The 142,610-nt window shown below is 33.3% G+C and overlaps 13 protein-coding genes, 2 non-coding genes and 2 pseudogenes across 17 annotated transcripts; 9 read left to right on the forward strand and 8 right to left on the reverse strand.

Annotated features, from left to right (window-relative positions):
• The first annotated feature begins 7,814 nt into the window (after positions 1 to 7,814).
• On the forward strand, positions 7,815 to 11,625 carry LOC145563084 (uncharacterized). Its single transcript, XM_081623497.1, has 8 exons — positions 7,815 to 8,225; positions 8,410 to 8,514; positions 8,660 to 8,725; positions 8,818 to 8,883; positions 10,570 to 10,899; positions 10,988 to 11,057; positions 11,155 to 11,287; positions 11,393 to 11,625. The coding sequence occupies exons 1-8, from the start codon at positions 7,815 to 7,817 to the stop codon at positions 11,430 to 11,432; spliced, it is 1,221 nt and encodes a 406-aa protein (XP_081479623.1). The 3' UTR covers positions 11,433 to 11,625.
• A 7,023-nt stretch (positions 11,626 to 18,648) lies between these two features.
• On the forward strand, positions 18,649 to 29,487 carry LOC145561923 (nicotinate phosphoribosyltransferase 2-like). Of its 2 annotated transcripts, XM_081622055.1 has the most exons (15): positions 18,649 to 19,023; positions 19,394 to 19,541; positions 21,930 to 22,049; positions 22,150 to 22,284; positions 22,381 to 22,442; positions 22,791 to 22,866; positions 23,785 to 23,886; positions 24,881 to 24,997; positions 25,998 to 26,056; positions 26,571 to 26,745; positions 27,651 to 27,785; positions 27,869 to 27,967; positions 28,527 to 28,635; positions 28,880 to 28,992; positions 29,079 to 29,487. In XM_081622055.1, the coding sequence occupies exons 1-15, from the start codon at positions 18,872 to 18,874 to the stop codon at positions 29,154 to 29,156; spliced, it is 1,680 nt and encodes a 559-aa protein (XP_081478181.1). In that variant the 5' UTR covers positions 18,649 to 18,871; the 3' UTR covers positions 29,157 to 29,487. The 2 variants fall into 2 exon arrangements, with proteins under 2 accessions (XP_081478181.1, XP_081478182.1); XM_081622056.1 differs by lacking the exon at positions 23,785 to 23,886.
• A 119-nt stretch (positions 29,488 to 29,606) lies between these two features.
• LOC145561922 (DNA polymerase alpha catalytic subunit-like) lies at positions 29,607 to 43,334 on the reverse strand. Its single transcript, XM_081622054.1, has 32 exons — positions 43,179 to 43,334; positions 41,570 to 42,724; positions 41,237 to 41,407; positions 41,060 to 41,143; positions 40,862 to 40,936; positions 39,997 to 40,061; positions 39,174 to 39,264; positions 38,906 to 39,094; positions 38,171 to 38,334; positions 37,955 to 38,069; positions 36,787 to 36,966; positions 36,593 to 36,706; positions 36,005 to 36,124; positions 35,607 to 35,912; positions 35,429 to 35,521; positions 34,279 to 34,397; positions 34,056 to 34,128; positions 33,913 to 33,969; positions 33,710 to 33,802; positions 33,031 to 33,153; positions 32,848 to 32,945; positions 32,651 to 32,696; positions 32,214 to 32,327; positions 32,020 to 32,103; positions 31,801 to 31,914; positions 31,626 to 31,715; positions 31,456 to 31,532; positions 30,858 to 31,077; positions 30,619 to 30,672; positions 30,423 to 30,542; positions 30,264 to 30,338; positions 29,607 to 30,191 (listed from the first exon to the last, which is right to left on the reverse strand). Exons 2-32 carry the CDS (start codon positions 42,701 to 42,703, stop codon positions 30,045 to 30,047), a joined length of 4,605 nt encoding a protein of 1,534 aa, XP_081478180.1. The 5' UTR covers positions 42,704 to 42,724; positions 43,179 to 43,334; the 3' UTR covers positions 29,607 to 30,044.
• A 3,541-nt stretch (positions 43,335 to 46,875) lies between these two features.
• On the forward strand, positions 46,876 to 49,769 carry LOC145561924 (putative serine/threonine-protein kinase At1g01540). Its single transcript, XM_081622057.1, has 7 exons — positions 46,876 to 47,743; positions 48,022 to 48,126; positions 48,252 to 48,374; positions 48,467 to 48,637; positions 48,735 to 48,864; positions 48,949 to 49,161; positions 49,360 to 49,769. The coding sequence occupies exons 1-7, from the start codon at positions 47,124 to 47,126 to the stop codon at positions 49,438 to 49,440; spliced, it is 1,443 nt and encodes a 480-aa protein (XP_081478183.1). The 5' UTR covers positions 46,876 to 47,123; the 3' UTR covers positions 49,441 to 49,769.
• A 1,921-nt stretch (positions 49,770 to 51,690) lies between these two features.
• On the reverse strand, positions 51,691 to 57,123 carry LOC145563085 (PI-PLC X domain-containing protein At5g67130-like). The gene is made up of 8 exons (XM_081623498.1): positions 56,965 to 57,123; positions 56,694 to 56,816; positions 56,408 to 56,548; positions 53,784 to 53,882; positions 53,384 to 53,687; positions 52,427 to 52,650; positions 52,223 to 52,309; positions 51,691 to 52,100 (listed from the first exon to the last, which is right to left on the reverse strand). Exons 1-8 carry the CDS (start codon positions 57,064 to 57,066, stop codon positions 51,912 to 51,914), a joined length of 1,269 nt encoding a protein of 422 aa, XP_081479624.1. The 5' UTR covers positions 57,067 to 57,123; the 3' UTR covers positions 51,691 to 51,911.
• A 5,297-nt stretch (positions 57,124 to 62,420) lies between these two features.
• On the forward strand, positions 62,421 to 65,579 carry LOC145563086 (uncharacterized). The gene is made up of 3 exons (XM_081623500.1): positions 62,421 to 63,274; positions 63,721 to 63,906; positions 65,152 to 65,579. Exons 1-3 carry the CDS (start codon positions 62,753 to 62,755, stop codon positions 65,437 to 65,439), a joined length of 996 nt encoding a protein of 331 aa, XP_081479626.1. The 5' UTR covers positions 62,421 to 62,752; the 3' UTR covers positions 65,440 to 65,579.
• A 2,069-nt stretch (positions 65,580 to 67,648) lies between these two features.
• Positions 67,649 to 67,730, forward strand: TRNAS-UGA (transfer RNA serine (anticodon UGA)). Its single transcript has one exon. It is a non-coding gene; the product is annotated as a tRNA-Ser (tRNA).
• Positions 67,731 to 72,803: 5,073 nt separating this feature from the next.
• On the reverse strand, positions 72,804 to 74,227 carry LOC145563087 (mitogen-activated protein kinase kinase kinase 20 pseudogene; annotated as a pseudogene).
• Positions 74,228 to 85,296: 11,069 nt separating this feature from the next.
• On the forward strand, positions 85,297 to 86,268 carry LOC145563088 (glucuronoxylan 4-O-methyltransferase 3 pseudogene; annotated as a pseudogene).
• Positions 86,269 to 88,395: 2,127 nt separating this feature from the next.
• LOC145563089 (protein RALF-like 34) lies at positions 88,396 to 88,845 on the reverse strand. The gene has a single exon (XM_081623501.1). The coding sequence runs from the start codon at positions 88,796 to 88,798 to the stop codon at positions 88,400 to 88,402; it is 399 nt and encodes a 132-aa protein (XP_081479627.1). The 5' UTR covers positions 88,799 to 88,845; the 3' UTR covers positions 88,396 to 88,399.
• Positions 88,846 to 89,851: 1,006 nt separating this feature from the next.
• On the reverse strand, positions 89,852 to 89,924 carry TRNAR-UCU (transfer RNA arginine (anticodon UCU)). The gene has a single exon. It is a non-coding gene; the product is annotated as a tRNA-Arg (tRNA).
• Positions 89,925 to 91,209: 1,285 nt separating this feature from the next.
• On the forward strand, positions 91,210 to 93,766 carry LOC145561930 (triacylglycerol lipase OBL1-like). The gene is made up of 5 exons (XM_081622064.1): positions 91,210 to 91,453; positions 91,751 to 91,947; positions 92,069 to 92,102; positions 92,239 to 92,870; positions 93,359 to 93,766. Exons 1-5 carry the CDS (start codon positions 91,306 to 91,308, stop codon positions 93,668 to 93,670), a joined length of 1,323 nt encoding a protein of 440 aa, XP_081478190.1. The 5' UTR covers positions 91,210 to 91,305; the 3' UTR covers positions 93,671 to 93,766.
• Positions 93,767 to 94,028: 262 nt separating this feature from the next.
• LOC145561931 (uncharacterized) lies at positions 94,029 to 101,913 on the reverse strand. The gene is made up of 14 exons (XM_081622065.1): positions 101,729 to 101,913; positions 101,276 to 101,468; positions 101,076 to 101,165; positions 99,984 to 100,049; positions 99,767 to 99,832; positions 99,595 to 99,683; positions 99,389 to 99,434; positions 99,238 to 99,292; positions 98,487 to 98,563; positions 95,643 to 95,823; positions 95,418 to 95,542; positions 95,233 to 95,337; positions 94,655 to 94,795; positions 94,029 to 94,359 (listed from the first exon to the last, which is right to left on the reverse strand). Exons 2-14 carry the CDS (start codon positions 101,291 to 101,293, stop codon positions 94,285 to 94,287), a joined length of 1,134 nt encoding a protein of 377 aa, XP_081478191.1. The 5' UTR covers positions 101,294 to 101,468; positions 101,729 to 101,913; the 3' UTR covers positions 94,029 to 94,284.
• Positions 101,914 to 102,588: 675 nt separating this feature from the next.
• On the reverse strand, positions 102,589 to 105,593 carry LOC145561925 (uncharacterized). Its single transcript, XM_081622058.1, has 4 exons — positions 104,908 to 105,593; positions 103,821 to 104,187; positions 103,336 to 103,417; positions 102,589 to 102,976 (listed from the first exon to the last, which is right to left on the reverse strand). Exons 1-4 carry the CDS (start codon positions 105,533 to 105,535, stop codon positions 102,758 to 102,760), a joined length of 1,296 nt encoding a protein of 431 aa, XP_081478184.1. The 5' UTR covers positions 105,536 to 105,593; the 3' UTR covers positions 102,589 to 102,757.
• Positions 105,594 to 114,810: 9,217 nt separating this feature from the next.
• On the forward strand, positions 114,811 to 121,083 carry LOC145561926 (zeaxanthin epoxidase, chloroplastic-like). Of its 2 annotated transcripts, none has more exons than XM_081622059.1 (16): positions 114,811 to 115,540; positions 116,112 to 116,274; positions 116,417 to 116,491; positions 116,617 to 116,717; positions 116,905 to 117,020; positions 117,238 to 117,449; positions 117,551 to 117,642; positions 118,054 to 118,168; positions 118,254 to 118,357; positions 119,038 to 119,083; positions 119,205 to 119,269; positions 119,364 to 119,450; positions 119,942 to 119,996; positions 120,101 to 120,189; positions 120,279 to 120,366; positions 120,719 to 121,083. In XM_081622059.1, the coding sequence occupies exons 1-16, from the start codon at positions 115,029 to 115,031 to the stop codon at positions 120,803 to 120,805; spliced, it is 2,007 nt and encodes a 668-aa protein (XP_081478185.1). In that variant the 5' UTR covers positions 114,811 to 115,028; the 3' UTR covers positions 120,806 to 121,083. The 2 variants fall into 2 exon arrangements, with proteins under 2 accessions (XP_081478185.1, XP_081478186.1); XM_081622060.1 differs by having other exon boundaries at positions 114,814 to 115,540; positions 120,722 to 121,083.
• A 416-nt stretch (positions 121,084 to 121,499) lies between these two features.
• Positions 121,500 to 122,363, forward strand: LOC145562943 (uncharacterized). The gene has a single exon (XM_081623359.1). The coding sequence runs from the start codon at positions 121,500 to 121,502 to the stop codon at positions 122,361 to 122,363; it is 864 nt and encodes a 287-aa protein (XP_081479485.1).
• Positions 122,364 to 130,733: 8,370 nt separating this feature from the next.
• Positions 130,734 to 132,413, reverse strand: LOC145563090 (uncharacterized). The gene has a single exon (XM_081623502.1). It carries the CDS (start codon positions 132,234 to 132,236, stop codon positions 131,007 to 131,009), a length of 1,230 nt encoding a protein of 409 aa, XP_081479628.1. The 5' UTR covers positions 132,237 to 132,413; the 3' UTR covers positions 130,734 to 131,006.
• Between the last annotated feature and the right edge of the window lie 10,197 nt (positions 132,414 to 142,610).

The raw sequence follows: 142,610 nt of genomic DNA on the forward strand, positions 1-142,610 counted from the left end.
TTTTGTCTTGATTAGGGACAAAATCAGGAAGATACATTGTAATAAATCAAAGATACTGCGGCATGAAATAATGAGGGAAAATCATGGAGGATACCAATAATTTTATCTTAATTAAGGATAAAATCATAAAGATCATAATCATGATAGGATTAATAATTCACATTTCTTAGGTTATATACAGATGTAACTAATAACTTTTGTCTTAATTAGAAAATAAATCATAAAGATCATAATCATGATATGACTAATAATCCATATTTCTTAGGTTATATACAGAGGTAACTAATAACTTATGTCTTAATTAGAAAATAAATCATAAAGATCATAATCATGATATGACTAAGAATTCATATTTCTTAGGTTATATACAGAGGTAACTAATAACTTCTGTCTTAATTAGATAATAAATCATATAGATCATAATTATGATATGACTAAGAATTCATATTTCTAAGGTTATATACAGAGGTAACTAATAACTTCTGTCTTAATTAGAAAATAAATCATATAGATCATAATCATGATATGACTAAGAATTCATATTTCTTAGGTTATATACAGAGGTAACTAATAAATTCTGTCTTAATTAGAAAATGAATCGTAGAGGATCATAATCATGATTGAGAAATCTGCCAATGTGGCAATAAGAGAGATTTGTTGAAGATGGTTTCCTATAAATTCAGAGTTTCATTCACAAGTTCATAAGCATAAACCAAATAAAAAATATTATCAAAACACAAAATCACAGAGGCAGTAAACATCATCAACAATGAAGAAAAGGAAGCGGAAGAAGTGTATGATATGTGGTGATATGATGCTTATAATTTTAAGCATGCACTTATTATCAAGTCAGTAAATTACCTGAATGTTTGAGTATTGGGGTAAGATATGTAAACGTTAATTAATTTTAATTTTTTTTTTCACAAGCATCCTCAAGTGTTTTTTATTTTAAAATTTTAAAAATAAAATTGTAGATCAAGGTAATAATTTATTTTATGAATTTGAATTGCAGGATGAGATGGGCATGACAAAGGGTGACATATCCGGCTACATCAGTCATTTCATTGAGTCACAGTACAATTGTATGAAGGAGATGCCAATACGTTAGTTGGTATGATCTCGGCGACATCTAAGACCTGAGATCGAATCTCATCTACAATTGTATTGTGATGATATGCGTAAAATCGTGGCTGAGTAAACAAAACTCATGCCTGCCAAATCGTGGCTGACAAAGCATAACTCATGCGGTCATGCCCGCTTTGTAGAATGAATGACCTTGTTTTTTGATAAATGGCCTATGGTATCCTCTTCATGCCCTTCCAAACACACCAAAGTTTTATGAATAAGATCAGATGTCTTCTCCCGATCCTGAAAACGACTTTGTACAGGCCTCATAGTGAAGTATAATTCAAACCAAAGATTCAAAAAATTTGTGTGCATGTGTTGAGCCCATGAGAAAATCCACATGTGAGTAAAATTGTTGTCCCACATTAAAAATGAAGAGAAATATTGGGATGTGTACCCACATTGAAGAATAAAAAAGTCATATTCACTTTATAAGGTTAAGGGGCTACTCCCCTCGTTGCCATATGATTTTGAGGTTTATCTAAAAATACATGTGATTAAATGTATAATGTGTTTATTAACTTATTTTTACTATGAAAAGACAAACTAACTCTAATTGTAACACCCCGACCCCAAACAAATTAGGGAGTTTGTCACGAAATGCACATCAAGGGCCAACAACTGTCCCCTCAAACTAATAGAAGTCCTTCCGGCGCATTTTGTTGATATGAGTAGTATATCAAATCCTTTTAAAGCAATCACGAGGAGTATTACACTAATGATAAGAAATAAAAAAATATATAAATAAAAAATACTACTATTAGTAAGGCTATACTCCGTATTAGTTAATTTGTATTCCTAACTTATTCTCATGACTAGCCAAACATGAGAATTACTAAATTCTCAATATCTCATTCCTACCATCTACTCAGTAATTTCCATTCCCACTTGCCATTTGCCAAACACCTTCTTAGGGGTGTTTTTTGAGATTATTCTATATTTACATTGTCTTATTTAATATTCCCTCCGTTTTTAAATACTTGCTTCATTTCTTCATGTGCGGAGTTTTAGGAGAAATTGGAGAAAGTAATAAAATATGAAGGTAGTGGGGTAGGTGAAAGAATAAAAAAAAATTGTAAAAAGCAAAAGTAGTGGAGCGAATTAGAGGAGAGAAAATGTGAAATTAATAAAATATGATTTATGTTGGATCCACTATGTGAGAGAAATGAATTAAATATTGTAAAAGCTTTGCAAATAAGGAAAGTGGAGCAAGTATTTAAAAACGGAGAGAGTAAGTTTTCTCTTTTACAACTTCAATTGCTCTCTCTTTTTCCATTTACTTTACCTAGGGCCTATTCTAATTTACTGAATTGAGCTGGACTGAACTGAACTGATTAGAGTTGAACTGGAACTGAATAGAGCTGAAATGAATATTTTATGAGAGAAAGAAATTAGGAACTGAACTAAACTGAGATACTGAAATGAATTGAACTGAAGTGAACTGAACTGAAATTAAACTGAAGAGAACAGGCCCTTAGTAATGCTGGTCATGTTAGACCCGATTCAATTCAATTTTGGACGGAATTTGGGTAGAAATTTCGATCTGAAATTTATTTTATTTTTCCACGGAACTGGGTCATGCATTTTTAAACCTTTTTTTTTGTTCGGTCTGAAAAAATCTGGTAAGATCTAATTTGAGTTAAGCTAAAATACGGTCCCTCAACTTTCCTATTAGTAGCACATTTGGTCCCTCATCTTTGAAATGAGGCAAAAAGGTCCCTCAACCACCTTTACCTCACCATTTCTGGTGAAGGAACTTCTTAATCAACAAAGTTTAGGGATGTCAATGCCAACTAAGCCAAAGTTCAAGGACTTCCAGCGATGAGTCAGCAAAGTTTAAGGACTATACTTATTTTTTTCAAGCAAAAGTTTAGGGAGTTGTTAGATCATAGTCATTTAATTAAATTAAATACAAACAATTTTATTTATTTATTTTATTTATTTATTTTTTTTTGAAACAATATAAACAAAAGTTTAGGAATTCATAAAGTGAGTTTTTTTTAACCAAATATTTATAAAGTGAGTTGGCAAGAATAAAAATTGCTAATAAAATTTGATAGTCATGATATATTTTATAATTTTTTTTTATCATTCCTTCACTTCCTACCATTTTTTCGTAATCAAATTTTATACAATATATCCCACCTAAACTCATTAACGACACATCTTCAAATCCTAATTCCTAATTAACCCCTTATATATTTCACACACCAAAATAAATTTAAATAAAAATAAATAAAACCAAAAATATAATGTATTTTCGAAATGAGTGAGTAAGGCAAAGCTAGACTTTTGTAATATAAAACTAAATAAATTTATGAAACTAGAATAAATATAATACCACCCCACTTTTCTCATTAATTGACAATTTATTTTTTCATGAGTTTACGTTCTAAAAGGTTTTCAATTTTTTGTGTCAATTTTTTAAATTTGTTTTGTGTTCTAAATGATTTCCGATTTTTTTGGGTTGGATGTGAGACAATTTTAAGGGTTTTCCTTTTTTTTCTTCTTTTTTCCCGTGTTAATTTCTAGGAGAAAATAATAATTTCCTTAGATTATTAACTAAATGTGTTTAACTGAAGTAAATGGCAACGACCGTACATTCACGCGTAAATTATCTCACTTATATATTTTTAAAAAATAAATAATTTTTACTAAAATTAAATTGGTTTTGTTGAAATGAAATTAGTTTAATTGAATTAAATTACACTAAGGGGTTAAAACTTATAATCACTCTTGTATGGGAGCATCATGTGTCCCTTTAAGGTCCCTAAACTTTGGCTTATAATAATTACATAAGCCACCTCACCCTATAAGTCCCTAAACTTTCATTTCTAATTTAGTAAATGCCAAATCATCATCTAAAGGTTCCTAAACTTTGCATTTAAAATCATTAAATTTATTGCCACATGTGCACCAAGGTTCCTAAACTATGCATAATCAGATAATTTGTACCTGAAAAGTGAGTCATTAGTGGTTGAGGGACCATTTTGCTTCATTTGAAAGTTGAGGAACTAAAATGGTACAAATATCAAAGTTCAAGTATCGTATTTTAGCTTAACTGACCTAATTTAGTTTTGCAGGGTTTTGAATTTTGCCATTTGTACTGGATGGTAGAGGGTCTATCTACCGGTACGGAGGGAAGAATAGAAAGTCAAAGGAGATGATCAGTACATTACGACTTATAAGGCTTTTTATTTTATTTTACAGTAATTTTGATGCAAACTTATAAGGCTTTTTATAGCCGTCCGATTATTGTGATTGATTATCATTGGCTCAGGTCTCAAAGCACTATAAGCAGACAAAATCCTATCAATTCGACACGTAAATAATTTTTTTGATATTTTCGTCATAATTTTGATCGGAATAGACAAGACGGTCCTGACGTCTGATGATTGTTACGTATGTACTTCTCATGGTCCCGCATGTAGCTTATAAGTGCACTAGAGATTTTCTCCTCCAATACCAGTAAGCCACGTGTGTTAATCGGGATATAGAGAGACTAATCTCTGCTTTTTGGGTCAAGGTCAGTGAAGTTAGTCTATGATTAGACTGATAACACTGTTACGTACAATACTTCGACTTATGAAAGTGTAAATTCATTTACCATGAATATTGGATAGGGCTTCTTGGCCATACTAGGATCGATTTCGTTCAAGTTTGCACGGATGAAAGATTATTCAAGGTTAAAAAGTGAATACCATGATTAAAATTTAGTAATCTTTTGATCATTAATTTTGTATCTGACCGTATGATAATTGTCATACTTACGAATATAAAATTTGACCGATACTTTGATTTTTAGGATTTATTTTCTTACTATACTTTGTAATCTTTGTTATTCATGTATTAATACATAACTAATTCAACTGTTATTGTTTCTAATTATGTAAGAAATTCTGTACACAATGAGACTGATTTCAGAAGACTCATATAACTATGTTCTTTATTTATCATATATAATGTGGAATGTAGTTGACAGTTGAGCATGCGAATAATAGGAGAAACATTGCGAGCAAAAAAAATCAAGAAAGTATATAAATTACTACAAAGTACTCCGTAAGACTTTTAAAATTTGAAAAACTATGTGACACTCCATACAAGTATTCAACAAATCCTATGTAGGAGGGAGAATATAACTTTTTTTTTTTGGTGTTGTTTGACCATTTTATAGACCATTAAAGGTTTTAGGCAATAGTGGATTTGAAGTTTGAACTAGAAAGTCCTTGGTTAGCCTAGCACAAGACACTGGCAATAGCAGATCTAAGGATGGAGTAGGCTTTTTGACTAGCAAACTTGCGAGGAATGTAAAATTATCACGCACGCAGTGAAGCACGAGCGCACACTTTGCTTTGCGTGAATTTATTCTTCCTTGATAACAGTACATGTTAATGCTCTCCTTCTTCCTTGATAAAGAATGTAGGAAATATAGTACGAGTACTTGTAATACCTTTCCTCCGCAAGATTGATTATAATTGAAGTATGGACTACGGAGTAACTTTTTACATCCTTGGGACCATCAGTTTTTAAATACATGGATGAACATCTATTTTTGTACTTTATCTAGTTTAACTATGGAGTCCTAATTATATAACTTTGTAAGACAATACTCCGTATATAGAGTGTTCATTTAATATTTCTAGTTATCATTTATACGAATTATAATTATTATTATATGTTAAAACTATTTCCAAACTAAATAATTGAACGATTTTATTCCTCTTGTGAACTTTATACGAGTATTTATGTGTTGTACAAAAGGATTATGTTAACATATGGCTATTTTTGATGAATTTTGATTTTAAATGTGAAATGGAATAACTAATTTGAAACAAAATAATTCAAAATATTTTACTCCATAATTGAAAAAATAAAACAAAAACCTCTTAATGCAATAATGCACAAATAGTCCCCCCCCAAAGAATAAAGAAAGCATAAATATTTTTTGATCTATAGTTTTCTTCACAATTTCAGTAATATAGAACAATATAGTACGGAGTACTCTAAAGCTCCTTCAATTGGTTGTCTACTCATATGGAGCAATTGGGCAGTTAATAAAGTAGGGGTGCCAATTTTCTATTTCCTTCATGATTGTGACTTCCTAGTGTTTAAAGATACTTAGGTTTTTATGTTATAAACCTTAGGTTGTACCTATATGTGGAGAAGTACTCCGTATTAAATTAGACTAGTAAACTAACAAATCAAATTTGATCTACAATTGTCAAGGTTTGGCTGGTTATTATTTGGGTCTTACTTAATAATCTCGTCTAATATTTTCATTTTATTTTGATTCTCTATACACCAAATATGGAGACAACGGAGTACACCAAATACAAGTATATGAGGCCATCAATCATAAATAGAGTAGAAATTGTTATATACATACGGATTTATCGTACATCTGAGGGTCATTTGCTTATTTAATCAATAAATAAGTATGAGCAAATAACCCCGCATATACCGTATACTCCGATGTACTTAACAAGCTCTCTAAATAAAAACAGAGTAGTTCAATACTTCAATTCGTAAATGTTCATAATTGAAGGACTAGCTCAGCCACCTACCGAGGCTATAATTTTCAGTTCTTTTCTTGTACTCATCCGGCTCATAAATAAATAAGCTCACTCAAATACTCACTGCACCCGCTAGAATGTTGTAGAATTATTATGAAACAGTGTATGTGTGCTTCACGTGTGGAACACAATATATATCGTGTAGTTCAAAGCTAAAGATTGAGATTTCCAGCAAATTAACAAAGTATGTCCTCCTATGGATACCTAATTACTTCAGTTCTAGAAAAATTACTTCTTCTATTTTATAATAATCATAATAATTTGACTTAAATACATATTAATGCGCAATTTTAATTACTATTATTTGTAATTATATACGAAGTATACTATATTACTTAGAAGAGTCAAGAGTATGATTTTTATATACTACCTTTGTTTCATATTGTTTACCACTATTTGACATATAGAAAATGTCTAATAATTGCAAATAACATGAAATGGAAGTACTAGTACATTGATACAAGAATATGCTCCCTTTGTTTTTTTTGTTTTTTTTTTTAAATGCATCACTTTGCCGAAATATTAACTATGACCTTTAATATCTTTAATTACTTATTACAGTTATAAAAATTGTAACAAAATTATTTAGTAAATTATGGATCTTGCTAACAGGGGCGTATGGGGTATTAGATAACTAATTAGTATGGAGTATTATTTAAAATAGTACAAGTCTTGTATTAACTTAAAAATACATGATAAAATTACGTGTCAATCGGTATAATTAATGTTAATATTACTTTGATATTTCTACTTTTTATTCTCTTATTATATAACTTTTGAAGGGTGTCCGTTATCTTTTTGCCAATATACGAGTATAAATTAGAAGGAAACTAGAATCTAATTGTTCTGATTCCTAATCCGAATTAGTCCAAGGGTAAACCAGGTGAGAAAAAATAAATAAATAAATAAACAGCCCGCCCCCACTTCCACAATATATCGTCACCCATTTCTGCATTAAGCTCAAAACTTTGTATTCCCCTCTAACAAAGTTGCACCTCCTATTATACGAAAACACAAAACGTAACCAACACAATTTCTATAATTAATGCTTCCTCCATAACACCACTTCATTTCCCCCCTTCTCAAACCCCCAAACTCCTAAAATCAAATTCAAAAATGGTATTCACAAACAATTCCTCAGCTCCTCCTCAAGAACAACCCGACGATATCTCCCTTTTTCTCCGGCAAATCCTCCACCGTTCATCTTCATCATCATCACCAAATCAACCGTTGATCTCTGCTTCCTCATCTCCCACTATCATGAGGTCGCATGCAGCGGATCAACTCCCTTCTTTTAGTACTCTTTTTAATAATATTTCCGCCGGTCCATCTGCTGTTTTCTCTGGTTCAGACCGGCTTGCTGTCAACCGGATCTCTCGTGAAAACGGCGTCGTTTTACCTCCTTCTACGACTGGGTTTCCTGTTCCTGCTGGTTCGAATTTGTCTACTGAGTCACTTTCCGGTTCGGTTCAGTTAAGAAGCTTCGACAATAACGATTTTCCTGAAGATAATGACTGCGAAAGCGAGGTTTTTAACAAACAAAATCATTTTAGTAACTCCGTTTTTTATTAAGTACGACAAGGGGTATTAATTGTGAGACATACACAATTTCTTTATCACAATTAATAAGTAATGGAGGTAGTATTTTATTTTTAAAAATTTATTGATTTTTACTGTAATTTGTGTGAATTTGTTGTTGTTTGGAAAATAGGAAGGAAATGACGTGGCGGTGGAAGAGGGGGAGACGAAACAACAGCAATTGCGAAATCAGTCTAAGAGAAGTCGAGCTGCTGAAGTTCATAATTTATCCGAAAAGGTTTTTTTTTTTTTTTTTTTTTTTTTTTTTTTTTTATGAAACCTAATTTTTTTTTTTTTGAATAGGTTATGAAACCTAATTTTAAGTAATTACTGTAATATTAGTTGGGATAATTAATTTGTTAATTATGAGTAATTAATAACAGAGGAGGAGGAGCAGGATAAATGAGAAGATGAAAGCGTTGCAAAATTTAATTCCTAATTCAAACAAGGTGAATTTCCTTTACTATCCTTTTATATATTTATTTGCTTTAATTTTAAAAAAAAAAAAATCATTAAATATTGGAATGAATTTGGAGAGTAGACGGATAAGGCATCAATGCTGGATGAAGCGATTGAATATTTGAAGCAGCTTCAATTGCAAGTTCAGGTATGGAATTCAATCATTTTATTCTATCGCATTGGTATGTGTACAATTTTTTAATGGATGCGGATGAGCCACGAGAGCAATACAAATTACAAATGAAGGCGCGAGTTGGAAGAATGATTTTTTTTGCATATATATAATATAATTTGAAACCATAGTCATGTGAAATCTTTTAGACGATAAAGTTTGATAAGGTCGGTGTCACTTCACCGTTCAAACTAGGTACAAAAGGCTAGCATTACGAGTATTATTTTTCCACTAGCCCAAGACCTATGAGTATTTTAATAGACGACATTTTCGATACAATTATTTGTTTTTATAGGGTTTTGGAACAAAGTGGGGATAGATTTTGGAATTGGAGAAGGTATATTTACATTCTTTTGCTAGAGGTGTGGGACTTTTAGTAAATAAAAAATTACTCAAATTAAGGAGTGCATATGAATTATGAAGCTTATGAAATAGTAATGAGAGTTTACTATATAGATGTTCTTGTGTTTGGCTGTGATAGCTGATTAGCACATTGCAATACGCTCATCATGAATACACTCTTGTCTTTTTCATTAGTGCCCTATGTTCATGTGTTCATTTGAATATCCAACCTCGAATGTGTATTTGTCATTAGTCTGGACAACATTTTCGGTCATTTTAGTTTTGAAGAACTCTGTATTCTCAATCTATTCCACCTCAATCCAATACAAACCATTGGATTAATTAAGCGAATCACTTAGCATAAATTCTGCTTATTTACGCCTTTCTAATACCCTATCCCTATTTGAATGGCAACCTCAAGTAACCGATGTGGTCTTAGTCCCTTCATATATGGCCATTTGTTTCCTGATTAGATGAATTTATTAATAGTATTAAATTCTTAAACCATTGATGGTAAATTGCTAGTTTTGACCAAAAGTTGTATACCTTGAAAACAATGTAAATATCTGCAAATTTAAAATTCAATATTAATAACTTGGTGTGCTCTAGAATGACGCTAAAACAAACTTGGCTTGTTAGGGATACTAGTAAGCTAGGGTCATCCATGTATGCTGGTAGGATGACTATGCAATAATTGCCATTTGCCAATGCAACAGGCAGGAAGAAAACAAATTCATCAATTTCGGTGGTTATAAATCAAATAATCTTCTCCCGTAACATACCCCGGTTTCCAGGAAACTGAATTGAGACTCAGAGGTGTGGCCATGTGCTGTCATCTTGTATTCTGAGGTTGCTGATATTCAACCGATTCATTGTACATAGTTTCAAATTATGCATTGAATGCAGCTTATATCCTTGTTGAAGACTTGTTTTTTTTCTTTATTTGTTGGTTCTTGACTTGGGTGTGTGGAAAGACTTACTTTGAACTCTTCATGAAGATCATTACCTAGGCCTGATTAGGAAATAGGTTATTTTTTTATCTTCTTATAACTTAAATCATTTAAGCTTGAGATCATAGCCAAAGTGTATATATTAATGCATTTTCTATAGCACAACAATATTCGATACTACACTCCCATTAAGCTCCTTTACAGACTATTTGTTTGCTAAATAGATTATCTTAGGTAGGTTAGCAACATCATAGTTTTGTGTTCTTTCTATCAAAATTAGTAATTTGAGCAATGTTTTGGAGTGCTTTTGATTCACTTATAGAGTACTAGTGCTCACTTTCTACAAATCTTGCTGTTAATGAAATATTAGATGCTATCAATGAGGAATGGAGTGAGTTTGCACCCGATGTGTCTGCCTGGAGGACAAGGGATTTTGCACCCTTCTCAGCTTTCTCAAATGGGGATTGATTTTGACGATGCCAGTGGTTCCTATGACATGAACATGTCTACTGCACTTAATACTATACCAGAAACATCAAATACTACATTAAATCTGCCCAACCAATGTACGTCCTCAGTAAGGCCTTCCTTAGCCACTGTTCCTAGTCCCAGCATTATTAATTCAGAGGCCATGTCGTTCGGCCTTGAATCATGTATGCCTGCTAGCTTTCACCCTTATCAACCTCGCAATCCTCCTCGGGTAAATCTAAATTGCTTAAACAAAAATCAAGTAATCCATCAAACATACATTTTTATGTCATAATTGTATTTATTTGTTTTGTGTGAAGGCTGTTGGTAGGGAAAGAAGCATGCCTCATGAGAGAATAGGTGTCAATAATATTGAGACAAAATCTTTAGGTATGTTTTCTGCCTTGCTGAATCTTTGTTTGCATTGATATCATTTATTTTTTTTTCCAAGTATTATTGTTAACTAAATAGAAAATGTCGAATTTAGGTCCTGCGACTACATCTACGAGGCTGGGGCACAACTCTGTTCAAGAACGGATGCAGCAAAAACATGCGCCACAAGAGACCCATCTCGAGAATGTATCGGGACGGAATCAGCTGGTTTCCAGTAATTTTAGTGGGTATAAAACTGGATAGATCATATTTTTGTGTGGATTTTTATACAGTTGAAAACATGTTTTCAGTTTTTCACTCATTTTTTTACTGATGTTCTGCATCTTTAACAGGTTGTTTGCAGCAACTAGTGGTGCCCAAATGACAAGCTGACAACTAATAGATGAATGCGGAAAGTCAGTTTAGCATGACAAACTTAGTCCTAGGTTAACACTTTGACTTGTATGTATTTACTCTCCTTTTGTCTTCCTGTTGATAATTAGCTGTCATTGTGCCAATATTGCTGATGAACCCTCTACCATAAAATTTAACAAGAGAATCAAGTTTCTCTTTCTCCACCTTATTCTATGTATTTATGTCACATGCTGCACAATAGTGATGTGATTAAGCTCTTATTTTCTACTGTACGTTCAATCACCCCCACACCCTTTGTTTTGGATTTGGAGCATGCATGTTCTAGTATTCGATTTTTATATCCCTCAATCTTATAGTCAGGTCACATGTGGGTTATTTTCCTCTTGAAATTCTTAAATAGTTGTTGAGGCCTTCTATATTAGATTGAAATTAACTTGTGTAATCCCGTGCTGTCTAGTATACGTCTGGTATTTGCCCTTATCAACAAGATAACAGCAGCATACTTTGAGTGACATGTGAGTGCACCAAGAATTGAGCTCATTAAACTTAAACCTATGATTAAATAAATGAAGTTTGATTAGAAAATCTGTCATTGTTAATGACACGCCATTAAAATTGGAAGTCGGAAAGATAAGCATGAGCGTGCAAGTTTTTGTCAGGCTTTTTGCATGTTCTGATGCTCTTTGGGCGAAGTGGATTTGATGACAATCTGTCTAATTGTTTTGCTAATTTAGTAAATCACCCCACTTTGGGAGCCAATGTGGCAGCACCAACGCCAATAGCAAAGCTCATTTGCATAAACAAACATTTAGCCCTTTCAGTTTAAGTATAAAACAAGATACAGAGAATAAGGCTAAATGGTTAACATGTTATTTATTTGGCTCTGTCAACACGTATTAAATGGTTTGCATTTTTTTAATGCTATATTCAAATCAAAGTGATTTCAATAAATTCAACTAATTTTGATTCTTTTTATAAAATACTTCGTATATCATAATCACTAGTCAGATTCTACTTAAACTTATTCAAAGTCACAGTGTTTTGTTGAAGAAAGAAAAACTAGGAACTGTGAAACTGTCTATGGGTGCTAATTGCTAAATGACACTTCTACCCTTAGTTACCTAGCCTCCATCCTCCCTCTTTACACACTACACTATCCACTTCTCTTTCCTATCTCCTATTCTCCTCTAAGTGAGTATTACTTATTAGCCACCACCAAAAACAATGCAACCACAATACCACGTTATCCTTTGATATAGGCAGCCATCCACTGTAGTGAAGCCCATCCAAACTAATTTCTCGCTGAAAAATTATTGATAGCGTTGAACGAAATCGCTACTGCCCAACTCCATGCTCTCTCTTCATGGACAGATCATCATCTTTGTCCACTGAGTAGGGTTATCACCAAAAAAAAAAAAAAAAAAAAAAAAAAAAAAAAAAAACACCACCACGGTGACATCATCTTGAATTTATGGTGGTATCATCGGGAATAGATGATAGCATCACCCTAGAATAGACAATAAAACCATGGTGATGGTACTGCCTAGAATCTACAGACTTTCCATGGTACTACGTACCACCTATTTTGGGTGGTATGATGGGAAAACTTTCAAAAAAACAATTAACCTAAGGGAAATAGCAATGGAACAAACCTCTTGCCACATGAAAATCATCATACCAGCACCTCTTCCAACAAATTTATTATCAACAATAAATAAACTTGCTCAAAAGTCTATGTATGGACCTAGATTATCCATTTGTCAACTTGTAAAACATTTAGAAGGAAATACAAAATGTTTTGTAAACACAAGCCTCCTTTTTTTTTTTTTTAAACTCTTATCTTATCGACAATAAGAGGTTTATCAACCAACGTGTAAAAAAAGTAAAACAAACCTCTACATGAACCTCTTATTGCTATTGTCCTAAGTTTGCAGCGAGGATGACAATGTTTTTTGAGGGTTGTTGTCGTCCATATCTGACCAGGGATCAACCAAACTTTGTAGGGAGGGTAGATACGTAACTTTGCCCTTGAAATGTGGGCGTCTTATAGTAAAAATGGGCAACAATAGTAGTGCCGTAAATTCTTACATATAATGTCCTATTTTTGTTAAAGGCAACACATGTATGCCTCTTATACTCTTCGTAAACCTAATCGAAATTTTTTCTTGTAGTCCTTCTCAGGGATAAAAACAATGTCAAAAAAAGAGTATGATCCCATATTTGATCTTATCTGATCTTTGCAAAAGATTAAAATATTTAATAAATCAATAAAAACATCATAAAAAGAAATTGAACTTAAACCAACAATGTGATTAACATAAATACTAGCTAAATTTTATAAAGGAAAATAAAATTCAAGTTTTGAAGAAATTAAACTTCTAATCTTACAAGTTTTCAAATGAAGAGTAATTTCTAAATTTCTCTTTAAATAATCAACTTGCTAAAGGATAGTAAAGCTTAATGCTCGAGTAATAGAATGAAGCTAAAGCATTATTGGATTTCTTGAACTTGCCTTTGCAAAAGCTAAGGTGAGTTTAATAAACCCTATCTCTCTCTCGTCACAGTGCATTTTGTCTTTATTGTGGTTTATGATGAATAAGAATCTTACTTGAAAGATTTATGGAAAAGAAATTCATATGAATCTAGCGATATAGAACCACAAGACCAAGCAACTTTTTCTCTTCTTTGTAATCATCATACGACAATCCTTTATTTTCGAAGGTTCCTCAAAAGTCGATTCACTTTGCATAGATTGAATGAATGTCATATATGGCTTCCTGTGATGCCGTGTTAGGCCAAAAATATTATATGGAGACAAAAAAGAGGGTCTTTATATTTTATAAATCTCCAATGCAAGAAAAACAGAAGAATTATTAATGAAAAAGGGCTTGAACTGGATAGGCATTCTATCTCATTTCCGGTCAAAATCTAACGAAGGACCCACTTTTGTACACTTTTACGTAATTTAATTTCTGTAGATTTTCTGTTATTGTAATCATGAATGTCTATATGCACGAAATAGTTTACATCATTTTTTTTTAGATTTGTTTTGATCATAACCATAAATGTCTTTTTCAAATGGATAACTAGTTAACTACCCTCAATAATAAAGTTGAGAAAAGTTGAAAAGCGAAATTTTATTATATTAGGGGTCTGGGAAAATATTTTTGGCTAATACGAAGTACTAGTTTAGACGGATCTTTAGTTGCTTTACTTTCCATTACTATCTATTAATTACTTTTACTACAATAGGTAATTGTAAAATTTTAAACAAAAGTTGGATTTTTGAGGTAAGAGTGTAAAACAAAAATTAATGTACTTCTTCAATCTTAATACTTGATTTCAAGTTTTCAACCATTAAAACCTTTAAATGTTTGCAAGTACTAAATTATAAAAAAATTAATGTTTCGAAAATATCATTATAATGAATCTTACATGTCTATTTTTTTTCTTATATATTGAACAACAATGATAATTAGAGTATAATTTGTAAATGATGCTAAGGAAAAAAAAAAAAAAAAAAAAAAAAAAAAAAAAAAAAAAGCATTGTCACTAAATAAAAATAGATTAACAATTATTTTGCATTAAAATTTGACACTATGACAAATAAAATAAGACTTTGTTCTTTTCACTCGATTTTTGCTAAATTGAAATTATTGTTTCTAAAATTAAATTACTTTTATTGAACTCTAATTAATTTTTCTAAACTTTATTTTTTAACCGAACTTTGATTGTTTTTATTGATTAAAGCTTATTTTCACTAATTCACTATTATAATTGCTCTTTAAAGTTATTGAATTTGCAGATTTGAACTATTTTTTTTTTGGAAAATTATCATTGGTACACTCCAACTTCTGGCTTTTATCTTTGGTACATCTCATTAAATTTTCATTATCAGCGGTACACCCATAATTAACAACTAATTACTACAGTAAGTACATCGTTAATCAAACGTTAAGTTAGGGTCATTATACGCATTTTACTTGGAAAAAAGAGGAAAAGACATCAAAGCCCTTCCATTTAATTTCCCTCCAATAGTTCCCTCATAATTTTTTTTTTTTTTTAAAAAAATCAATTCCCACCATATTTACACTTATAAATACAAGCTCTTCTCCATACTTTCTTTTCTATTTTTTTTTTCTCTTTCGTATTTTTTTTTCTTTCTCACTTGTGTATTAAATATGCAATGGCTTCCTCTCGTGGCACAAGGTCTGTTTCAAGCAGCAGAAATGTAAGAGGTTTGTAGGTGAAAAGCATATCATGCAACTGTAATCCTCCTAGATCTGCAGACATGAGGTTCTCAAACTCAGCAGCAAATCCAGGGAGGCCCTATTACAAGTGCAGGCTCTGTGACTTCTTCTTGTGGGTTTGTGATGAACACATTGTGAAGGATGTTGGTGGCAGACCTGGTGACATGTCAGAAGCAGGATATGTGCACTATTAAGGGCAGAATTCACCGAGTTCATGAAGAAGACAGATGACTTTGCTAATTTTGTTCATATGGTTGTAAAAATTGCTATTGTTATGCACTTGGTCTTATTGGTTGTTGTTATTAAATAGATGTAGTTTAAGAGTGGGTGTGTGAGGTGTATTGAGAACTGAGTTATGAGATGTAATTTGAATTCATATAAATAAAATTTGTTGCTTTATGTTATTTCCCCTGTTACTTTAATTATTAACACTTAATTGATCAATACAAGGAATAAGGTAGTAAAATAAGGGTAAATGAAGTGAAATAGTGAAGTTGCATATAATAACTGTTATAGCAAAAGTATTGCAACCCATACATATTGTTTGAGAAGGTTACATCAAAAGTAAAACCTAAACATTAATGTTAATCTTGTACCAAGTTCAAAACAAGTACAATTTGTTCACCCAAAAAAACCTAGCCAATTTATGTTCAAAAAAACTACACTTCACCTTAAAAAACCAATCCAATTTCTGTTCAAAACATCAGTAAACTTGCAAGTATATACTGCAATTAGACAAAAAAAACATCTGCAACAGAACTTGTGAGTATCATACTCAACTCTGGGATTGTGACAGGTCTTGTGGCTGACTTGACAGCCGTGAACATAATTCAACCATAAACCAAGGCTAAATTAAGCATCATTAGACCATAATTCAACCAGTCAACAATATTCAACCATTCACAAGAATTTGCAAATTTCATCGAAAACCTAGCAATTTAAACTGAAAAATTATGAAATTACAACAAGAGATAACCAATAACCTTTTTAAATCCACAAAGCAAGCCTGAAACTCCAAAGAATTTTCTCCAAAAGCGCGACAATTAGGGTTAAAGAAAGAATAAGAATAGGGGAGCGATCAGAAATTTGGAGTAAATGAATACAGTTGGGCTTGGAGGGAGAGTTAATGAGGGGGAGGGCATTTTAGTCAACTCAAGTCTGTGCAAAATCCCTCCTATTTACCCTAACTAAACGTTTGATTAACGTTTTAGTTACTATAGTAATTAGTTGTTAATTATGGGTGTACCGCTGATAATGGAAATTTAATGAGGTGTACCAAAGATAAAAGCCAGAAGCTGGATTGTACCAATGATAATTTCCCTTTTTTTAAAATAATTGAACTTATTATTGCTGAACTTATAATTTCTAAACCAAACGACCCTTTTTTCTTCAACTTATTTTTGTCGAACTGAAATTAATTTTACTAAAATGAAATTGTTTTTATTAAATGAAATTGTTAGAATTATTTAATAAAAGGGTCGTTCAGTTTAATAAACAATTTAATAATTTCATGTTGGTATTGAAATCACAAGAGATTCCACTTGATATTTTGTTTCATTTTATAAAAGAAAGTTTATTATCACAAAATGAAACAAAGTCAAGTGATATCTCTTGTGATTTTAATACTTTAACAACTTAAATTAAGTGATCCATTATTGATTTTTTTTAGAGCATCCATCATTGATTTAAATCTTCTCAGCTTTTCTAATCTCTGTAATGGTGATATGTGGACATATCAATTAGAGCAAGATCCAAATCCTTACAACGTAAGTGTATCATCACAAAATGAACAAAATCAATGAAAATCTCATGTAATCTTGATTTAGAGAACGATTTGCTAAATTGGTGCTAAAAAATAAAGAAATTACTAAAATAGTGCTCACTTTAAAATATTTCTCAAAGTAGTGTTCACTTAGGATTGGAAAACTCTAAACCTAATTTTTATCGCTTCGTATTTAAAGTCTAAATAAAAAAATCATTAGAGTCTCAATACTATTCTCTAAGGGTTTTAATTAACCATTGTTCCAAACATTGATGTTTCATGTTACATATTTTTTTGACAATTTATATCCATAACAAATATGCTACAAACGGATTGCAATAATCAATTCACTTATTTGAAGTAGGGGAAGCATGAAATGTCTAGCTTTGGTCATATCATTGTTAGGGACATCCTTAAACTAGTTGCTTTGTGCAGTTATGCTCCTTTATTGATTACTCGCAAGTCAGCAGATGCTAGAAAATTTTTAAATATTTATATTACTACATATTCATACTCCATAGTGCATATATCCATTTTTACTATTAATAAAATACAAAAGCATTAATGATGAGGCTCAATGCTAAATAAAATTAAGATATCGTAAGCATTATTTAAGATAAAAAATTTGATGTTTGACTTTATAAAGATATATCTTATATGCATAAATGAAAGTTTGGCTTGAAGAAATCCTACATACTGTAATCTCTGATGTTCTTCTTGATTAAGATTTGAGTAAGTAATAGATAAAAACCTCTTTGTGTAAAAAAAAAATAATAATAATAATTTGATGATATATATATTTATTAGGATTTTATTAGAAAAAAAGTTAGGTTCGTAATTTCCGAACCTACATGGACACTAAATTGAGAAATATTTTTAGGTGAACACTATTCTAGTAATTTCTTTATTTTTCAACACCACATTGGCAAATCGTTCTGATTTAGACGGCCAATGATATATAATTATGATTAGAGAACCACCAAATACGTATATATACGGTAAAATCATTAATATGATGAGATCTTTCGTTCTAAAATACTCTGTATTTTCAAACTTTGTATTGTAACCATAATGTATCATTAAATCACCACAAAATCAAAACGTGTCACATATTGGAGTCAAAATTTTGACTAGACTAAAGTTACACCCTCCCTCGGTCCCTCCATTAGACCCTGCCCCCAATTTAAAGGTTATTAACGGTCTTTGCAAACGAGAATCTCACCCTTCTCCCAATTCTAACGCCACCAACCTTCTCTCTCTTCCTCTGACTCTCTATCCTTTATATCTGAAATACGTCATATTCTAGTCTACAATTTTCTTGTTTTCCAATCAATCCTGTCCAGTTTCACTTTCACTTCTCTAATTCTATAAATATCGAATTTAAGAACCCTAGAAATTCAATTAGGAATCTTAACAACATCAAGTGAAGATAATAAAAATAAAAAATGGAGGTGAAGAGTGAAAATGGTTCTAATGAGAAATCGTCGGAAATTCCACCTCCGACGAATCCAATGGTTACGCCGATTCTTACAGATCTTTATCAGTTAACTATGGCGTATGCTTATTGGAAAGCTGGAAAACACAATGAACGTGCTGTGTTAGTCTCACTTTACCTTGTTTTATTTTTATTATAATTTTTTTGAATCTTGTTTTTAATTCGTTCAATTCAATTATTCTCTCTTTAATCATCGATTTTGAAGTGTTTTTTTGTTAAATTTATCGACTGATCGAAATAATATACAAGACAATTTATTCGAGAAGGTCTGAGTTAATGATCATTTTTACTGAAAGTACATTGCTGTATAATTTAAAAATGATTAAATTGTTATGAAATTGATGAATTAATTTGTTGTTCTGCGTTTTTTATGTTTTTGATGAGAATTAATTAATTAATTCAATTTAAGTTGCATGGAATGATGATGAATTTATGTTGAACTTTTTTTTTTGTTTTCTACTATGAATTGTAGGTTCGATTTGTTTTACCGAAAGAGTCCTTTTCATGGAGAGTTTACTGTATTTGCTGGTTTAGAAGAATGCATAAGATTCATCGCGAATTTTAAGTTTACAGAAGAGCATATCGCTTTTGTCCGAGAGGCCTTGCCTGGTACATGCGAGGTAATTGTAACACTTATTGCCTTTTTTTTTTTTTTTTTTTTTTTTTTTTTTTTTTTTTTTAAATTGTCTCCTATGATATGATTTTCATTGTTAAGAGTTTGCTTGATCGAGTCGAGTTGAGTAGTAAAGTGCTCTTTTAATTTTACTACGAGTATTTACTTTTATTTGAACTCGAAACAGTTGTGTTCTTACTTTCTTATAGAGTTTGTTTATTTATAAATGAGGCGTGCTTGAGCCTGTTCATGAAATTTAATTACATTCTGAAAAATGTTTTAAAATTCATCAATTGAAGTTATTTTAATTAAATGATACGGAGTAGAAACTGGAGGGAGAAATATTTGTAAAACTTTAAAATCATAGATTGACATATTAAGTATAGAGGTCTGGTTATTTACAATCAGATGAGCTTGAGTTTGTTCTTGAATTCTAATTAGATTATGAAATAAGTTTTAAGCTTCAATTTGAAGTTATTTTATAGAAAACTAGCCTTCTGGCCCGTACAATGCACGGGTTATTCATATAAAATTGTATTGAGATCGAGATAAGTGAGGAAATATTAGTAAGTCATTATAGGGTATAATATGTAATCAGAAACATGATTAAAGAAATTAAAATTTTGGAACTTTAATTGAAAAAGAGGCTTAAATAGAAGGTGAAAGAGCTAAAATTAAAGAGAGAATAGGAAAAGGTTGAATTAAAGGGGAGAGATGAAGATGAAGAGATGAAGTGTGTATGAAAGATTAAGTATATGTTTGATGAAAGAATTAAAAAAAATGGTACAATAAAAAATTAATAGTGTAAAAGGACATGTGTCACTATGGTTAAAGAAGTGTAATAGAATGGATGGGGACATGTGTCTTTCTTAGTTTCTTGGTTATAGTTTTTAAATACTAAGTATAGAGTATAGATAGATGTGACAGACAATGGTGGGAGAAATATTTGCGGAACATTAAAATCACAGATTGGCATATTAAGTACTCCTTATGAAATTTTGGTAGATTTTAACTGCATAAAGACAACATACATTAAATGTAACATGCTATATAACGACTTAATTACCGTTGGAATTGTCTATTCTAGTTGTTCGTGAAGATATACTAGAGGAGTAAAATGGGGCTTGATTCGTTCACGTGGCTTATTTACTTAATAGATTAGCTTTTGCTGAGTGTGTTCTTGGACATAACGGTTCATTATAGTTCTCTGTATGTTAGTTAAATGCATTTTTCATATATTCCCTTGTGCATATCATAACTTTTTTTTATTTATTTATTTTTTTTCCGGTGTGGGGTCATAGACTCATAGGTACATAAGAAGAATAATGAAGTTATGCGGTTTTTGTTTCAGTTAGTTAGTTTGACATACACGATTATTATATCTTTAGTCTTGCTCTAGGTTGACCTGTATGGCTAGCAAACAATGAGTACATTTTATGTGATTTCAGTTGAGTGTATTTAGACCATCTCAAACCTCACAAATGAAATAGTCTCTTGGTTTGAAATGTATGCAAAAAAGTATTAGTTCTCGTAAGAATGTGTTTTGCTGGAGCCTAGTCAAGTTAACAATTCCTAGTGGTGTACATAGGTGGATTTTTTGTGAGATTCAAATTCAGGTTTAGGAGTTAGAGTTAAGACTGACAGCATAGACCTCACATAGTCACATTCATCTATTTTCTAGGTCGTAATTCTAGGTGAAATAGTTCAAAGTAAATTTGTTAGAAAGAACCGTATGTAGTAACACTTTTGTGAAAAAGAGCCTTTTTTTTAAAAAAAAAAGTGGGAAGTTTTATGTTGTAATTTGGAAAATTGAGGCAGGGAAGTACGAAATGGAGGGATATATGGGAGAAAGATAGGAAAAAATGTTTTTTTTGTGGGTTTACGTGTGAGTCACGTGTTAGTCAATGCCGGAGTTCCAAATTCAAATCTTGGAATCCAACTGAAAGTCCTATTTCACTATTAAGTAACGATAAAAGTTCCTTTTGCAACATTTTTTCAAAATTGGTACTTCCTCATAAAAGTGATACCATAAAAGGTGTTTTCTCTCATATTTTCCATAGTTTGATAAGGATTTTTTCTAACGATCAAGACTTGAGTGCAAAAAGAGTTATAGCTGTTAGTTATGGAAAAAACAATGGAGAAACTTTTTACATGATGTATGAACTTATTTTGTAATTGTTCAATTTGTCTTCTCATTTCATTTCTCCCCGTTTCTTCAGTCCTCATTATTTATGATCTTCCCTCTTGGTATGCCTATTTTTATACATATCTTGGTATATGTAGGCCATATGCTTACTTTATCAGCCTTTGTTTTTAAAGCATGAGTGTTTTTATTTAACATATATTTCTTGTTGTATATCTTGTAAGTTGCTCATCTTCTGTTTTGATCCTTCAGGAGGGGTTTTTGGATTATCTTCGACAGCTGGATTGTTCCGAAGTTGAAGTCTATGCTATTCCGGAGGGGTCAATCGTTTTTCCAAGGGTACCCTTGTTAAGGGTGGAAGGACCAGTTGGTGTAAGTTGTAATCATTCTTCTGTTGTCTATTTCTTGGCCTTTAACACCTTTTTTTTTTTTGTGGAGCTTCTTAATGAGCACAGTGCTTCTATTTTATCAGGTGGTCCAACTGCTAGAAACAACTCTTGTCAACCTTGTCAATTTTGCATCATTGGTGGCTACCAATGCTGCAAGGCACCGGATTGTTGCTGGAAATTCCAAATTACTACTTGAGTTTGGTCTTAGAAGGGCGCAGGTCTTACTTTTGTGTATCTTGCTATCAGTAATGCTTTATAATTTAAGTCTTTTGGTTGCCCATATTAAATCTAAAATCTGTCTTACTGTACTATAGGGCCCTGATGGAGGAATTAGTGCATCAAAATATTGCTATATGGGTGGCTTTGACGCAACAAGGTAAACTCTGTTTATGACAGATTTTTGAGTTTCTAATTGATGTATGCTTCTCAATTGCATGTCCATGTTCATGGGCATAGTAAGAGATTTCAAAAATATGGATGGCCTAGTATACAACTGTTTCTGTCTCAGGCTTTTAGCATTCCTTGGATACAACTGAAATTCGCTGGCACAGTTTATCTGGTCAAATAGATTGTATATTTAACTAACATTGCTTCCTTGCTTGGCTAATATTGTAACACAATCTTTTTTCTTTTTTTTTTTGATGAAAATTTTGTTTTTGAAAATAGTTGCATATTTGGGCTGTGTGTGTGTCAACTAAACTACTTTTCTAACTCTTTTGTACAGCAATGTTGCAGCTGGAAAATTGTTTGGAATCCCGCTCAAGGGAACACATTCACATGCCTTTGTTAGCTCATTTATGGTGAGAGATGCGCCTAATATTTTCATCTTTTCACTTCTTCATACTTTATCTTTTATAACACTATATAGTACACTATGTAATAAACACTTTATTAATTGTACCCTTTAATTAACCTCAAGTACCAATGTCGGACCCTCAACTCTTCAACGTGATACACCTGTAAATTTACCGGTACAAGTACCTTAGTCTGAGTACATAGGATAGATGCAATGTAAATGGTGATATTTAAAAGATGGGATAGGTGATATCATGCCATATTTGCACTCTTACCCTTTCAAATGAAAATTGTTCTGTTACTGAAGTTGTTTGGGAAGCTTAAGAAATGTAAATGAGGGATCATTGAAGTTGATCTCATAAAAACTTGGTATTGCAAAGGAATATGATAAAAAATCACAAAAAATAAATGTTGCCTTTAATCCAGTCATATAACACATTGCATATGGGCCTGGAATCTACTGGTTCATGTAGCTTCATCTGATTTAGATAGGCGTCTCAAAGATTAACTGTATTATTCTTGAGGTGACGTGAAGAAATTTACAGTCACCCCATTCGCATAACTTAGGTGACATGCTATAGAACTTGTTAGTAGCACTTACAAATTCCAAATACTATATTATATGAGGGTTTTTCCTAAAGGATGCTCCAAATGAGGGGTTAATTTAAAAAACAATCTTGTCTTCATGTAATCTTAGAAAGTGCTTGTGGACTCTGACATGGTCTATTTCCAGTTTCTGCTTCTTTAGATACTATGTAAACAAGGAAATCAGTTAATGTGTATAAGAGCTGCAAACTTTAAAATCTGGAAACACAATGTATCATTTACTATACCAAGGGCATCTGGTTATTTCTGTTCGACTGACACTGGCCAAATATGATGAAAAAAATGTTCTGCTTCTGACTAAATAATTTGATATGCAGAGTCCTGACGAAATTGTGGAGAAATCGCTCAAAAATGCTGATGGCTCAACTTCTTGTGAGGATTTTGTCAATCTGGTTCAGACATGGTTAAACAAAATTCAGGTCTTGCGTTAAGCCTCCCCAAAGTGTTTTATATTGTCATAGTGTTTTTTTTTTTTTTTTTTTTTTTTTTTTTTTTTTTTTTTTTGATTGTCTCTTTCTGTATGATATTTTGACATTCATAGTAACTAGTAAGAATTTTCATTTGCAAAAATTATAACCTAACACTGTATAATCAATATGGCTGTTTCAGGGATAGGATGGGTATGATAGCTCTAGCTTGGATTAGCAATCTTCTGTTTGAATTTTCTTCTTGTTGTATTGTAGACTTTGTATTGTCTGAAAAGTTTTAGGATATGTGTTCTTTTGCTTGATTACTGCTGTTTTCAATAGCAGCAAGATAATTTTATATAAACTGAACTCAAATTTCTCAATTGAGGCTCCAGAATAAGAAGATAACCTATATATTTGTCCCAACACTCCCACCCTAACCAAAAAAGGAAAAAGAGAGAGGAAGATTATATCAAATAAACTACTCGTAGTATTAACCAAAGGGAAAAAGGCCCCTTTTCACTGTTTAAATTTTGCCATGCCCTCAATTATGTTACTTGGCGAACAGTCATGAACACTTCCAACTTCCAAGCCATCCTGATATTTCAATTAAAAGAATACTTCCTGTTTGTGTTTATATTCATTCTTTTATCTTTAAAAACTGTTTGTAGTTTAGGAGTTAAGACCATAAATAAGAGGGGATGAACCATCGAAGGTTTTTTTTTTTTTTTTTTTTTTCCTCCCCGCCTTTGGAAGTGGATCATCCTGGTTGCTTTGTGAGCATGCTTGCAATGGTTTTGAATGAAGTTGCAGAACTGGGTAGGGAATATACGATGATCTTACTGATCAATTGAATAACTTTGTGTCGTATAAATGTCCATATCAAGTGATGGCTGGTTAGATGGTTCCATCCTCCATTTATGACTTCACCTTTTGTGTCTTATGTTTTCAGCTTTATCTCTATCAGACATAGTACTTGCATTAACTTCTCTGCTTGCTTTTTCAGAGGACGAAATTTTTGACTGGTGGCTTTGGTGATACCAATTTAAGCGAGTTAGCTGCTTTTACCTCCTATGCCCTGGCATTCCCTGATAATTTTTTGGCCCTAGTGGACACATACGATGTAAGTGTTACTAATTCTTACTGTGATAGGTTCCAGAGCATAAATCTTTATATGTATCCTTAAGAAAGATTAAACACTTTACTTTTTATATGACCATATGAGCTTTTCAATTCTCGCATACCTTTGTAGTGATGTAGTATTATCTTGCTTTTCTTCATAGTTTTACTCTAGTAAATGATTAATGATAGAAAAACTTTGTGGCAAAGTGGTCATTATCCTCTTCCTTATGTCACAAACCACACTATATTTTTTATCATTAGGTTTTTTTTCCCTACTTTTTAAGAATTCAATCTAGGCTCTTAGTCAATAAAGATTCGTTTTTGCTGCCCTCATGTCTCTTCTTCATTATTAGAATGAATCTGGGGAAAAAAAATGTAAACTTCTCTACGTTGTCTGTCTTTTGTGATCTGGATTTAGTTTTTTGTGAAAATTAGATTTGATGTAATGCTTTAAGTAGTCAACAATAAAACTTGCTTAGCCCATACAATTCATTATTGTGACAGTTTTTTTTTTGGGTAGTTTTCAACTCTAGGTTATTTCAGTCTTTGCAGCCAAATATGCCTGTTTTGGAGGCTCTTTTGGTTGATAGCAGTAGCTACTTTGATGGTAAATTATTCATATAGCAATTCTTTAAAGGATTAGTTTTGTTTCGATCTCGCCCGAAAGCTGATATGTTTTATCTCTATAATATCAAAATCTTTAAAATTCTACTCTGCTTAACTGCGCTTTCATTTGTGCATATCTGTTCAATGTTAAGATAGGGAGAGGAGTATTCTTTTATTCTGTTCTCAAATTCTCTTGGCCCTGAATCCTAAGTACTTGAAATGTTGTGATGTTATATACTTTCATTAGTTACAATTCATGTGTTACTTTGTTATTCAAAGTTGGAGGTTGTGTACCCTATTTCTGATATTCTCTTTTACTTACCATATCCATCACTATTGTTTATTTATCACTATATCGTGGAAATCATTAATCGGTGACACTAATTTTTTACCAGGTTCTAAGGAGCGGTATTCCAAACTTCTGTGCAGTCGCTTTGGCTCTCAGAGATTTAGGGTATGGAAGATTTATCATGATTTAGTTGATAAACTTTTCTGATCATACTTTTCCATCATTCCATCTACATGAGAGTGCATTATCTTAGTGTAAAATAAACAATTGCATTTTGCAAACGAAGATGGTCTATTATTATAGTCTAATGATGCTGATACACTACAGATATAAATTGGCCAACTTGATTCGGATTATAGTGGTTGCTAAAGATTGGACAAATGGATTGTGGCAACAGAAATTCGTCGCACTTCTCATAAGACAAATATGAATTGGAGTAGGAATAGGATCATTATAATTATAGTAAAACAAAAAATATTCTGTACTACCCTTGAGAGTTAATAAAATATATTTCCATATAAAAAAGGGATCATAATAGTATAATACTATAATACACTCAGGATTTTCAATACGTAACAACCTGTCTCTTCTGTTTGTAGAGACCTTGAGTATATGATGTGTTGATCGTTGAAAACTAAGATTGTTTTCTCAACATCATTATCCATGATATGGTTTTCAGGTACAAGGCCATGGGCATTAGATTGGACTCTGGTGACCTGGCATATTTGTCTTGTGAGGCTCGTAAGTTTTTTCAGGTGATTGAGAAAGAATTTGGAGTACCAGATTTTGGAAAGATGAGTATTACTGCTAGCAATGATCTCAATGAGGAAACCTTGGATCATTTGAACAAACAGGTGATTAAAATATTACTGTTGTACTCCATATTATTTCTTTCCTGCTGCTGCTATTTAGTGTTGCTAAAATTTCAAGTAAATTTATAGCTGCAAAGGTTTGTAAAAAGAAAAAAACTCACTGAAATGTATGATTTTCTTACCGATTTGAAGTAATGAGATCCTGTTATATTATGTCTTGTAGAATCTGATTTCTTGCAAGGTAGAAACAGGAATTACTCTTGAAGTGCATATGAATCTATACCAAAAATTGTTCCATAGGGAAGAGAAGATTTAAATATATATTAACTAACCCCTTGGTGTAGATTACTTCACAATTTTTTAATTGAACATTCAAATACAAAATTAGGACCATTATACCTGACAAAGTTGGTCTTGGAAGACAACTTGCAGCGATATATATATATATTCTGTGCTACATTCTATTTGTTCTTGCTCAAATAGCTCTTTTTTCTATTATCCTAATTTGAGAAACATATAATATGATTTATGTTATCTTGGCCTCTCAAGTCTCTGCTGTTGCAGAAGTTGATTTTAATGCATTCCACCATCTTAGGGTGCTATAAGGTAGGAACCTCACTGAGGGTACAGGGTCCTATAATCTTCAGGTGCATTTGCCATAGCCTCTTTTGAATCTTCCTAACTTCTTTCTGCTTCTTAGAATGTGTCAGGTCTGCTTGCAATTCTCTGGGTGATTGAATACCTCATTTTTTATTTTTAGAGTCCTTTGAAAACCTTCCTGACCCTGTAATTAAAAAAGGGCATACGGGTTTTTAGCCTTCTTTCTATTAAAAGTGGTTGGAGTCATCTCTTCACAAAGCTATTGCTTTGTATTATTTGTCTAGCAATCTGCAAAATTTTACTCTTTTTTCCTTCTGTTTTTAATTGGATTAATTTCGCATAGACAGGGTCATCAAGTTGATGCATTTGGAATAGGAACCTATCTTGTTACATGCTACGCTCAAGCTGCATTAGGTTGTGTCTTCAAGCTTGTTGAGATTAATAACCAGCCCCGTATGAAGTTATCTGAAGATGTTTCCAAGGTAGGTTTGTGCTTTCTACTAATTTTGGGGATGAAATGTTATTTTTGAGAGGCTTTGTAATTATTTTTGTATGTATTATCTAGGTATCCATTCCTTGTAAAAAACAATGTTACAGATTGTACGGGAAAGAAGGATACCCGTTAGTAGATTTGATGATAGGAGAAAATGAACCTGCTCCAAAGGTATGAAGTGACTGATTAGCAACCAAATCTCTCTTAATATCCCCCACCCTCCTCTCCCCTCTCCCACTCTCATTAAATCTGTTTGTTGCTTTCAGTGTTATCTCTTTTAACTTTTATTAAATGAGCTAACCTAGTAGCTTTACAACATTCCAAAAGAAAAGTTGGACAGCCCCACCCCCTCAGGAAAATGAAAAATAATAATGGATATTGGGATCGTTTTTTTTGTTTAACTATGCATGCAACTTGAAGTTCATGACCTAATAGTCAAGGAACAATTTATTAATAGTCAAGGAACAATTTATTAATGCAACTTGAAGTTTATGACCTTCAGTCTTCTGCCCTGCTAACCTTTGGTTTGTGAAAGCATTATAAAACTTGCTGATAATGCCATTTTTTATTGGAAACTTGAGATCATATTGAGTCAGCCTTTAGATGGCTTTCCCCTTGCCACTACGTAGCTTTTTATGGAGTGGAAGAACTAAAATATTATGTGAAAGCTTCTCCAATTTTAATGTATCCCCTGAGTGAGAAGTAATGAAATTTGTGTTTTGGCTGACAGGTGGGAGAGAGAATTCTCTGCCGTCATCCATTCAATGAGTCCAAAAGGGCTTATGTGGTGCCCCAGCGAGTCGAGGAGCTATTGAAATGTTACTGGAGAGGTAGCTCAGGTGAGCTTCCAGTCTGTTCCTCTTCATCATATGCAATCATTTGTGATCCATCTGAACTAAGTGTTCCTTTGCTACACATAGCATTATTATAATTCAAGAACAATGACTGTATATGCATGAAGATGATGCTCTTATTTTCTCATGGATCACATGATAGTACTTTTAACTGTATCCAGAGAGTGGGCTTCATTGTGCTAACCTTAGTTGCCTGAAAGTTTTTTACAATGATTTTTGTTTCATGCAGCTAAAACGAGAGAAGATATGTTACCTCTGAAGGACATCAGAGATCGGTGCATAAGGCAGCTGGAGAAAATGCGCCCTGACCACATGAGGAGATTGAATCCTACTCCATACAAGGTAGCCTCAACATCCTTTATTTTCTTGTATGATTCGAGAGTCCATTGACAGTTATAATATACTGATGTTTGTGCTTTTGGATGCAGGTGAGTGTAAGTGCAAAGCTGTATGACTTCATTCATTTCTTATGGCTAAATGAAGCACCTGTTGGTGAATTACAATGAAGTTGCTTCAAGGGTAGGCGAATTTATGCTTTGAGGTACTGAAGACAGAGTAGCAATCATTTAAAAATTAGGAGTATTGTGCCAAATGCAAGAAACTCATAATTCATGTGTACATTTTAAGTTATAGTTGCTTTTTTCAGAGAGTTTTGCCAACTATTTAAATGTTATCTTTCAGTTAAATTTATAGTTGTATACTTCTTCCCCCATTTTTTTAACATGTTGCTAGAAATTTTGTTTTCTTTAGTTGTTTTTTTTCAGATTTAGAGTAAAAATATTGTTGTTCTTTAGAATCAAGTGAGCAATATAAATTCAGGAAATTGTATTATTAGCACAGCAGCTCAAGGCTTGCAGAGTTGCAGCTACTTACATATGGTTGAGGACTTGAAGCTTAACTGGTATATTATTTAAGTTGTCTATATGCAGCATTCCAGATTTTTGTAGGCATCGTATTTCGTATCTAATTTTTACATATAAGTTTATGTTAAACATTGAGCATATATCTTAGAAATTTGTTACTCAATAGTCAATATTAAACTTAATCTTTGAACATGTTTTGCTTGTATCAAGCTTTAATCTCTTAGCTTAGGAAAAATTATTTAGATGTCTATACATAATGTTGTACCTGTCACGTATTTCAATTTTCATAAATATTGTTCATAATGCTACATTAGCGGATTCTACAGCTTGGTCATTCAATGGAATAATTATGAATTACCGTATACAGTTTAGGTTATTTATTCTGTGACATGAGATGCTTGAGTATCCCAATATACCTCTTTTCTAAAGTGTTGCAAGTTACTTAAATGACATGCCTATACAAATATTTACAAGATCTGAACTGACAAGATTTAGATTAATGAGTATTGAGTAGGCATACAGCCTTTAGGTTCAGAGCGTAACAAAGAGGTCATTCAGCTGCACCCATCCAAAAGCACAGCGATCTCGTAACTTCTGAGCAGCAATAGCCGCTGAGTCAACTAGGGGTCTGATTCTAATAAGCTCCTTTTCAAAGGGTGGTCTTGCAGCACCGTCAATCTGCAGGTTCCCAAGTAAATGAGTAAACTCAGTGTAAAGAGCAGAAAGAAGAACAGTAATCTGAGAACATACCTTCTGGATGCAACGAACAGTATCCAGTATATGGCAGAAATACGTGAGCTGTTTATATAAATCCACTTCTGAATACTGTTGATAAAGACGAATGCATTAGTGAGAAAGTCAGAAAGTTGTATCTGATATTTTAGTTCACAGTACAAGACTGGTTAATACCTTTCTTACTAGATGGCCATTACATCGAGGGTAGTTTGGACAAACAGTTCCCCTCTCAGAATCACCTATCACCCGCAAGTTTAAGCTACGAGTTGTATACTTGCAAGTTTCATCATCACACTACAAGAAACAATACTTCAGATAGATCACAAAACCTATTATTCCATATAGAAAAATAACCTAGAGGTGTATTTACCGTCATTAAACCCCTGTAGTATTTTGAGATGAACCCATCTGCTTGCCTCTTCACCTGAAAATGTCAGAAGATCATTTCAATAACTAATGTTTACGAAAGGTCTTTGACAAACCGCTAGAATCAGCATACACTGGGATCAAGCTAAGTATATAGCTAAGCCCGCACAATAAATTTTTGCGCACAGATAAACACTCTTTAAATCTAGCAATTGTTAAGTTAGGCTAGAAAGTTCGAGCCACCTGATTGGCAATCATTGCTGGAGATATTTGACCAACATCCCCTTCCTCTGGACACTTGGGGCAGCGCAACCTGTGCCAGATTTTGCTAGTGGATTTTTCTGGCTGTGCTTCATTGGGCTTTTCTGCGACAGATTTACATAGGGAACTAAAGATGCTTGGGCAGTCAAAAGAGCCAGAGCAGCTAGGGCAAGACAATATTAAAGGTTCACAGCCCTGGTATCTGCAGAAGACATCAATATACAATCAATTTACTGACCATACAATTAATTTACTAATCCATCAATCAATCAATCAATCAATCAATCAAAGCCTTACTAATCCATCAGATTAGTAATATATTAATCTAGAAAGAAAGTTGATTAATGGTCTCAATGAAGTCCTGAGTAATTGATGTTGAGGTAACAATGGAACTACATGCTCAAACAGTACCATAAGTGAATTTTACTGCTATTTCAAAAACAATAGTTCAACAACAGCCTACGATTTTCAATCAACTGTGAAACAATGGATAAAAAAACCTCATATTCATGGAAAGTCTTAACAAATATTCAGCATTATTAAAACTTAAAATAGAGGCCAAGTGACTAAAATTGTTTACCTGTCATCATCATCAACAGAACTCAAAAGTGAGCTTGAAGGATCATTGCCGGTGCTGAGGTCAGACTTACTTTGAAACTGAACACATAAATTGAAAGTCAGTAACATGGAGCAAATAAGGGCATTGTATTATAGCAGCACAAGCAATTAGCAGTCTACGTAGGCTATTACCTTGGCTGAATCAAGCCCCAGGCAGTCAGCCAGATGTGCAGGGTCCGTACCCTGGATGGATGCACATAAACGTGAAACCACTGGATGAATCTGCAAAGACAAACTCGATGCGTCAAATCTGATGAAGACTGAAAAGACCATGTTTTTCATTGAGGTGAAAAAATCAAAAAGAAACCTGTTGGGATAAGTAATAATTGATGTCGATCATCCATGTCAAATTTTCTGTTTTCAATTCATCAGGATGTCTAGCTCGCTGAGCAATACCACCAGATGTTCCTGAAGTAGTACCCTGTCAAAACAAAGATACAGATGCAATTAGCTGGCATCCATAGTGTACTAAAGCCCAAAGCGCTTAATGTTCTTCAATTTAGTAAAAAATGTAAATTAAACAAACCTGCTCACAGCATATAATATATGGAACTGTGTCCCCTGAGGAACAACCAGCAGTATAACCATTGTGTTTCAATCTCAGTGCCACCTATTAAAACATAAACAGTCAGGATTGCAATAATATTCCATATTTTGTACATACATATTTCATCATTAAAGGAAAGACATAGCTGAGCTAGGGATGTCAACAATAATCACCTGAACGTGTGGTTGATTTTTTGCATCAGGATAAGCTTCAGGTTGTTTGGTCAATGACTTTGTGATTATATATTTTTCAAGAGGTACTTCTCCTTTCCTCATTTCCTCTTGCACCTGTTGGGACCCAGAAGACATTAGATTTTCACTGAAATATCCAAGAGCCATTCGTACTTGACTACTTATTGTTTTCCTATTTATTGTCATATTGACAAAGGACCTAATATTACAGAACTATAGAACCTAACTTGAATCTCCATTAATTTGAGAGGAATAGAACTGTTGAGTTTTCTAAAGTAAACATTGGATTTCTGCTGCCTTTATCATTAGAGAGAGATTTATATTATGTCAGTGCAGCAGTGAATCTGGAAGATCAATTTCTAATTTTCTATTTTCGTTATTTCATCACTGGCCAACAAAAATTTAGGTCTTTCTATTACCTTCATAAGATAACTATGTATCGACTCCACAACATCCTCACAGGATCTGCAAGGAAAAGCATAATTTAGGCTGATATCTTAAAACTATATAAAGGTGCAATCACTTTGTTTTTTGCTATTAGAATTAAATAATATCAAAAATCAGAAGGGAAAAAAAATAAATAAAAGGAATCATTAAGATAGAAGCACAACTATACCCTCCAGAAAGTATCTGACTCAAACAGTAGTCTCCAACTTCCTTTGATAACAAGCTCCAATCACGACGTACCATATCAAGGCCCTTCCGTTCAATTACCTATAACAAACATTAAATTTTAGTATTTTACTTTCCATACTGGAACGGCCTCACTTCATATTTTCAAGAAGGTTACTAGAGATACCTCATATGGTTTTCCATCCCTGAATTGCAATTTGACAGCCGCATACTTTTTCTTCTTAAGGAGTAGCATCCTCTTGTACAACCCATCCAGATCAATTTCCAAACACCTATATTTCTTATTAGCCTGAAATAAAAAAACCGGAATGCATCAGGCTCAGCAACAAAACTGAAAAGAAGAGTAACAAGCAGGAAGTGGCAGTTCAAAACAGCACATATTGCTGCCTTTCAGAAGCTCACTTCAGTAGGCATATTTTCCTGTCAGTGCGTATAGATTTTACATAACAAGGGCCCGGGGAAGGAAATGGAAGAGGAAGAGAGGATAAACAAGGGGATGGGAGAGGAGAGGAGCGGAGGAGAGAATAGCAGAGGAGAAGAGAGAATGGACTGGTTTAGAAAGAGAAGAAAATTGAACAGATCCCTCCAATTATTTTTTTTTCCTCCAATCCTAAATTTATATCCAACCAAATGAAATGTATATGTCACTCACTCAAACATACTGTAAAACTGGAATTTGAAACAGCACAGAGAAAAGCACTAAAACATATCTCCCATGAAAAGAGTTAAATCAATATGGCTAATCCATTAAATGAATGCTGCAACACATATTCCAACATAAAACAAATAAATCCTGTTCATTATATCAATAAGCAAACCACTAATTCTTAGAAAATTCATGTCACCTCTTGGATGACTTTTCCAGCAATGGCTTTGGCCTTTGCTATATCATCAAGCCCACTATATATCATGATTGAATCTGTATCACCGTAGATGACCTGCCAAAGATGAAAACAACCTATCAGATATGACGTGAGACGTGACATATAGACATATAGTGATAGAATTGCTATAAGAATAAAACAATGAGCAAAATTAAAGGTCTTGCCTCCAAGTTCAGCGTGTTCTGCACAAGATCAACAGTACTTTGCAAAATCTCTCTTCCCTACATAGAAATTGTAGCATTGTCAATGGCTATTTAGAGAACATATTGTAAGGCAGCTTCTGAAATACAATTAAAGAGCATCTTACCTGCAATGTTATAAGTTCTGCAAGGGGCTTTGCATAAAATCTTGAGTTTGAAAAACCCAGGCATCCATACATACTGCACAAAGATAATGCAGAAATAACAAATACATTAATTAATGTGACCAAATAGGAAACTTTTATTTTTTAATAAAACTAAGTAGGAAACTTAAGATAAAGCTTCACGGTTTAAAAATTAGACTAAAAATAATCAACAAGAAATATCAACCTGTTTGCTGTGAGCTTAAGGGCTTGCTGCTGTATGTCGAACTGTTGGGCCTTGAGGCCAGATGCTGTCTTCAGCCAAGACTTCACCAGTCTCCTTCTTTCCACCAAGTTTTTAAGCAACTTTTATAGAAACAAATGACAAAAATATTTATGTTAAAACTGTGTGCAGAGTGGGGAAAAGCCAAGACAAGCTTTTATCTTGTAATTAAAATGTCAAAGTAAGGCACTAAAGACCAACAGAAGTTTGGGTATTGTGCATCTGTTGGTGGGGTTCAATGTCCACAAAAGAATTTTGCAACAAAATTACCGGTAGATTTCTATCCATTGTTAAACCATGCCATCATGCAAACCAATAAGGTGTAGAAATTGGAGCTCACTCGCTTCTGGATGTGCAGAGTTTAATTTAATTTGATGTCAAACTTCTAACTGATAAGTCAGCGAGCAAGGCAGGAGTAAGACTAGCAACAGCTACTCCATCTCAGTTCCCTGTTAGCCATTACGTACTTCCAAGGTATAATGCTGAAACAGCATACCTTCTTATTTAGAGTTAGTTATTCGGGGAAGGAAGGAAAAAAAAAAAAAAACATTCATTATCTATTTGCATAAGCCTTTGATGAAAACAAACTCATATATACATCCTTTGTCCATTACTATGTTAAAGTTTTTAGTGGTCCATAATTGTATCCGATTTTATTGTAATATATGGCTACTCAAATTTAAGTATAAAACAAGATCACTTGTTCATTTCTACTATTAGAATGCAATTGTGCAAGCTTTTTCCAAGGTATCTGTTAGTAATGCCTAAAAGTGGGAATTTAATAGCAACTTAATAACAATCGAGATCTCAGCAGTCCGCTCAAGATTTTATAGGTTTAAGTCAAGTGCTTTTCTTTTTGAAAAATAGTGCCATTTAATACTTATTTAGTTTATTAAAAGTTGATCATTTGCTATGTAGCCTCACAAAAATATTGGATGGATGTTGATCCCACAAGATATATGTTTGCATCAGTGATACAACGTAAATTTATTCTTTGCTGTAATAACCAACACATCACCAGGGCCCAATAACTAGTTTAACATCTATAAATATAAGAAATGAAAAGAAAAGAAATAGAAGAGAGAGCTTCAATAAATATAGAAAAACAATATACCTCGGGTAGCACTCCTGTTTTCTCACAAGATGGTATGCGTGGAACTGAGCCATCAGAGTATCTTTCAACTGTCGTAAAACATATATTGTACTCCTGAAAAAATCCAAAAAAGACCCATTTAACAATTTTTCTCATCAGAAAAGTAATATGAGATAGCACTAATGGAGAGATACAAAACCTGAATGATAGAAGGATAAAGACTATTGAAGTCCAAAAGTAACACATATTTGTCATATAAACCTCTTTTGGGATCCAAAACCAATCCACCTGCATAAGCAGGACCTTTCTTGCCCTTCCCATTATCTTCATGCAAAGGCTCATTCTCATTGTTTGATTTATCCAAATCTACATCATCACCATTTTCTATTTTACGCTTTGTCAATTTATTTTCCTTTGCATAAGATGAATATTTGTCGGGAACAATATAGTTCTTTTCATGAAATGCATGCAACAGAAGATATTCTACCCGTTGCGCTCTAGCTCCCTGAAAACAGATGAATAATACACAATCAGTATATCAAGTGTAAAAAGGACACTCAGAAATAACAGTGTTTATGAAGTCATCTAAGCACTAACTTGTAGAGTCTTTCCCCAAAGGTTGCCACTGATATTAGTCAACTGACGTGTAAGTGGAAGTATGTTCAAATGGAACATCAGTTCCATAGACAACCATGCATCTGTCTCATTACATTCAATCTGAAAACACAAACCCATGTTAGGCAAGAGCATGATTATAAACATGTCACCTTGGAGCATATATAATTCAATAGAAGGAATAAATAGTTACATAAATTATCACAAATATAATATTTCATTATTGATAATTTAATTTACATTTTTGGTGCTTGGACATGCAATTTTACTCTAATTGAATTTAACCACAAAAAAAAAGTCTATTCATAGTGAGCAGTACATTTTCTTTGACAAGATTTGCATAATTAATACTCCCGCTGTTTATTTTTTTTGGGTGTCCAATCAATGTATACTAAAGATTAAAACAATAAAATTCGTTTGCAAAATACAGAATAATGTGGAAGTGGGTGCACCCATTACTGCAAAATGGAAACTGGATAAATCCAAAAAAAAAAGAAACACACACACAGTATGCGTGCATTGTTAAGATTCAAGACAGCACGAATGAAAGCAAAGACGATCTTAACATACAAGATCCATAAGTGATTCAGTTCTTTGATACATGCTGGAAATCTCTTTTGGTGCAATCTCCTTCCGGTCTTTGTTCAGCTGAGTCTTTGCTAGCTGAGTCAAAGAGTAGCTAACCTACAAAACAAATCCTCAATTGTAAAGTCAAAACACACTAGTAATATGTCCTTGTACATGCTGACATCCAGATATTATACCTCCTTTAAAAGATCTCGGGAGCACAGATATGTGTCACACAACAGACGACCAGCAATACAAGACATTATTCCTGGACTTGCTCCTGATCCAAAAATGGTGCTTCCTTTAGTCAACTTAGGCATTGTAGCTCGTTTGAGGCGACCTATTTTAGACCACATGCTGCTTGGTAATCTGCATGCCTGCAGGAACAGACATGGCAGCCAGGGTACAACATTATTAATACAGCCTTGAAAATCAGAATGCTTCAGGAAATCAAGACTTCTACTACATATCCAAATTGGTATCTTTCAGGACACTTTATGCATGAAATTTTAAAATAGTAATGCAAAACTTTTACACTATATTTCTTATCATCAGTCACTTAAAATACGTGTACACTCTATTACTTGCCAATTTAAAATACCAATGCAGTAACTAACACCTCCTTCATTTGTGTGCAATACCTTAAACTGAAAATTAAATTAGAATGGCAAGGGTAATTGTTAGAGATACGATATATTAGAGATATTAAATATATAGCAGATTAACATCAATATATTTTCCAATATCTCTAATATCTCATATTTCTAACGGAATTCCATCATCACATTCAAATTTAGCAATAATCTTTCAGTGCACCTACATTTTCTAATGTAATATAGGTGATAAAGAAAATTTTAAACAGGCACCTATATTGTCAATCCTAAAAAAAATGGCCTTCAAGATGCTTACTAGTCTCCAAAAAAAAAAAAAAAAAAACTTATAAAAAACATGCATATTTTAATCCGCAAATTTGGGAAGAATAATTAGTCCTCGAGTCAAAGAGCTTGACATCAATCACACAAGATCCTCAAAAAAACATAACTTAAGCTAGTTATAAGGCATTTCCCTCAATGATTCGATGATTTGTTTCCTTCCAATAGTTCCAAATACACCATTTATTTGTAAAACTTGTACTCTCTTACCAAGTGGATGAAACAGAATTCTTCTCCATCTAGGTACACAACCTAATACTCAACAGACCTAGCTTCTAAGCACATGATATCATAACCAGCGCCACTATGGTGAGGAAAAAATCCTCCAAAAAACCCAGTAGCCTGAATGAAAATAATGTCATATGGGTATCTGCTACTGTACTCACTTCCTTCAAAAAAAAAAAAAAAAAAAAAAATCTGCTACTGTACTCACCTGAGCTCTATGAAGGAGAACATCTAGATCAAATCCAGAAATATTATGGCCCACAAGAAAATCACTGTCCAACTTGTACATTTCAGTCATCAGACAGCTCAATAAAGCTCTTTCGCTGTGAGTTATAACAAAATTAACAAATTAGACACATTTGGAGATTAACAACAACAGATATTATCAAACTTTAACAAGATACAAGTTTAAAAGGAGACATACCTGGTTTCCAAAACAAGTATGGTGCTTCGGGCCTTTGTATTCTTTTCTGCAACTTCTTTTTGGAATTTCATTGGCCAGATATCTCCACCAAGCTTCCTCACAACAGTAAAATGATTAAGCACACCAGGTCTCTTCCACTCCGAAGCCAGCATAGGAGTGTCAATCTGGAGATCAAAAGAGAGCTTAGTGAAGCATTCTGATGACTACAACAGAAAGACTTAACTATATGTTCTTTCAAAAGAAAAATGCCATCCAATAGACTGCATATTGCAAGTTGAAAGTAAGATTGAGTCTCAGACAAACAATTCCTACCTCTTGATTCCTCCAATTACTTCCCACTCTTGTTAGTTAAATTTTATAGGAACATGAAAAACTTAATTATTGTCTTTGTAAACTGAGTGAATTAATTCATGTGAATATAGTAGCTTCTTGAGATCCTTCCTTTTCCCCCCACGAGGTGGATTACATAAAGGGTTCTGGTTTGAGCTTCTAATATGGACCTATTGAGAATTGAGGAATATTTCAATGAAGAGACACAATTAATTTGAAAGAACAAGGAGCTCAATCAATTATGCTCGTTTGGCTAATAGCATATCTAGCTAAGGGGGTGAGTAACATCTAGAGAAATTGAAAGCAAAAAAAAAAAAATGCATAGAGGGGGCAAAAGATAAGAAAAGGAAGAGATAACAGTACTATAAAACTCCTGCCCATGAATAAAAACCATCTCAAGCATACCTTTGCTTTACTACATGAGATAATAGATGCTGAAACAATTTCATTCACATTTTGTTTCTCATTGATAATTGTTTTCAAACTGATTGCTGTTATAATCACCGGAGGAATCACTGCAGTGTTCTTGGTGGAAGCTGACTCTTTGATGTCCTCTGGACATTCAATAGCTATCTCAAATTTGCACCAGCTCACCTGCCCAAAATCACCTCTTAGATATTGAACCCATGTAAACACATGTTAACATAGAAATGTACAGAGTTGCAAATCTCACCCGTTGATGAGAAGGACGGCTACTGAATTTAGACACTGACAACCATGATGGTCCTTTTATCTTCCTCTTGACAAGAAAGAGTTCCAGAGCACTGCCAATGAGTTATCATTCCACCATTACTTGCATATAATTTTAGAAAGTAATCCACCTCATATTGAAGTTTTTTTTTGTAAAAAAAAAATAAATAAATAAAAAAGAATCAAATCATCAGATTAAGGATAATAACTTGGACAAGTCTATCAATGATAGTGACTAGATTAGCTATGATCATCAAGTACCAACTAACAGATTTAAGCCAAGGGAATTATAAGAGTTTCTCACATATTGCATGTAAAATTGTATATGGATCAATAAATCTTTAATCTAAGGGGACTCATATCAATTCTCATGTGTGAGAGATGGCAACTTTCACTGGGTAACAGGTATTGAAGAGCCGCAAAAATTTTAGAAGTGCACACAGAATTATTTTTTTTCTTCACGTAACAAAGCGCACCAGCACCATTTTAGTCAGCCTCATGTAGCAATAAACTTGGGATACAATATGTATTCATGAAATCCATTAGAAAAACTATCAACACTAGAAGTACTTCTAGATGAGCAGTGTGTAAGCACTGCAAAGCTAAACAAGCAACAACTATCCATAACAAACAAAGGAGTTAAGGAATAGGGAAAACCGGACAAGCATTGAGCTCAGCGCAATACAATTCTTCACAATCCACATAGTAAGACATCGTGCTGTAAAATTTCTCATAGAAGATGGCAATGTTTATTCAAACACAATGAAGTCTATCATAAAACAATAATGGGGTATCATGCTACTTGCCTTGAGTTAGACCCTAGCACTGTACAGAAGGTATCTCCCTTAAGATCTGGTTGGAGTGGAGGGTCCTGCAATGAAAGAACATTCATTAATAAATTCCTACAGATGGAGGACAGTCAATAAACTGATATAGTATCCAGTTATCCACAAAATTCCTACAGATGGTAGGCTTGAGTTTAAGAAATCGGTGCAAGTTGTAAATGGGTAAATTGACCGTTTAAAGGCAAGTTGGATGGTTCCACCCACCCAATTGGACTCTCGAAAGATATTAGGGTTCATGGTAAACATCTCGGCAATTTTTATTTCCAGGCCAAAAAAAAGTCAAAATTTTCCAAAATTGAAGGCTATTTATCCACGCTTTTTGAGCAATTTGGGAGGTTTCGAAACCTGGTGTCGAAAAGTCTTGAGATACTAGGGGATACATCCCGGGGCCATATAATGCCGTTTGGAACCATATATGACCATTATATGTTGTCTTAAATGTCCGAGGTAGGCTTGAGTTTATGAAATCAGTGCAAATTGTAAACAGGTAAATTGACCGTTTAAAGGCGTATTGGATGGCTTTACCCATCCAAATGGACTCCCAGGGTATATTAGGGTCCATGGTAAGCATCTCGGAAATTTGAAGGCTATAATACACAATTTCGGGTCAATTTTTGAAATTTTTTCAAAAAATGAACTAAATGCGTGGGGTGACTCCTAGGGTCATATAAGGAGGCGTGAAACCATAAGACACCGACCCTAAAAGAAATAATGTCATTCTAAAGGTAGCTATATTTAGGTCATCGAAAGTCTTAACTTTTGCTAATAAGTGTTTAGGTCTTCACAAAGATATTAGTAATAAAGTTAGAAACATAGAGCAGATTACCTTAAATGGATAGTTGATCTCAAGCACATAGTTCTCCCCATGAGGTATGTCAACACGCTCAAATGCATAACTCCTCTATAACAAGTTCCCACATAGCACATGTAAGCGATTATAAAAATATAAACCAATACAGCTATGGAAATTGTATGCTCAAAAACAAACATTACAGAAATAAAATGTCGGATAGTTGTTCCACACCTTAACAGGCGCCATGCTAAAAGTTGAAACATTGAGGTTTACTAAATGTTTTGCCATTTCAGCTTTCAAGCCAGATGCCACTTCCTAGTATAGATATGAAAAAGAAGACAATCGACATAAAATATAAGAGAGATAGATGTGAGGCTTAAATTCATAGCACAAGGAGAATTGACTAACATGAAGCTTGGTACAAAGTTCTGCAGCTGTAATCTTCTTGTCAGCGAAATCCTTCTCCAACTTCATGACTTCCTCATTATGAAAAACAGAAGCACTAGGAATAGCATACAAACACCTCTGCATATTCTTTACAACAACACAGCAGCTGTGATATGCATTACCAGCTTTAACCTAGCAAGATTGTATCATATTATATCAATCAGCTATCCAGTAGCACAAACCCATAATTATAAAAGGCAACTTGGAACATTTTACATGATTAACAGCCATCCAAAAAGAACAAATGCATATATTGTTAGATAAATAAAGAGAGAAAACCATACAGTAACTTACTTTACCAAATAGATAGACTGTGCCAGCATTAGTATTATATAACTCCTCATATGCATCCAGTATATAGAAAGGCAATGATCCATCAGTCTCCAGGACAAACTCTGATTTCTCCTCAGATTCTGGAATTGAACTTGTTTTAACAGTCTCACAACCAGCTCCATTTCCTTCTCGGGTGCCATTGATTGCTTGCCATTCAGCTGCTGCACTGAAAGTCTGGTCCTTCTCCTCCTTAATCTTAGCATTAAACGAAAAAACCTTCTGATCCTCCTTCAGAGCTGGCTCAATCTTAGCATCAATTGCATTTGACAATTTCTCTTCCTGTTCACCTCCGTTCACAAAATCACCCTCAAATGGCTTCAATTCATCTGAATTCTCCACCTCTACAACTGATTTATCATCAGTTACCCCGTCTTTTGGAGCTAAATCTGGAGACAAAGGCCTATGATCATCTTCAACCTTCCCAAGAAAGTCACTAACTACCGGCTTCTCCACCTTCATCTTACCAATCCCATTCACACCTAACCCTAACCCTAGATTCTTCGATTGAGGTCTTCTCCGGCGCTCCCTATCCCTATCATCTGGAGCAAACTCCGCAATCACATCATCAACAACGCTATCACACGACAGCATCCCTTTCCCTTTCTCCTCATTCCTCTTCTTAAATACCGAAGTAGTGAACATCGAAGAAATCCGTTGCTTCCCCATCAAAGCAGCAGCACTAGAGAGAGCATTTGCAGCAGCAGAAGGCTTCTTCTCCTTATCCTTCTCCACCTTCTCCTTCTTCTTACGCTTCGATTTCTCACCATCCTCACCATCAAATTCTTCATCAGATGAAAAAGGCATTCTAGCTTTAGTCCAATCCTCCTCCTCACCATCATCAATGTAACCATCTCCGACATCACCAACAACAAAATCACTGAACTCCTCTCGACGTTTAGCAACTATAGTCTTGTATTCATCTTCATCGACAGTGTCATAGATGGGAGCATCCATCTTTATATCATAAGAAGGACGGTTTTCGCCATTGCGCATGGCTTTCAGGCGTTCTAGGGCTTGCGCTCTGGCGCTAGCCACGCCATTTGCTCCTCGGGTTCGCCGTCTTCCCGCCATCGTTGGCTGATCATCTTCCTCCATGTCTTTACTGCTCCAAATAAGCTACATAAATTGCACTATTATAAATAATTTGCCATACATACACTTATTTTACTCATTTACATTTATCTGGAAAAAAACTACTCAGCAATCAATAAATTATCAATCAATATCATACAAACAACTTATTATGACTTACGAAACTACCGCATTCATACTTCTCATGTGAATTTCAACTCTAAAAATAAAAATCTATGTTAATCTCATCAACAACTTCATCCAAAATTAAAAAAAATAAAAAATAAAATTGGAAAACAAGTAGCCTTTGCAAAATCATAAATACTAAATTATACACAAATCAACTAATAATAGTAGATTTGTGAGTTATAATTTTGTTTATAATCGTCAATTTTGAAGTTGAGGATTGGGAGAACGAAATTAGAATTTTTAAGATTAAAGCATAATAAAATAAAAAAATTAAAAAAAATCGAAGTATGAAGAAGGATTGCAGACGTACAGTCGGTAAAGTGTGAGATGACGGCGGACTTCGGAGTTTCCGGCGAATCAACGGCGAGCTTTGAAGTTTCCGGCGAAACGGCAGGACGGTGATAGAGAAAAAGAGGAGAGAGAAAATGAACAGTGATTTGCTAGGGTGACCCGCCAAATATTCGGGTTTAGGTTTTGGGGTTTCTGTTCTGATTTTTGGGTTTATAATTTAAAAATGTGCCGAAAATAAAGAATGTTAGGCGGGAACTTTGAGAGTTTTGGCGCCAAACAATCTTTTTTAAGATAAGTAGATTAGTAGATAATTATAGTAGTATTAAGCTTGTGGTCCAATTTTCAGGTAAATATGGATCGGCCCAGCCCAACTACCTTGATTCAGAATTAATAAGAATAATGGCCCTTGGTGCAAGTTATCAGTTGGATCCAAATGAACATTTTTTTTTAGAGGATTGGTAAGGAAAAGGAGCTCTATCAAATCAGAACTTCTTACAGATTTACCCAGTTTGAGTTAGTTGGATAGACCCTTTAAAAATTATAGGAAAGATAAGAAAATCTCCATCTCAAATGAACATGCATGTATGTATGCTCGTATATAATAAACTGAGCTTATCCCATAATTTATATAGAGTAGTTCGTTAAATAGGTTCCCTAATAGAAAATGAGTGAATTATATTCAAAAAAAATTCATTAATGTGTTAAAGTGCTAAGGATTAGTAGATGAGTATCACCGTGAAAATTGGCAAACAGATTATTCTTACAAAATTTTATACAGGGATAAAAAAAAAATGGTTTTTTCGTAAGAGAGATAATTTGTCATTGGAGAAGGAAAAGGCGTTCTTTACAGATAAAAATGATGGCCTAAATTTCCAAGAATGTAGTCCTAATTCAAACAGAAATGTTAAAAATGCCATTTGTTCGTTTAAATACACTGCGGAATGTACAGCTAAAAAGAGTAAAATGTTCCACACACGAAAGCAAGCACCGACGCCAACCTTAACCAGCATAATAAAACATGCTGCTAGTAAAAAACTCACAATGATACAATATACACAATACACCTCTCTATACACCCCCCCTTCAATTATACCGTGGCCCTTCTTTTAAATATTGAAGATACTTTTTCTATTATAAACTTTTGTAACATGTTTTTATTTTAAAAACTCACCACAATTTATTTGCATTAGTTAATACTGGCAGTTTATTGTTATATGTTACTAAGCTACTTTTAAATTTCTTTTTTTTGAAAAAAAAAAAACTACTTTTAAATCTAGTAACGTGAAGAGAATATAAATTATTTAGCATCAATAATACTTTGTAATTTTGTATAATTATAATGTTAGTAAAAATAAATAGAATTTATAGATTCTATAATACCTATAGAGTTATGACACTGATTATAAATCATAACTTAGGATTACACACCTATATTTACATAAATATATATCTATAATAAATTATACATATTAAATTACATGTATATATTGCTAAAATCAAAATAGACTGAACTTACAAATCTTAAAAATGTCAACAAAATGAACCATAGGAGCAAAATGAACAACAAGATCTCCAACTATGACTCAAGCCATGTGTTACACTACTACCTAACAAAGTGATACTCGGATTCATCGTGTGATTATTTTGATGTTATATTTTTTAATTCCGCCATCTACTTGTGTTGGGAGTGGAGAATTCTATTCCATATTATATTTTTTTCTTACTTTTAACCGTTAATATATGTAGTTGAGTTGACTTAATAATTTATCCTTACACAATTGTAATACACTAAATCGTTAGCAAGTAAAAAATAAGCGGCTACGCGCCTAGGTCATAGACTCATGGTTACCAATTTACCACAAGTAGTTTAAACGTTTTCAGCCTCTACCTTTTTGTGGCAATACATTTTTATTTTATTTTGACATTTTGTTGGTTTTAGGCGGCAAAGTAAGCTTACGTAAACACAAAGGTGTAGTATGAAATTTTTTGCAATTGCACTAATGACCAACCAGGCAACCATTCAACTATTCAAGTCACTTTTCCATTCATACAGAATCTTTTCCTTTTGACTTTTCTTTTTTGAATGATATCAAATTACAATGGTTAATTCACGTACAATTACTGTCATCTCTACTCCATATTAGCGAAAAATCATCAAATTAAACAAGAAATAGGATTAATGCAATTGCTTGAATATCCCCTTGAGAAATGAATGCATGATTCACATTTCAATCTTAGTTCTTTTTTGTCCACCTTGTTTTCACTTAAGGTCTGTTTCAATTTAATGAAAACAACTAAACTGAATTGAAATGAACTGAATTGAACTGATTGGGATTAAACTGAACTGAAATGAATTGTTTAAAGAAAAGGAAATTAGGAATTGAACATAACTGACTGGAGCTGAACTGAACTGAAATTAAGCTGAACAGAACAGACTTGTTCTCTTCAGTCCAGTTCAATTCAGTTTCTAATTTCCTTCTCTCATAAAATATTCAGTTCAGCTCCAATCAATTCAGTTCAATTCCTAATTTTCTTCTCTCATAAAATATTCAGTTCAGTTCATTTTAGCTCCAATCAGTTCAATTCAGATTCTAATTTCCTTCTCTCATAAAATATTCAGTTTAGTTCATTTCAGTTCCAATCAGTTCAGCTCAATTCAGTAAATCGGAACAGGCCCTTAGCTCATGCTTTATATGTCAAGACAAATTCAAATAATATAAGTTCAAGAAAATTAAATTACGATAAAGATTATTTAAGTTCAAATTGCAACTAAAACAAGGTAAAATAAGGTTTAATAGTTCAGGTTAATTTAGATAAGAAGAAAAAAAAGTAAATAGAACACACCCTTTTAACATTTCCTAAAGGAGTTACTATAATATGAAAATTAAATAAAATTGTAACACATAGTAACATGTTATCTACAATCTTGTCAAGAAGTGAATTTTTTAGTTTGTAGGGTCGTAGGGGTGCTTGTTAATATTTTTTTTTTTAGGAAATAATAATAATTTGACCATATTATTAAATTAAATTGATATTCTCCAAATGCAGTCACTAGTTCTAAAAAATTAAAATATTTAGGGCCTGTTTATATTTACTTAATTTCAGTTCAGTTCAATTCAACTCTTAATTTCCCTCTCTCATAAAATATTCATTTCAGTTCAGTTCAACTTCAATCACTTCAGTTTAGTTCAGTTCAGCTCAATTCAGTAAATGTGAACAGACCCTTAATTTGCAAGCCAAAAGAAAATAAAGTTAATATCACGATTCACGAGAGGGGTGTACTACTAATACGATATACATTCCGGTTTTAGACATTTTCCACAACATGAAGCAAGAAGAACAAAACCCAAAGACATAATAAATATGATGGTTACAAGAAACAACCATCAACTCCCTTAAAAAATACGGAGTACAGCCCCCAAATCAAAAAATTATGGTATGTTGGTGATGTTCCTTTCTTTCATTCCAGTAAAAAAAGCAAACAATTTTAAAAAACGATTAAATTAAGAAAACGTAGTTGCGTAGCAAAAACCCAGAAATCTTTAATTGATCGTAACAGCCGGAGAAAGCTCATGGCGCATTAATAGCTCAAACAACACCCCCCACCAAAATCGACAGTTTTTATTAATATTTATTTCAATTTCTATTTTTCTTCTTTCTTTATTTCTCTTACATTTAATTTATGTTTTTATTTTACTGACTTTCACTGCTACTCCGCAAAACCTGTTACTGGTAGAACTCAAATAATCCGACGGATTGAAAAAAAGTGTCGCAATCACTTAAAAAATCAACCTAAATAAAAATTTCTTCACTGCTCTATCTTTTCACCAAAACCCCACTTCAGTTTTTTCTTTTAAGCTCACACCCACCACCTTCTCTTCTCTCTCCTGCTGCTTTTGGATTTTTTCTGGGGAATGCACACCAACTGTTCGATGAATTGCTTGAATGAACTTTGATCATAAAAATGGAGGATCAGCTCTCAAAACAAACCTCAATTTTTGGGATACGATTATGGGTTTTGGTTGGAATTTCTGTAGGAGCCGCCATTGTTATCTTTCTCTTCCTTGTATCTCTTTGGTTCTTCTCAAAGCGCAACAATAGCAAGAAAGCGAAGCAATCTCAACTTCCACCCACCTCAAATACAACAATAATACCAGTTTTATCAAAAGAAATCCAAGAGATTACTGTTGCAAAACCAGCTCATACGAATACCCATGCCCATCAACATCATCAACCCGACCCGGATAGAATTATGGGTATTGACGATAATCATGCTTTGATTGTGAAAGAAGGAAGAGAAGAAAGAATCCAAATTGAGATGTTGGGTAAGGATAAATTTGGTGGCTCATCTTCGGCGGCGTCGGTGGGGGGTGGTCGGAATTTGGGTGATCATCAGATGGCTACGGTGGTGCCGGAAGTGTCCCATTTGGGTTGGGGTCGTTGGTACACTCTAAGAGAATTGGAGGATGCTACTAATAGATTTTCTGACCAAAATGTTATAGGTGAAGGTGGTTATGGTATTGTTTATTATGGTGTTTTAGATGATAATACCCAGATTGCTGTCAAGAATTTGCTCAACAACAAGTGAGTAATTTCATGTTTTTTTGTTTTTATTACTTTCATAATTTGGTTGGTTTTTATTAAATGCATTTTTGTTTGGTTGGTGTTTAGTGCTAAGTTATTGCTTATTAGTGTGAAGATTAGATTTTGCTCATATGGACCTTATTACATTTAGTTATGTAACAAGGTTTATAGTAAATTATTGTTGTTTATGTTTTTGATTTGTTAGAAAAATAGGAAGAAAAAAATGCTTTTTTGGTTGAATTATCATTCAATTGAGTTAGTACCTGATTGATTATTAGGGGACAAGCTGAGAAAGAATTCAAGGTTGAAGTGGAAGCGATTGGACGAGTTCGGCACAAGTGTTTAGTTAAATTGTTGGGTTATTGTGCTGAAGGAGAACAAAGGTACACTTTTTCATTCCATTAGATTTGTGTTTATTATGAGTATGTAATTATGTTTCCCCTGCAGATTTGGAGGACTTTCTTATTTTGGAGCTGTTTTGATTCTGAAATGTTCTACTTTTTTGTAGGATGCTTGTTTATGAGTATGTAAATAATGGAAATTTGGAACAATGGCTTCATGGGGATGTTGGTCCTTGTAGTCCCCTTACTTGGGAGAGTAGAATGAACATTATCTTGGGAACAGCAAAAGGGTATACTGCCCACTTGTGTTTATTTTGCTTTCCGCTTTGTTTTCTTTGTTGCATTGCATTGCTCTAAGTGGTTTTTTAAATGAAATTTGCAGATTAACTTACCTTCACGAGGGACTTGAACCAAAGGTTGTTCATCGGGATATTAAGTCAAGCAACATATTACTGGACAAGCAGTGGAATGCTAAGGTTTCCGACTTTGGTCTTGCAAAACTTCTTGGCTCTGATCATAGCTATGTAACAACTCGTGTGATGGGAACATTTGGGTATGCAGCATGCCAATTTAATTTTAACCAGCCTGCTGGTTATGATACACACTTGTCAACATTTGTTAATTTTAAAGGTTTTTTTTTTTTTGGGTAGCTATGTCGCCCCCGAGTATGCAAGTACTGGCATGTTGAATGAAAGGAACGATGTGTATAGTTTTGGAATCCTCATTATGGAAATTATTTCTGGAAGAAGCCCTGTTGATTATAGTCGCCCTCCAGCAGAGGTCTGCTTAATTTTCTTTGTACTTGAAAGTTGAAACACAAACTATGTATCTGTCATATATCATACTAACAAGTTTTAATTTCAGGTGAACTTAGTCGACTGGCTTAAAACGATGGTTACAAATAGGAATCCGGAGGGAGTTTTGGATCCCAAACTACCTGAAAAACCTGCATCTAGAGCACTCAAGAAAACTTTGCTAGTAGCCTTGCGTTGTGTTGATCCAAATGCACTAAAGAGGCCGAAAATGGGGCAAGTTGTACATATGCTTGAAGCCGAGCAAGAATCTTCCTTTAGAGATGTATGTATCCTGTATTAGTTCATGATTTGGCATTGATTCTATGTCCATTCTTTGACGTGTAGTTGGAAGTAGATTTTCAATAATATCCAGTGCATGATGATTTAAAAAAAGTACATTGAGTGCTGATTTAATTTCCTTGTGAGTGTTAAATTTCGTTTTCGTTCTCATTGTAAATTTGTTTGTCATGCTACATTTCAGGACCGCATAAGGACATCAGGAAGGACGATTGTTGAGACTGATCACAAAGAAGCGACAACATTGAAGCAGGTAAACGAATAGAGAATATAACGTGAGGCAGACTTCTGAATTCTATTGCAAGTCTCCAACAAGGAAAGGCATGGAATTTTTTTTGTTTTGGTGTTGCACCGTCTAGTTCATTCATTGTGTCAATCCTTTCACAACTCGCTTTTGCAAGCCATTCCCTGTCCTCTGAAAAAGGATCTTCCCCTACCTTCCTTTTCACTTCGTTGAATAGCCTCAATTCTATATAGACAAGTTTTGTAAAGTGAATCTTAAGTAATGCTAGTGCTTTAGAGCTGTTAAAATTGATGGTTATGGCATATACTCAAGAAGATCTATTTCATATTTATTACAAGATCCTTATATCATGTCAATTTTTATTTATTTATTTATTTTTGTAATAGATTATGTAGTATTCACAATTCCATATCCCACTTTTTAAATGTATGGTATGTTAACAATAATGAATAATGAAAAGAAATTGTGTTGTCTCCTTGGCTTTTGCCTTTTCCTTTCTTTTTGAAATGGACAACATAGTAGTAGTTATAATGTTTGGTAAATGATGTTCAGACTTGAGCAATATTTTCTCAACGGTTCAACAAGCCAATTGAATCAGCCAATAGTGACTAGGAGTGTTGTAGATTGCAAAGCAGAGCCATTCTTAGATAAATTCCACAGTGTTGCAATTTGTATCAATTGAAAAACGATGTACATTATATAAGTACCACAGTTTACACTTGTTTAATTTTGTGTCATTAGAAAAATCCAATCTTTGTTATTACCATGCTTTATTGATTCTTCTTCTTTTCTTCTTTTGAGTACATCCATGGCTCCATTCCTGATTCTCCTCTTCTTTTTAGTGGCTTTTTTGTTCCCCAGTGGCCAGTTCATACTGGCATGCAAAATACTTTTAGGATCAAATGCTTGCTTTCGCTGTCAATGATGTTGCTGGTCTTCTATAAAACATTCCCAAGTGGAATTTAATTTAAGACCAATTAATTATGTCAAGAAATATGAAGCCGTAAAAGCTAATTAACTACTCATTTTGTCCCAAGTATAGTACTAAGTAGAGTTTAATCGAACTTGGTGGTGATATTTTGCCAATTTCGACCATTACGTTTGTTTTTAATATTTTTATTTTGGAGATGTTAAGAGAGCCGCAAGGACAATGACATTGGCGAAACATACCCTTTCGTTTATTGCTAATGTGTCATTTGCTATGCAACATTATATCAAATAATCAATGTCAATGAATTAGGTAGAATCTTTGAAAGAAAAAAAATGATATAGTTTCCTCATATCCCCTAGATGATTATTGTAAATATCAACCTATTCTTCCATTCTTTAAGAGGGCGTATTCGATCCGTTCAAAAAAAAAGAGGGCGTATTCGAGAGTAGTCGTGGTCTTGCTATTTTTTTTCTTTGCACGGCCTCTTATTTATGAGTGGGGGTGACAAAATGGCCCTTGAGTGGACATCCTTTGTTTCTTCTACCTAGACAATTAGCACGATCAGGAGCCAAGAACTTGTCTTTGACGCACCTGAAACTGCAGTGCACCCTGCAAGGATTTGTGTGTGATGGTTGGTAGAGAAATGTTTGGTGACTCCTCGCCCCTGAGGAGTCGCCAAACCTTCCAATCGGGGGTAAATAATTTAACTAGGAGTTAGTTTGAATTGTTAAAAAAAATGTTTTACAGCTCTCAGGGAATCGCCGGAGCATCCAATTTTAGGTATAGTACTAGCTGTAGTGGTATTTGTATAGGTAAAGACATATACAAGTGTATAGTGAGGTGATTCATGTTTATGTTAGTAATTCAAATGTGGAGTAGTTGTGATAGTTAATTGGTTTTTTCTTATATTAACACCTTGAATGATTGAGGCAATAATTTTGATAAATTGTAGTTGTTGGGAAATGCACTATTTGGAATCATTCTGAAAACGACTTATGGTTGCTTGTGATTAGTATGCTACATTGCTGCTTGAAATATCCTTGTTAATAGTGAGAGGTAAGATCTACTGCATTTACCTAAAACTAAAACAGGAGAGTATATTCTGCATTATCTGAATCACAGAGTAAGGTTAATAACTTATATGTCCACTTCTCCATTCATTTCTATTAGTTGTTATTATTTAAAAAAAATTTGAGAGATAAAATAAAGTCAAAGTAGGAATAACAAATAGAGATGGAGAAAGTAGGCCGGTAAAGATTCTATAGCTCTTACACCCAATTTAATTTGTGTGTAATGGCTTTATGCCTTAAATTAATCAAAAAAATAGGAAATGGGAACAATTGAGGTAAGAAAGGATGGCAGTCCATTTAACTATTCTGCTCATGAATCAAGATGGAATAAAACCGATCTAATACATTGTTCCATAACCATGTATAAATAACATACATATTTTTACACAAGAAAAATTGGTAAGAATACCCTCATCAACCATCATCCCAATATGCAGTTGATTTGTACTGAGGCAAACAAATGAGAATACAAACAATACCCAGGTGACATCTTACAAAACTAATAAAATTATCGATGCAAACAATGACCCATACAACCAACGTCGTAGGACGTTATGGTGTTCCTTATTAGCGTGATTAGATTGAGTAGATGAACTCCCATCTTGGGAGGATGTTGATAATGCTGCCGGTGGAGGAGGTGCAAGTTTTGGAACGTTGCACGAGCCAAAGGTTCCATTTTCCTGTTCGTGTACCCCCATTAGTAAGAATATGATGTAAATGATGGTAATGGTACCAACTTAGGAAAAACTTGGGTTAAGGATCACAATATATGGGAACAGATATATTGTATAGTATAGCAAACCTTGCAATAGGCGATATTGTCACATCCACAGGTTAGGTGACCATTGGCTTCATCAACCGCCTCTGAAGCTCCACCACCATCACTCCTCTGTACAATTAAACCGAAGAAAGCCAAAAAGTATTAATACACAGCATTGGCAAACTATGTTAGTCTTAGTCTATATGCAGGTAACACTATTTATTAAAAGAATCCAGAGCTGATAACCTGGTAATAGTCAACAGCAATGAAGTTCGGCCATCTTTTGCCGTCTTGTTGGAAGCAGGTATTGATCATTTTAATCAAGGGAGCTGAGTTCTCTGCACAAGCTTTTGTAGAATTGGGATTGGTTGGAAAATAATTTACGAGAACCAGAGAGACGGATTTTGTGTCCATTGGTGGTGACTCAACACGGTTTGGGCATGAGCCATCAATCATACCTTCATCTCCATCTGTATTTCATCAAGAAATGAATGAGTGGAAACTTTTTTCAGCATACTAAAAGAGGGAAAAAGAAAAGAAAATGGGCTACTCTTTTTGTTCAGTTTGCTCACTCAAATTAGACAAAAGATCGCAAATTTGCAAATGTTTCCTAAGTTTGTCAATGTAAACTGAAGTATAAGCATATCTACCAGTAGCCTCAAAATCACTAATGACACTTTCAGACAGCAGGTAGCAATAAATGACAATAATGGCAATTTTTTTTATTTATTTTTTATATTGTTTATCAGAGTATACTTTTGTATGAAAAATCTCATGTCAATGTCCATGTTAATACAAGTATACAACTACACTATCAAATATGAAATATGTGTTTTTCATCTTGATATCCGTTATTGTTCATTACGAGTACCTTTTTAGATGTGGTATTGAGTGTAACTGAAAATTTATTGAGAAAATTATATATGTAGTACTTGGAGATCAAATTGTATTGCCAGGACCTTGTATGATATTTTCCTTGCAAAGTTACAGACAAACTCGATAACATTACTGTCAACCTAGAGGGCTGTTAATTGTTGCATTTGAAGTCATGAGAAGATATAACTATCAAGCACTCCAGTATTTTCTTAAACATATTTGTGGAGCTTTTAAGCTTCACTCCAACATCAAGGGACAAACTATGTTATGGTAGCAGGATTTATTAATGTAATATGTAGTAAAGAGAACAGAAAACGAGCAACTCACATTGATTTTCTACCATATAATTCCACTGATAGGCTATCCCTTCAGAGGCCTCCTTAGATTTCACAGAAGTGAAAACTAACAACCGCTGATTTTTCGCCACCATATCATCCACAGTAGGCCAATCAGTGCCATTTTTAGGCATCCGAGATAGCGGAAACATGAATTTGCTGAGTCCGGCTGAATTGAATATCTTGGTAAGGCCCATTGGTGATTTCACATAATCCTCTATGATGATTGTAACGATTTCTGTCGGGTTTGCTTGCAGGAAACTCTGGACCTCTTTAAGAACATTAATTGCTGGTTGCTGTTATATAAAAATTAGATCGATAAGAATAGTTTCAGAGTCTGAAATTTTGTTGCAATTAATGAAAATAACGCAGGTCAATGAGCAATAACTTACAAATGATGTGAAATTGAAGCACTTGCCTCCAAATGAATGGCACAACCAGATGTTATTCTCAAAGTCATACATGTCCAGCATAAGCCCTCGGACACCATTCTATAGAACAATAAAACCTCGTCAGACTCGTCCAATGACACTCAATATCTATCAGAATCACTTTCATCATATCAAGCAGCCATGCGATCAGGAAGAACTAAATTTCATCTGTCGAATTTTCATTTACTTTTAATGGAGTTACAGTTACACAAGGAGCCTCTTAACACAAAGAGCTATGATTGTCTAATACGAAGTATTTAACACTGTAAGCCAAGTTGAGCTGGTGCAAGATCTGGCTAGCTCAGACAGAGCTAGGCCAAGACAATCTTTACCTCGGCTAGTTCAGGGTGTGCTACATTTAATATGTTTACGCGGCTAAGCAGGAAACTTTCCTAGTTACAAACAAGGTTAATTTTTAATTATACACTAGTTAAACAAGTAAACATTGCACCATGAAAAATTCTTATTTGCAACATACTTGTCATGGTGCAATGTTCATTTGTTTAACTAGTCCAAGTCTCCTCCAACATTAGCAAGAGGGCTCCTTAAAATAAACAAGACAGTTCATGAAAGATGATTTTGAATGATTATGTGTTGGAATAATTCCACATGAAAGAAATTGAAGGGTTAGGTAGGTAGTAGAGGATGTCAGGAGATTTGGTACAAAAACATTGTCACCTCGTTTTATGGTACATGTTTAAAGCATCAATTTGTGATTGCAAACACCAAAAAAAAAAAAAAAAATAAATAAATAAAGATTAGAAATTTCTATATAGATCAATTTGGCCACCACACCAACTACCCTAGATAATACCACTTTCTCATTTTCTCTGACTATCATAGAATAAACTGAATAAATAATGGGTATTAGGCAATTGGAAATACCGTTTGAGGATTTTAAATTCAGATTATTTTTTATTTTTTTTGTGTTTTACCCGGTTCACCATTTGGGATAATCCGAATTTGAGGATCAATTCTGGGTAGAATGATTACAGAATAGGATTGTTCGAGGAAGATATCTAAGACATGGTACTAGATATTTTCATTTTGATACGTGACAACTGTATGTAACGTATGTTTAAGGTTATATAACATCCTTTACTTAAAATTTATAAAGTAACTGAACAAAGCCGATTAAGATCGTCTTTTTCGGCAATATATAAAGACATATGAAAATTTGACTTGTCATCACATCCTAAGCAGCCGTGATGTTGAAGGAAAGCAAAATATGTAGGTTGAGTCATTCAAAACAAAGTAACATGTGGCGTTGCATTATGGAACTTATTAGCCAAAATTATTGTATGTGGTGACCACAATTTACAAATGTTTCCTATTGGTTAACTTTGAATTCTATTCATAAAAATTTAGCCCTTTTGTTTTCACGTAATAAACATGAGAATAATTGCAAATGGAATCATACAAATTTAAAGAGGTTGTCTATTTTAAAATTAATTGAAAAAGATAAAGGCAACACAAGAATATAAGTGATGAGATGGAATAAAGCAAAAGGTGAGTCAGGTATTTAGTATTCATTTCTATAAGAATTTTAAGCAATGTTATCCAAATAATAAGCAATATTCTGTATTAAAGTTGGTTTATTTTGTCAATTTTAACTTATTTGTATTTAACTAAACGGTTGGAACTAATCTAAACTTACCTTAAGTATAACTTGAACTCAAGTAACTTTTATCTAAACTTATTTCTCCTTAATAAACAGTATTTTTGTAAAAATATTAGAAAATAGGAAAATGAGACACTGTTTAAGAATAAAGAACCAACATTTTTACTAGCACCCCTGTACAGAGTAATGCTCAATAAAACTTTGCGCCAACTTTATTACACCGTGAGTCTGTTCTATAGTAAAAACTAAAAAGGTTTTTTGAACCCGTTATGTGGAGTTAGCTATTATGCAGTAGGTGAGGTAGGTTAGAAAAGGTGGTAAAATTCAAAATTTAATCTTTACATCTAACAAAAAGGCTGAAACCAACATGGTTATTGCAATCTTCTTAAACTGTACTCTTATTTTATTAGATTGGCAATTAGGTATACAGGGGGAAAGTTGTGCACAACACTTACAATTTCTAAAATTCAATTCTTTTATGTTGTTACTATTTTAGGAGAATTGAGAGACTTGTTATATGAGATATATCTACTACAAAGTCTATAAAGTAATGCTATGAATATCAAAAGATAAAACAAATTTTGTTTACTAATTATGCCAAAAACATAACCTAATACTCTGTGTGCTGTTTGCTTAAGCTTTTTTAGAAGAAAGTTATGAAGAGCTGATTGTGCAAACAAGACATCATTAAGTAATATAAAAAATTTAAACAGTCACACATAATAGGTAACAAAGTTAGTAAAAAAAAGTATTCCACATTTAGATTTTTATTCACTTAACATAATTAGTAACTTTTACTTTTTTTTTTTTTTTCTTTTTTTTTATTGTCTAGTACTCCGTAGCATATTTTGTTTTAACACACCAACATTTTAATGAGAAAGATAAATGCAAAATTTTGTTTTAAAAAAAGTGGGGTTGAAATGAATGAATGAATGAATGAATGAGAGAGAGAATGAATACATACACGAAGCTGGGAGGTGACAGAGTCTTCCTGATTGGTAGGAGCTAGTAGAATACTACCCGATGATGACTTTGTGGACCCTGACATTGCAAATGCATTATGGCTCGTTAGCCATGAGTATTTGTTGAACGCCAACCCTTTCACCTGTTTTTTCAACAGGATCAAATTCATCTTCATTTTTTCATTTTTTTTTTTCACTCATAAATTTGTAATATTATGCAGCATAATATTACCAAGTAATTTTTTAAAATTAAAATTAAGAAAAAAAAAAAAAAAAAATCAAATCAACCTTAGAAGTAGGAATGATGGGTTGAGTTCGAGAACATCTGGGACGAGTATTGCCATTAGCTGCACAAGTCTCGCATCGAAACCCGGCGTCGCAATCGCTGTCTTTTGAACATGTCTCTCCGATCTATTCATTTTTACAATCACAACCAACAACAGAAAACATCAGCTAACAGAGTATATTTATATGAGAAATTAATCAATAACTAATTTTTTTTTAACTAACATTTAACAAACATAAATCGATCACGAAAATAGTTAAATAAATAATGAACCTTGAGACTAGATGAGGAATGGAAGAGAAAAGCTGAAAGAAGCAAGAGAGTAATTTGAAGGAAGAGAACATCATGTTGATGATTTGGACCCCATGATTTCATGGTGCCCAAGAATTTAGGAGAGAGAAAATTTGATTAATTTTGTGTTTGAATGTCTGCTTTAGGGGGGGGGGGAAGGTGGTATTATATAATTGTTGAAACAAATTTAAATTAAATATTTTACCAAAACAAGTCGCCCCTTCTAGATTAGTTATATATGTGTCTTGTAATTTTTTTTAATTTAGAAGGGGATATCAATTATCAAGTAGGGGTAGTTGATAGGGTGATATTTCAGTTCTAAGCTAACTTAGATTTGGCACATATGTTACATGAAGTATATGTGAATGCGATGGTTTGATTTAGTTCCATAAAGTAAGCAAAAATAAATGTCCTCCGAGACAAAGTAAAACACCGTTTTAAGATCATATTAAGTTTGTTCGTTAATGGTTCATATTTTTGACCTTTAATATATACTTTGTGTAATGTTAGCATAAATTATGAAATGTTGATGGTATAATAATTACTTTAAAATTGATCCAACAAGATTTTATATGATAATGTATTTCTTCATTTCAAATAATAAGGTTAGTTATTTAACTTTTTATGATCTTCCTTTAATCATTAAAAGTTTAATTATGTATGGAGTAATAGCTTATAAAAATTACTGAAAATTGTTGTTTTTATAATACGTTAATTTGTATAAATAATTAAGGTTAAAGTTGACAAAATTTTGTTTGTCTTTAAAAAATCAAATGCGATAATTTTTTGGAGCAGAGGTGCATGTATATAATTTTTTATATAATCCATTATTTTCTTTTGAATTGAAACGTAGAGTTAACACACCATATTTAAAAGAAAAAAGATACTCCCTCCGTTTCATAATGTTAGTCCCATATACTATTTTGGACATTTTAAAATGATCTACCCATATAGAATCTATTTTTTTTTTTAATTTCATTTTTCTAATTCGATCTTATAAATACTAATCCCATTAGTGGATTGATGACATGGCAGTAATTAAATATTCTGATTGGTCATCAATCCCATTAGTGGATTAATGACATGGCATTTGATTGATATTCCTCGCGTTAAACAAGCATTGTAATTAATGCTTTCCAAAGAAAAAAAATCAGAACATTTAATAAGATAAAACTAATTAACCAGTTTTTGTACTAAAATGTAAGATTCCAAATATTATTCATTCTCTTATTTTTTGTGATTGATTCTATATGGAACTAACAAAGTAAAACTGAGGGAAGTATATTTTTATAAAAAAAAAAAAAAATGAGGGTTCTATGTAGTGTTAGTCTGTTAGAGAACCATTAGCCAATAATGATTGGAAAACTCGACCAATATATAATCTAATGTAGAAAAGAATTATATGGGACACCTCATTTAGAATACAAGCTACTTAATTATAAAAATAATATTTCCTCCATTTTTTAAGTTGACATCGTTTGTCTTTTACACTATTTACACAACACGCTTTGACTTGCTTTTGTAGTTTATAGATACGATAAAACATATTTACGTGGAATCTTGTTTGAATCGTTTCAATGTATATTTTATTAATGTCTATTTTTTATAATTTTAAAATGTTGATAATTAGAGATATTAATCGTTAAAAACATGCGTTGGCAACTTGGCAAGTGTGATAATAGAAATATGTCAACCAAAAAGACAAAGTGAAAGTAATAGAAAGCTACTCCATATCTTAAAAGTCTGCTAAATTAATGATAAAATTTCTCTTGTCTATTACTCCAAATGTCCAATGTGTTGTCCTAGCTACCTTTATATTGTTAAAATTGGAATAATGTGTATAACAAATCACAATTAAGATTAACCAATTTATAATACTCTGCTTTTCTCTCATATTTATATTACACAATATAAACACGCTTTAGTCTTTATACTTTGGAGCCCTATTTGTGCTAGCTTTTTCCAAATCTTTTTTGAAAGAAATAAAAAAAAAAAAAAATTATAAATGCAATAAGGTCTTGTTTGGTTCACCTTATTTTTGCTTTTTTGATTTGGTCTGGTCTATATGATCTTATCTGATCTGATCTGATTTGAATGACAGATTTGACCAAACTTTGACCTTAAATATATGACAATCTATACGGAAAAAATATATCAAGTGGGGTCTTGTTAGATTCGTAATAATGTGTATTTTATTAATGTGATTTTCATAATTTTTTTCTTTACGAAATTAAAGATATTTAACGATAAAAAACTGCACATAAAACGATGATCTAATCTAAATTTATTTTTTCTGATCTGATCTGAACTTATTTTTTCTGAAATAAGTAAAAATAAAGTGAACTAAACAAGGCCCTTACTCATTCTAATCAATGCAATATTCTATCTAAAAGCTGCAACCATCAAATTTAGGCAAAAGCTTATCCAATTTAACCAGTTATGGAATGTAACAGAAAGTAAAGACTCAAATGTGTAAGTTTGGTTTGTCTAAAAGGCTAATCTTCAGTTTTTTTAGCAACTCTTGGTTGCATCTTGCATGGTCTAAATTCTCGACCCAAAAGTAAACAAGTGCCCTACATTTTAAGAGTTCATGTGGTGATGAGTGTGATAAAAATCTAAAAAAAGTACTAAAGTAATTTATAATAATAGATAGAGAAAATTCATGTGCAAATAAAAAAATATATTACAATGTACTCCTTCTGTCCTTTTACAAGTATTAACAGAGTCTCATTTCTCTTTATTATGTGAGTAATAAATGTTAGAAATGAAACTCTAATAAAAAGATGGAAGGAATAGTATTTAAAGAACAAATAAAATATTATGAGACCTTTTAAAAATGGTCGCAAAATTAAAACTTTAAAATCCTTTCAAGACACATAGTAGGAAGTTATTATTGCTACTTTGCCAGACTAGGTTTCTACAAATATGTGCATGTGCCCATATCTCTTGGTGGCTTCAATAATGTACCTCTTTGTTAGCTAATTTCCATAATAGTTTTACATAATACTCCCTCCTCAGCCCGTCCCCCTATTTTTGACCCACAGTGAATATTCACTTTATTAATTTTTAGTTGTGTAAATTTGATGAAAGAGAATAATAGTAGGTCCAAAATATTGTTTGTGAGAGAAAAATAATGGTCCTATTGTACTATATATGATTTGGAGCAAAATAAAAGGGACATCCCAATAAAGAAAGTGGAGCAAAAATTAAGGGACAGAGGGAGTAGTATGAATCCTCTTACATACTGAGTTACTAAACAAAATTATAATTGTATATCAAATTTTATATCCTCTTAATACTAACTATATTTAGAAAAAATAAATCAATGTACTGTTCTTTGATTGAATTCACCAAAAATAATTAAAAATTCCAGACAAATCAAAAAACGTAATGCGCGTTGATGAATTCTTGTTGAACATAATCCATGGACCATGAGCCATAAAGCCCATGAACTCTCAAACTAGTTATAGGATGTTGTTGTGCCCAACTTGTTTTTTAAGGCCCACTGACTGGTACACTTTCCTGGATCTGCCTAAACGGCCAAACCCAAGTATGCAACTTCATAATATTGATCCGAATCCAAATATAGTCGGAGCTAAGCTCCGGTAAACCGGATGAACGTCCTTAAAAAAACTTCATAATATTGATTAGTGTGGCAAGTTGGCAACTAGCAAGTCATAATTAAGGGGTCATTTGGTTCACTAAGCTGAAATGAATTGATATATATAAGTGCATATTTTTTCCATTTATTTTGAGATGTTGATTTAATGTTTTTATGTAACTTATGATGTTTATTTAACGAAAATTATTAAGTGGTGTCGGTTACTTATTAGAAAACAATAGTCAATACTCCGTATGTTACTATTAGGTATGTCTAGATTAAAATAAACCTATAGGTGTGGATGTTTAAAGAGTATTCTTTGAAGAATCAACAGGGTGAGCATTTGTAAATAAATCGTACTCTTTTTAGATCGATAACGAAAGAATTTTCCGAGTACATCCGCTTAAATTTTTCAAGTGGTGTTGTCATCATAGACATAGATATGAAAAAATATTTTGAAGCAATAATACCAATATTTATACTTTATTTTGAATTATGGTACTTATATGATCAATTTTAACTTTTGTCGGTTATATATATATATAGACATAAAGAAAAGCACTACCATTCATTAAATAAAAGTCATTTAGAATGGTAGTCTTAATACATCATTTTGATGTATGTATATATATATATATATATATATATATATATATATATATATATATATATATATATATATATATATATATATATATATATATATATATATATATTTTTGAAACATGTATATATCTATATTTTTTTAAAAAATAAAAAATGTATATTTTTGAAAAAAAATAAAATAAAATATTTATGATTAAACTTATTAATTCTTAAGTTGGTAAGTTGACAAACGTGTTGAATAAGAATATAAAATATGAAGTAAAAGAAATAATTTTTATTTTGAATCTCTATTTACGCTGTACACTTGTACATAAAATGAGTTATTGATTAGCTTGCTGACAAGAATAATCACCATAATTTTGTACTATATATGGTTGATGATGGCTTCATTACAATCATCGTATTGATTATAGAATATTCTCATAAGGTTTGATTCTTTCAATCTTTCTTGACGACTTTGTTTATTAGCTAGAATTGACCTTGGGTTAGGGCGTTAGGCTAATTTGAGTTGGTCAATGTAACAGAAGCATTTTTTGCAAGAAAAATTATATAATTTGAAACCAATTCATAAATTGAGGTATGATCAAAACCTTACACGTTTTTGACCATCTAAGTTCTAGATATACTTCGTATAGCATTAGTTCTATTTATAACACACTATTAGTAATGGTTCGTTGCTTTTTTTTTTAAAAAAAAAAATTTAATTTTTTTTATTTTATATATTATTATTAAAATAAAATGGTAGATTTATCAATTTTGAAATGCAATTGATTCCCAATATGACACTATGTACAACAAACCACAAATACATTTAAGGACAAGACACAACAAGACAATAGTAGGAAAAAAAATATCATACTTAGGTCAGTTCTTTTGATTCACAAACAAAAGAACTGACCTAAGTATGATATTTCGGTCCACAAACAAGGTCTAGAGATTCTATATTAAAACAAATTAGCAATAGTAATAAGAATAACTCCTCGACCGGTCTACCTTATAAAGTAGAACTATTTCTTATCTTTCTCCAATATACACACTCATAAATGGGTTTACAATGAGTTTCAACAATGGTGTAAACTACTCCATAGTAAATAATTATAGAGCTATTCGTTCTCTCAATCATCGAGCAATTATAAATTTCAAGCAACATTGATTAAGACGTATGATTATATCATAAGGAGTACTTCATACTTAATCTAAAATAAATGTACTCCAACCATTTATCTATAACATAGTCTTTCTCTTCTGACATTAATCTGAATTAGACGTGCTACTTACCCTTACATTAATCTGTTGACAAAAACACCCTCTCTAATTAAACTCCCCAAAACCCAATTAATTGTTTAACATATTAAACCAAGTAAATAACCTAACCATTAAATAAAAATATAAAAAATGCACGTACTTAACCCAAAAACCACCCTTCTTTTTTAGCCGATTCCCTCTCTTTCGTCTCTCTCTCTTCTCCTTTACTTGCACACTTGTTTTTTTAGCCTTCTCCACATTTTGACTACCTACTCATCATTTTCTCAAACTGTTTTTTTTTTTTTTCAATCAACAAAAATGCATGCAAAAACAGACTCCGACATAACAAGCTTACCGGAGTCATCTCCCATGAGATCGCCTCCGCGTAGGGGTGGTTCTGGGCACGGGCAAGTGTACTACGTACAAAGTCCATCAAGGGATTCAACATCTCACGATGGAGAAAAGACTACAAACTCCTTTCACTCCACCCCAGTCATAAGCCCAATGGGCTCACCACCCCATTCTCATTCCAACTCATCTTTGGGCCCACATTCTCGGGAGTCCTCCTCGACCCGTTACTCCGGGTCGGCTAAGCCCAAGGGCGGAAAAGGTCGTAGTAGTCGTGGAGGCCGACATAATCACCACGATCAACGACACCCGTTCGATGCGATTGAAGAAGAGGGGCTTCTTGCCGGAGAAGATGATGATGGAGAAAGAAGTATACCTAGACGTTGTTGGTATTTTATATGGTTCGTTGTTGCGTTTTTTTTGCTAATGTCTTTCTTTTCATTGGTTTTGTGGGGTGCTAGTCGCAATCAAAAGCCCGTTATTACTATGAAGGTATTAATCATCGATCTTATTCGTTACCTAACTCTCGTTAAATTATTACATGTACTCCCTTCGTCTTAATTTAATTGTTCGCTTGAATTTCAACTCAATACTTCATAGTATTCCAAAAGTTAGCACGGATAGCCCGTGGCTTGGTGTGTAATCTGCATTTTCTGTGGATGTATAAAAAAAATTACAGTAAAAATATTGAAAGTTTAATCCTCCAATTAGGTTTCGACACATAAATTTAGGACAATAAATGAGGTAGGTCGTTTAAATATAACTCTAGATAGTGTGGGGATTCGACACATAAATCTAGTTGTGTAATGCCAATTGCCAAGTACAGTTTTAATTCAATCTGCCTATTTCGGGTTAGTTAATCAGGAACGGGTCAGTTTCGCTAAGTCTACATACTATGGAGTACGGCGTAGTTTGTAATTAAATGTGAAATGTTGCAGAGTATAAAGTTCGAGCAATTTGACATACAAGCAGGACAAGATAATACAGGAGTACCAACAGGAATAGCAACTGTAAATGTAACGGTGAAAATGAGGTACAGAAATAAAGGCACATTTTTTGGAGTACATGTAACCTCGACTCCTCTTGATCTTTCCTTTGAGGAACTCAATTTAGCAACTGGAACGGTATTATTCTTTTCTTTCTTTTTTTTTTTCTTCTCAATTTCATCAATTTCTCCGCCCTTATAATTCCAAAATTGTGCGTGTGTTTATGATTTTGTGAGTATTTTCTTTTTTTGGTACGCCAATCAAGGGTGTGTGTTTCTATGTGTACATTTTTTTTTGGACAGGTTTTATGTCGACTATGTGTATGTTTTTGGCCTTATGTGAACATATATACAAAGCTTATAAATTCACAAATCTAAAGATAAAATATTAAATATTAAAAATATTTGTTTGGTATTGTTTCTGTTTTTTCTAGTTGCCGTGTTGAGTTGGTGTTACTGAGATTGTCATTTGTGAATGCACCATAATGAGGCCAATGATGAAGGTACAATTTGATTTTAGTTTATGGAATTTGACTAATAAAAAAAGTTGCTAAATGTTTAAACGTTTATATAGATGATAAAAAGTGTTTAAAGACACTTGTATAACTATAGGCAATAAACAAGATACTCAAATTAGTCTAAACGACATTAATATGTACTCACTTCACATCATGTGCGGAATTTTGTGAGAGAGAAGGAACAAGTAGAGCAATGCAAAATGATCATAATGACTCGTCTTATACATATATAGCATAGCAATTAGCACAAATAAATGCACAATAGAAGACCAAGTGTTTATAGTATATGCTTCCTTGCACGTCAGACGTCAATTAATCTTCATTTTCAGCCACGAAAACTGATGTTAGACATTTAAATGCCCAAAACTCCAAATACTAAATGCCAATTTGTTTGTATAGCATGAATATCGCTGTGTATATATTTGCAAGTGTTTTATTCCAGGGTTTAATTAGTCTCTGTCAAATCTAGATCATCATAATAAAATATACTTGTATATTTCAGGAAGCTTCCTTTGTCAAAATTGTTTAGCTCATCTTGTGCCTTAATAAAAGGACTAGGTCTACTATGTCTACATATCAAATTATGAAATTTATTCAATATTGTCCTGCCAAATAAATAAGGATAAAAAGGGACCTTTATTAATATGTGATCGGGCCTAGTCACCTAGTAAGATGTTCATAACTTATCACAACTTACCCCTTTTAATTTTGCAACGTACATGCATCTTGATTTCTATACAATGAACATTAGTGCTTATTACGATCCAAGTGTGTCTTATACGAGTGTACTTGTACATTTAGGTGTATAATAGATGCGCGATTTTATTGATTAACCTAACCGTGAAATTTGTTTTGAATGCATGCAGATGGAATATTTCTATCAGAGGAGGACGAGTCAAAGACAGATAACAGTGCAATTGAAGGGAGACAGTGTCCCTCTATATGGGGGAGGGTACAGCATAAGCAACAATAATAAAGGAGTAGTAATATCGCCAGTTCCATTAACCCTAAACTTTAGGGTCAGATCAAGAGCATACGTCTTAGGGAAATTGGTAAAGCCAAAGTTTTACAAGGCAATTAAATGTATTGTGGTTATGAATCCAAAGAAGATGAACGTGGCCATGTCTCTCAAAAATAACTGCACTTACACATAGATTTAGATTAGATACGTCGGTCCAAACCCTTAATTTATTTGGTCTGACTTAATGTATCACATTACAATAAATAGTACAGTAGTTATAATACTTGTAGTATGATTTTTGTTTAATTAATTATCAAGCAAGTTGTTTTGTGCTGTGTTGTATGTCATTAATGCCTTAATTACAAAGTACCATGCACTAGTCCTCTACCTCTATGCTCTATCTTATGATCGAGGACCTTAAACCCTTAACTAAGGGGTTGGAGGATGGAGTAGCTAACTAGCTATCACTAATTTACTACGGAGTACTTTTTTGTCCTCGCTCAAATCTATCTATTTTCAAAGAGTTGCATATGTAGTACCTACAACATTCACGCAACATTACAGACCAAATAGTCAGATCTCTTGCAGGTTGTATTTGATAGCTCTTGACTAAAATGTAACAAAACATTAAAAATAGTCACATACTTAAACCAAACTCATTCATTCTCGAGACTTTATAAATCTATTGGTAGTTCTTTTGCGGGTTCAAAACAACTTATACATGACCCATGCATTCACATTAATTTTGAGATTTCCTCAAAAAAAATAAAGAAAATAAAAAAAAATTGAGAAAATTTCTTGAATTTGGTCTGAAATCGTAGATTATAGCCTTTAATTTTGAACAAATTGCACCTTTTTTTATCCTGAAAAGGAATGAGGTTAGGGTACCTCCTATAGACCCTACGACACCCTGAGATGCCACTTGGTGGTTAAAACCATCAACTTTACCTTTAAAATGTTAATTTTTAGTCAATTATCCCTTCATTAACTTATGTGGCTGACTAGTGATCATAATATGGTTCCAAATAACATCATATAACCCCGAGATGCGTCCCCAATCATATCGTGATTTTTCAATATAGGGTCCTAAAATCTCTAAAAATGGTTTGATTTCGTGTATTATATAGCCTTGAATTGGAATCTAAATAACATTTTTGGACTTGGTAACATTATGCAACGAGGTGCTTCATGTGGTTCCAAAAGAGCCCCAAGAAGGCCTATTTAGTGCCTTAATCCACCCTTGTGTTTCCGAAAGAGCCCCAGGAGGGCAAGCTAAGATGCTAATATGCTATGCTCAAAGGCCTCAACAGGTATATTTAAAGGGCGAGGTGTTCTCATGTCTTTTACTTGTGCACATGCCTCTATCAAACCAGTTAATAACATGTACGAAGTACTACATTTTTAAATCATGAAAAGCCATGTAGAAGCCAGACTTATGCATAATGCTTCATGTATAATAATGGACTAAAGAAGATGTTGGGCCCAATATTAGCTGGACGATTTCCAAGCAAAATAAAATACAGTGTTTCTGACCCATTTTGTCCACAAATGGGCTTGTACAGTAGTTGTGGTTATTAGAGCAGACTCAGTGTAGTACTCAAAATATGGCACAAGTGTCACAAACAACAAAGTATTGAAAATTTCCAGTAAAATAAAAGGTCCTACATATAATAAGGAGTATAAAAATTAAGGCCACCAAAAGTGAACCAAAATCTGAAGGTCTTACTATCTCAGCATTTGCCACGTACGTAATTATAAGCTGCTTCAACAGAATTGTGAAGGATATAACCATCCTTTGGCTTGTCCTGATTATGTGATCTGATTTACCATAAAAGCTTAAAAAAGCAATTTAAATTAATTTGGTTTTGATTACACATAATCGTAAGTCTGCATATAAAGAGGAAAGTCTCATATTTATGTAGTACATGGTAACGCAATTTCCATCCCCATTCGATTATTGGTTTTAAAGTTTACAAAGAACATGATCAATATAATTGAGCATATATGTAATTGAGTTTATATAATTACAAAGTGACTTCTTTTCTCAACTTCAGTTTTCATTACCATATTTACAAACCAAATCAACACTATATATAAACTAGTCACAGTAATCCAGCTAAGTGACATGCGAATATGCGATTGTTAAATACTGATCCATTATTATTCCACAAAGAAGCAGCTTGTTAACCTTTGTCTAATAGCAGATGAATCTTGACATTTAGATAGCAATTTTTGTCCATAGATGTGTAATAAGAAAGTCAGCTCTAATGAAATAGACAATGTGTTTCTCAACACACAAGCACAACAAAATAAAAAAAATAAAAAAAAATAAAAATAAAAATAAAAAGAAGACGATATGATATTGGTTTATATTGTAAATGGTCCTCAAATATACAACAAGTGTCAATATGTCCGAGTGGTTAAGGAGACAGACTTGAAATCTGTTGGGCTTCGCCCGCGCAGGTTCGAACCCTGCTGTTGACGTTTATATTTTTTGGCAACAATCATTTTCCTATATCCCAAAATAATAATTAGCACTTTGATTTACATTTATCATCATAAAATTTAGAATATTAATTAGTCTAGTTTTACAATTTAAGTGAAAAAGAAATTTGACCAAAAATTGTCTCCACATATATAATAAACAATATTGTTTCAATAGATAGATTTTTTTTTTGGACGGGATTCAATAGATAGATTTTATTTGAACTCTTCTCAATGATTTCAATCAAAAATATTGGGTTTTGAAAATCTAAATTGATGCTTAAAAGATCAAATGATGGGTAGAAGATGCATATAACTTGAGACAAAATGAGTACATGTAACAAATAATATTGATTCGAGCTAGTATAATCGTTTAGAATAATTAGAATAAATGAACAATTGTTTGGCTAGTCCGTTGGTATTACATACGGAGTACAAAGATCTACCTAAATAAATTTCACTTTTCTCCCTTAGACAGTTGATATTGAAAAACCAATTTCAATAATTCCTTACCTTGCTAAAATAAAGTACTCCATATACCATTATCCCATGTTCATTGCATTTGGGGAGTAATGCTGAAAAAATGATCAAAAATTGATGAAACAATTAACTTCCTGACGAAATATTCCCAAAAAAAATGAGATAATTTATTGATTAAGCAACCCCTTGTCTTGTTATCCAATTACAAGAATTTGAAAAAAAAAAAAAAAAAAAAAAAAAAAAAAAAAAAAAAAAAAAAAACAGGGCAAGGTGAGAAGCAAAGAAAGAATAGTAGCAAGGGTTTTCTCAAATTTAAAAACATTAATCGCATGAGAAATGGACTTTAACCCTCGAAGTTGCGGCGTTGGGACCCACTCTTCAAGTTGACTCAAACTAGTTACGGAGTAGTTTTCTTAATCAAACTGCTGCCCAACTGATTCTGTCAATTTCTGACCTCATTTCTCAGCTTTCACCAACATTCATTATTATATATTTTTTTTTCTTCTTTTAGTTTTATTTTCGTTTCTTTGAGAAAATTGGCATGCAGCTGTTTATGGACTATCGCATGCATTATCCTTTTCTTTAATTAGATTTTAAAGGGGTTGTAAGTTCCAACTTTGCAACTTGGAACACTTGCAAAATAATATTCCCTGTATTTTATAAGATTCTTAACCAATAACAGTCAAGTTTAAGGTGCCTTTGATCTCTTCCAATTTATAGTGTGTTCAACAAAATTAGAAACTGAAGGTATATTAACTAACACTGCAAAGGCTGCAATTTATAAAAGTTAACCTCTAAGTAAATACAGCAAAATGTTTGCACTTCATTACTTATTTGTTTGCCTCCATTTTTTTTTAGTCTGTCTACTCGTCTACGAGATCACACCTTTACTCTCACAACCACTGCACTTGATTCCACTACCTTCCTTCTCATCCATTCCTTCGAAGCAAAATTAAAGTAACATTATCTCTATGGAGCGAAAATAAAGTAATGAAATGAGTATAACATAAAATAGAACCATTTATGATGGAATAAGTCAACTTTCAATATTGCGTCAACTCAAGATTAGTAACTTAATAATTCCCCTTAACACTACTACGAGTAATTTTATTTTTTTTTTGTTCCTCCCATTATCCAAGTATACTATTGATGTCTACATCAATGAATAATACGATCAAAATAAAACACGCAGACAAATAGTACATGAATCAAAGTGGAACATTTATTAAAAGAACGGAAGAGATAAATAAATATTGAAAAAAAAAAAAAATCCTGTAACTCTGGATCTAATGTCTTTGCCCACACCTTAGAAGCTGGCATTTTAGGTACTAGTACGGAGTATATGCCAGGATGTATGTTCAGAGTATAGAATGATGATTGGGCGGCAATATGCTCTGTTGATTATATTATCAAAATCAAGCGTTATAATTAGAGTAGAGTTAGAGTTAGGGAGTAGGTTAGATGATTCCATTGACCAAATTCATTTTCTTTTATTGATTAGTGGTCTAAAATGAGGGTATCTCATTAATGTTTGTGGTTAATATGAAATAAATCTTCTTGGTTCATTGCTAAATTTATAATTTTCGATACAGAGTACTTGAATCAATGCATTGGTTTAGGTTATAAGTGTTGCACAGCCTTGTACTGGTCTTGGGCGGCATTACGTTGGTATGATTTGCTCCATACATTTGAAAATTATCTAATTAGTTAGTTAACGAGAGCATAATTTAATAGCATATTGTGCGGAAGTATTGTCATTTTGCTATTCTAAAACCGGAATATTATGATCCTTTTTACTTAATAAATCATGCTGGAAATAAAATGTTGTAATCTAATTATAATTCACGGAAAAAAAGGAGATACAAAATTTAAATTTTATTGAGGTATACAATAATTGTGAAACAAAAATAATCTTAAAATTAAATATCACATAATAATTTGTGAATAGTTGCTAAATTATGGGCTCAAACAGCCACAAAATTTTACAATATTAATAACATTATCCAAATAGTAGTCCACTTGTATTTTATTTTATACTCTTTCATGACTTTAGGACCTAGGGATGTGTAGACAACTAGAGCTTATTGTTGTTTACTGTATACAATTGTGGCAAGGAAGTTTTATTCAATGATCAAAGTCACATAGGAAAAGGGTGTATTCTTCAATTCATTTTGACCTTTTTAATATAAAATGAGATAAGTTGAAATAATTTCATTTAATTAATTTAAATAACTTAAACTAAGTTAGAAATAATATAGCGGCCTTCTAATTGATGAATTTGCCAATAATAATAAGTGCCTAGGTGGAAATCATAAACTTATCTGTCACCAGTTGCCACCACTCAATGAACCTACGGAGTATGATTATTCGATATACTATAACATATTATTTTATTTCATATATTTATTCATAAACAACACACAATTAAGACAGATATTTTGGAATGAGCAAATATAGAAACACTGAATTATACAGAAGTGCTGCTTATTTGGTACAACATAGAGTTTCATCTTGTTAAAAAAATGTTGAAAGGGTAAGAAAATTGGGCAGAATCATGTGAGAGAACTCAAAATTGAAAGTTAGAAGCATGTGATGGTGTCACAAATTGCAGAATTAACCGTGTATGATGCTTTAGAAGTCCATTTCTCACATGAGAGACCCACTTAAATTGGTAATTAAGCCGTCCACATCCCTAAGATTTTTATACCACTAACACTAACTCTTATAGTCGTATAGTCCTACAATTCCGAATTGTTATTTATACATAGCGTTGACAATGATACCTTGGTCTAGCATAAAGATTATATAATGCATGAGCTCTATATACAATTATTTTAATAAACAATATGTATATTTCGTACTAAATAGTAGGCATGAGTGTAAGGCCTTTTCATATAAAGTACTCTGTATATGAACTTACTTATACTTATTTTTCAGACCAACGTATGTTTAGGGTTACTTAGCTTTGATTTCCTTTGCACAATCAAATGTTAATGATACAATATAAAAATTGTATTCTTTACATAAACCATAAGCGTGATTTAGAGATGTTCTAACTTAACTTCTTTCGATCTAACAGTTATATTCTTCCGCAATATCAAATTGTGGATAGCACGGTATAAATCTATATATGAATTCCTTTATGATAATGTTATTCATGTGATTTAAAAGAAGTGTACGTGCTATTTCTAAACACCTTTCAACGGTTGATTTCTTTTACAAAATCAAAACACGGATGGTGCTATTACAGCTATACTCCGTATAAAGCTATAAATTCCTTTGTGTAAACTATTCACGTGATTAAAAAAAAAAACTTGCTCTAACACATTCCAAATAGTTACATTTTGTTGTAATATCAAAATTAATTCCTTTATATAAACAATTCATGTGTTTAGTAGATAAGTGATTCCTAATAGTTTATATATCAATTTCCTTACATAAATTCACATGTTTTAAAAGATGTACTTTAACAACTTTCCGAATATTTTATAATCCATGCCTTAGGTAAGTAACAATGATGAAATTTTAATGGCAATTTGAACCCAAAAGTAATAGTTTGTGTGAATTAATAAATAAATAAAGACTCTGTATTTATTTATGATTACTACTTCTCAAAAGACTTAAATTTGGGATTGTCGTTGATGATCTTAGTATACCCTACGCAAATCTACCAAGAAGAATTGAATAAACCATTGAGTCCGAGTGGTTACCAAACCATCTAGAAAACTTTATACAACATATAGTTGCTTGAACCACAATACTAATACTTCCTTTAGCTTAAATCTGACAAATGGGACAAATATTATTAGTTTTAATATCAATTCAGCTATGATTTTCAAATCTTATTCTATACTAATAAAATAATAATTTTAACCACGAGATTCTTATGTCTAACCAATCATTAATATAAATAGCTAATTACAATCATTGAAATCTTGATTTCATGGGACTATATATTAATTAACTTTTATGTGACAATATTTCACATTTTAAGTGGTATTTATATAAATTATCTTTAATAATAAGAAAATCGTCGGTCGTTATGAAAAAGATTAGAGGCTGATTGCGACAGTGAAGGGGTGAAGTGAAGGTGTGGAGAAGGTGATCGCTATTCGCAAAGCATGAGCCACGAGCTAGATCATGACCTTGACAATTCATCTTACTTAATTATTATACCATTTTTTAAATATGGAGTATATATTTCACTATTTATGAATAGCAAGCTATTCACAGTTGGTTTTGGCTCATTATTCATTTCTATACTTGTCCATTTCACAAATACAACTGTATCTATCAAGTCAAACTTGGGTTTAGCTAATCAAAATCTTGAGTTTTGGAATAACAATCTTTTGAGATTATCTATTGTTTTACTTTGACATTAAACTATTATTATATAAAAATAATCAAATATATATCGATGTATGAATGAATATATTTTACTGATATCACTATTTATAAACGTGCTAATGATCGATGTTATTTTTGCTCAAGTATAAAAGTGAAAATTAAAAATATGAAAAAACACGAGGAAAAATGGTGGATGAAACTCTAATTTTCTTTTTTTCATTTAACTTGTGTACTGTACAATATAACAATGAATTATGAAAGAATTAGTTGCCATACGATCAAATAAAAAAAACATGATCGAAGGGCTCATGCTCTAACAAAATATTAAACCTAAAAAAAAAAGTCCTAAAATGTTGACTAAAACAAAATTATCTAACGATAATCCAATCATTGGAATCACCCCAATTGGGTACCCGATCAGAAACCAATTGCTCTTCCAATTGACGTGAAACAGGACTCCAAGTTGGGCACCAAGATTCCTCAGAAAATCCAAATGAAGAAACCGATTCCGAACCCGAACCCCATTGCCAATCCGGGAACTCAAATGGGCACCTAGGAGACACCGTGGGCCGTTGATCTTCCTCTTTTAACCCGGAAACAAATGGATGATCCAACAACATCTGAGCCGTCCATCTCTCATTGGGATTTTTAATAAAACACTTTTCAATAAAATCTCTTCCTTCAGAGCATACATTCCCGGGAATCTTGGGTGATTCCCCGCCAATCGCAATCCGGTAAAGCAAAGCGCTGACGTCACTTTCCGGCGAAATCTCCCACGCCGGTTTACCCGTTACCATCTCAACAACAGCACACCCAAGCGCCCAAACATCCGCCGGCGACTCAACCTTCCCGCCGGCGACAATTTCCGGCGACATGTAAAGTGGTGTTCCGCGTAATTGATTACCCCCAACTTCATTAGAAACCTTCTTTGCTAATCCGAAATCTGCAATTTTCGCGGTACCATCTTCGAAAACAAGGATATTCTGAAGCTTTATATCACAATGAACAATTCCGCTTTCATGAAGATGACTCAATCCCTTCAAGATTGATTTAGTGTAGTTTTTAACTTCGGAGAAGTCGAATTTTCCACCGGAAAGTTTTAGCTGATCAGCTAAACTTCCTTTACTAGCGTACTCTAAGAAAAGGTTGTAGTATTGGGTACCACTCTCAAGACTTAAAGAATCACCCAAACATCGAATGATGTTTGGGTGATTGATAATACTCAATTCGGAAAGAATTTCTTTCTCGCTTTTTAGCGAGAAAGAATTCGAAACTTGAGCCGATTTAACGACGTATTGGGTTGAATTTGATTTGGGTATTGCTAAATTCACTGTACCAAAACTTCCTCTTCCTATAATTTCACCTCTAACCCACTCCATTGAAATTTTCTTTATTTTTGTTTTATTAAAAAAAAAATTCACAAATTTTCTCTGTTTTATTGAGGCAAAGGAAAGAAAGTGGAGCATATATATAGGAAGGGTGGAGAGAGAAAATGGAGTTTGGTGTGAGTTGGGATATTAAATTAAAAAATTAAAAAGAAAAAAATGGTTAAATTAATTTGGAGAGGAGAATGATGCACGTGATAATCAAGGAAAAATCGGCGGACGGCACAAGCAGAAGCACAAGAGTAGTAGCGAGAGTAGAGAGGGGTAAAAAGGGAAAAAAAGAAACGTGGTTAACATGGTTAATGGTTATCACTTTACTCCTACTCTTTCTTCATGATTTATCACACGCCTTTCTATTTGTGGTTGTTATTGTGAAACGATGTGTGTATCTTTGCTATAGGTTTCAACCAACTTATCATCAATTCCTTTCAAGATTTCTCTGTTTTGTTTGATTCCTTTTCTAATTTACTAGTACTCTTTCTGAAAAGTGTGTATCTACTTCGAACCTTTTCTTATTTTTTATAAGGAAATATAATGTGCTTAATGTTAAATTCACATTGTGATGGTATAAATATGCCTGCTTACAAGTTAAATAAAAAGAATAAGCCTAAAATGCAAAATAAATTGGGCATGTGAAATCAATCAAAATATTTTCATACAAAGGAATAAACAAGGATTACAAAAACGTCAAAATTTAAAATCTTTGACACGCATGTCATTTATTCAGTGCAATTTAAGATTGGACGCATAATAAAATGAGATACCTACTAGTAATATGAAATGAATTAGACTATTTTGCTAAATTAAATTATATTTTTTTTTCCTTAAAAACTTATTGTACAAACTATTTGGCTCAATGAATTAATCTACAAGAGTATTTATTAGTGCTAAATTGTTGATTTTGTTTCAAAAGTAATATAAGTATATTTTAATATAATATCATACTACTAAATCGGGAACTTATTCTCTCTAATCTCATCTAAATTCCGTCAAAAAAATTCTATGCTTACGAATGTAGATTGAATTTGTTCCATAATTTATTGCACTAACTAATTGTAAGACTTATTTTCTTTTAGATGAAAAGAATGAGATATCAAATCAAGTTATACATTGTAGTCGTAAAAACTAATAATTGCAACTACTAATGATTAAGAATTACACGTATGAGTAAGTACAAAATAAAGTTGAAAATGGGCAAATTAATTGAACTTAAAGGTTACGTTGTGAAAGAATTCAAGTCAAATGAATGCATATTGAAGCAGCCTAGCGAATGATACACGAACTAGTATATTCAATTCTCTAGCAGACTATTTATTTGTTGTGCCTAATGCTCTGATTGGACGGTTGAATTTATGTTCTTAAACTTTTAAGTTATTAAGATGTCATCATAATCACTTTTCCCACTTACGTAACTTTACTTAATTTAGAGGTCAGGGTATTCAATTGAAGGTCACCAAAACTTTCACATCAAGCCAAACTTATCATAAAGATTCCTTTTATTATGTTGTGAAAAATGTAATAATCCTGGTTCATTTCTCCTACCCAATAAGAACAATGTACCACTTTGTTCGTAAATTTCAATCCTTCTTCTGTTTTTATAAGTATACAGCATGATATCAGGTCAATCGGGTCAGGTCTTGACATTTGGATCATTTTCAATTCCGGTCTATTACCCATATTGGCATATTTTGCCAGCCACCTAAAAATCGGTATGTGGCCACGTAAGCACTCACCGCCCACTTGACAAGATAGTTACGTGGGACGACACGTGACACCGGTTTGGGGATTTCTATAGATATCTAAGCATATTTCATTTCTATGATATGATTTTTTTAACCTAAACTCACATAAACCACCCTTTTTACTCGTATCATCCATTTTGCTAACTTTAGTATTAGAGCAATTATTCTCGGACAAACCTCAAGTGAAGCTAATTTATATTGATTGTGTAGGTATCCAATTAGACAATTAATAAACCATTACCAACCAAGATACAAGTGACCGGAGCACACCCAAAGCAATAAGTTTGCCTCAATAATCTGACATATTGGCTATAAATGATTATTAGCTAGCTCAATCCTTTACCCTCATATTTTAATTACAATTAATCTCACGACTCTTATCAACCTTTTCATCTATTAATTCTACTGAATTAAATTTGACATCCTTTTTATGGGACAAACAAAGAAAGATAAATTGGGTATAAAATATGATAAGGGAGAATCAAGTGCAATCCTATGCATTTGGACAAAAGGGCAAAAAAAGTGTGAAAGCAACGTCCGCGGCTATGGGAAAGCTTTAGAATCCAATTCTAAGTTGTAAGAGAACGTAAACGAGTCAGATTTGATCAACTGGGTCAATTCTAATTTGACGCGGTTTTTGGTATTTGTAGTATGAAAACTGAAAAACTTTGCTCTATTTTATTGTTTTTATATAATTCAATTGACTTTCCACTAGTTGACTCTGTTAAGTCGTATTAATTTTCTCTAATATTATGTTTAGTAACGTGTTATAGCAAAGTGTAAAATTAATGATAACGTAAGAAATTGGCAAAGTCTTTTAATGATATTAAAGTCAAAGGGTCTAGACTAAGAACTTGAATTTGTACTGTGACATAAGTCACGTAACACGAGAAAATATTTTATTATTGAAAATTTCCTGATGTTGTTTATTAAATAAGTTAAATGGGTTAGCACATGCATTTATGTTCATTCCATATATTGTACAATCCATTTTTAGGTCAATCTTTTAGTTGAGCAATAATACTATTAACAAAAGTGATAGGTATATATGCATGAGACTTCATTTTTCTAAATAATTAGGAATGGAGATTCAACATTAAGTAGTATTTTCTAAATAGTATTCAACATTATTAAATTGTATTTTCTAAATAGTATAAGTGCATTTTATTCTGTTTTATAACTATAATTTTAACAATAATGATAAATGTCTATGTATTTAAATATTTAACAATCACTCAAACAACTTCAAAATCACATTAGTATATTTAGACCTTCAAGAACAATTGTAAGTTGTTGGTCTAATAAACATAAATCAATGAGTATCCCTAATTTTAGACTTGTCAAACATGTCAATCGGAGTCGATCAACCTAAAATAATTTAAGTTTGAATTATTTTTTACACTAATTTTAGTTGGCTTTCGAGACCTTCACTTAATTTATGCTTAGTTTGGCTGAAGTCGAGTTTACTAGTTTAGGTCAGGTTTTGGGTTAAGTTTATATTAATGTTATATTTAGCTAGTAAGGTCAAGTCATGTTAGCCTAGCTCAATTATGTTTGCATTGTGTCTTGATTGTTTTAATTTTTATTAGTGTATTATGACTTTATAATCGATCTACTATCCAAATCTCAATTTAGTTTTAATCAGGTTCACGCGATTATACTCATTGATTAAATCAATTTTAAAACTTACACAATCTCAACTTATTATTTTAGCAAAATGATAATTGATAAAAATGATCTGAATTCTCAATCACGAGTTCCATATGATACGAGTAACGCTATTCATACTCTCTTACGTAGTACAAAGCACAAAGTATAACTTGTAACACCCATATTATAATAGCTTAGCATTTTCATAGATGAGGATTTAGGAATGTTACATTAGTTTTCAGTACTAACTAGAGATTTAAATCTGGGAGTAAATTATGTCTCAAGTAAAGATGACAAGTGAAATCTTTATGTTGGTTAGGAAAGGAGGGTTAGAATTTAAAAAGAATACAAGAAAACCTCTGTTCCTAGGAGATATCATACAAGTTGGAAAATAAAAAAGGGAAAAATGATTGAAGCAAGTTGGAAGTTTTGGTAATTGGTCCGAATATAGCATATGCGGTATGGATCAACTCATAAGCACCAATAGCGAAGCCATGATCATACGGTATGGAGTAGCCTACACTAACTAGCTCGCATAAATATTTTGACAACTATACTAAAATAAAAATATTAATTGAGCATATTATTATATTAATTGATCATATTTTTATAAGGTGAATTATTTGAAAACTTTAATATTATGATACACATGACACAAACACACAAATTGAGGTTCGGATCTCAGTTTATTCGGAGTTTTATCAACCTATGAAGTTACTTCTAAGTTGCAAGAATAATGTAACAATTATACATAAATGGATGACAATCATATCATCATAAAATAATTAAATAATTACAAGTTGAAATTTGTGTTTCATAGCTGAATGTGCTATCATGTGAGAAATATCTTAACAAAGTCAGTGCATGACGGCAGGATTCTTTAAACATATAATAAAGTACCTCTTTGTAAAGGCTTATTGTAGAACCCTTCTAAATAAAAGCTAATAGCTAATTGCTAATTGCTAATTGCTAATTGCAGAACCCTTCTAAGAAAAAGGGGTGTGTTTCTTGTGTATTACAGTAGTAGCGTTAGTAGTGTAGTACGAGTAGTGTATATAGTTCAGCTGCTCAAAGCATGCCACTGAGCAAATGTTCTCATACAAAGCTAAATTTGGTCTAGTGATAAGATTATTGTCACCTTCCAACCTTGAGGTTAGGGGTTCAATCCCCACTAGTGACACTTTGAGGGTGGGGATCCCTTATCCTTCTCCCTCACTCTCAAAGTGTCTGACCCGCAAATACCGTACCAGAAAAATCTTGAGGATTGAGGTACAGTTAGAGTTTTTTTCCTTACCTTTAAAAAAAAATAAAACATAAAAAAACAAATATACTCGTGAACAAAGTTTTGCTAGTCTAGAATATGTTTGGTATAGTGTTTAAATGGTAGAAATAAATCGATTAAACATTTTCATTATCTAAATTCTCACCTTTTTTTGTCCGATATTTGCGGGTTAGACAATTGGATGGTGCAATTATTTTCACCGGGATCAAGTTTAGCTTGGTATTTTTCTACTGTCAATTAGTCACACCAAGCCTACACTAAAATTGTTTAGGGAAAATAAGTAACGAATACATATATAATATCATATGCTAATATTTTATCTTGAAAAAAAAATCTTACATTCATCATAAAGTTGTAACATTTTTTAGATAAATCTGAAAAATTTAATGTAGAGGTATTGAATTGAAATTGCAAATGGTTCTGTAACAAATCATTCCAAATTGAATGAATCATATATAAAGATCATTTTACAAATTAAATAAAGTATAATATAAACAATCCAGAGTATCATAATCGTAGCAATAATAGAGCTAAACTTGTTCAAATCAAACTACAATCCAGATCAAATTATACTAGTATACATTTTTCCTAAATTATTTTATATTCAATACATTGCCAAGTTTAATTTGTAAAAATTCTACTCAAAATAATACATCCATTTAATCATTTTCCACAATCATAAACTAAGGATTATCCTTAATCCTTAATAGCGGACGTATTTACTTCCTATGTTCTTATTTACTTATTTTTTTGGTGACTAGATGACTGTTTTTATAGTCGAGCAATGATTTTTATTTTGTAATATTCATGTGTTTACTTTAATAATATTTGGCGATTAATAAAATTACATGAAAAAATAGAGATAATAACTATTAATTAAAAATAATAATTGTATTATTCTGTAAAATTATTTAAAAACGGATGAAATATAGATAATTAGATACACAATTAAGAAGATATTGTGACCGCGGAAATAAACAAGGTTGTGACGGTAAGCAAGAAAGAGCGTGTGTGAAAGGTGTGGTTTGATTAGAAAGGAAATTGAAAAGCACTTATTAATTGTTCCCACAATTTCAGTGTTGTTAAGTTGCCGTTTGTCTTGGGTTTCGAGCTCACTTAATCGATTTTAGATCACCAGACATTCGGCGATACTCTGAATCTGAACCTCACAGACTGCGAACCAATGTTGGGCCCCATTGGGTTCGTTCATGTCCAATGGGCTTGTACATATTGGTCTTTACGCTTCACCGGTTCCCTTCGGTTGTTGTACTATACAAGAAAACTTAGCCTTGATATTTGAGAACCGAATGAAAATTGTACTTGTATAAGAAGTGTTCACTTCTACTCCGATATTTTATGGTGTTTATCCGAATGGTCAGCATAGAGTTCACTTATCTTTTACCATATCATTGCTAGGCTAAGGTCCGTTCTATTTACCTTATTTTCACTTATTTTAGGGTTAATAAGTTCTCTGATAAGAGTTAATAAGTTCAGAAAAAATAAGTTTAGATAAGTTATGATAAGGGTTAATCAGGGCTATTCAAGTATAAGGTATAACTAAAATAAGGAGTAAAATGCATTTTAGAGGATTCACCTTCCATGCTTTTCATCCATTGGGGACTCACCTTTCACTTTTCATCGTTTGGGGAATGCCGGTAGGTATTAAAAGTTTTCCGGTGAATTTTTTTTATTATTATTATTTTTTTAGTACAGCTAAATAAAAATAATGACACAAACTCCTCCTCCTACTAATAAAATAAAACACTGCTAATTAAAATAATCTAGGTTAGACTAAAGTCAAACAACTTGCAACTTGTAGTCCTATATTTTCTCAATCAATGATATGAGAAGTTACAAAATAAATCAAACTTGAGGTAAACTCATAAGCTTTGTACAATATAAGCTATGGTTTTTTTTTTTTTTTAAAAAAAAAATAAAATAAAATATTATTTGTTTTTAAAAATTCTCATTACTCATATACATTTTTCATTTTTATTTTTTTGCAGAAATTTTTAATGTTTTGGGGTTATCCAGTTACAATTTTAACATTTTGGGTTCGGTTGAATCTTTTAACATTTTGGGGTTTTCTTCTGCAATGTATTTTTTTGTAGAGTCAAGGACTATTGATTAATTTTATATTCATAATTTTATCTCTTTGACAGTTTTAATCAACAAATTTAGGGAGAATTTTTTTATTAAGTAACCGATTTTTTGAATTCTGGTGACCGATAATCCCCAAATGATGAAAAGTGAAAGGTGAGTCCCCAAACGAAGAAAAGTACGGAAGGTGAATCCCCAAAAATGCATTTTACTCCTAAAATAAGTTCTAATAAAGGATAATAAGTTCAGATAAGTTCAAATAAGTAAAAATCAGGTGAATAGAACACCCCCTAATTGATTATGATGATGTCATCTATGACAATATATTATAGTATGGATTTGTTAGATAATTAGTATGGTGTTTCTATCGGCACGTGCAATATATATATTTTTTGGGTGTTCCACCCGATTCACCTTTGGGCTAATTCGGATTTGGGATCAATTTTGAGTGATTAGGTTCCACTCCCCTCCCAATTGTTGTTGCGAGAAATCGAACACGTAATCTTCTCTACTAATTATAAGTAAAAGTAATACTAGAGGATTGTGCGCTATAGCTATTATGTCCGAAAAATATGTTATAAGAAGTATGTGTCCATAGTATGAACCACCAACAAAAATGTTCATGGGAATTGGGTACATTTACCCCCACTACGAATTTATTAACACTTCACCTCAGATGAAATATAGACATATCGTTGTTTAGTTAGTTCATAAGGGAGTGATTATATTCATTTCGGAATAGTATGAGGGTAAATACACTATTTAAAGAGTTTATGTGAATGAAATTGATAATGTACTTAAAAATGGAAATTTTCTTTGTTGATGGCAAGTGTAAAAGTATTTAGGTGGTTGGGCATATGGAAGAGAAAATCATCTGCTAATGGATCACCGTACTCATACAAAACAAATCAAATATTTTTTACTATCTCCGTTACATATTAATTGTAACTTTTATGTCTCATAAATAATACCCTAAAATTGCAATTAATGTGTAACGGAGATAGTAACAAATCTTTTTACGGTTTAAGCCCAATAATTCATCAAAGTCTAGGCCATAAAATTTATTCTAAAAAAAATTACGGTGTTTTGTGATCCTAATAGGGCGTGTTCGGCAAAATATAGCTGTGAAGGTAACTGTTAGTTGTAAAGGGAATTGTTAACTGTGTAAGTAGTTTTTAGCTGTCCACAAGCTGTTAGTAGTGAAGATAGATAATTTAGGTATGAGTGTTTGGCAAAGTAGCAATTGGCTAGCTGTTACATATAAAAATCAATATTTTATTTTTAAAACTATAGATTAAATTTTCAACAGGTACCTCAAAAGCTACCTTTAACTTTAAAAGCTAATATTTCCAACTTTTCATAAAAGCTACCTCTACCACTAAAAACTACCATAACCACTACTTTGCCAAACACTCACATTTTTTGTTAAGTAGTGGTTTGACCAAGTTAAACCACTAAAAACTACCTAAAAGCTACTCAAACGTTAGCACCGAACATAGTCTCAGTAAGCCTATCAAGGTTTGATGTAATATGGCCCTGATATCGGACAAAAAGAGGCCCATTCATCAATTCATGGTTGAGGGTAGGCCCAAGGGCCAGCCTTGTTGTAATAATACCAGTACTCCTTTGGAACAATATCACTGTAGGAACTTTAATATTCAAAGGGTGATTTGATTAAATGACTCGATTTTGTGACCCTTCACTCCAAGTAAATTGGTACTCGTATTAAATACTAATGTCTTGTTTTATAGACGATAATAGTCAAAAGGTGATGGACCAACAAATCTATATATATCTATCTATCTATCTATATCTATATCTATATCTATATCTATACTTCTATACTTAGTATTTAAAAACACAAACCAAAATTGACACATGTCATCATTCTTTCTCATCTTTCTTTATTCATTCTCCCTTCTTATGTTTTCAAAGAAATTCTCTCTTCATCTCCCCCTTTATTTCTCATTACTTTTATATTTTGTAATCTTTATTTTAATTCAATAACAAATTAAATTTCCTAAACCTTCTCCTCTTCTCATTATTCCATCTATCAATTCAATTTATTCACATTCATAATTCATTTCTTTAATTTGACCCCTTATCTTCCCCCTCTTCTTATATAAATACAAATTTTCAATAAAGATATTTTCACACTCATTAAGTTTCAAAAACTAAAAAAATTAGAGAAACGTCTCTCAAAATTCTATGTGAAATTTCTACAACAATGAGGATGATGATTGAAAAGGAAAATATTGAGGTGGCAAGAATACTATGGAAATTCCATAGGATGACATTTTTTGTGTGTCATGGGGATTTAATTTTGAAGATATTAAGCGCAATATAAGAGACATATATTGGTAAAGACTAAAGAAGAATATCATGCCTTCACATTTGATGTAAAAATTGTAAAATTATATTAAGTGTTTGGTATTTACAAAGTAGTTTTTTATACAAATTGTTGATTAATATATCATGCGATAGAGATATGATTTTACGATTTTAAGCCATTTTTTCTACAACTATTAGTCTATTACCACTAATTCATAAAATATTATAATATGTCAAAAGACGATAAACTAAATTCATTCAAATAATTTGTAAAGGGTTTTTTTTTTTTTTTTTTTGGTGACAAGATAATTTGTAAAGTTTCAAATAAATTTATAATTTAAGCATAACCCGTGCGTAGAACGGGTCCAATAGCTAGTTAACATAATACAAGTTCTTTGTAATATATCAATGTGCTACTTGGAATTTTAAGGGTTTTTGTTGTGGCTAATAGACTAAGTTTACGAAAGTAACCTGCAATTTTTTAATAAGTCATTCAAATTCAATTGGAGAAATTTGTTGCAATATTTATTTATTTTTAAAAAAAGCCTAATGAGACGGCTGTTACTTTTAGATTATAAATACTTATAATGTTGCATGAAAAATATTGAAAAATGATTGAAGGTTGGTTAGTCAACTTAGATTGTTGGGCAAGAAAATTCCCTTTCTGCTCTTGCTCTGACTAATGCCACGTCCATAACCTTGAGAATCTTCCATTTTGTTTGGTTTCATTTTGAAGAATGCCAAACTTGTAGTGTCAAAGCATCTAGCATACACCAAATAATCAAACTATAACATCGTTCTTTAAACTTTAAACCTTCCATTGCCTTCGTAAATTTTGGGTGTTTATATGTTTTTAACTTATTTGAAATTATCTTATTGAATCTAAACATACTATGTATATTTTTTTCTTAAACCTAATCAAACTTATTTGAACTTATTATGCCTTTTGTACTTATAATGCCTTATGAAATAAGTAAATATAAATAAGGTAAACAGAACAAATTCTTAATTTGTTATTAAAAATTGAAGCTCCATTTAATATTGGGTTAATATGTTTGAATTTATTATGGATAACTCATTTCAATAATTTCATGTGATTTTTGATATACTCTGAAACATTAGATAGTGAATTAAGATCAGATCACATAAATATTATAAATACATAATAATCAAGAGATCGAACACAATCATCATGATTCCGCAATATTTAAGATTACACAGAAACAAATAGATCTTACCCCTTCCTTTTTTTTTATTAGTTAGGTCATAAAGCCTTTTGATATTTATATTTGCCTTTTATCTTCCCTTAATTAATAGGTAAGGTCTCAATATTTATTTGTTATTCTCACTTACATTAATTTGTGACATCTTCAATGGATTTTTTTTTTCTTATTGTAATTTTAATGATGTATAAATGAGTATTTAATTTTCTCTTTTTTCCCATCCATCATTTCATATATAGATAGTGAGTAAAGAAATAGAAAATTAAAGAATATAGGTAATATTATTATTATTATTACTAGAAAATTTACCCGCAATTAGTGACGCACGTTACTCATAATTTCTTATATCACTTGTTACTTTTGTGTCCAAGTGATTTTACCTAAGATGCTTTTAAGTGGTTGGTAATCTGATTATGACCTTGATGTTCAATGTACTTTGACAAATTTGAGTCAAAAACTCTATGAGTAAAGTCACATGTAATCGCCTTTATTTATAAGATAACAAAGCACATAAATAAGTTACTCTGTCTATAAACAAACTAGAGTATTAACGTCTCGTTTCATAAATCATATCATATACTACTACAGTATTTTGTAATATGCTTCTATTAAGATACAAATTAGCCTACTCAGTACTTAAAGTATGTTTTTGATTATAGGTTAAAATTTAAAGCTTAACTCGTATAAAGTTTGACTTTAATGTCTTTAAATATATACTACCTCCGTTAAATATTATGTGCAACTTTGGGGTATTATTGTGAGATATAAAATATTTTAAAGTTACACATAACATTAAACAGAGGTAGTACTAAATTACTTGGATTAGTTTGGGACCTAATAAAGTGTAATAACAACATTAAACAAGGAAAAGTTATGATTAAGTAACGTAAAACATAGAAAAGACAAGGGTCCACCAGCAAATGATCAACTCCTCAATTCCTGCTCTCAACAGCAACAGTCTTCACCAAACAGCCCCTCTCTTTTTTTATACTCCCTCATTTTCAACAATCCCAAGTTAATTTCAAATTTTATTCCAAATTTCCTCACAATTTTTTCCCAATTCATTCTCACCCAAATCTATTAATTACAAAAATGAGAGGCTCAAACTCAACAATTCATTCAAAAATTCTATCTCCAACAAAATTGAAGTTAACAATCTTCTGTTTCCTCTTCTTTTGCTTAGTTTTTCTAACTGTACGTTCATCTTTCTCTTCTTCATCAGATAACTCCACCAATCAAACCTTAATTTCGTACGTGAAATCCCAGAAGTGCCCTTCAAGTTGTACCAAAATCCCACCATCATTATCCGACGCAATCATCCACTACGCAACATCCAACATAACTCCCCAACAAACCGCCAAAGAAATCTCCGTCACCGACCGCGTTCTCCGTCGCAAATCCCCGTCGAATTTCCTCGTCTTCGGGCTGGGCTACGACAGCCCAATGTGGGCCTCATTAAACCACGGGGGTAGAACCGTCTTTTTGGAGGAAAACGAGGGATGGATCCGTCAAATTAAGGAGAAGTTCCCAACCCTCGAATCCTACCTCGCCACGTATGACACCAAAGTACGTCACTCCGATACACTAATGACGTCAGCAAAGGAGGCGGAGGAGTGTTCGAGTGTGGTCGATCCTAGGGAAAGCAAGTGTAACTTAGCATTGAAGGGTTTGCCAAAAGAGATATACGAAGTAGAGTGGGATTTGATTATGGTGGATGCGCCCACAGGTTACCACGATGAGGCGCCCGGTAGGATGAGCGCGATTTATACGGCGGGTTTGATGGGGAGGAATAGAGAAGAAGGTGAAACTGATGTGTTTGTTCATGATGTGGATCGTGTTGTAGAGGATAAATTCTCAATGGAATTTTTGTGTCAAGGGTATATGGTAGAACAACAAGGGAGGTTAAGGCATTTTACTATACCTAGTCATAAGGCTCGTCTTGGTAGGCCTTTTTGCCCTCCTCCTAAACCAACTTCTGATTAGATTAATTATTTTCTCTCTTTAATAATTCTCTTATATACTACCTTAATTAATAAATTCTCATATTCTCCATACTACTTGGTATTTGTTAATTGATCAGTTCGTTACTTTTGTTTTGTGTCTTTTTAAGTCTAGTTAAGCCACAATGACATACCTACATTTACATCATGAATTATAAATATGGAAGGCGAAATTTAAAAATATGCAATATGATATAATCGCATTTTTATATTAGGCTTTAGTCATTGCTACTAGGCTAAAATCTCATTTTTACTCCGTGTATGGTTATAATTCATGACTTGATGATAATGGGTAATTAGACATGCATGGTTGGATTTGTTCATATTAATCGTTTGTTACAAATTTGGATAGAAGGTGTAAGTTTAAAGGCAGTAGGTGATACGTGGTTGTATATTGGAATTTGGAAATTGGAAATTGGAAGGGGAGTAATTGAGTAAAAGACTGGGCCTTGAAATTTGTCGGAAGTGCTAACTCTTAGAACTAACGTAATTGAAGGGATACCAAAGTTGGTGAGAGTACTCATTTTTCATGTAATGCCAGCATCAATTCATTGGGTGAAAATTTCTGTAGTTAAAAAAATACTCGGTTCAAAAATTCGACCTTGCAAAAGCTGATATAATAGAGAATTTCTTGAGTACCTGTATATTGTATTGATAAAAAAATTCTAGCCTAGAAATTAATGAGATGTAACTCTTTTCTTGTTATTGGAGAGAATCGCAACAATTGATGGACTACATTTTGGTAAAATTTTCATCAAGTTTATGTAGTTAAAATCCAGTTAATTTTCATTTTAATCATCTAAATAGCACAGATTTATCACATTGATTTTATGAACCTCAGATTAGAGATTATAACCTGTTTTCTAAGATTACCAACTTTTGGGCCTATCTTATACTACTACTTTGTATGAATAACTCATGTTGAGGTCCATGTTAACTTAGAACATGGGCCGAAGACTAAGGTCCAATCATTTTGTTAAATGGGCTTGCTTTTTCAATTGCCTTTCTACTTTCTGGCATGACTATATAATTGATCCATTGGACCTGTCCAAACCCATGTTGGGTTTGAATAATTTGATTAGTAAGTTGACTTTCAAGCTCAAGCCCACTTGTGGAGTTTTTGTCCAACCTAACAGTATTTGATATCGATAGATTTTCTAAGTTTTTTCAATGCTTCTTTTTATGTATCGTCAAACGGGGCAATTTTGGCAAGACAAAAGGAGTACAATCACCAATTGGCAATTGCTACTCGAATAATGCAAACTCCTTTCAATTAAAATCATCAAATACAAAATATTACCTCTGGATCCTATTATTGTAAATTATTTGACTATTTGTTGATCTCTTTTGGCTTTCCTATCAACCTTTTTATAATGCCTAAAGGAATCACACACATTTTGCAAAATTTTCAATAACGTGATTCAAGTATTATAATTATGACCTCTTGTATTTCTCTGTGTCCAAATCGGTGCTTTAAAATTCAATCTTACACGAGTAATCCTCTAATGATGGAGTATTCCAATCAAGAATCTTCACTCTATTTGTTAATGCAATTAATTAAGCACCGTCATTATGAAAGTCCGCGTGATACCACAATCTGATACGTAGTACTCCATAACATAAATTAATCAATAGAATCCCATTAGATTACATCCAATTGCATACTTTACTCTACATTATTGTAAACTTCTATTCCAAAACTCCGATACCCTCCTTTTGTTACATTGATAGGTCCGGTTGTCCGATAATACAATAGATGAGTAATCTACTCACCGGATAGATTAACATTATTCCATCAAAGTGTAACACAAAAGTTTACACAACATTATTACAAAGCTTTTAGTAGTACTAATTTTTTTTCCCCTTCTTTTCAACCATACTTATGAAATAATAATACAAGTATTAATACAACTTTTTCAGCCAATCCTCAACCAGTAAATTGAGGACCCCACACCCAGCTCAACAGTTACAACAATAATCACACGAAAGAGACTTTACGACTAGAAAAGGACAAAAGCTTTCCAAATAAACCATAAGCATAAAACAAATTAAACACCTAATTAATTAAAATAAACACAAAATCATCATAATAATAAAATACTTAATAATGATAATGATGAATTAATTAATTAACGGCGGCAGCGAGTAATGCAAGAGCAACCACGAGAGTAAGGATTAGCAGGGCCATGAGCAGCGAAGCAGTTGTGAGTGTAGTAAGACCTACCAGAGCGAGGTGGACAAGGGACGCGATTCGCTGAGAGTGCACCATACGATATATAATACACCTTCCTCTTCCAGTAAAGAGATCTCCTACTTTCAACATCAACATCATCAAGATCAACTTCGAGATCGAGGTCGAGGTCGAGGTCTTCTCCTCCTGATGAATACATCATTGCCGACGACATTGCTGAAGAAGAAGCCCAGTCGAATCCAATGTCGTGGATCTGAGCTTCTACATGGAGTGTAATGTAGGAGATTATGAAGAGGAGAGAGAATATTGGGAGGAGTTTTGAGGAAGATGACGACATTTTTGGAGGAGAGAGAAGGTGTGAGTGAGGTTGGAAGTGATAAGTGACAAGTTATCAAAGGATGAAATGTAAAGAGGGGAGGGGAGGGGAGGAGTCACATGGGAACAGACAGCTGGGAATAATGAATGCCGAGTTGCGGACCCTCTCTTGTTTAATTCTACCTTCTCCTTATTTACCGCTCTGTTTTTGCTTTACGGACTAACTAGTCTGTGCCCGTGCTAATGCAAGAGATTGGTTAAGTTGATTATTGTGTTTAAATTATACAAGTAATCTCAATGGTATATAGATTATGATGAGCATCTTCAATTCCCTCGTTTAATGTGTCATGATATACAGTATTGGTCAAAATTAGTTGATGAATTACGGGGAATTAGGAGTAATAAGCACTTAATTATGAATGAAATAATAATTGTCTGGGTCAACTAGGCGAGTAGAAAGAGGTTGGAGTGGTCTAAATGCGGGAATGAAAGATATATTAGGCGTTGGTACGAAGCCTACATTAAGAGGGGCGGTGAGGTGGTCAACTGGGTGTACACCAATTCATGCTTAGGCTGAGGTTTTGTGAAATTGGCACCAAACTATGGTCTTCTATGGTTGCGATGTTCAGGGACTGACTCGTGAAATTGGCACCAAGTTAAGCTCTAAGCAACGCATGATCCATGTCTGGCCTCGTGCAAGGTCATGTGCTTTACTTTTAAATTCGTGCTTGTTTAAGCTTAGAACTCGGATTTGCATTACATATAGCATTCTTTATAACAATGTACTACTTTGAAGCGTCTGCTAAAAACATCATTCTTTAAAGTGTCATACTACTAAGTTATATAGGGAATAGAAAATTAAAAATATTATTAGTGATGCACTATAAAAGAAAAATATTGGTAAATGGTTATGGTGCACTTTGCTATTATTTTCCCACTATAAACCAAATCGTCTCATTGAGTCCATGTAGTTAGAAAGATAAAACAAAGTATTATAGATAGACTATGAACTTATTAAGTACTTGTATTAGGTTAATATTTGGGTAAAAAAAAAAAAAAAGAAAATAATAGAAAACACGCTCGGTGGGACTCGAACCCACAATCCTTTGATTAGAAGTCAAATGCCTTATCCATTAGGCCACGAGCGCTTCTGTGCTAATAGACTTCATATTTACTTATATTTGTCTAAAACTAAATAATGGGGATTGGGGGATCAACAACCAATACAAGTTTAATGGAGTATTATTATGAGTGTGACTTTAAAATAGCCAATTACTGGTAGGACTATTATTATCACTTTTTAAAACTACAATATTGTTTACAATATCAACAAAAAAGGATCTTCATCCGTCCAAAAATATTGTTCTTATTTAATTTTTATGGTCAAAATTTGAAAAAATTGACAAAAAAAAAAACTTTAATATATACTTTCTTCGTTTTTTTAGTTAACACCATTTGACTTTTGCGCTATTTACAAATTTTACTTTGACTACTTTTGTGATTTATAGCTACGATAAAAAATATTATTGTCATGTGGGATCTAGTTTGAATCTTCTTAATTTATATTTCATTAATATTTATTTTTTATAATTTTACATATTAGTAATTAGAGATATAAATCGTTAAAATAGTGTGTTGGCAAGCATATGTAATAATAAAAAAAGGTGTCTAGTAAAAGGAGGTAGTACAATATACAAGTAATAAATTCTTAGGATATTATTATATATACTACTTATGAAGTTATAAAAAGATACTCCTATTAATAGACAAAATTAAGTCTTGAACATAGCCCAAGTCTATACAAGAACCTCTTTTTGAGACATCCTTCATATATTTTTTTTCACTACATTATGTTTTACAAATATAGATTGTGAAATTCTTGTTGGGCAAATTCATTGTCATTTAAGAGGATGTATTTTACAAGTGAGAGTGATTTTTTAGCCAAACATCAATCTAGTTAATTTTTACACTTTTTCCCCTAACTTAACATAGTACTTCTATGTTTCTTTTCAATTGACACATGTTAATTTTGGCTAAAATAATGAAATAAATGAACTACTCAGTAGATTTTTGACACCTTTAAATTAGGTGGGCTTGGAGCCTTGAATCATCAATATTATGCATATCAAGATTATTGGGCTGAAGTGCTTAAACCCATAGATGAAACGGACCATTTTATACGAAGTGTATAGAAAGAAGCACACGTGAAACAGCATAGGGCATAGAATAATGAAGTAAACAAGTAAGCAAATATTCTAAACTAAGGACTTTGCCCTAAGTAACATTTTTCTTAAAACACAGTCCTTTCTTTTTTCGTCATGCACGTAAGGTAGCTAAGCATATGATCATACTTGTCATTTTAGGGTTATACAGTACATATATGTTCTTTAAATCTCAAATAATATTACTAGTACGTGGACGGAAGAAGGAAAATATTTGATCCTCTCCCTTTTCTTCAATTTCTTAAGTAGTTTCCTCGTAAAAAATACATTTTATACTTCATTATAATTTTTCTAAGCCGGTCATATTATGGAGGACGACAAAGAGAACAAATACTTCCATATGCTGATGAGAGCTTTCTCTTTCCTGACTCAATTAATTCTTATATTCATCGCAGTTTTGATACAGATGTTTGGGTCAGTGTTTGAAAAAATCTTCAATGGCAATGTATTTCGAAGTACGCAATTATGTTCACCTTGTTTTGGGTTAATTTTCACACTATATTTTTTCTTTTTATTGTCAAGGATATGGCTTATTTTTACAAAGATAATGTTTAGTATTTACACATCAACTACTTGTCATGACAATATTTTAGTAACAGCATATTAATTTGAGATTTTAACCCCATAATTCTTCTCAGAACATCCTAAAATTAATTTAAATGAAGGAATACATATAATCATATTGAGTGCATTTATATATGTTTTATACGGAGTATATAGAATTCTCATTTACTATATGGTTCTTGAAACAGGAAAAATGGAAAGGTTGATAAATGAAGAAAGCGAAGATTATCTCTCTGTCATTGGACATATTGACACTAGAATGGATCTCAACAAAGACATTAAGCGTGGAGATGCAAGATATTATCCCGCACTTTCAATGATGGCAGCTAAAATAGCCTATGAAAATGAACTTTTTATTAACAAAGTTGTTTCTCGTCATTGGAATGTGAGTTTAACCGAGTACTAGCTAGATAGATGAAATAATTATTATTTATATTTTTTTTGAAGAAAATTATTTATATTTATATTATGCTGAATTGTGGCATGGTTTTTTCATGCTCATGCAGATGGAGTTTGTGAAATTCTACAAGTGTTACAATGGTAAGACGGTCGATGAATGTTGTATATGCAACATATTACATATATCATACGTAATGAACACCTTTTTTTTTATAAACTATCTAGAAATCAAATTTAATTATAGTAAAATTAAATTAAACTTGGTGTATGTTTACAGAAAATCTAAAGGCAAAAACAACTGAAGCATTCATAATGCGCGAGGGAAATGCAGAAGATGATAAATTCATTGTAGCATTCAGAGGAACCACAGATGCATATGATTGGTGCACCGACTTCGATTACTCATGGTGTCATATCGATGGAATGGGAAGAACTCATAGGGGTTTCATGATAGCCTTGGGTCTAAGGGTATTTAGTTTATTAGATGAAGATTATAAATGTGATTTTCCTAATAACCAAATTGAGCAAGACCCTGAAAAACCTATAGCTTATTATGTCATTAGAGATACATTAAAAGAAATTATGGCAGAAAATAAAAGGGCAAAATTTATTGTGACTGGTCACAGTTTAGGGGGTGCTCTTGCAATATTATTTCCAGCAATATTGGCTTATCATGGAGAAGTTGAATTATTAGAGAGAATGGAGGCTGTTTATACTTTTGGTCAACCAAGAGTTGGAAATGCTGAATTTGGGAAATTTATGAAAAAGAAATTAAGAGAGTTTAATATTAAGTATTATAGGATTGTTTATGGGTATGATATTGTGCCTAGGCTTCCCTTTGACAATGCCTGGATGAAATTCAAGCACTTTGGGACATCCATCCACTTTAACAGCTTCTATTGTGGAAAGGTATGCATACGTTTTCTCTCTTAATCTTACCGAGTAGATTTTTATTTTAAAAAAAATTATGTATGTCAATGTATAACTTCGATCATTTTTTATTATCTGTATGAATTATAAAGAGTTGATAAAGTCCATTCAAATAATAAGTTTTATTGCTAGCTTAGAATTTATTTAGTATTATAAGAAGTTGATTAAAATTTATTTAGTATTATAAGAAGTTGATTAAACTCCAATTATTGCAATTTAAGGATGCTAGAAAAATAATTTTATAAAATCTTAAGAGTCATGATGATTCATTAACTTTGAAGATCTTATGACAAAAAAGGTTTTTGCACATGTAATTTTTAATGAATAGTTGATTCCAATTACTCTTGTATATATTAAAGTTGTAGAAAGTGTTATATCATCCTAAACTCCCTTAATTAAAAAATTCTAAAAAGTTAATCGTAGACTATGTCTAATATAAACATGAAATTTTACATGTCTTAATGCAGATAGTTGAAGAGGAAGCAATCAAGAAAGATGAAAAGGAAGTGAGTATTATGATAAAGATTCTGAGAAAGCCGAATGAAATAGTTAAGTCATTCATGGATTTCATAATAAAAACATTAAATGCAAAGTGGGAGCTGATGAGAGGGTTTATAATTGGACTCACAGCAGGCCCATATTATAAAGAGGGATGGTTTCTTATTGGGCTCAGGTACATTGGCATCTTATGTCCAGATTTCATCAACCATAATCCTCAAGATTATGTTAATTCTACTATGTTGGGCTCCCAAGATTTGTTCAAATACTACCCTCATTGACTCAATATCTATTGTGTATTATGTTAATGGGTGTACTCATCTCTTGTGTATATTAAATAATTGAATGTCAATAAGTCCCAAAAGAGGACAATTCTATATTCTTTTAATTTGGTCCTAGTTCTGTGTTCTTTGACATACGATTTTTGAAGTACCTCGAGTTGTGATAACAAAAATGTGGAGACGGGTTGAGCTTGTTCACGAAAAGAAAACTACTTCCCCGTTCCTTTTTGTTGCCAATCTAGTTGGTCATATGTATAATTTAAGACATTGCTTCAATCCATTGAGTCTTAACAACTTGGACCAACTCTGCAAATCACAGAAGAGCTCAAATCGCAGCAAAGTTGCAGCTTTCAGAACATAGACGGCTAACAAGCAACCCATTCAATAAATATGTATTCAGCAAAAGCATTTGATAAGGTCATAAGAGTGACTTCAGAAACCTAATGAACATCTTAATAGAATGCCATCTGCGGAGTACCTACTTGAACCGAACTGAATGCTCCTAGAAAAGTCTGTAAAGTTCACAAACCAACTCAACTTGCTTGACAAACGGTCGAACCACCTCCCAGAAATCTATCAGCTATCAGGTTTACATTGTCTTTGGGACACCACTCTCAATATGGTCGGTACCTCCAATCTGCTGCTCTGGAAGGCCTTGAACTGCTCTGGAAGCCATAACCTCCACCCCACTGTGCAGAAGAGAACACATTAGCACAAGTAAAATATTCTAGGAGCAGAAACGCTCTCTAAAGAAACAAGATCACACTTTTGAAGATAACATTCTGCAGTATATGCATTATTATGTAAAAAGACAATATAACAACACTACAACAGTGTGATATTCAAATCATAGAGACGGAATGCAACGCAGCTAACCAACAAAATCCACATATAACTAATGAATTTCACCCCCAGTCAAAAAAAAAAAAAGAGGTTAGCTCCAGGATCATAGATAATATTGGTAAACAGTAATCTCACACTCACATCATCAAAATCCAGGCTGGAATACATTCTTCCATAAGTACCACGAACAGGACCATAACCTCCATATGGTTCAGGATTGTCCATCAGCAGACTTCCACTAGGACCAGCATCGTCAACTGGTGTAGCTGAATCTATGGCAACCTGCAATTTAGAAATCAAGGTTAAAATTATTATGCTCCAATTACCTGGACACTTTTACAGCCTTAGTGCCAATAATAATCATTTAGGGTAGACAGGGAGAAATAAGACATACAAACAAGTGTAGTGATTTCAAAAGCTAATAAACGTTATAGATTTGATCAAATTAATTACATACTGAGAGAAATTAATATGGAAATATGTAGCTCAAGAATAAATCTAAGTGTGAGAAAACTAGAGAAGCTATATCCAAGTACAAAAAGAATCCAATATTAAGATATTCGATGTCACTGAAACTGGCATTGAGGACTTTGAGGTAGCTAGCAAGGAGTGTACTCAGCAGATTATATGCAGTATAAAGCTTAAAATTCCAAGATCCATACTCTGGTATGTACTAACAACGTCAATGCAAAAGTAGTTTAAGAGTTTCCATTGCTTACCGGCTGCCCTAAAATTTCATGAGACCGTCTAGCCACCCTATCGGCAACACCATCTTCAGCAAAAGTTACAAAGCCAAAACCACGATGCCCGGATCTCTTGGGATCCTACACCAAGAAGTTATTTCTTTAGCTCAGCTAATTTTCCAGAAAACAATGATCACTTCAGTGCTGGAAATGAAATTTACCTTTGGAATGTATACATCCAAAATGCGACCAAATCTTCCAAAATACTGGCGAAGATCGTCCACAGTTGCTTCCTGGGGAAGCCTTCCAACAAATATCTTTCTCCCAATTCCTCTAATGGGCTCCCCTATTATTATCATAAAAGTATAATTGTAAAAAAATTCACTTAGTAGTTCAAAAACATGCAAAAGAATAGTGAAACAGGTTAAACTGTAAAGGGGCCTTACTTCCATAAAGAGAACCTGGATGATCATACAAGGTAGGAGTACCAAGTGCTGCATATCTTGTAGCAGCACTAATGTAATCATTGTATGCACCATATCCTCCAGGCCCTCCAGGACCACCATGGCCTCCACGACCACCGTGGCCACCTTGAGAAGCTCTGCTATAAGGCCGGAAATCATCATCCTGAAACAATGTTAAACAAATTCTAGTCAGTTGAAATGCAGAAGTAATAAAATATTCCTCTGTTATTTTTTACTTGACCTAATTAGACTTCTGCACTAATGAAACTTAAGAATACTAGTAGTTAAAAGTTACACATTGACAAGGGTAATGGACAAAACATTTTTAAAAAGGGAGAAGTAAGGAATTGCTGTTCCAACATAGGACTCAACAGCCTTATGAGTTAAGAGCATAATTATGAATAACCCGGCAGGAGAGTAAAAAAAGAGAGAAAAGGGTGATAAATAGAGCACGGTCATTCAAAAAAACAGAGAAGTAAGGAATTGCTGTTCCAACATAGGACTCAACAACCTAATGAATTAAGAGCATGATTATGGATAACCCAACAAAAGAGTAAAGAAAGAGAAAAGGGGGTGACAAATAGAGCCAGGTCTTTCAGTTACTCAAATCATCCTAAAACTAGGGATGGCAATTCTATCTGAATCCGACCCTACTCCGCCCCGATCCGAGGAAAAATATCAGCTCCGAATCCGAGAAAAAAGTAATCCGAGTCCGAATCCATTAAAATAATCCGACTCCGAGTCGGAGGAGGGTCAGTGTCGGATCCTACAAAAAATCCGAGAAAATAATCCGAATACAACAAATGTCCAACTCCAACGAATTATCCGACTCCGACTCTGATGGATCGTGGATTTGGGCGAGGGTTGGGTGGCAGAGGGTATGGGTTGCAAAGGCCAAAATAGCCCAATTTCTCAAAGTATATTCAATCAATCAATCAAAGCCTTAATCCCAAAAGTGGGGTCGGCTAACATGAACCAAATTTGATTATTCCGTGTAGTCATCAACATAAATCTTTCTCCTCCATCCCTTACGATCCAAAACTTCATCCTCACGTAAATCCATGCACTTCATATCCTTCCTCACTCCTTCCAACCAAGTCATCTTTGGTCTCCCTCTTCCTCGTTTAATCCCTCCATGGTCCCACTCTTCCACTCTTCGCACCGGTGCACCCTCGGGTCTCCGTCTTACATGTCCAAACCAACGCAGACGATTTTCCCTTAATTTATCTACAATGCCCGCCACACCTACTTTCTTGCGAATAACCTCATTTCTGATTCTATCTCTTAAAGTGTTTCCACACATCCACCTTAACATGCGCATTTCCGTAACCTCCATCTTTTTAATATGCTCTTTCTTAGAAGCCCAACATTCTGTACCATAGAGCAACACTGGTCTTATGGCAGTCCTGTAGAATTTTCCCTTCAACTTTAAGGGAATGCTGCGGTCGCATAACACTCCCGTGGCCGCTCTCCATTTAAGCCACCCTGACTTAATCCTGTGGGTCACGTCTTGATCAATGTCACCATTCTTCTGGATGATCGACCCTAGGTACTTAAAACATTCACTCATGGTCAAATCCTTTCCATCCAAACTCACCACTTCATTGCTTGTCCCCCTCTGAGTGCCAAAACGACATACCAAATATTCAGTCTTACTCCGACTTAGCTTAAACCCTCTAGATTCCAACCTTTGCCTCCATTGCTCCAACTTGACATTAACCCCATCCTTAGTCTCATCCACCAAAACGATATCATCTGCGAACAGCATACACCATGGAACCTCATCTTGAATTGGTCTAGTTAATTCATCTAGAACCGTTGCAAAAAGAAAAGGGCTTAATGCAGACCCTTGATGCAATCCGATTGTAATAGGGAAATCTTTTGTCAACCCTCCGCATGTCCTCACATTTGTTGACACATCCCGATACATATCCTTAACTAGGTCTACATACCTTCGTGGGATACCTTTCTTCAACATTGCCCACCAAAGTATCTCTCTTGGCACCTTGTCATATGCCTTCTCTAAATCAATAAAGACCATATGAAGATCTTTCTTCTTTACCCTATAAAACTCCATCATTTGTCTTATCAAATGGATAAGATGGTGGACCCTAAGGGATGCAAAAGCTAAGGTTTTTACAGAAAAGGTAATTGAAGAAGCGGATTGGGATGGAGAGGTGGATCCGGACATGACTTGGTTACGAATGAAGAACTGTTTCCTAAGAGTGGCCAAAGAGGTCTTAGGGGAAGTAAGGGGAAGAACTTCGGTACAGAGAGATACTTCGTGGTGGAATGAAGAGGTGAAAGCAGTAATTAAGCAAAAAAGGGAATGCTATCAAGCCTTAGGAAAATGTAGGAGTGATGAAACCTTTGCAGCGTATAAGGAGGCTAAGAGTAAGGCAAAGGCAGCTGTTCGCCAAGCAAAAGAAAAGGAGGAGGGTTACGGTAGGCCAGTGACAGCCAGTATAAAACTTCGTCACATCCCATGACATGAGCCAAACAGATATTTTCTCAAAGTATATTGAATAACCGAAAAAAACTCGAAGTCGGAGGTCAGATATTAAAGTTGGATCGGAGTCGGAGTCTCAGAATCTGATGTCGGAGTCGGAGTCAGATTTAGCATGACTTCCTGTAGGGTCGGAGTTGGATTTAGCATAATCCGCTCCGAGTCCGACCCGTTGTCATCCCTACCTAAAACCATCCCCTTTCTCATTCTAATTCTCCCAGCGGTCACCACCCATGGATATTCATTGATAAGTGATAATCATAATCCAAAGACCAAAGGATCAGAATCAATTGAAAAACTAATAAACAAGTGTATATTACCTTGGGTGTTGCTCGATCAACTACTATTGTTGAACCTCCCAACTCATGAGTATCGTTCATCAGGCTGTCAACCGATTCTGCACCAAGCAGAACAATTACCACAATTCATTATTCGTCAAAAAAAAACAGCAAATTTTATTCCAAAAAATTATCAACTTATATTTCCCACGCAAATTCTATGATTGATATTTCTTGATTACATCATTTACATGCTACCTTAACTTGCAACAAACAACTCAACACAGATACCTTAAAATTCTAGCAATTCTATAATTTGGTTTCAAAATGCATCATTACAGCAAGATGATATCATTATCATCACTGCTTTAAAGTGACACCAAAAAAAAAAAAAAATATGGCCCTACAACTACATTTGATTCTTCAAGAAGATTCATGTTTCATCCCAAATCATAGCTTATTCCTTCAAGTACATGTTATTGACCAAAGTGTAAGTCAACGATTCGACAAATCCTGAAGAATTAACTTGCTAAAACCACTTGGATAAATTTGCTAAATCCAGAAGAATCCAAAAAAATATAAGACATTTAACGTAAAACCACTTCAAGAAATTTGATAAACTTTACTAGCACAAAGTTTTAACTTGAAAAAGTTAAATAATGCAATGACAAACCCACTAAATCTTAGTCTAATATAGCATCGTACCAAGATGGTCAAGCAAAAAAAAAAAAAAAATGTAAAAAACGAAATGAACAAATTTATGAGAAGGAACAGTTAAAATTGATTTGATTACCTGAACTAGCAAAGGTAATAAACCCAATTCCACGATGGCCTTTTGTGGTGGGATCCTAAACATTTCCAAAAAAAAAAAAAAAAAAGAAAAAAAGAGGTTAAGTAGTGTCTTAGTACATAAAAAGTATTAAAGATTAACTCTATAAACTTACTTTAGGCATGTAAAGATCAGTGATCTCTCCATATTTCTCAAAATGGCTGAAAGGAAGGAAAATGGGGAAAAGAGGTAAAGTCAGAAAACCAATATATATGAGTGAACTGGTTTCAAAATAAAAAATAAAAAATATAAAAATTTAGAAAGCATGAAAGTATTCATGAGAATTGATTCTACTTTCAACTCAGGCTTAATAATATTCACCTCCGGAAAGTAGATTCAGTAACAGATGGTGCAATTCTTGCAACAAATATCCTGGTTATCTTTTTCGAAGATGATCTCATCATTTCTTCCTGCAATTAACTCCATAATCAGTAGAAGGACAACTTGACCAACGAAAAGGAAGATAAAACAATAAATGCCAAGAGAAAAACACCTTTGGTGTTGCCACTTTTACTTCCAGCACTCTGTTTCCAAGGTGATGTTCACTTGATAGTGCTTTCTAAACCCAGAAAAGAGCAGGCCATATCAGTTATTCCGAACAAAGAGAAAAAAAAAAGTGCTAAAGATGAACCAGATTAAGAATGAATCCCATAAGAATATAAAGGCAGTTTTTATGCATAAGGAATTCTAAGATTATAAAGCTACTCTACCTTAGCATCATCATCAGAAGTGAAAGTGACATAGCCGAAACCACGTGATCTGCCAGAATTACGCTCCTAAAACACGAGAGAATGCAGAAGAATCCATTCAGTAGCATGCAAACAAAAACCAACAAAATTACAGATGTAATAACAACGTATAGGAAGAGTCAGGTGCAAGTGTGCAACTCATTCTCTCACTCCTAAATTGTCATACGTTAAAAGATAAAAACAGGGGGAGAAATGAGGGATAGTTATAGATTACACAGCAACAGCCTATAATGTGCCAAGCATTGAAAAGGCAATTGCAAAAATCTAATCAGTCATTTTCAAAAACAAGGATTCCTAAGAAGACAGCCAGATTACCAATATGAAGTCTTTCAAACCACGCAGCATTAAAAATCTTCCAGTGGAAAATAAAGAATTCCAACAGTGATCAAGCTTAGTAGCTCACACAGAAAAATAATAATGATTGTGAAGATAGTTATACTCCGTACAGCACAATGGACATATTTAACAATTAGCTGATGACTAATGATCAGAATTTATTAGCTAGATATGATAAAAATTAAGAAAAACAAGTATAGAAGTCTATACTCTAGAATTTCATCATCAAATGTAATTAAAATACAGGTCCTTGAGTAAATTGAGTAATTGACTGCTTGACATATGCGTTGAGAAAACCCAACAAGTCAATCTGCTTTAGAAGGTCGTAATAATGCTGTATTTGATTGAAAGATAATTATTTCCAGAAACCTGGTTCGTCAAAGGTGTGAAAGTAAATTCTTATTGTGAGGAAGTTACGGTACATTTCCCCCCATCCCTCGCCTTACCCTTGTTCTCTTCCCTTTTATTCTTTCCCATCCACTTCCCAATTTAATATCTCAAACTTTTCTGTCCAGAAACACAACTGAATATGTGCATAATATAAAGAACATTAGGTAGAAGCATAATGCACTTCATATTTCTCAACTTTATACTCTATCAAAGTCACAATCACATCACATATTCCAATCATCCACAACATGCTTCTCGAATAATCACAACACCCTAAACAATACAACAAATACTAATGCGATTTCAGAAAACAGAGAAATTTGATACCTTCATAACAATGCAGTCCTCCAATTCTCCAAATTTAATCATGTACTCCTTCAACCCATTGGTATCGACGTCCCAAGGGATACCAAGTACCTAAAGAAGTCGTCCAAATTCGATAAATCAGATAAATTTGAAAACCAACACTCTTCAACAATCATTCCAAACATAATACAGCAACATATAGTCCATTGATAAACACTTACCACAAGCTTTCTCTCCATGATGACAACGGCTCGAAACGCAGCAAATCAAAAACCCTAAATGGCTGGAATGAAGCAAAAAGGAGCGAAGAAACAATCTGGAATAATGAAATAATCTTCCTCTCTCTCGAATTCACGCTCAGCTCACGAAGACTCACCTCTCTCTCTCCTCTTCCTCCCCTCTCACACTCGTAGCCTGCACATGATAAACGCACCTCTTTCTCACACACATACATCATCATCATCGACGTCGTCATCATCAATTATTATCTCAACCCCAAAAAATTCACCCAAATTTTTTTCCAGAAAAATGTTTGAAGAAATTTCAATTCATCACTCAAAATTTATCAAATTAATCAATCAATTGAGGAATAAATCCACAAAAATTAAATTTAGAAAGATTAAAAACAATCAGAAACAAGAAGATTAGATTAATCGAAAACGCCTAAGTGTTACCTTTGGAATAACAGGGAATATTGAAAACCCTAGCGCAGAAATTCTCTCTCTTCCCCTCTCTTCTCCCTCTACTGCGGTCTCTAAACTTAATCCCCCTTTCGTTCGTAAGCTCGCGGCGCTCTGATTGAATCACCCAATTAACACCGGCGAAGTGCGTATCGTAACCCTTTTACGGATAATTTTTTGGAGCTCTTCTATATATATATAACCTTTTTTTAAAAAAAAAAAGAAAATAACCATCTTATTTATATGCGCGATAATGTAATTAATAGTTAGTTAATTACTCGTAATAAATTCTCTTTATTATGGTAAAAAGAAAAAAAAAATTAATTAAAAATAACTCGGACTATCTTAAGTTCGGTAAATACTCGATTTTGCTAACTTAGCTTTGAGGTGATCAATATGTGCTCGGTCCGTGCAGTTTTAGACTCATAGGGAGCATAAGGCTAGTTTTGTGCAAGAAAATTTTCTGATGTTTAAGGACGGTCTAACTTGAATATTGAACGAACATGATGCATTTAAACATAATTTAAATTTTATAATATTAAAAATGTTTGGTGGATGCAGCAAAATATTTATAATGAAACATAATGCCACAATGGCGCAATATTTGGCAAAAATCGAGTCCAATTGAACCATTTATCACCTTTATTTATCTAGACCAAGTTTTGTGTTGTTGTAGGTCACATTCTAATATTCTATATGTTTTCATCTTTTTACTATGGATTAGTCTATTCCATTATGTAATACAAAGTCTTAGGTGTTGTTCTCTACCCTAGTTATGAAGTATATATGAGTACAATTTCACTCATTTGCTAATATTGAAGAGCATTAATGAGTAAAAATTTCTATCTTGCAAGTCATGCTAAATACGAAGTTTATATTATAGGTTTATGTGCAAATATATATGCTTAATGTACAAGGTCTAAAGCTCTAAGCTACTACTGGACCATTACAAGCTAAAGTCCGTTTACAAGTGTAAACACGTAGCAGACATATTGAATGGGTAGCATTCAATTTACATAAACTTTAAAACGGGTGACAAGTAGCACAATTTTTAGTTGATGAATTCAATCGAATCATTCTACAAAACGAAGGAATTTTAGAAGTTTTCGAAATAGCTTGACTTTCAATATAATCATCATCAGCAGATATTATGTTTCTCATCTTCTTTGCTTTGATTTCAGCTCTTTGTAATTTTCGCATGATCTTATCCATTGATGACACTCTTTTCTTTTCCAACTTCTCCTGCAACATATACATTAGAATTTAGTTTTGTTCCAAGCTAAGGTTAAAACCTACTATTTAGGTCTTACTTACACTGACCCATTATTTTCCTCATTGTTTTTTTCATTTCCAAAAAAACCATGTGCAAACAATGTAGGTTGTAGCTAAATTGGAATAGAGAAAATATAACATTAGAAGAGCGACGCTCTAAGTCATTTACAAGCAAGCAATTGCTTTAATTTGTTGCCTATATTTGAATATGATCCATATGATTTTACAAGAATATCGTGTAAAGTAATTGTTATAGCTTAGTTAGTGTCTTATTGTTCCCTCCATAAATTTATTCAAATAGAATATTCAAGCAGAAATTACTAATTTACCTCGAGTTTTTGAATAGCTGCCTCAGCTTTGGCTTTTTGTAAGTTTTCCCACGCATTTATCCTAGCTTCCTTTCTCTCAAACCTATTTCACAATAACCATCAACATAAAAAATATTGTTAAAGTACTTATTGCCTATAAATAAATATATTCAAATGAATTTGAAGCACAATAACAATAACCAACTTATTCTCCAGATTTATTAAATATAATATATTTTTTTTTCTAATGTTTTAAGAGTCCAAAGAGAGTGATGACACAATTCAATCTCTAGAATACATAGGTTAACGCGAATTTGAGCGCTAGATTTAAATTGGGTTTGCAAATTAATATTAATCAACGATGATCAATTCAATTCAATAAGATTCACAAAAATGTAGCTTAGGATACTTGATACTTGAGCGAAAAAAATCAGTTTGGAGTGGTATAAGATGTATGGTAACACATTGAATTAAGCATGATGAATAGATAAGGTGAAAATTCATACTTGGAAATTTTGTTGTCAACCTCTACGCATGTACTGGAATTCAAGTAATTGTCTCTGTCATGGTAAGATCTTGAAGTACTTGTTTGCTTATCAACTTGTACATCCCTGACTTCAAAGTCCGGAATTTGGACATCCCTTTTAGATTCATTATGCAGTAATGGACGAGGAGACGTATTTGAAATTGAAGATTTCGGACTCGAAATTGCAGAAGTACTATTACTGTGACTTTCAGGAAACATTTGAGTTGCCATATCTCTTCTTGAAATTGCTCGTTCAACTTCAGGTACACCATTGTCATTTTCTTGTTTAAGTTTTTTGTCTAGAACCTCATTGTGTTCACCAGTCAATTCAACTTCGCCTATTTGATCTAATAAACAAATATGTTTTATTGTTACTCACAAATGCAACTTCAACAATGCATTAGCTGTCAATCTCTTTGAAAAGAATTTAGTACTTTTGGTTGAAATGCATCATTTGAATTTCAAGTCGTGTGCTAATTGAAAAGATTGCTTTAAGTCTATACTCAACAGTCATTTCTTATTGCACATGTTAAGAAATTAGTATTTTTGTGTTATAACAATACAAAAGAAAACAATGAGTGGTGCAAAAGCAAGAAAACAACATACATAAATTGATTTGTTTAAGTTTTTGAGATTGGATAGAACAAAAAAACACTACATTATGATAAGTTTATGTTTATTCCTATATTATATTCCTCTCACAACTCACAAGTGTTATCTAAATAACAATGATTTATTTAAGCTTAACATGGGTGTTTGGTCATATGTACCTCTCAAAAACCTAAATCAATAAGACTTAATTGCTAGCCTTAATTAACTTACCCCAAGCCAAGAGTGTGCCCAATTTCCCAATAATATCTTTAGTCACTTTCGTTTCTTCCCTTAACTCCCCTAAAACTTTGAAATTGGATAGTGTAGTACAGTAGTGTAGTACACTAACTGCGAGTACGCACTATGTTACATATATAGATTGCTACAATGCTAGTTTTGCTAGTTTGCTACTATGCACCTTACTAAAAATTGATCAATAAAATTGCTTTCATACTTGTACATGAATAAGGGATTACCTTGGGTAGGACTAGGCGGCCCGCTCCACGAGTCCAACCAATGAGTGGCATCATGCCCGGGGCATGACCTCCGGGCTTCTTCACTCACACCACCGCCTTCGATAGGCAATCTTTCTTCAAACCGGGCCGAGGTCAAGCCCGAAGGCTCAATCGTAAGCGAATTCCTCCATCTACCACCATTAATAACTCCTACCCCCAACACAGGGGAGAAGCTATTATACCCACCACCATAATATTCAGGCCCGATTGGGCCCAACGGGCCACTCTTGGATTTTGCCCGTCTTTGGTGATGTGTAAGATGGACACCCGTCCTAGACCCGGCTCCAGGCCCACCCCCATAATAGCAATAATTACTATTAGTTGAAACATTTCCTAAACTAACAGGACTACAAATCCACCTCTCGGCATCCTCCCATTTAGAAGGCAACGTCCTACCACTACTAAAAGGCATTAATGCTGCTGCCGCTATGTACCTGCGGCTACGATAGCTAGAGCTCGGAACTCGTTCCGAGCTCCAGCCTTTCGGGATCCCAATACTCGGGTCATCATCCTCACCACACGGGGGCGTTTCCGGACTAGGAAACGTCCCCGAATAAGTACGAGAAGACATAAGCTTGCTATTAGCCATTGCTAGTGTGTAGTGTAACAATAAATTTGCTTTTAGCCTCTCATTGTTGCTAGCTCAATTGCTGAGTTTGTTTGATTTATTTGGTTAAGGTAGTGTTTATATTTTGGTGTTGTCTTTCTTATTGTAAGGTTGTATATGTATTAACGATTGGACAGACCGATGGGAGTCGGTCCATGTTTTTGTCTAAATTCAAAGTTACAAGTTGGGTGATAGTGAAATAATATTTGGAAATTTCTTATTATGTGAACGAATATATATTAGCAAAATAGCTAGCTGTATGTATGTTTTTATATGTATTATAGGGTGTGAACAAAGCAATAATTGAATTTTTCCACATGCTTGGTTGTTCTAAAAATAAACACTAGGATTAAGTAGGAATTGCAGTATATATTTATTAGATCGAATGTGTCTAAATTTCCCCCATATCATTATTATAGACATTCTTGGATCCCTTTGAGGTACTACTACTTACTAAATGACTATATCCTTGATTTAGCATAATTGTGTTTTTGAAATTCGAAACACTATTGAGACAAATGAGAAGAGCAATGATAAGTTATTAGATGTTCATGAAATTTTAATAAATTATTTTAATCAAGTATCAATAATTTGAACTCCAATAATTTTCATATTTATTTTATTCTCTTAAATTATAATGATATACACCTACCGAATATGTTCTTTTTTATGTTTTTTCTTTTTGACATCGGTAGTAATAATTTGCATAAACAAAAGTTCACAAAGTAAGCAAGTAAAACAACTGTACTGTGGTCTTTAAAAACTACTACTCAACCTACTAACCAAACAAAATACATAAAGCCGCGAATCATTAGGATATTACACTCTTCTTGTGTTGGTCCTTTGCTTGATTGTTGAGCTTGCCTTGTTTATACCAAGTCCAACTAAGCTTAGTTGAGCCAAGGTCATTTCAAATGCGTGCTCATTTCAAATGAATATAAGGGATGTTTTGTTGGAAAAGGATTGAAATTGATGCTTGATAGAGTTTATAAAACGATTTTGGGCTTCAACCATCAACTGATCATTACAAAAATAATACAAGAAATTTTACATAAATGATTCGGGTTATATTATCCCACAATCTATGTACCGGCCATGTTTTAGTAGTTGACATTGGTAATTAGTGGATCCACTATGTACTTCATAATAATTGGAAGTGATACAAAAAATTAGGAGAGCTGTGACCGAGGATGTGTGGTCTTGGTCTCTTGCATAAAGTATTATATTCTGAGTAGATGAAGTCATGAAGAATTAAGAGAAGGGAATGTATCAGGCAATCAGAGCCTAATGAGACATATTCTTACACTGTACAGTATTATTTTATACGCGTACAGTTCTAACAACTACAGTACGTAATAATAATGTTGAAATACTCGTATTAAAATAAATAATCCCCAAGATATAGGAGAGAGAATAAAGTGTGCGCATGATATGATACAGGAAAATTGTTGCAATGCAAACATGCATGTTTTAGCTGTGTGAATGGGATTGAACACTACACTTAGGTCAGCTAGGAGAACAGCCTCTTAGATTCCTTGGATCTTAGGGTCTCGTGCTCCACTTTTATTCACACTATGTCTTCAATCTTCATTCAACCAAAAATCCTATTTAGTTCGTAGAATAAAAAATTTCGCAAGTGTAACGTGTGGACCTAGTCACTTGTTAAAGCACAATATTAACAATTAATATTTTGCAAGTGTAACATGTTAATTCAGTCACTTGTTATAACACAATACTATTGTCTCATAGTCTAGAGTCTAGCAAGTTAGCCCGTATGAAACTTGCTTGCATTGGTCCTTCCTTGGGTTTTGTCATTTAATGTAGTTGTACATTGTGAGTCTTATGTATAATGTTTTAATATTGTGTTTAGTAATATGATCTTCCTTTAAAAAAAATTACAATTATCAATGAACAAATTTTATTTGTAACGTGTAGTAGATTTATTGATTTCAATACCAGCTGAATTTTTTTCATTATTGTTTATATTGCTTTTCACATTTTTAGTACTCTCAATTGTCTTGTTTAGGAATTAGGAGTATGTATCATGTATGAAATGATCTTTGATTACATGGCCACTTGAGATGGACTGATCAAGGGGAAAAAAACAAGAGAAAAAAAATTGAAAGTATTAATGGCTAACAAGGTCTTAGGAGTAAATAAATTATGGCGAGTTGACAATTTCCCATTGTTCCGTAACAAGCTATTCGTAACGGACATATGATTTTCCGTTACAATTAAGTCATTCGTAACGGGCAAATTCAATGTCCGTTACAAAAAAGTTATGAAATGGGCAGGAAAAGGGTTATTCGTAACGGACAAATTGGTGCCCGTTACGAAAAAGTTGTTATTCGTAACGGACATATTGGTGCCCGTTACGAATAAGTTGTTATTTGTAACAGGCATTATTCTGCCCGTTACGATTAAGTAACTAATCGTAACCAACAAATATTGCCCGTTACAAATAGAAAAGTCAACAGAATTTTGACCTTGTTATTTGTAACTAACATAGGGTGTCCGTTACGAATAAAGTAAGTCCTAAATTTTCACTTTCCCCTTTCTCACTCCCTCTGTCAAAAAAATTCCTCTTTCTCTCTCCAATATTGAAGCAGCTCCCGCGCGTTTTGCTCCTCTCATTCTCACTCTTCTCCTCCATTGAAGCGCACTCCGAGTTCTCCATTATTGAAGCTCACTCCGAGTTCTCCATTGAAGCGCACTCTGAGTTCTCCATTGAAGCGCAGTCCGAGTTCTCCATTGAAGCGCACTCCGAGTTCTCCATTGAATGAAGCGCACTCCGAGTTCTCCATTAACGAAGCGCACTCCGAGTTCTCCATTGAAGCGATGTATGAGTTCTCCATTGAAGCGCTGTCTGAGTTCTCCATTGAAGCGCTCATAGTTCTCCATTAAAGCGTACTCTTTCTCTGTCCTCCCCCAATTTCGTAACCCTTGTTTCAGTTTGCTTAATTGCAATTACTGAATTATAGGTTTTATTTTTTTTTCCCCAAATTAATTGATTGATTTTACTATTTTCCATTTGTTTTGGGTTTTATTATGTTTTAGTTTAAAAGCCTTTGAATTTTGAGCTAAGTATGAATTATGTTTTTGTCTGACTTGTTTTTGGAGAAAGTTACCTGCTATCTGAGAATATATGCTGTAATGCTACATTTTCTATGATAAATTCAGTTTATATGAAAAATTATATAGTGGAAATTGCAACCAAGTCAAGGATGAGGCTGCCTACTATATTGATTCAACAATTATTGAGGTGCACAAGTGGAAAGGAAGTTTTGAAAAAAAATAAATAATAATAAAAGATATTTCCTTCAATGGTGTGCTTATTAGATCATATTTCTCTGTAACTGTAATGAGGCTGTGTGGAATATGAGATATATAAAAAATATTGGGGAATAATGCCAGCCTTTGTAGTGCTTATGAGTATGTGTGTGTTTTTACAGGAAGGAACTTATGTGTTTGAACTAATTGTTACTTGAATCAATATGTTGCATTATGTGACTGCAAGACCTTGTTTTGTACAATCATAGAGTTGGCAAAAAATCACTTTATTGAGCTAGGTGCTGAGCTATGGCATTGTTGTCACCAATTTTTCCCTTGTGTTTTATCCTCAAATTAAAATGGTGTTAAGTTGCTGAAATATCTGTGTTTGCTTCTTGCCGACTAACTGTTATGTCTTATATAGCACTTTGTGCATTCCTGCCCTTTCCTACTGAGATAGTACAGCTTCCATAAGATAGCACAGGGCGTGCCAACTTTCCATGATAGCCTGTACACATTATCTTGTTTGTATCAGAACGCCCAATTAGCAAAATAGTTTGCCTTTTTCTGTTGAGATAGTGGTGATAGGAAATTTTGTGCCCTGTTGTAACATTTTATGATTGCTACATTCTGCTGTTTCTTGTGTAATCACTCTCTGGATGTGCAAGAAGCATGAAATTGGTTTAGGACCTCCATTTTCTATCATGATGAAATTAGTGTTCTCTTTGGTTATTGATTGTGTTTATGTTTGTTGATGTTCAGGTTTCATCATATCTGGTTACCGTAATTCCCAGCAATAATAAGCATCGCCAATTGATTATGACATAAGTTTTCATTCGTGGTATAAATTTGACATTTCTACAACACAAGGGCTCTTTTCAATTGCTTGGTTTAGTTTGGTTAGAAAGGAAAATCAGCAGGGAAGGATTTCAAATCATATTGAGAAAAAGGTATCCTTTTCTCATGAAACTATCTCACTATATAGTTTATCAATAAGGTTAATCCTTTAAAATGAGTAAAAAAAACCAATCACAATACGATGAAAAGGTATTTGTATTATCAACATAAAACTTATCTCATGTCTTACATTATAATGTTAGTTGTTCAATTTAATGTTACTCTAAAATTGATTAAAAGTTACCCAATAATTATTTGATATGATATACATACATTAATATCGTTAAACATCCGAGAGTGAGGGGTAGCTCAAGTTGATAGAACTTCCCTCTCTATATATATGTATTATTATATGTATTCTTATTTCAAATAACTTTTGAATGTTATCAAAATAAAAACCTTTACAAAATTGTTATCTGACCCTAAGTTTAAAAGTCTTACTACAGTGATATTCCTGGCCATTTGTTTGGAAATGGAAACTTACTTCTATTTAATTTGATATTTTGATTTTGGTGGGAAATGGGAGTGACTTGAATCTGATGTTTCAGGAGCAGCTCGGTCCTTAGCTCCCTCAACTCCATTAAAGAAGCTCCGTCCTCATTTCAAGATGGTGTTTTGATTCGGCTTAAATATGACAATTTGGTATGAGTAATTAATTGTTTTGTAGCTTGTTTTTTTTGTTTAATTAGTACATTGCATTGAGAGTTTCTTTCTTATGATTTTTGTTTAATTTTCTTCCAATTTTATGCCAATTCAAATGTGTTAATATTTATTATGCTTTATATTTTCATATGCCTAGATACCCGTTCAAGATTTACTCATTAGGAGTAAATCTTGAATAGTCCCCGTTTGGGACTGTTCTTGGAATTGTATTCTCACTTAGGATGTAAATGGATGCTTGTTTTTCGGAAGTAAAGGTAATTTTGTGTTAGCATTCCCTAATGAAGGAGGCGTTGAATGTGGCTACTACATTATGAGATACATGTATGAGATTGTTACTTCTCACTTGGAGTGCAAAGGTGTCTTAGAAGAGGTTAGTAGTTTTTTTTTTTGCAAATTTTGAAACCTTTTTAGCTCTATACGCTCCCAAGAGTAAGATAATGGTCAATTGTTATTGATTTCAATTCATAAAAACCAAAATATAAGGTAATTAAGGATGTTTAGTGTTATATTGTATTAATTTGAAACAATACATGAAAGATAGGAAAGGTAGAAGTCCCTTAGGCAATTTTCAAGCCTTTTTGGCTCTATACGCTCCTAAAAGTGAGTAATTGGTCAATTCTCATTGATTTCAATTCATAGAAACCAAAATATAAGGTAATTAAGGATGTTATGTGTTATATTGTGTTAATTTGAACAAATACTTGAAAGATGGGAAAGGTAGAAGTTCCTTAGACAATTTTGAAGCGTTTTTGGCTCTATAAGCTCCCAAGAGTGAGATAATGGTCAATTTTCATTGATTTCAATTCATAAAAACCAAAATATAAGGTAATTAAGGATGTTTAGTATTATATTGTGTTAATTTGAACAAATACTTGAAAGATGGGAAAGGTAGAAGTCCCTTAGACAATTTTGAAGCGTTTTTGGCTCTATAAGCTCCCAAGAGTGAGATAATGGTCAGTTTTCATTGATTTCAATTCATAAAAACCAAAATATAAGGTAATTAAGGATGTTTAGTGTTATATTGTATTAATTTGAAACAATACATGAAAGATAGGAAAGGTAGAAGTCCCTTAGGCAATTTTGAAGCGTTTTTGGCTCTATAAGCTCCCAAGAGTGAGATAATGGTCAATTTTCATTGATTTCAATTCATAAAAACCAAAATATAAGGTAATTAAGGATGTTTAGTGTTATATTGTATTAATTTGAAACAATACATGAAAGATAGGAAAGGTAGAAGTCCCTTAGGCAATTTTCAAGCCTTTTTGGCTCTATACGCTCCTAAAAGTGAGTAATTGGTCAATTCTCATTGATTTCAATTCATAGAAATCAAAATATAAGGTAATTAGGATGTTATGTGTTATATTGTGTTAATTTGAACAAATACTTGAAAGATGGGAAAGGTAGAAGTCCCTTAGACAATTTTGAAGCGTTTTTGGCTCTATAAGCTCCCAAGAGTGAGATAATGGTCAATTTTCATTGATTTCAATTCATAAAAACCAAAATATAAGGTAATTAAGGATGTTTAGTATTATATTGTGTTAATTTGAACCAATACATGAAAGATGGGAAAGGTAGAAATCCCTTAGGCAATTTTGAAGCCTTTTTGGCTCTATACGCTCCTAGAAGTGAGTAAATGGTTACTTTTCATTGATTTCAATTCATAGAAACCAAAATATAAGGTAATTAAGGATGTTTTGTATTATATTGTGTTAATTTGAACAAATATTTGAAAGATGGGAAAGGTAGAAGGCCCTTAGGCAATTTTGAAGTGTTTTGGGCTCTATACGCTCCCAAGAGTGAGATAGTGGTCAATTATCATTGATTTCAATTCATAGAAACCAAAAAATAATATAATTAAGGATGTTATGTGTTACATTGTGTTAATTTGAACCAATATTTGAAAGATGGGAAAGATAGAAGTCCTTTAGCACAATTTTGAAGCCTTTTTGGCTCTATACGCTCCCAAAAGTGAGTAAATGTTAACTTTTTATTGATTTCAACTCATAGAAATCAAAATATAAGTCAATTAAGGATGTTATGTGTTTTGTTTCTATATTATGAGTTTTATTTCTATAATTTGGTTCATCACATTTATTCTAATGATTGTTTTTATTATGGATTGTTTTTATTTTGTAACCACTTTCATATGATTTTTTTTTTCAATAGGATTTTAGTCCAAGGACCGCCCCGTATGATGTTGACGAGTTGAATTTGGTTCGAGAACAATGGGCGCAATACTTTAGAAGTAAATATTTATTGAATGCTTAACTATTAGCTTAGGTAGAACAACGTAATATTTTTAGTGTTGTTGTATATGTTGGATAAATTTATACAAGTTTTTATTTGTAATGTGTTACTACTTCAGTTTTTATATTACGTCGTATTAATTTTTACGAAAGATTGTTCGGTATAATTGCTTTTTACAGGAACAGGTATATTATAACAGGTTTTAATTAATATATATTAATTATATATAAATACATGCTGTTGAAATTAAATAAAATGAAAATTTAATTTAATAATTATTTGTAACGGGCAGCAAAATTGTCAGTTACAAATAACCAGTTATTCGTAACGGGCACTTTTGTTGCCCGTTACAAATAAGTGTTAAATTATATACAATAAAACTCTATTCGTAACGGACATTTAAGATGTCAGTTACGAATAATGGGTTATTCGTAACAGACATCTAAGATGTCAGTTACGAATAATGGGTTATTCGTAACGGACATCTGAAATGTCAGTTACGAATAATGGGTTATTCGTAACGGGCATCTGAAATGTCAGTTACGAATAATGGGTTATTCGTAACGGACATTTCAAATGCCCGTTACGAATAACCCATTATTCGTAACGGACAGTGCCCGTTACGAATAACAATGGCCATCCGTAACGGCCGCATACGTAACGGACGCTGCCCGTTACGGATGGCCCTTTTTTGCCCGTTACGGATGAGGATTTTTCCACTAGTGAACAAGCCCTATATGAGGTAACCTCCATCTATTTGTCTATGTGTCTTACTACAAATGTGTGCATTATGGTATACGTTAGATTTGCTGCGTGTTGTTTCCTCTACTATTTTAATTTGTTGCGCAAATGGAGAAGGCTGACTTGTATTCAGGTGTCGCACGAGCGATTATTGGCGTTAGGTAATCCGTTTTGTGTACATCAAGCTATATTATATGACCGCTTATTAGAGAATAAAATAACCCATATAATATTGATCGAGGAACCCCTATAACACTTATAAATTAACCTTTTAACACTGACAGAGTAACCCCTATATCACTAACCAAATAACCTCCATGACCCAACCACGTATAAGAATGTGTGAAAACCTAATCACCCTCTAAATCTTATTTGAGTACTCCTTTTGTTTTTTTTTATGTGACATATATAATTTATAAACTTGTATACTTGAACCACTTAAAATAATTCACAATTTTTTTATATGCGGCCTGCTGTACCGTGCGGCAGGGGTTACTCGAGTTGCCGGGATTGCTCAAGTTACTCGGTCAGGGATTACTTGAGTTACTCCTGACCGAGTAACACCTTAAGTAACCCCTGACCGAGTAACCTATCGAGTAATCCATGACCGAAGACCTCGAGTAACCCCTCAAGTAACCCTTAACCGAGTAATCCCTGACTGAACCCTCAAGTAACCCCTGACCGAACTCATTAAGTAATCCCTGATCGAATTACTCAAGTAATCCCTAATCGAACTCCTTATATAACCCCTAACCGAGTAACTTGAGTAACCCCTGACTGAGTAACTTGAGTAATCCATGATCGAGTAATCTCACCCTCCTCGAGTAACCCCTAATTGAGTAACTCGAGTAACCCCTATCCGAACCCTTCAAGTAACCCCTGACTGAATAACTTGGATAACCCCTAACACACGGTGTGGCCTGCTGCACTAAAAAGTTGCTGCTTAAATTAATTTTTTCTCCTTTGGCTCTTGTATTAAATTATTTATCTTTTCAAATTAAGAAAACTAAAATAAAAAACTATTTAGTGCATACACACGGATTCATTTAGTCCTTTTAAAAATGGAGAAAGAATTTTGTAATTAAGTGAAATCTATTGAGATATTTTACTTTGCGTTTAGAGAAGAACATTCAACCAAAGCAACCAACCAATATCGATCACTTATTCCTTTTCTTAAAATTTAATAAAAATCGTCTTATTAAGTACTCCTCGTTAAAATTTTAAGTAATCAAGTTACAATTAGCACCACCACCTCCAACTTAATAGACAAATAACGTTAGTGGAGAACCACATAACGGTGGACTCCTTTGTCAATGATTTTTGTCCATGGAACCCTTTGGTGATGACACCTGTCCTCATTCTTGATCTCCCACTTAGTTTTTGATTTTTGTGTACCAAATGAGTGCTTCACATTTGGACCTGTAATTGCTTTAATCACTTCAAATAATAAAAAATAAAAAAATAAAAAAATCCATTTACTTATCAACTTCCTTATACATAACTAATTACTTTTCCTTCCTCAAAAATTATAATTTTGGTTGAATCTATTTTGACTTCCCAAATCATAGTTTTCATCAAAGTTTCAAACTTTACTTAATTTTTTTAAAAGAAATTAAATTCAGTGATTTTGATTTTTTATGTACGAGTGAACTGAATTATGGCTTCAAGTGTGATTTACAATTCATTAACAACCTCAACAACCGTTTTCTTAAGAACCCACTTACCAACAATACTCTCATCTTCAAACGATGAACAGCATCAACCTTCTTCATTGATATGCAACTGTAAATACTTGTTAAAAAAGTCAACTTTAAGCGGGCAAAGAAAGAAAGAAAATTATGTGAAGGCCACAGCAGTGGCGGAGTCCTTTAAAACAACCCCGGCAGACCAAAATGAGAAGAAGCTCCGGATACTGGTGGCCGGAGGTGGGATCGGAGGGCTGGTGTTTGCGTTGGCGGCAAAGAAGAAGGGATTTGATGTGGTGGTGTTTGAGAAGGATTTGAGTGCAATTAGAGGAGAAGGCCAATACAGGGGACCTATTCAGATACAGAGTAATGCGTTGGCTGCTTTGGAAGCAATTGATATGGATGTTGCTGAGAAAGTTATGGCTGCTGGTTGTGTTACTGGTGATCGGATTAATGGTCTTGTTGATGGGGTTTCTGGTAATTGGTAAGTCCGTCTTTTTTTCTTTATATTTATTTTTGTTGAACTTAAATTATTTGAAACAAGTAGCACGAAAATAGTTTCCATTTGAGAGAATGAAGTCCAAGTCATTTCTGTGTTTTATTACCCACTTGTTTTTTTGATGCATGTTTTTATTACACACTTTAATGAATAATAACAATTTTTTTAATGCTTCCTTCCGTGAACATTGATTGTAACGAATTGATGGTCTCTAATTTAAAAGTCACATAATTGACATTAGCTGAATGAGTAATTTCATTACTCAGTATAACATTATTGTACATTGAATTGTATCTGAAAACTTTTTATGTGTTTACTGCAATAAATTACTCAGATTTTTGGCAATTATCGCGAATATATTATTGGTATATTATATTGGTATTAAGTTTGAAAGGTTGCTCAATTGGTAGCTAGTTTCTCTTGTATTACAGTCATCATAGTCACGGGATCAAACCTTAGTTGATAAATGTAGGTACAATAGAGATATGCATGTTGTACTAGCTAATGTGCTTTGAGCGATGGTACATGTAAATGATGTACAAGTTTGGTCGATCAGGTACTGCAAATTCGATACCTTCACTCCTGCAGTGGAGCGAGGTCTTCCAGTCACTAGAGTCATAAGCCGTATGACATTGCAACAAATTCTTGCTCAAGCGGTTGGAGAAGAAGTGATTATGAATGAGAGTAATGTTGTGGATTTTAAGGATGATGGATCCAAGGTATTTTAGGAACATAAAACACATGCCTTTATTGAATAGGCTTGGACATTTGATAAGCATTGCCTTTCTATCTTCAATTCTTGATCATCTTATTTGTGTAATCCGTGTATATTTTGATTTCTGAATTTGTTATGACAAACAGGTTACTGTGACGCTTGACAATGGGAAGACTTATGAAGGAGATCTCCTAGTTGGAGCTGATGGAATATGGTCAAAGGTAATTCAATCTTGTGAAAATTCCTAAATCTTGTCACACAAAAGTTATAAGAGTTAAAAATGTTTATGCAGTTATCAGTTCTTTTCCTGATTTAAATTGACGTATTTCCTTCCCCTATGGGATAGGTGAGGACAAACTTGTTTGGGCATACAGACGCTGTTTACTCAGGATACACTTGTTACACAGGCATTGCAGATTATGTGCCAGCAGACATTGAATCTGTAGGGTATGTTCTATTTACTATACTTAAGCTTCTATCTCGTGGCTACTCTGTCAAGTATCGCCTCTTCTTTGAAAACTTTACTGTAGAAAGGAGAAAGATGTGATCAACCAGTTGCTTTTGCTGCAACATAAGAGTAGTAGCTCAATATATTTCATTAGGCTAACTCTCTCTCTTTTTTTTCCCTCCCCAGGTATCGAGTGTTTCTGGGGCACAAACAGTACTTTGTATCATCAGATGTGGGTGCAGGCAAGATGCAGTGGTATGCATTTTACAAGGAAGATCCTGGAGGTGCTGATCAGCCCAATGGTAACTACATATTCTCTTTCTCTTGCATTCCAGCCTTCCTGGTTATTTTTCGTTACACAAAGAAGTATAACTTAGTATGCTCATGTTCTAACAATACAAGTTGTTGCATAGCTTATAGTGAATAAATTATCAGCATTACATTATAGTACCAATTTGGAGATCCCACTTAGTTCAGAACCAAGTCGATACGTTATTCTAAGTATAACCTGTCTTGCAGGTAAAAAACAAAGGTTGTTTAAAATGTTTGAGGGATGGTGTGACAAAGTAATTGATCTTATTGATGCTACTGATGAAGAGGCTATTCTTCGACGTGACATTTACGATAGACCACCTAGTTTTACCTGGGGGAAGGGTCGCGTAACTTTATTGGGTGACTCGATCCATGCTATGCAGCCCAATTTGGGCCAAGGAGGATGCATGGCCATCGAGGTAAAATTAGTTTGTAGCTTGCTGCGCAAGGAGCCTAATCCATTGGCCAAAGTAAACTTGTTTTTATTGCAGACTAAAATAAAATTTCTTGGTTAATACAGGACAGCTATGGGCTGGCTGTTGAGCTGGAGAAAGCATGGCGTAAGAGTGTTGAATCTGGAGCACCAATTGATGTTGTTTCCTCGCTAAAGAGGTAAAAGCATTTATAAAAGAAAAGCAAGCATAACACAATTCCAATATTACAGTTGAAGTTGTCTATTGTAATGTACAGTCTATCCCCCATTCCCCCCTATAGTCTTGACTCTCTTGTGAGTAATTTTTTAGCCTATGTTCAATATGCAATAGATGTGATGTAATACAGTGTCAAAGTTGTTAAACACACTGTCGAATAATTGTGATATGACTTATATCTGAATTAAGTTTAACTTACTCTGAAATAGTCCTGAAATTTTGATCAAAACTTATGAAATTGAATATTGAACAGAACAAATTTCTTCTAAGTTGTCTGGGAGTAATTATGATTCAGAATTTTATGATCTTGGATAATGATTGGGTATATGTCTAATATGATCTCTACAATACATTTGTTACTATCCTTTGTCAGTTATGAGGGAGCTCGAAGAATTCGGGTAGGCATAATCCATGGATTGGCTAGAATGGCGGCAATTATGGCAACAACTTACAAAGCATATCTAGGTGTAGGACTTGGTCCTTTGTCGGTAAGAACTCTGTTCCCTGAAGTTAGTTAATTGACTTAATTCATCATGCAGTGCCATTCGGTAACTTGATTCTTGCAATTTGCAGTTTTTGACAAAATTCAAGATACCTCACCCAGGAAGGGTTGGTGGTCGTGTTTTCATCACCCCAGCAATGCCTTTAATGCTGAATTGGGTTTTAGGCGGTAACAGGTTAGTTATTTTAACTCATTACTAATCTGAGAGCCTGTGGCATAATAAGTAGTCTTGCCTCAGAAATTTAACTTGTCCTTACATTCCTTGTGCCTATAATCTCCACAAAATTGTCAAAGTCCTCAAATTCATTAGCAGAATAAACAAGGTTAATTTTCGTACCTGTTGGCTATGTTATTACTATGATTTGGGTGCTTGTGTCAGACATGTAAGTATCCAAACTTCTGCCTTTTTGTCTGTTATAGACTGTCAGGAGTTTACGTAAAATTCCGTAGTTTTGGTCTAATTAGAAGTTTGTCCATTAGTCCATACTCCGTACCCTTGTTAGAGTATCAGAGATCCAGCATGAGTATTTGCGGTGAGATAAAGAGATTGAGTAGCATAGCCTATACGGATGCACATGTTTTTCTTCTGCTTTTCCTTTCTATAAGTAATAGAAGAAAATCCAAGAGGCCTGGGACATGTTTCTGGATCCCTGATTGATCTCCACGCGTCTTAATTGAAAGCCAGCAAGTAGTACGAGTATTTTATTTTTTGGTTTTCTGCATGTTAATCGAAAGAAAAAATGTATAAGTTAATGAAAATTTAGCTTTCCCTTTCGTCGTATAGTGGTTTGTCCAATACTTCAAACACGTATGAGTTATAAATTATAATCATACTCTCCTACTCCCCTTCTGCAGTGAAAAACTTGAAGGAAGAATACCACAATGCAGATTGTCTGAAAAAGTAAGTATGAAAGAGCACCACAAACTTGTTCCTTGTACTAATTCATTGCAATTTTTTCCCCCTATTTTTTTAATGTTCCATACACTCAGCACTTATTTGTTTTAAAATAAATAAATGTAAGGCAAACGACCAACTACAAAGATGGTTTGAGGATGATGATGCCTTGGAGCGTGCTCTTAATGGAGAGTATGTCAAGTAACCCTGCATTTTTTCTTCTATCTGATTTGTAAGAATATATTCATAAACAACTAGTAAATTTCCTTGTTCTTCTTGTTCACAGATGGATTCTCCTCCCTCAAGGAAATGTTGCTGAATCTTTAGAACCTATTTGTTTGAGTAGAAAGGAAGACGAGCCATGTATAATTGGGTATGCTCCTTATCTTTTCTTAGAGTTCAATTCACTTCATAGAGGAGAGTTTAGATTGGATATATGACTATTTTTCATTAGCTTGGCTATGTACATTAATTTGGGTCATAAATCATAACGCCCTAAACCTTTAAGGACATTTTGAAATCCTCTTACTAGCCATCTATTTGCTACATACATGGTTTCGAAGGCAAAATATTTAATGGAATAGACAATAATACAAGATGGTAATGCTAATGAGATTATGTGTGATTTTGCACACAAATTGTGCCCCCAAGTTCATGGTAATACCATTTTATCTCCAAGTATGACTTTCATCGTAATATATATTTTCACATCTAAACACATTACACATACTTACCCTTATTGATACTCGTTATACTGCCTACCAAAAGGGTCAGTAGAGTACTAATTGCATAATATTCATTGCTGTAGGATGGTTATTCTATAGTTCTGAATTCATGATTTTTTTTGCCTTTATTTGATGTTAGGAGAGCATCTCATAAGGATTCCTCGGGTATGTCAGTAGCTGTGTCTTCACCTCAGGTAATAAACTTTCATTCTTTACCTCAAATTCTCTTTTTTGAAAATTTCACCTTTGCTCTTCTATACATGTGTCATTGATCTTGTTCTCAAATTTCTCTATTCAGGTTTCAGAAAGACATGCTCAAATCAGCTGCAAAGACGGAGCATATTACTTGACAGATTTGCGTAGTGAACATGGAACATGGATCACAGAGTAAGTTGATTACTGGAATATAATTGCAGTGGCCTGAGAATTCTTCCATCCACTGAGAGCATACTGACTCTCTTGTGTTTTTTTCTCAGTAATGATGGCCGATGTTATAGAGTACCTCCTAATTTCCCTACAAGATTTCATCCGTCAGATATCATTGAATTTGGATCCGACAAAAAGGTGCTGTAGACATCCTCCCCTTCTCCATATATACTTCAATCTCCCCATCTTACATAAGTGTCAGTAAATATGAGTTTTCAGTCCTAAGCTTATGATGATATTGGAATTTTGTGATAATGCTGAGGTAAAGTTATCAACTTCTCATTAATTATGAAAAAATATATATCCCAACATAATAATTTCATAACAGATCAAAACATTAACATCAGGAAAAACCAAAAAAATACAGTTTTGATCCATAAGTTTTATTCAGCAAAGTTCTGTTAATAAAAATCAGTTTTAATAATCAGCAAGATGTGAATAAAGCAATGTCTGAAATTTCATATCGTTTTTGCGTTCTTCTTCCCTTTAGCAGGCAGTGTATCGAGTGAAAGTGATGAGGACGTCTCCAAGGGTGGAACAAAACAAGTCTAATGCGGCAGTACTGCAGACTGTGTGAAAACCTTGTCAAGTTTCCTGTGTTAATTTGTTGATATGGCCTCAATGTACAGAATTTTTCAGGGAGATTGCAAAAGTGATCTCAGCCAAATCACCCCACACATAATTAGAAGCCAGAATTCTATGTTAGCTGTGTAATATGATCTTCTAAATTCTTCATGCTGTACAACTGTACGAATATGCTACCATGTTTGCTTCTTAGGTTTTGAAGATCGACTGAAATTATACGAGTGTATATATGATTGAAGTTTTGCTTAATTATTGATATCATCTTTGGTATCCTGCATGTTTCCCTGAATTCCCCCTCTTTTATTCTGTCTCCCCAGTTCCTCTTCTGCTATTACGAGAGCCGAAAATGTATTAATGCATGCAACATTAAGCCTAATATATGTAGAAATTGTTAAGATATATTCAAAATATATCTTTAGTCAATGTAAATATTTTAGTTACCTTGTTTATAGCTTAAGTATATTTTGTAATTAGCTATTTCCTTAATTGTAGCTTAATGAGTGCCTTGAGATAAGGCTACACAATTGTATATATCGGCTGGAAATTAATGGAAAGCTCACGGAATTATTTCCTTCATGGTATCAGTAGACTAGGGCGAATTTCCGCTGCACCCTAGCTTTGTTTTTTCCGCCAGTCTTCTTCTTCTCCTTCCTTTCTTCTCTTCTTCCTTCTCTTGCACTGTAACAATGTCGGACTCCAAAAGTTCTTTTCATCCGGCTTTTACCGTGTCTAATATCAAACACAATGTCCCAATCACTCTTGAAATGGAAAATGTTGCGTACTCTACTTGGGCGGAATTGTTTAAAATCAATGCTCGGTCACACAAGGTTCTACATCATATCATAGCTCCGGAGAAGAAGGCTGATGCACCTTCAATCGAGGAGGAAAAGGAGCTATGGACGATTTTGGATGCTCTGGTTCTTGGGTGGATTTATTCCACGATCTCTAAAGACCTTATGCACACAATTATGGAACCCGAATCTACGGCAATGGAGGCTTGGAATAGGCTTAAGGACATATTCCAAGATAATCAGAATTCCCGTGCTGTGACCCTTGAGCACGAGTTCACCAACATCGATATGGAGGACTATCCTAATGTCTCGGCATACTGTCAACGGCTCAAGAGTTTGTCAGATCAGTTGAAGAATGTCGGGGCTCCGGTCGACAATAACCGGCTTGTCCTTCAATTGGTTTCCGGTCTCACGGAAGCTTACAATGGGGTTGCTACGTTAATTTGGCAAAGTAATCCTCTTCCTCAATTCTACCAAGCCCGCTCTATGCTCACGTTGGAGGAGGCAGGCTTGGCAAAGAAGGCTGCTACATCGTCGGCTTCGGCAATGGTGGTGAGTGTTCCTCGTGAAGCTGCAAATTCAGAGGGTGATTTAGGTGGTTCTCGTGGTAAAAATCAGAAAAATCACAAGAAAAATCAGAAAAACCAGAAAAATTCTGGTGGCGGTGGTCGCGGAAACAACTCCGGCGGTGGCGGTGGCGGCGGCCAGAGCTCCGGCGGTCAGACCTCCGGCCGCGTTGGGCAGCAGCAGCAGCAGTAGGGCTGGGCTGCAACTTCACCGTGGCAGCAGCAACACTACCAGCCTTGGGGCTGGGCTACTCCCTGGGCAGTCCCTCCTTGCCCGTGGCCCACCCAAGGCTGGGCTAGACCTCAGCAGCAGCCCATGAGACAGCAGTCAGGGGTATTGGGCCCTCGACCTCAGCATGCTTACACGGCTTCTCAGCAGCCCATGCCCTATGCTCCCACGAATATCGAGTCGGCTATGCACACCATGACATTGAGCCAACCCGATCCTTAATGGTACATGGACACCGGTGCAACCTCGCACATGACATCCTCCAACGGTAATCTCTCGTCTTATTTTAATTTGAGCAATCATTCTAATGGTATTGTTGTTGGTAGTGGTCATACGATTCCAATTCATGGTTGTGGTCATACTAAGTTGCCTTCCCCTAACCCTCCTTTGTCCCTCACTAATGTCCTTCATGCTCCTAAAATTATTAAAAATTTAATTTCTGTTAGGAAGTTTACAACTGATAATTGTGTGACCGTTGAGTTTGACCCTTATAGTTTTTCTATGAAGGATTATCGGACGGGGATGCCAATAATGAGATGTGATAGCCAAGGAGACCTTTATCCTCTTACTACCACTTTCAAAAACTCAACTCCATCAAATTTTACAGCTTTAGCTTCCTCTTTATGGCATGATCGATTGGGACACCCGGGATTATCTATTTTAAAGACACTTCGTAGTAATAAAAGCATTGAATGTACTCATAATTCTAGTGCTACTGTTTGCAATTCTTGTGTACTTGGAAAACACGTAAAATTGCCTTTTATGTCATCGAATTCTAGTACTTCTATGCCTTTTGATATTATTCATAGTGATTTATGGACCTCTCCTGTTTTGAGTTCATTGGGTCATCGTTATTATATGCTTGTGTTGGATGATTATTCTAAATTTTTGTGGACTTTTCCTTTAGCTAAAAAATTGGATGTGTTTGACAAAATATTAGCCTTCCAAGCATTCATTCGTACTCAATTTGAACGACCAATTAAAACTTTTCAATGTGATAATGGGAGGGAGTATGATAACAGTCCTTTTTGGGCTTTATGTGAATCTAATGGCATGTCTTTTCGTCTTTCATGTCCCCATACTTCATCACAAAATGGAAAGGCCGAGAGAAAAATAAGATTTTTGAATAATATCATACGAACTCTTCTTTCTCATGCTTCTTTACCTCCGTCTTTTTGGCACCATGCTTTGCAAATGGCAACATATCTTCATAATATTCTACCAAGTAAATTGCTAGAAAATAAGTCCCCTCTCCAAGTTTTATACCCAAAGGACCCTTCTTACTCTCACTTACGTGTTTTTGGGTGTTTGTGTTACCCTTTGATTCCATCCACTACTATTAATAAGCTTCAACCTCGGTCCACACCGTGTGTTTTTTTGGGGTATCCACCGAATCATAGGGGTTACAAATGCTTTGATTTATCGTCTAATAAAATAATTATTAGTCGCCATGTTGTGTTTGATGAGAGTATTTTTCCTTTTTCGGACTTGCATAAACCCTCTTCCCATACTTATGATTTCTTGGATGATGGATTGAATTCCTATGTTATTCAACATTTGCAAAGCACGGCCCAACCTCCTTCTAGATCTAACCGAACTGGGCCACAAGTCCCACACTCTAGCCCAGTTCGCGTCTATCCCTCTCCCTCACCTAGCTCTCAACGAGCTGGGCCTCTTGATGCTCCCCTCGGCCCAGTTCGCACCAGCCTAGGCTCCACTCCCCTCCCTGGCATACGGGTTGCTGATGTTGGGCAGAATGGGGCCTCGCTGGACCGTGGGCCTGTTCAATCATCCACGGCCCAGCAAGGTCCTACCCACTCAGCTGACCCAACTGCCTCTAGCCCAATTCCCACGGCTCCATTTTCTCATTCTCCTCCTATTCCACCGCCACCTCCTCATAGGATTGTTACTCGTAGTAGAAACGGTATAGTCAAGCCAAATCCAAAATATAAAAATTTTAGTGCTATGACATCTAGTGTTACGATATCCCCTTTACCTCGTAACCCTGTTTCTGCTCTTAATGACCCGAATTGGAAATTGGCCATGGATGATGAATATAATGCTCTTATTAATAATAAGACGTGGGAGTTGGTGCCCCGTCCACCTGATGTTAATGTTATTCGCTCTATGTGGATTTTTACTCATAAAGTGAAATCTGACGGTTCTTTTGAGAGGCATAAAGCCCGTCTTGTAGGTGATGACAAAACACAACAAGTCGGCATCGATTGTGGGGAGACTTTTAGTCCGGTTGTAAAAACGGCGACTATCCGTACTGTTCTTAGCCTTGCTTTGTCTAAAGCTTGGTCGATACATCAACTTGATGTTAAGAACGCTTTTTTACATGGTGAGCTTCGGGAGACAGTCTATATGCATCAACCCCTTGGGTACCGTGATAAAACTCACCCTGATTATGTGTGTTTATTGCGGGGCTCTTTATATGGTCTTAAGCAGGCACCCCGGGCGTGGTATAAGAGGTTTGCAGTTTTTGTTGCTTCTATTGGTTTCACTAATAGTAAGAGTGACAATTCCCTGTTTATTTATCGTCAAGGGAAAAATGTGGCTTATTTACTTTTATATGTTGATGACATTATTCTTACTGCTTCTTTTGATACTCTGCGGCGTTCTATTATGTCCCTTCTTAGCTCGGAATTTTCTATGAAGGACTTGGGTCACCTTAATTATTTTCTTGGCATAGCAGTGACAAGACATAAGGGTGGATTATTTTTGTCACAACTCAAATATGCGGAGGAAATTATTGACAGAGCAGGGATGGCTTCGTGTAAACCTTCGGCTACACCTGTTGAGGTGAAACCGAAGAACAGTTCTACAGGTTCACCTTGTGCCGATCCTACATTGTATCGTAGTCTTGCAGGGGCCTTGCAATACCTCACATTTACTAGACCGGATATATCATATGCGGTCCAACAGGTTTGCTTACATATGCATGATCCGAAAGAGCAGCATATGGCCGCTCTTAAACGAGTCATTCGGTATGTACAGGGCACGATTGATCATGGTTTGCATCTGTATCCGTCTTCTATTTCCTCTCTTGTCTCATATGTAGATGCAGATTAGGCCGGGTGTCCAGATACTAGACGCTCCACATCTGGATATTGTGTATATTTGGGTGATAATTTGATTTCTTGGTCCTCGAAATGACAGGCTACTCTATCTAAGTCTAGTGCCGAGGCAGAATACAGGGGCGTTGATAATGTAGTTTCTGAGTCATGTTGGCTTCGAAACTTGCTTTTGGAATTATATTGTCCGATTAAGAAGGCGACTTTGGTTTATTGTGACAATGTGAGTGCTATCTATCTTTCCGGCAATCCGGTGCAACATCAACGAACAAAGCACATAGAGATGGATATTTTATTTGTTCGAGAAAAGGTAGCCCGGGGTGAAGTTCGGGTTCATCATGTTCCTTCTAGGCACCAAATTGTGGATATTTTTACAAAGGGGCTCCCTTGTGTTCTTTTTGAAGACTTTAAAGATAGTCTAAGCATCCGTCCTCCTCCAGCTTAGACTATGGGGGTGTGTTAAGATATATTCAAAATATATCTTTAGTCAATGTAAATATTTTAGTTACCTTGTTTATAGCTTAAGTATATTTTGTAATTAGCTATTTCCTTAATTGTAGCTTAATGAGTGCCTTGAGATAAGGCTACACAATTGTATATATTGGCTGGAAATTAATGGAAAGCTCACGGAATTATTTCCTTCAGAAATCAAATGTAATTTCATATAAATTTTTTTCAAGTGCATCAATTAATCTTTTAACCCTAAACTTCAAATTGGTCACTCAGTATTCTATTATTGATCTTATTACTAACACGGTAACACTTTCATTTGATTGTATTGACATAATATTCAGAGTTTCAGACACCTCAACTAACTCATCAACAGATTTTTGATGTTCTCCTGGATTTATGGAACATATAAATAAATTAAAATTACTCGTAAATTAAAGTGAGTATGACTTTTACTCAACCATCTAGATCATTTTAAAATTAAAAGCGAGTAAATATTTGGTCTTGTAGTACTCTAAACTTTTACGAAGTAGCAAATTATGTAAAGACAACTTTAGTACCTTCATTCATTCATATGATGTGATTCATTATGTCTTTATGTGATAGAGATAATAATTCAAGTATCGGTTGTTTGGCTATATATATCATAAAACCATGCAACGTATTGTAATATAAAATGAACCGTACTCATATGTCAGATTCACCCATAAATGCCACCGAAAATAATCAAACCATGAATTGTCTCATTTATACATGAGTTTGATTAAAATGACTCAAGAATGAAAAGTATAATTCAATTGAGTTGTTTACTCAAAAACCACAATTTCATCTGGTGGGCCCATTTTCTTGGACTGGGCCTAACTAAGATGTTAGAGGATAGGAACTGTTTTTCTTACAGGACAATAATGTCTCATAAACTACAGACACCAAATTGATTAATAAATCAAAAAGCCCATACTTTGTATTCATTTCCATGTTGGGGGCCCATTTACAATTTTGGCACAAAATTCCAAATCTTTGCTTAATTTTCTTTTTATCTATTAGTACTATATAAAGAGAGAAATTAAAACGCATGTGGAAGTAATTTATGTCTTCATGTGCCACACTGTTAATGTGGTACGTACTAATCACCTATTGTTTTTTTGTTTGAGCACGTGACCAATGCAGAGGAGGACACGTGATGAAGAGAGAATAGCGGTGAAAGTTGCACATGAAGCTTCGCTAACAACGGTCGGTTTAGCCTTATGGCCGGTAATTGGCCGTCGGCATTTATTTCTCACAAGTCATTCAATGATGCTTAGATATTGTTGGAAATCTATCAAATAATGTTCATATTATTATCGTACATGGATATGTTGTAAATCATAGTATGGCTTATTTGTATTTGTAGAGGTTAGTTAAGAGGGTCCAAAAGTTTGTATGGTACTCATATTAAGCAAATATTCGTTCTCGTGTAGAAGTATTTTTCATAATTTACTAAGTGTGTAGTGATTAGAATTTTTTTAAGAAAATGCGTATGATAACATTATAACTGGATAAATTGTTTTCAGTATTCCAATAACCAATGTAAAATGTCAATATATGAATCTCATAAATCGTAATTCATATGTTAATTTTGTAATTTTTCTATCTATTGTACATTGACTCGTGCCAAGTAAGATAAATGATGAACTTGTTCATATATATGAGATCCAAATAAGAAATTGAATTTTTATATTTAAAGATTTTTTAAACCCTTTATGAAAGGTGGTGTTGCTTTTGGCAACATCCAGCTTCAATAATTAAAAACATTGAACTCAAAAAAAGAAGTTGGGGGTGAGCGACTGAGCGGTGTAAGAAATAAATTTCTCCCACATGCACATACATATCACATATGCATATGCAATTTATGTACAAAAATTGGTGCACGCAATATAATGAGGTTATGATTGATTCAATATCATGTAGCGGTGTACGTACAAAATTCCAATGAGGAAATAACCAACTTAATAATTAGCCTATTCAAATATTAGTGGAACACTGCTTTTTAGTCGACGAGGAAAATTAGAGGTTAATCTGTTTAGGTTACAGTTTACTTATTAATTACACAGTACATTTTTATCATTATATTTTTTAGTGAAATACAGTGTTTATTTTTGTATGTTACTGTATACTCTTTTCATTATTTTTGTGGAGTACTCCATAATAAACTTGCTATTTGAATTATTTTTAATTTATTTTTTTCGTGGCATGTAGGATTAAAAGAGCACTATATTGTCCTAATATGGATGTATCAATAATTGTTACGACCTCAAATTTATACTTGTATTGACTTTAGTTCATCATTTTGAACAGTACAAGATCTAACCAGTATAGAAAATTACAAATAAATAATGATCCACATTCATGGTTGTAGCAAATCTGAAATAAACAAATGGTACATCTTATATTTAGTACACTTCCTGTCCTGTAGCAAAATTTCACACGTTAGGAGTCTGCTGGATTTAAATCTTCAACAATATTTTTTTATGTAAGTTAAACAAAAAAACATGTCTTATTTATTTATTTTTCTCTTGTTAAAATTAGAATAGATTTTACTAGAAGGATAAAAAAGACAGATATTTTCATGTCGCATTCATTTACTTATTCCCAACAGTTGAAGCTTGAAGATAAGTCTGGGAAAATGGAATCATAATATAGCAAAAGCTAAGATATCAACATCGCACCTTCAGGCCACACCCAATCGGGTTCTTGAGGGACTACCAATCTTTACTGCTGTTGCAAGGTTGATATTGAAAGGTGTGACCATCTAATTATATTTTACCAACCCATGCTTATAAAATGTTTTTAGGTAAAATATGATACTCAAACTCGATTACCCTAATCGATATTGTTGTCAAATTGAAAGTCACAGTTTATCAATTGATCAAGTTACCAAACCAATATTGCTAATTTGCTACAACCTCCATTTCTTTAGGTATCTCATTTTAAATTTGTAATTAATTTTTTTTTTGGTAAAAAAACTTGTAAGTTATTAAACTTTAATGTATTTCAGTATGATCAAAGTTGTAAAAAAATGTAGACATGTCATATGCGTTATTATTAGGTACGTCTCAATAATTAACGATATTATTAATCCAAGTTCAACAATAATAGAAGAGAATATCAAATCATGCCAACACGGAGTAAAAATGTCATATACAATTTGATTAGTTATTTTTTTAAAAAAAAAAAATGGTAAAAAAAAGGGCCCTATTGAGTCAGAACCTCTCACGATCCAACCCGATCCAGATAATACAATTTGATAAGGTTACGGTAATTGATTTGCTGAAATTTCAGGTTTAGTGCACCTGATAAAATGTATGGCCCACAGGAGACATGGTCCCCACACCTGTGACGGCCCACTAATATCTGACAAGCCCTTTTCTTATCACGAGAAGGCCCAAAGCCCACACACCAAAAAAAATCAAAATACCAATCCCTTTCCCATTTCCTATCTCTTTCAAATTTAAAAGACCTTTGCAGGCATTCAGGGGTTTCAATTTCATTAGCTTTAACATCGCCTCGTAGTCTTGTCTTCTAAAAGCCAAACGTTGTTCAATTGTTTTCTGCCTCTCTATTACATTTTGGTTTGGACATCAATCCCCCCCTTGAGCTTCACCACAGTTTTCTTTTCCAAATTCCAACGTTTTTAACCCCACTTTATTGTTTCTCCATTCCCATTTGCCGTTTCTTTCTCACTTTGAGTCCCTTCTTTTACTTTCTAAGCACTGTACGATGCGTTGTAGCTCTATTTATAACAACGTTATAATTTGCATAGAGTACTTCATAATATATTACGTTGTAGTGAAGAGTAAGAGAATTGATAATTAGAGATGAAGCGCTTTCGTTTTCAATGATGCTCCAAACATCATTGAAACACATCTTGAGATATGCAAACTTCGCACGTACAATAATTTAGACACATTATTTAACTTATATACAGCCTAAAAGTCGTTTGCTATATATTAAAAAATATGTGTACAAAATCTATTAGGTATACCAGCAACTTAGCTAGGTTGTACTCGATCTTATGTCTCAAGAGTCCAAATTAAAAATTTTAAAAACACAGTAGACCCTTAATGTCTTAAAGTATATACGTATATACTCTGCTCACAAAGTCACAAATAATTAAAAATAATTAGGGTCTAATATTGACACAAGTGACATCCCCAATCAAACCCAACCCCATAAAAATCAATCATTCAATGAACGAAACGACAAGATACACACACATAAACACAGCGATACGACGCCGTCGAACAGTCGATTACCCCACATTTCCAATGTCGTCCGTCGAGTTTAAAATCTTGATGATATAGTGGTTCCCAACACACATAAAAATCTTAATACAATGTTCTCATTTTTCATTTTTCAAACCACTCTCCTCTTTCTTGGGTCCCACTCCCTTCTTAAACGTCTCTTTTTTCCCCAAAGAGGACGCACACGTGCATTCCAATTTCAAAGTTTTAACGTTAAACAACACAATAATCTATATATTAATAAGGCAAAAACTAATGAGCGTCCGAATGATGCGTGACTTTGTCTAAATTCCTAAGTTAATATCATTTCAACCAATATAATTTATCCTTATTTAGCGCCCCAGGACGCTCGTTAGCAAGATCCTATTAATAATCCTAAGTATCTATAATTATCTGTAAACATTTACATCTCTTCGGTTTTTATATTTGGCAACAAATGTTATTAAAACGCACTTTAAAGAAAATATTAGAGACCGAGTAAAAATTTAAAAGAGTTGTATATTCATTCATTACATTATTATATTAAAATCAAAATACTAAGTATATCCATTTTTTTGTATGTTCGCTTTCCTTTCAGAGTACAACACCGAGTAAATCTCCACCCTCTTTCTACGCTTCTTTTTTTGCCTAAAAAGAGAGAACCTTAATCCCATGGTTTTTTTAAAAATAATAATAATAATAATAATAATAATAATAATAATAATAATAATAATAATAATACAGAAATAATAATACTCCGTAATTCTAAAAAAAGAAAAGATAATAGAATCTCTATGCGCAGTTACCGGTAACCCCGCCAATTAAGATGCTATTGCTGTTAGTCCAATTTTTGATGATGACCGGGATACCGACTCAGCCAGTTTCCCAATCCTTTCAACCAGCTCAGGCGAGAGGTTTTTTACCGGTTTCCTCTCCTTTTCCGGTACTCTAAAATCAAACCCGAATACATCCGTAACTTCCTCGGAGCTCCACCCGGCTTTTCTCAACGAATCCGAAAAACGATCCGCTTTTAAAAGAAGAGCATCTAATACTGCTTGATTATCCAACAATACCATCTCACCACCTTCGAAGAATCCTGATGCTGACACGTGGACAATCTCTGAGACGTCTGATTCATTCCATCCACCTTCTTTTAAAACCGACCCGATTTGATTTACGTATTCCTGGACCCATTTCGGAGCTTCGGACTTCGGCATGTCGAAGAATCTCTCCGGCGAAGTTGACAAATTTGAGTTTCTTTTCCGGCGATCAACGGCGGCGTCACTCCAGAACTCCACCCATCGAGGAGTTCTAGAACCTTCGAGAGATCTTCTAGAGAAGTTGGAGTAGGTAGAAGACGATGAAGATGACGAGGTTGAAGATCCACTGAAGGATCTCTGTTTCTGTAATGAAGTGTTTTCATCGAAGGTGCTAGATGTTGTTAATGATTCTCGTTCGAAGAAGTCGGATAAATCGAGCCCACAACAAAAAATCCGATTCTCGTCGACGTAGAAAACCGGGTTACCCGCTAAACACGGGTTGCAAGGGATGTAACAATGGTTGAAAATGGGGATCAAAAGTGGGGCCCGTTTAAGGGAAGTTCTCGCGATTTTAAGGGCTTTTTCCGGGCCGGAAGGTCGTGGGCCCCATGATTTTGACCAGAGTGAGTTCTTAGCGATCTGGAAAGAGATAGCTGCAATGGGGAGATTGATGAGAGCTTTGAGATGAAGACGGGCCCCAGGTGAACGCCAATCGGGAAACCCCGCTCCGACAGGAAGGCCCGCTTGGAGGACAGCTTTAAGGTCGGGTGGAAAAACGAACCCAAACTCGGCTTCGGAGCGGGCGAACTCGGAGTCGGTTAACCCGGGTTGGACTTGGATACCGGATGATTTAAGATGGGAGATGAGTTTGGAAGCGAGGGAGGAGAGAGAAACGCGGGAAGGAAGAGGAGTTGGAGGAGATGGGCCGGACGCGGCACGAGCAGATAGACGACGGAGTCCGGCGATGTGAGCCGGGTTTAGACCGATCATTCTTCGGTCTACATCAACCATTGTTGTTGTTGTTGTTGAGAGAAATGTAGGAAGAAATGAGATTGAAGTTGAGGTTGGTTTAATGGTTTCGAGTGGAGAAATGAAAGTGTAAATGGAGGAGGGAGAGAGAGAAAGAGGAGTAGAATGCAAAAAGAAAAAGGTGGGGGGAGAGAGTGTAGAAGTGGGTATTAATGAACAAGTGTGTATTGGAGGAAATAAGAGTGGCTTGTATTGGAAGGTATGGATTTTATAGCTGTAGTCTGTAGAGCTTGTAAGGGGTCCACCTGTAGATTTTGGTAATTAACCTAAATGCCCCTGTTCCTTCATTTTAGTACTTCTTCATTGGTTTTTATTTGCTAATTGGAGAGGCTACACATTTTTAACACGGATTAAGGATATGTCATGTGATTAGAGGTAAAAAAAAAAAAAAAAAAAAAAAAAAAAAGGTACTCCATCTTATTAAAAATGATTTTTGAAAATACACTTGTTTAAATTAATGTCAAAGCTTTCAAATTGCAGCCATTAAAATAGATTAGAAGAAGGGTATGTTCACATTTACTGAACTGAACTGAAGAGAGCTGAACTGATTGGAGCTGATCAAACTGAACTGAATAGAGCTGATGTATTTTATGAGAGAAGAAAATTAGAAGCTGAACTAAATTGAACTAATTGGAACTGAATCAAACTGAACTGAATATAGCTGAAATGAATATTTTATGAGAGAAGGAAATTAGGAGCTGAACTGAACTGATTGGAGTTGAACTGAAATGAATTGAACTGAAATTAAGCTGAAGTGAACAAGCCCGGAGTATTAAAGATTTCAATATTGTAATAAGGAGTTAATAAATAGATAGATTGATTTGGCTAAAAAGATACCTAATACTTCTCCAATTTAGATGGTGTGTTTGATGATACCTTGGCATTATGTAGATTTTTTTTACTTCTATTTGACAACCGTGTTGCTCATCATCTAGCTAAGCTCATACCCTTTGGTGTAGAATAACTTTGGTTAGTTCATCATCTAGCTAAGTTTATACCCTTTGAAGTAGAATAACTTTGGTTGAACCATTGTTTATTAGATATTTCGCTCTATACACTGTCAGAGTTGTGTCCATTAATGAATACGGTATACAACTTGTTTTTCTTTCAAAAAAAAATAAAAATTAAATAAATATACTGTGCATAAACCTACGATATCGCTACAAAGTTAGTTGAGCTTTTGTGTCAACCAATTAGACAACTATTCCTATTATATCAATTTTTTTTTTTTTTTTTTTTTTTTTGCCGGGCTCTTGTATCAATTATTAGGCTTACACTTTTAAGTTTTAACTCTTGTACAATTCAAAAAATTTACATTAACAAAACATAAGAAAGTGAAATACTCGTAATTATATTTGATACGAAGAGTATGGTCCTTCAATCAAAAGATAAAATCATGTATGTTATAAATTTGACACTTCAAAAAGATGAGATAACATGAGAATTGAAAATCCCATAAAATTGGTGTACGATGCGTTTCGTTGATTGTTTGAGAAATGAGTCATCTCATAAATGTGGTGTACGATGCATTTGGTTGATTGTTAGAGAAATGAGAAAGAAAGGACCCACTAGAAGGTAGAGCAACGGCTATATGGTGAGGAATGTTGTCGGAAACTTGGAGTGGCTTCCCATTTATGCATGTGCCGAGGGATTTGCCTGCCAATCACTATTAATTCATTTCTGTAAAATTGTGTTTTTTTAATTTTTTTTGGTAGTTATTGGAAATTTATAAACGTACTACTACGATAAAATATGCATGCATGTATTCCATACTAGTAAGTCTTTATCAACTAGACTACGAATCATAACAATTGGGTGGTTAGAATTTGTTGACGACAACTTGAGTGGTTAGGATGTGATATTATGGTATTCTATTCATATTTTTACCACCTTCTTGCATCTTTCAAATCACAAAAAATGAAATTTAAAAATAAAATGAAATTGTGTACTCCGTGTATAAATTGTGCTTAATACATTCATATAATAATAATGTTCGTTTTAATTGATTGTAAAGAAATTAAAACAATTGTAAGTAATAAGTAGCGCAAATAACAAAATATCACACTGTTAGCACAACTTATTTGCAATACATGTACACCTGTTTTATTATATATTGGACACATGTCAAACATTTAAAAGATAAGATGCCTCGAGGAGAAAACTTGGAAGAAACATATATTCATTCAATTCCCATAAGTATGAAAATTCCGTTTACGTTTTTTTTTTTTTTAAATAACGTCTGAAATTCGCATCTAATGTCAATAATTCAATTAGTCCATGCAATATTTTAAAATGCAATGCCTTAATTGCCTTTAGTATCTATCAATCAAATTAAATTCTCATTTTATGGTCCATTTAAATCCCACAAATCACTTTTATTTCTGACGGATTTGACGTAATGAAGGTGGTATGCTTAGAGGAAGACAATATAGAAAAATGACCATTAGATTAGACTACTAGCATCACTAGTTCACTAAGAGATCAAGATTCTTTAAATGCTTCATTCTCAAAAGAGAAAGTAATACCCCGTGATACGGGTAAGGATTTACATATCAAGGTTCAAGGACTAATTATTTGGAATAATACAAGTAACTCAAGACCGATTTCAGAATTATACCAACTTATTCTTTTAATCTAGTTATCAACCATTCTACCCTCTCCAGTTTATTGTCAAGGATGATCAATATACTTAATTTTTTTATATATAATATGCTTCGAAGGATTGTAAGTAGCCGATATAATTCTAAATAATTTATAATCTTAATAATAATTATAATAATAATAAAATAAAATAAATAAATAAAAATAGAGGAAAACACAATCTTCCCACCACGATGAAGGTTCACTGCAACAAAAAGATGTGGTAGATTTCATATTGACGCCTGTGTGTTGCAGGAAAACCATGTGCAATCTTTAAGGATTTGTCAACAAATTAGACTTTTGTGTTTATCAATTACCTTAAGCCGATTTTACATTGGGTCTACGTTGAATATGAAATATTATTATCATCCCAATATTTCATTCTTCGGTGATTTAATTAATTTGCTTTGTGTTCATTTAATTTGGAATTATAGCCTACATATAATTAACTAATTAAAAGAATTTTGTGATAAGAAAAATGAATTAATTAGTAGATAAAAGTATAGACCTCAAAGATAAGAACTTTAATTTGTTTGGCCAATTTAACACTTGAATAGAACTTCATTGCAAACTCAATTGTACTGTTCGTCTTTTTGATATATTGCTATAAGTTAATCGTAAATAATACGGAGTACTCAAGACTTATCGAACTTCTTTTTCCTTTTTTAATGAGGTCTTAACATACCTATCTTCTTTAATACGTGTACATACTTCAAAACTCATTTTTCGCATCCATTCACATACTTTTTTCTTTACCCTTATTTTCAATATATACTCCATACATTTTTCTTACCATCCTACTCCTTAAGTCCTTTACAACAACTTGTCCCAAGGCCCCCAACCTGAATGCATGGTCACCCGATCCAAAACTCTCTTTTTCAAGGTATTATCCCTAAAACAATGAGTGATATTGAAAGTTCAATTAGAGATAACATTGTAGTAATATAATTATATAAACATCATATTTAAGACTTTATGTGCAAAATTACTCGTATTAATAATCTTATCATCTCATATATATCAACTTCAATTCATAAATCAACACTATTAAACAGCCGTTAACGTGGGAATTCCAAAATGGGTATCTTGACATTGCAAACATCCTTTCATTCACTCTAAACTTTCAAGACACATATTTTATTTTATTTTTTTAATTTCATAGCCTAAATAAATGAAACAGTTATTAGTATAAATTTTCTTAATTAGATTTTTATTATTAGACTTGTATCTTTATTATTGTATTATCATTTGAAAACATTTAAAATTGTTACAATTTAAAGAGCTCAATGTTGACCTCCACATTCTTCAACTATAATTTGATGACCAACGGTTATGCATGTGATAGGAATCACACCACTACCTTCATTATATTCTTTTAATATAAATCAATACAAAGTAAATATTACGAGTACATAATACATACTACAATAATATAAATTTTATTTATTCAATTCTATTTTACCCATCCAACAATAAAATTATCAAGTACATTATTTATAGACTTAAAATTTAAAAGAATCTTAATTAGATACATGTATTTGGTAGCAATTCTTAACTCACTTTACATGGAGATCAGTTCACAATATTAATGTGCAAAAGCCTAAATAATTGTACTTAACGCTTAAAAGAAAGAAAAACCGCATCATTCAACAAACTAAAGATAATCATCATTTGGTCGGCTCGTCTTTGGCTAGTCAACCTCCACATTCTTGTTTACATTTTGTATACTTTTCTATTAATTAATAATTAATAATGTCTTGTACATACTAAAACCTTACTCCATTCAATACATTGTAATTTTTAGTTTATTGACTTTTTATTTAAAAATAATGAAAGTATTGTACGTATTATTAATAATCATTAAAAGTCTTGCTAGAAAATTAATGATGGATGAAATAATAAACATTTTGCGTATGTAGCTTGGCAACTTCTTAAGTCTTAATAAACCACAACCTAAGCTAAGAAGAAATTAAATAATAATGCAAGTTGTTAAATGATCGATCTTCAATATAATACGTAGTAGTTTCAAAGTAACTTCAACTTTTAAAATAGTTATACTTACATTTTGACTTTTGAGGCATTCTCTTATAATTTATTTGATTCTTTGAATAATCTTAGTCAAGTAGTCCTACTTAATTTACTTTAAGCTACATATTTCAACAGCAAAGCATGTTCAAAAGGTATTGCAAAAGATATTATTAGTATATCATCTTTAATCTTGAAGTCGATAAAGAATTATCGGTTTTGAATTTAAAAGTGGCGTCATAAGGACCAATTTCAGTTCAATTCTAAAATTTTGGAAAAAATGGGGTACTTGTTCGAAATTTGGTTACATGTTGGAACCAATTTCAAAATTAGTAATAGCGTATTTAGTATTAGTGTTGAAACAAAATGTACTATATTTTCATACACGGTGAAAACACAAATAAAACCAAATTAAAACACATTATCAAATGAAATGAGTAATATATACTAATATATGTAAAGATTTATCATGGAATTAAGAACTAAGGGGCCGTTTGGTTCACACAAGATAAACAGAATGGAATGAACAATGGGAATGAAAGAGAATGGAATGAAAAACCATTCCATTTGCTATGTTGTTTGTTTACAAAAAAGACACAGAGAATGCAACCACCATTCTAAACACCACCCCACCACCCTACCACCACCACCAATACAAACACAACACCTTCCCTTTTTCACTTTTCCAGCCACCCCATAGCCCAGCCACCCCACCACCCCCTCGCCGACCCTATCTCACTCCTCCACCGCCTTTCTTTGCTCCTAAACCCTAACCTTCCTTCAATCTCCAGATTCTTCTGCCGATTATCAACTTCCTTCTTGAAATTCTAAAGCCGGGAGGTGGGGGAGGGGCAGCGAAGGGCATGGTGGGGTGGCTCGGCTATGGGGTGGCTGGAAAAGTGAGAGAGGGTGGTTGTGTGGTGGGGGAATATTTTCGGGGGAGATGGGGGTTTATCGGGGGCGTTGGTAGGCCGGTGAGGGGCATCGGTGGGTCGGGGAGGGGCGTCTGTAGGCGGCAACGGGCCAGGGAGTAGCAGCGGTGGGCGGCTGGGTGGTGGAGGTAAGTTAGAAGGTGGTGGCTGGTGGTGGGTAAAGAAAGGGAATGCAAAAGGCTAGGGGGGATGGGGAATCAATTTGGAATAAAAATGGGTAAACTCAAAAATAAAAATGGGGAAAGAGAATGACAAAGATGGACAAACAAACAAGAACAAAGGGAATGATACCTATTCATTCCCTTTTCCTTTGATAATTAACCCCAACCAAACGGCCCCTAAATGTCTAAATTGAAAATGATGTGAAAGGGAAAATGTACATCCTTTAATTTGTGAGTTATTAATTAGGAGGGAGTAATAGTGGTGGAGCACAAATACTACTTGGTATGTTATTCGATATGGGAGAAAAGGTGGACACCAAATGTTGTATTGTACATTTGTACATAGAATTGGTGGGCAATGTGGGTCTCCATGCACTATTTTTAGAGATCAAAAATTAATTAATAAGGTACCGATGGATCAACTGCGCCCCCAAAGTGCTATACAAGTAATGGGTGACATAAATACATACATCCCTTAAATATAAACCAATGCCATCTTATTACATTATAATAATAGCTTAATTAGTATTTAATTATACAAAAATTACTCAATATTGCTATTGTTCATGAACCATATGAGTAAGACTCGTGGAAATATTTCACCCTTTGATTTAGGATAGGAAGCATGCATGATGATGATGATCTTAGAGCGCGGTTGCCCATTGCACGGGTTTCATGGTCCATTGCTCCATTACCTATTGTTTCTTTTAAGATTATATACCAAGGAATAATAGGAAACATACATGCATGTAGGGGTTTCCGTTCGGTTTTCGGTTTGGATTAAGGCCATATCCAATTCGATCCGAAATATAATTCGGTTTTTCATTTTTCAATCCGATCCGATCCGAATTACTTTTTCAATCCAATCCGATCCAATCCGAATTAAAATTCGGTTATTTGAATCCGATCCGAAAATCCGAATTAAAATACGTTAATTATCTTCTTTAATAAATATACTAATACGGAAATATAAATGCAATTATAAAAATAATATTTTGTCCAATACAATTCTAAAAATAATCTGATTAACATAAATTGTAGTACAACTAAAAGGAAACATCATTTCCATTACAATAATTACTAAGCTACATGCACTAAATATCAATAACGTTAGCATATAAGCAGCAACTTTCAGCTATATAAGGCTTAAGGCAGTAGTAGCAACTATCAGCAAATTTAGAGAAGCCATTGGGCTAAATGTTTAAAGCCTAATTGTAAAACACAACAATCCGTAAAATATTTGCTTAATTCAAAATTTCGGTGTTCGGTTTAGTTTGGATTCGATTAGGGTCAATCCGATCCAATCCGAAAATCCGAATTTTCAAAAAATCTCAATCCGATCCGATCCGATTTAAAGTTCGGATCCGATCCGAATTGATAATTCGGTTTGGATTGGATTGGATTTCGGTTTTAATCCGAATTATGGACACCCCTACATGCATGATGCATGTAAAATATAATTATGCCATGAAAAATATTAGGATTTTTTTTTTTTTTTATTTAATGAATGATACAACATGTACTCATGATTTAGGTGTTTGTGCGGTTAGTCGGGTCATTAGATATGGCTGTGTTGTTTCTTAATTAGGCTATGGTGCGTAGTATATATCTAATGTATCCATGAATGACCATGATATAACTATATAGAGTATGGAGATAAAATTATGACTTGCTTTAATTGGAAAATTGAAGGGGTTTCATTCTATATTTTTATCGTATATTCTTAAAAAGTTGTGAGCTTCTAAACAGTCAAAATAATTAAGTTCATCAAGAGAATGAACCCTTACACAATATATTTTACTTCAATACATATTATGACTATATCAGCCATACCAATGAAAAGTCTTATACGTAGTAGTTAAATTCATCAACTGCGTATTCCAATCACCGCACAAGGGATATACTCACTTGAATCCTTGAAGAAATTCAAAGGTTAGTTATAATAAATTCTGTTCAAAAACTCAAATGACAACTAAACAATTATAGGTACATAACATTGTCATTTCATTGTATAATATGAATACTAATTTAACAGTAATTGCTCTTATACAGTTATACATACCCAATATAAACCGTGCATAATACACGTATGGGTCCACAATATAATATAAACACCAACAAGAATTGATAAGTTGAGAAAAAATGGTTGGAGAATATGAATCAAAAATCAAAGAATATAATTGATAGTTAAGTTGCAAACAAAAGTGTTAAATTAATTATATATCCTAAATTTTGATGAGAAACTAATATACGTGATTCAATGTCATATAAGACATATACATGTGGGGAAATATTTTCTTTCCCGGTCTCTCCAAATTTATGCAAATAATGTTATATAAAACCAGCTGATATATCTAAATGCCCATGCATCTATTTATATAATTGACATTATTTTTGGCTCTATATTATGCACGTAGGACCAGCTTTAATTTTATGTTTTGATGATGATCTGTTTCCTTCAATGGAAGGATTATATAGGAGGAGACACTTAATTAGTTGATAAGTATGTTAATTAGCCAACAAATCATGTTTTCGTGGTCGGCTATGTATTTTTCTTTCAATTACCGAGTAATATAATGTATATATTAATGCGTACAAGAGGCCAATGCCAAATCTAATGTAAAAACAATAATCTTTTCATTCAAATTAACATGAATATTATAATTACTAATTTTACAATCTACTAAATATATACAGAGAAAATCTTATGTAGAGTCACATTAACATTATTCACCATCGACCTCACAATAATTGTTTCTTTAAAAGCCAATATTTTAAGGTCATAATGTAAATTGCAGATAACATTATAAATCTAGGGTACAGAGAAATAATTAATTAAAATCCATACCTAACATTTTGCCCTAAAATTATTTTTGTACATCATAAGGGAAAAGTAGTTATAAAAATCGAGTCTTACACAAATGTTTCTCGTTTATATCTGATATGGAACATAAGTCATTATGGATAATGCATTATATAAAATTTGACAATACATGTGTTCCAATTGTGACGTGGATGGTTACATTTGATCTACAATTAAGTAAATGATAGGTAAAGGAAAATGAATCCTTTTATTAACTGTGATTGTCATATCAAAGTATTAAATATATATTTCTGTATAATCTAATCATGAATTCAAATGGAAATGAGTAAAAGTTGGCGCTAGTAATATAGAGCCCATAAAAAGGGATTAGATTTTGACGCTTGAGGAATGACATAGTGATTCTGTGAAAAAGTTAATTTTAACCCTAATTAATTTAATTAAGCTAAGTAGGAGCTGTAAATTAAAATAGATAGTTTGCATCAGATCGATCACTTTCTTAACAGAATATAGGATGCTGATATCTTTGATGTTAACTTATAAAAAGACGCATCATCATCAAAATAAAGCGTGATTTAATAAAGTTAATTCTTTAATTTGTTAATTAATTATTATATGAGTAATCACTTTTAGTTGTGTACTTTATCCAACTCTGATTTTTTTTTTCTTTTTATTTGAAGATCATTTTACGGTAAGAAAATTCTAAGTTGATAAAACAAATAGAGTATTATTTTACATACCTCCCTTATACTTTATATACTAACTAATTTGCATGATTAAATAATAAAAATTCCCTTTACTTTCATAAAAAAAAAATAAATAAATAAAAAAAAAAATAAAAAAAAAAATAGAAAAATAAATAAAATAAAAATAAAAGTACTGGTAATTAACAAAGATAATATGATTATACATAATACTAAAAGGAACAATATTAGCCATCAAACTTGTAAAATCGCTAATCTTCCACTAACCTTAATCGTCAATTTGCCACTAATAAATGTTGTAAGTTATAAATTAAATAATAACATTTGAATTTCGGTAACATGGGTTGATTATTTTACTTGCTTGGCCATTACATAAATATGTTAAATAAATAATTCGTAGCTTTTATTTTTTCTCCTTATATTAGAACTTTTTCATAGAAAATGTGAACTCTAATCTTACATTCTTATCCGTTTAATTAAATTTAAAGACGTTATACGCACATGTTAATGAACCGTTTGAAATTCTTAACTTAAATCTACCGTTTAATTAATTCCAGAATCAACATATCTGTAAAATTTTACAAGTGCTTTTGTACGCATGTGACAACAATGTCCTAATTAATCCAATAATTATCATACTCTAACGAAAATTATATGTAAACAAAATGATGACATCAAGATGATGTTAAAATGAGGAAAAGATTGAGTGTGCGTAACTAGCTTAAACACATTACTATATTTGGTTAAGACAAAATAGACCGAGGTTCGTCTATAATTGAGAATTATAGGTATTTTCTTATTTTAATCCCAAAAAAGGATTATATGGATGGAGACGCATGTTTTGCGAAGTATGGTACATTTTTATATTTTAGCATTTACTTTTATGGGGAGATATAGACTAAAAAGATACAGCATTATAGCTCCTATTTATTTTTTATTCTTAATTTAAAGGCAAAACACCTTCTTAATAAAGAAAATAATAGCAATTATTAAGTTTGAGCTAGATCCAACCTTAATTCCATAATTTCCATTCAATCTCTATGCCACTTACATTAGACTTTAAATATGTCTGT

This window comes from Chenopodium album, chromosome 10 (genome assembly GCF_948465745.1).
Source record: "Chenopodium album chromosome 10, dcCheAlbu1.1, whole genome shotgun sequence".
In the NCBI taxonomy this organism is placed as follows: domain Eukaryota; kingdom Viridiplantae; phylum Streptophyta; class Magnoliopsida; order Caryophyllales; family Amaranthaceae; genus Chenopodium; species Chenopodium album.

Excerpts from the sequence above, each read along its gene's own strand:
- LOC145561923 (XM_081622055.1), top strand. The coding sequence starts at position 18,872 with ATGGAGGTGAAGAGTGAAAATGGTTCTAATGAGAAATCGTCGGAAATT. Across the intron at positions 19,542-21,929 it reads CCTTGCCTGGTACATGCGAG|GAGGGGTTTTTGGATTATCT; the intron begins GTAATTGTAACA and ends TTGATCCTTCAG. Across the intron at positions 22,867-23,784 it reads CCTTTGTTAGCTCATTTATG|AGTCCTGACGAAATTGTGGA; the intron begins GTGAGAGATGCG and ends TTTGATATGCAG.
- LOC145563090 (XM_081623502.1), bottom strand. The coding sequence starts at position 132,236 with ATGGTTGATGTAGACCGAAGAATGATCGGTCTAAACCCGGCTCACATC.
- LOC145561926 (XM_081622059.1), top strand. The coding sequence starts at position 115,029 with ATGGCTTCAAGTGTGATTTACAATTCATTAACAACCTCAACAACCGTT. Across the intron at positions 115,541-116,111 it reads GATGGGGTTTCTGGTAATTG|GTACTGCAAATTCGATACCT; the intron begins GTAAGTCCGTCT and ends TTGGTCGATCAG. Across the intron at positions 117,021-117,237 it reads AGGTGCTGATCAGCCCAATG|GTAAAAAACAAAGGTTGTTT; the intron begins GTAACTACATAT and ends CCTGTCTTGCAG.
- LOC145563084 (XM_081623497.1), top strand. The coding sequence starts at position 7,815 with ATGGTATTCACAAACAATTCCTCAGCTCCTCCTCAAGAACAACCCGAC. Across the intron at positions 8,226-8,409 it reads ATAATGACTGCGAAAGCGAG|GAAGGAAATGACGTGGCGGT; the intron begins GTTTTTAACAAA and ends TTTGGAAAATAG. Across the intron at positions 11,288-11,392 it reads GTTTCCAGTAATTTTAGTGG|GTTGTTTGCAGCAACTAGTG; the intron begins GTATAAAACTGG and ends CATCTTTAACAG.
- LOC145561931 (XM_081622065.1), bottom strand. Across the intron at positions 99,293-99,388 it reads CTGATCTTTACATGCCTAAA|GATCCCACCACAAAAGGCCA; the intron begins GTAAGTTTATAG and ends GGAAATGTTTAG. Across the intron at positions 95,338-95,417 it reads TGGATGTATACATTCCAAAG|GATCCCAAGAGATCCGGGCA; the intron begins GTAAATTTCATT and ends TTCTTGGTGTAG.
- LOC145563089 (XM_081623501.1), bottom strand. The coding sequence starts at position 88,798 with ATGTCGTCATCTTCCTCAAAACTCCTCCCAATATTCTCTCTCCTCTTC.
- LOC145562943 (XM_081623359.1), top strand. The coding sequence starts at position 121,500 with ATGTCGGACTCCAAAAGTTCTTTTCATCCGGCTTTTACCGTGTCTAAT.
- LOC145563086 (XM_081623500.1), top strand. The coding sequence starts at position 62,753 with ATGCATGCAAAAACAGACTCCGACATAACAAGCTTACCGGAGTCATCT. Across the intron at positions 63,275-63,720 it reads AGCCCGTTATTACTATGAAG|AGTATAAAGTTCGAGCAATT; the intron begins GTATTAATCATC and ends GAAATGTTGCAG. Across the intron at positions 63,907-65,151 it reads TCAATTTAGCAACTGGAACG|ATGGAATATTTCTATCAGAG; the intron begins GTATTATTCTTT and ends GAATGCATGCAG.
- LOC145561930 (XM_081622064.1), top strand. The coding sequence starts at position 91,306 with ATGGAGGACGACAAAGAGAACAAATACTTCCATATGCTGATGAGAGCT. Across the intron at positions 92,103-92,238 it reads ATTCTACAAGTGTTACAATG|AAAATCTAAAGGCAAAAACA; the intron begins GTAAGACGGTCG and ends GTATGTTTACAG. Across the intron at positions 92,871-93,358 it reads ACAGCTTCTATTGTGGAAAG|ATAGTTGAAGAGGAAGCAAT; the intron begins GTATGCATACGT and ends GTCTTAATGCAG.
- LOC145561925 (XM_081622058.1), bottom strand. The coding sequence starts at position 105,535 with ATGGCTAATAGCAAGCTTATGTCTTCTCGTACTTATTCGGGGACGTTT. Across the intron at positions 104,188-104,907 it reads GCCGCCTAGTCCTACCCAAG|ATCAAATAGGCGAAGTTGAA; the intron begins GTAATCCCTTAT and ends TTTGTTTATTAG. Across the intron at positions 102,977-103,335 it reads CAGCTATTCAAAAACTCGAG|GAGAAGTTGGAAAAGAAAAG; the intron begins GTAAATTAGTAA and ends TATATGTTGCAG.
- LOC145561924 (XM_081622057.1), top strand. The coding sequence starts at position 47,124 with ATGGAGGATCAGCTCTCAAAACAAACCTCAATTTTTGGGATACGATTA. Across the intron at positions 48,127-48,251 it reads TGTGCTGAAGGAGAACAAAG|GATGCTTGTTTATGAGTATG; the intron begins GTACACTTTTTC and ends ACTTTTTTGTAG. Across the intron at positions 48,865-48,948 it reads ATAGTCGCCCTCCAGCAGAG|GTGAACTTAGTCGACTGGCT; the intron begins GTCTGCTTAATT and ends TTTTAATTTCAG.
- LOC145561922 (XM_081622054.1), bottom strand. The coding sequence starts at position 42,703 with ATGGAGGAAGATGATCAGCCAACGATGGCGGGAAGACGGCGAACCCGA. Across the intron at positions 33,154-33,709 it reads CTGGAAAAGTCATCCAAGAG|GCTAATAAGAAATATAGGTG; the intron begins GTGACATGAATT and ends TTTTTATTTCAG. Across the intron at positions 31,533-31,625 it reads TGGGGCTTGATTCAGCCAAG|TTTCAAAGTAAGTCTGACCT; the intron begins GTAATAGCCTAC and ends TTATGTGTTCAG.
- LOC145563085 (XM_081623498.1), bottom strand. The coding sequence starts at position 57,066 with ATGAAATCATGGGGTCCAAATCATCAACATGATGTTCTCTTCCTTCAA. Across the intron at positions 53,688-53,783 it reads GCTTCAATTTCACATCATTT|CAACCAGCAATTAATGTTCT; the intron begins GTAAGTTATTGC and ends TTTATATAACAG. Across the intron at positions 52,310-52,426 it reads TTGCTGTTGACTATTACCAG|AGGAGTGATGGTGGTGGAGC; the intron begins GTTATCAGCTCT and ends TTAATTGTACAG.